At 28.2% G+C, this 144,179-nt stretch overlaps 41 protein-coding genes across 41 annotated transcripts in view; 23 read left to right on the top strand and 18 right to left on the bottom strand.

Moving 5' to 3' along the window:
• GO595_000647 (uncharacterized protein) overlaps positions 1-2,094 on the top strand; it is a gene marked incomplete at both ends in the record, with an annotated part of 2,193 nt that extends 99 nt beyond the window's left edge. The window contains one exon of the mRNA XM_067919829.1: positions 1-2,094. This exon is cut by the window's left edge and continues 99 nt beyond it. Coding sequence (XP_067779116.1) covers positions 1-2,094 — 2,094 coding nt within the window.
• Positions 2,095-2,182: 88 nt separating this feature from the next.
• Positions 2,183-2,692, bottom strand: GO595_000646 (uncharacterized protein; the record flags this gene model as incomplete). Its single annotated transcript, XM_067919818.1, has 1 exon — positions 2,183-2,692. One exon carries the CDS (start codon positions 2,690-2,692, stop codon positions 2,183-2,185), a length of 510 nt encoding a protein of 169 aa, XP_067779115.1.
• A 156-nt stretch (positions 2,693-2,848) lies between these two features.
• Positions 2,849-3,154, top strand: GO595_000645 (dna-directed rna polymerase i and iii 14 kda polypeptide; the record flags this gene model as incomplete). The annotated part of the gene is made up of 1 exon (XM_067919807.1): positions 2,849-3,154. The coding sequence occupies one exon, from the start codon at positions 2,849-2,851 to the stop codon at positions 3,152-3,154; it is 306 nt and encodes a 101-aa protein (XP_067779114.1).
• A 3,912-nt stretch (positions 3,155-7,066) lies between these two features.
• On the top strand, positions 7,067-7,348 carry GO595_000644 (uncharacterized protein; the record flags this gene model as incomplete). Its single annotated transcript, XM_067919796.1, has 1 exon — positions 7,067-7,348. One exon carries the CDS (start codon positions 7,067-7,069, stop codon positions 7,346-7,348), a length of 282 nt encoding a protein of 93 aa, XP_067779113.1.
• A 17,677-nt stretch (positions 7,349-25,025) lies between these two features.
• On the bottom strand, positions 25,026-25,337 carry GO595_000643 (dna-directed rna polymerase i and iii 14 kda polypeptide; the record flags this gene model as incomplete). Its single annotated transcript, XM_067919785.1, has 1 exon — positions 25,026-25,337. The coding sequence occupies one exon, from the start codon at positions 25,335-25,337 to the stop codon at positions 25,026-25,028; it is 312 nt and encodes a 103-aa protein (XP_067779112.1).
• Positions 25,338-25,494: 157 nt separating this feature from the next.
• Positions 25,495-26,004, top strand: GO595_000642 (uncharacterized protein; the record flags this gene model as incomplete). The annotated part of the gene is made up of 1 exon (XM_067919774.1): positions 25,495-26,004. One exon carries the CDS (start codon positions 25,495-25,497, stop codon positions 26,002-26,004), a length of 510 nt encoding a protein of 169 aa, XP_067779111.1.
• A 2,899-nt stretch (positions 26,005-28,903) lies between these two features.
• GO595_000641 (purine and uridine phosphorylase) lies at positions 28,904-29,767 on the bottom strand (the record flags this gene model as incomplete). The annotated part of the gene is made up of 1 exon (XM_067919763.1): positions 28,904-29,767. One exon carries the CDS (start codon positions 29,765-29,767, stop codon positions 28,904-28,906), a length of 864 nt encoding a protein of 287 aa, XP_067779110.1.
• A 109-nt stretch (positions 29,768-29,876) lies between these two features.
• GO595_000640 (uncharacterized protein) lies at positions 29,877-30,269 on the bottom strand (the record flags this gene model as incomplete). Its single annotated transcript, XM_067919752.1, has 1 exon — positions 29,877-30,269. The coding sequence occupies one exon, from the start codon at positions 30,267-30,269 to the stop codon at positions 29,877-29,879; it is 393 nt and encodes a 130-aa protein (XP_067779109.1).
• Positions 30,270-31,707: 1,438 nt separating this feature from the next.
• On the bottom strand, positions 31,708-33,297 carry GO595_000639 (uDENN domain containing protein; the record flags this gene model as incomplete). Its single annotated transcript, XM_067919741.1, has 1 exon — positions 31,708-33,297. The coding sequence occupies one exon, from the start codon at positions 33,295-33,297 to the stop codon at positions 31,708-31,710; it is 1,590 nt and encodes a 529-aa protein (XP_067779108.1).
• An 814-nt stretch (positions 33,298-34,111) lies between these two features.
• Positions 34,112-34,690, top strand: GO595_000638 (uncharacterized protein; the record flags this gene model as incomplete). The annotated part of the gene is made up of 1 exon (XM_067919729.1): positions 34,112-34,690. One exon carries the CDS (start codon positions 34,112-34,114, stop codon positions 34,688-34,690), a length of 579 nt encoding a protein of 192 aa, XP_067779107.1.
• A 607-nt stretch (positions 34,691-35,297) lies between these two features.
• GO595_000637 (uncharacterized protein) lies at positions 35,298-35,750 on the top strand (the record flags this gene model as incomplete). The annotated part of the gene is made up of 1 exon (XM_067919718.1): positions 35,298-35,750. One exon carries the CDS (start codon positions 35,298-35,300, stop codon positions 35,748-35,750), a length of 453 nt encoding a protein of 150 aa, XP_067779106.1.
• A 3,204-nt stretch (positions 35,751-38,954) lies between these two features.
• GO595_000636 (uncharacterized protein) lies at positions 38,955-40,610 on the top strand (the record flags this gene model as incomplete). The annotated part of the gene is made up of 1 exon (XM_067919707.1): positions 38,955-40,610. One exon carries the CDS (start codon positions 38,955-38,957, stop codon positions 40,608-40,610), a length of 1,656 nt encoding a protein of 551 aa, XP_067779105.1.
• A 122-nt stretch (positions 40,611-40,732) lies between these two features.
• On the bottom strand, positions 40,733-41,164 carry GO595_000635 (activator of 90 kDa heat shock protein ATPase-like; the record flags this gene model as incomplete). Its single annotated transcript, XM_067919696.1, has 1 exon — positions 40,733-41,164. The coding sequence occupies one exon, from the start codon at positions 41,162-41,164 to the stop codon at positions 40,733-40,735; it is 432 nt and encodes a 143-aa protein (XP_067779104.1).
• A 1,761-nt stretch (positions 41,165-42,925) lies between these two features.
• On the top strand, positions 42,926-43,399 carry GO595_000634 (uncharacterized protein; the record flags this gene model as incomplete). The annotated part of the gene is made up of 1 exon (XM_067919685.1): positions 42,926-43,399. One exon carries the CDS (start codon positions 42,926-42,928, stop codon positions 43,397-43,399), a length of 474 nt encoding a protein of 157 aa, XP_067779103.1.
• Positions 43,400-44,265: 866 nt separating this feature from the next.
• Positions 44,266-45,168, bottom strand: GO595_000633 (putative Arp2/3; the record flags this gene model as incomplete). The annotated part of the gene is made up of 1 exon (XM_067919674.1): positions 44,266-45,168. The coding sequence occupies one exon, from the start codon at positions 45,166-45,168 to the stop codon at positions 44,266-44,268; it is 903 nt and encodes a 300-aa protein (XP_067779102.1).
• Positions 45,169-46,244: 1,076 nt separating this feature from the next.
• Positions 46,245-46,643, top strand: GO595_000632 (uncharacterized protein; the record flags this gene model as incomplete). Its single annotated transcript, XM_067919663.1, has 1 exon — positions 46,245-46,643. One exon carries the CDS (start codon positions 46,245-46,247, stop codon positions 46,641-46,643), a length of 399 nt encoding a protein of 132 aa, XP_067779101.1.
• Positions 46,644-53,904: 7,261 nt separating this feature from the next.
• On the top strand, positions 53,905-56,718 carry GO595_000631 (AP-2 complex subunit alpha-1-like; the record flags this gene model as incomplete). Its single annotated transcript, XM_067919652.1, has 1 exon — positions 53,905-56,718. One exon carries the CDS (start codon positions 53,905-53,907, stop codon positions 56,716-56,718), a length of 2,814 nt encoding a protein of 937 aa, XP_067779100.1.
• A 5,319-nt stretch (positions 56,719-62,037) lies between these two features.
• GO595_000630 (zinc finger protein, C3HC4 type (RING finger) domain containing protein) lies at positions 62,038-62,403 on the top strand (the record flags this gene model as incomplete). Its single annotated transcript, XM_067919641.1, has 1 exon — positions 62,038-62,403. One exon carries the CDS (start codon positions 62,038-62,040, stop codon positions 62,401-62,403), a length of 366 nt encoding a protein of 121 aa, XP_067779099.1.
• Positions 62,404-74,605: 12,202 nt separating this feature from the next.
• On the top strand, positions 74,606-75,508 carry GO595_000629 (WD repeat-containing protein wat1; the record flags this gene model as incomplete). Its single annotated transcript, XM_067919630.1, has 1 exon — positions 74,606-75,508. One exon carries the CDS (start codon positions 74,606-74,608, stop codon positions 75,506-75,508), a length of 903 nt encoding a protein of 300 aa, XP_067779098.1.
• A 47-nt stretch (positions 75,509-75,555) lies between these two features.
• On the top strand, positions 75,556-76,146 carry GO595_000628 (putative dolichyl-phosphate-mannose protein mannosyltransferase; the record flags this gene model as incomplete). Its single annotated transcript, XM_067919618.1, has 1 exon — positions 75,556-76,146. One exon carries the CDS (start codon positions 75,556-75,558, stop codon positions 76,144-76,146), a length of 591 nt encoding a protein of 196 aa, XP_067779097.1.
• Positions 76,147-80,965: 4,819 nt separating this feature from the next.
• GO595_000627 (MIZ zinc finger family protein) lies at positions 80,966-81,919 on the bottom strand (the record flags this gene model as incomplete). The annotated part of the gene is made up of 1 exon (XM_067919607.1): positions 80,966-81,919. One exon carries the CDS (start codon positions 81,917-81,919, stop codon positions 80,966-80,968), a length of 954 nt encoding a protein of 317 aa, XP_067779096.1.
• A 4,318-nt stretch (positions 81,920-86,237) lies between these two features.
• GO595_000626 (uncharacterized protein) lies at positions 86,238-87,266 on the top strand (the record flags this gene model as incomplete). Its single annotated transcript, XM_067919596.1, has 1 exon — positions 86,238-87,266. The coding sequence occupies one exon, from the start codon at positions 86,238-86,240 to the stop codon at positions 87,264-87,266; it is 1,029 nt and encodes a 342-aa protein (XP_067779095.1).
• A 31-nt stretch (positions 87,267-87,297) lies between these two features.
• On the bottom strand, positions 87,298-89,694 carry GO595_000625 (WD repeat and HMG-box DNA-binding protein 1; the record flags this gene model as incomplete). Its single annotated transcript, XM_067919585.1, has 1 exon — positions 87,298-89,694. One exon carries the CDS (start codon positions 89,692-89,694, stop codon positions 87,298-87,300), a length of 2,397 nt encoding a protein of 798 aa, XP_067779094.1.
• Positions 89,695-92,207: 2,513 nt separating this feature from the next.
• Positions 92,208-94,505, top strand: GO595_000624 (Clan SB, family S8, subtilisin-like serine peptidase; the record flags this gene model as incomplete). Its single annotated transcript, XM_067919574.1, has 1 exon — positions 92,208-94,505. The coding sequence occupies one exon, from the start codon at positions 92,208-92,210 to the stop codon at positions 94,503-94,505; it is 2,298 nt and encodes a 765-aa protein (XP_067779093.1).
• A 1,908-nt stretch (positions 94,506-96,413) lies between these two features.
• GO595_000623 (peptidyl-prolyl cis-trans isomerase, FKBP-type family protein) lies at positions 96,414-98,030 on the bottom strand (the record flags this gene model as incomplete). Its single annotated transcript, XM_067919563.1, has 1 exon — positions 96,414-98,030. One exon carries the CDS (start codon positions 98,028-98,030, stop codon positions 96,414-96,416), a length of 1,617 nt encoding a protein of 538 aa, XP_067779092.1.
• A 6,590-nt stretch (positions 98,031-104,620) lies between these two features.
• Positions 104,621-105,094, top strand: GO595_000622 (uncharacterized protein; the record flags this gene model as incomplete). Its single annotated transcript, XM_067919552.1, has 1 exon — positions 104,621-105,094. The coding sequence occupies one exon, from the start codon at positions 104,621-104,623 to the stop codon at positions 105,092-105,094; it is 474 nt and encodes a 157-aa protein (XP_067779091.1).
• Positions 105,095-106,623: 1,529 nt separating this feature from the next.
• On the bottom strand, positions 106,624-108,042 carry GO595_000621 (uncharacterized protein; the record flags this gene model as incomplete). Its single annotated transcript, XM_067919541.1, has 1 exon — positions 106,624-108,042. The coding sequence occupies one exon, from the start codon at positions 108,040-108,042 to the stop codon at positions 106,624-106,626; it is 1,419 nt and encodes a 472-aa protein (XP_067779090.1).
• A 3,082-nt stretch (positions 108,043-111,124) lies between these two features.
• On the top strand, positions 111,125-112,619 carry GO595_000620 (uncharacterized protein; the record flags this gene model as incomplete). The annotated part of the gene is made up of 2 exons (XM_067919530.1): positions 111,125-112,549; positions 112,605-112,619. 2 exons carry the CDS (start codon positions 111,125-111,127, stop codon positions 112,617-112,619), a joined length of 1,440 nt encoding a protein of 479 aa, XP_067779089.1.
• Positions 112,620-116,014: 3,395 nt separating this feature from the next.
• Positions 116,015-117,136, bottom strand: GO595_000619 (uncharacterized protein; the record flags this gene model as incomplete). The annotated part of the gene is made up of 1 exon (XM_067919519.1): positions 116,015-117,136. One exon carries the CDS (start codon positions 117,134-117,136, stop codon positions 116,015-116,017), a length of 1,122 nt encoding a protein of 373 aa, XP_067779088.1.
• Positions 117,137-119,711: 2,575 nt separating this feature from the next.
• Positions 119,712-120,341, top strand: GO595_000618 (uncharacterized protein; the record flags this gene model as incomplete). The annotated part of the gene is made up of 1 exon (XM_067919507.1): positions 119,712-120,341. One exon carries the CDS (start codon positions 119,712-119,714, stop codon positions 120,339-120,341), a length of 630 nt encoding a protein of 209 aa, XP_067779087.1.
• A 1,447-nt stretch (positions 120,342-121,788) lies between these two features.
• On the top strand, positions 121,789-122,496 carry GO595_000617 (20S proteasome subunit alpha type 1; the record flags this gene model as incomplete). Its single annotated transcript, XM_067919496.1, has 1 exon — positions 121,789-122,496. The coding sequence occupies one exon, from the start codon at positions 121,789-121,791 to the stop codon at positions 122,494-122,496; it is 708 nt and encodes a 235-aa protein (XP_067779086.1).
• A 117-nt stretch (positions 122,497-122,613) lies between these two features.
• On the bottom strand, positions 122,614-123,021 carry GO595_000616 (uncharacterized protein; the record flags this gene model as incomplete). Its single annotated transcript, XM_067919485.1, has 1 exon — positions 122,614-123,021. The coding sequence occupies one exon, from the start codon at positions 123,019-123,021 to the stop codon at positions 122,614-122,616; it is 408 nt and encodes a 135-aa protein (XP_067779085.1).
• Positions 123,022-123,184: 163 nt separating this feature from the next.
• GO595_000615 (40S ribosomal protein S16) lies at positions 123,185-123,607 on the bottom strand (the record flags this gene model as incomplete). The annotated part of the gene is made up of 1 exon (XM_067919474.1): positions 123,185-123,607. The coding sequence occupies one exon, from the start codon at positions 123,605-123,607 to the stop codon at positions 123,185-123,187; it is 423 nt and encodes a 140-aa protein (XP_067779084.1).
• Positions 123,608-125,287: 1,680 nt separating this feature from the next.
• Positions 125,288-125,866, top strand: GO595_000614 (small GTP-binding protein; the record flags this gene model as incomplete). Its single annotated transcript, XM_067919463.1, has 1 exon — positions 125,288-125,866. One exon carries the CDS (start codon positions 125,288-125,290, stop codon positions 125,864-125,866), a length of 579 nt encoding a protein of 192 aa, XP_067779083.1.
• Positions 125,867-126,064: 198 nt separating this feature from the next.
• GO595_000613 (uncharacterized protein) lies at positions 126,065-126,706 on the bottom strand (the record flags this gene model as incomplete). The annotated part of the gene is made up of 1 exon (XM_067919452.1): positions 126,065-126,706. One exon carries the CDS (start codon positions 126,704-126,706, stop codon positions 126,065-126,067), a length of 642 nt encoding a protein of 213 aa, XP_067779082.1.
• Positions 126,707-127,161: 455 nt separating this feature from the next.
• On the top strand, positions 127,162-128,388 carry GO595_000612 (CAMK family protein kinase; the record flags this gene model as incomplete). Its single annotated transcript, XM_067919441.1, has 1 exon — positions 127,162-128,388. One exon carries the CDS (start codon positions 127,162-127,164, stop codon positions 128,386-128,388), a length of 1,227 nt encoding a protein of 408 aa, XP_067779081.1.
• Positions 128,389-132,151: 3,763 nt separating this feature from the next.
• Positions 132,152-133,717, bottom strand: GO595_000611 (kinetochore protein NDC80-like; the record flags this gene model as incomplete). The annotated part of the gene is made up of 1 exon (XM_067919430.1): positions 132,152-133,717. One exon carries the CDS (start codon positions 133,715-133,717, stop codon positions 132,152-132,154), a length of 1,566 nt encoding a protein of 521 aa, XP_067779080.1.
• A 569-nt stretch (positions 133,718-134,286) lies between these two features.
• On the top strand, positions 134,287-134,766 carry GO595_000610 (V-type proton ATPase 16 kDa proteolipid subunit; the record flags this gene model as incomplete). The annotated part of the gene is made up of 1 exon (XM_067919419.1): positions 134,287-134,766. One exon carries the CDS (start codon positions 134,287-134,289, stop codon positions 134,764-134,766), a length of 480 nt encoding a protein of 159 aa, XP_067779079.1.
• A 496-nt stretch (positions 134,767-135,262) lies between these two features.
• Positions 135,263-136,192, bottom strand: GO595_000609 (Ser/Thr protein phosphatase; the record flags this gene model as incomplete). The annotated part of the gene is made up of 1 exon (XM_067919408.1): positions 135,263-136,192. The coding sequence occupies one exon, from the start codon at positions 136,190-136,192 to the stop codon at positions 135,263-135,265; it is 930 nt and encodes a 309-aa protein (XP_067779078.1).
• Positions 136,193-137,558: 1,366 nt separating this feature from the next.
• GO595_000608 (uncharacterized protein) lies at positions 137,559-138,038 on the top strand (the record flags this gene model as incomplete). Its single annotated transcript, XM_067919396.1, has 1 exon — positions 137,559-138,038. The coding sequence occupies one exon, from the start codon at positions 137,559-137,561 to the stop codon at positions 138,036-138,038; it is 480 nt and encodes a 159-aa protein (XP_067779077.1).
• A 5,455-nt stretch (positions 138,039-143,493) lies between these two features.
• On the bottom strand, positions 143,494-143,832 carry GO595_000607 (uncharacterized protein; the record flags this gene model as incomplete). Its single annotated transcript, XM_067919385.1, has 1 exon — positions 143,494-143,832. One exon carries the CDS (start codon positions 143,830-143,832, stop codon positions 143,494-143,496), a length of 339 nt encoding a protein of 112 aa, XP_067779076.1.
• Positions 143,833-144,179: the final 347 nt, after the last annotated feature.

Here is a 144,179-nt window from a genome sequence, read left to right as displayed (position 1 = left end):
ATTCCAAAGGATAAACCATCAAAAGAAAAAAATCAGACAAAAGGAAAAGTGGGTAAAAACCCTATAAAGAAAGCTAAGAAAGTGGCAAACGAAAAGAGCTCTTCACAAAAGGGCGTGAAAGAATCTAAACAATCTTCATCAGAATCATCTTCATCTTCGGCTAAGTCTTCCAAATCAGCACCACAAAATGAAGAACCAAGCGTATCATCTGATTCAAATGATAAACCAGTTGAAGAATCACCTAAAAAGCCCAAAAAGGCTCCCAAGAAGAAACCTATTAAAGGCAAGAAAATCAAAAATGTAAGAAAGGTTAAAACACAAGCAGTCACTGCAAAGAAAGGCGTCAAGAAAGCACCAGCTAAGAAGAAAGCTGCAAATTTAACGCCAAAATCTGACTCCGATAAGCAAACAACTGATGATGTCACTCAAGAAACCACCCAAGAAGTTACTCAAGAAACAACCGAAGAAGTTACTCAAGAAACTACTGAAGAAGTTACTCAAGAAACATCCGAAAAACAATCAGATTCTTCATCTTCTGATTCTAAATCAGAAGACGAAAAACCAAAAGAAACCCTAAACGAACCAGCCCCGACACCCCAAGAAGAAAAGTCAAGTTCATCCTCATCTGATAATAAATCTTCAAATGAGCCAAAAGAAACAAAGCCACCTGAAGAACCCATCGAAACGATTCCACCTCAAAAAGAAGAATCTTCGAGCTCATCTTCATCTGATGATAAATCCTCAAATGAACTAAAAGAACCAAAGCCATCCGAAGCTCCTGAAGAAACGATTCCACCTCAAAAAGAAGAATCTTCGAGCTCATCTTCATCATCAACTCCTCCAAAGGAAGAGCGCAGGTCCAGTGCTATGTCTGATCGCATTGCAGCATTCGATCGATCGAAGCAAGCACCAGCTCCATCGCCAACGCCACCACCGAAGCCGCAATCCGAACCTAAATCTAAAGCAATCACAGCTCGTGCGGCTGCGTTTGCCCAGCCAAGCGCGCCCACGCCGCCACCTGCCGCTCCTCCACCAAAGCCGCAAGGCGGCTCCAAGCTCAGCGAGCGCATGGCAGCATTCAATCAACCGCAGGGTGCCCCGTCAAAACCGCCTCCAGCGGCAGCATCAAATCCGCCAAAGCCTGCAGCGAACAGTAGCATTATGAGCAAAGCTGCCGCCTTCGGCCAGAAGAAGGACGATGACGAAGACCAATACAAGCCTGCATATCCTGGCGGTCCTCGCAAGCATCATCGCGTCCACCGAAGGCACCGCAGGCGTCACCATCGCCACCGGAAGCCAAAGAAATCCGGGAACTCGATTAAGTCGCGCCTTGCATTCTTCCAACAAGGAAATAAAGAACAACCCAAACAACCACAGCAACCACCTCCTAAGAAACTTACTGATAGAGTTGCTATGTTTAACAATCCTCAACCAGAACAAAAGCCACCACCACGACGTGAAGTTCCAATTAAAACCAATGCCAATGTCAAGCAAAAGATCAAAGATTTTCAAAATACACGAATCGCAGCAGCAGCAGCGCCACCTTCACGCGATCAATATGGCAATCCATCCAAGCCTCAAACTGTATCGATACAGCCGCCCGAAAGTACGCCATTACAAGTCGATAAGAACAAAGTCGAAGAAATTGTCGCAACAGATGATGTACCTAATACCTCATCGCCCGTCATTAGAAGAACTGCGCTTCCGAAGAGAAGACCTCCTACAGCTGTCCAAGCAGTGCAAAAAGATGCTGCCAGAGCTAAAGCCGAAAGAGAGAAGGCAGAAAAGGAGAAGGCTGAAGCCGAAGCTAAAGCTCGAGAACAGGCTGAGAAAGAGAAGTTGATGAAGCAAAATGAAGAAGAAGATGGAAAAGAAAAGGAAGAAAAGGAAAGTGCCAAAAGTTCATCCGAAGATAGCGAATCATCTTCATCTGAATCAAGTGAAAGCAAAAGCGATAAAAAGGAAAATGATGATGAAAGTGATAAAAGTGATAAAAGCGAAGAAGAAAATAATGGAAAAAGCGAAACATCATCAAGTTCTAAGTCAACATCAACATCTAAAAAAGACAAAACGTCTTCTGAAAGCAGCGAATGAAATTTGGATTCGTTACAATGTATAACATATGTTAAGTAAACATTTCAGCTTGTCTTCACGCAAATGTTAAATCGAAAAAGTTTGAACATTATTTACTTAAAACGTCTGAAGTCGCCGTAATTTTGCAGATGCGGCTGATGGAATCGCGTACGCACACTTGCTGCCTCTTGTGGCCGAGGTAACTGTTGGCGCTTTCGCTGTTCAACGCGGTGATGATCTTTGATCCGTTTTTCACAACTTTTACGACAACTTTGATAACTTTGCCAAACTTCTTGAATATCTTCTTAAAACTGAACTTGTTGGCTCCATATTCTGGTGCTTCTTCAACAACATAATAAACTTCAACTTCTGGATCATCGAGTTCAACTTCTTCTTCGTCTCCATTAACAACTTGATCAATTGCGTCAAGAACTTTCTTGGCTTTTTTGATGACCTTTTTAATATTTAACTTGTTTTCACTGAGAAGTTCTGACTCTTCTTCTTCGTTTCGTAGTAAAACTGGCTTAATTGGAATGTCAATTGGTTTTGTTGGTGTTGTAATAACAATAGGTTTCGTTGGTATTTTAATCGAACTTAAAGCGATGAGAGGAAAAATCATTTGGCAAATGACAAAAATTGTGTTGATAAAATACGATTAAATATATCACAATATCATATTTTTTGATAATAAAATAATCGTCATAAAAATCAAAAAATATCATTAACGTCCTCATAAAAGTGCATATGACCTTCAGTCACTTTTTAGATTCTTTTTATGGAAGAACCTGTTTCATGTTCAATTTCACTTGATGATAATTCAGCGAATAGTGGCACATTTGTTTTCGAAGGTGAACGACATACGATGGGGAATGCAATTCGTCAAACAATTCTTCCAGACCCACGAGTTGAATTTTGTGCTTATTCTGTTCCACATCCAGCACAAAATCGTATGCGTATTCGTATTCAATCACATGAAGGAGAGAATATAGTTGAAATATTAAGTGATGCTTTAGATAACTTTTCACGTTGGTGTCAGAATGTTGAAGATCAATTTTTCGACAGTTGCATCAGAATTTATTGAAGAATAGAAACATATATATATATGTATAAATGTAGATAAAAATGATTATGATTTAATAAATAATTTTAACTTTTCTCAAATAAAATTTTGAAGTGAAAATGCCGTTTATTTATTTTTTTTTTATTTTTCAAATTTATTTCATCAAAAAATATGAGCACAGATCTAAGATATTTATGTCAAACACTTAAAGAAAATGAACGAAATTTAATGAAATTTAATAATATTATTGAACAATATCTTTCATCAGTTGAAGTTGATTCCGAGTATTTAAATTTTTTAACGAATGATTCTTCATTTCCTATATTAATTCAACATTTATTTTATTCATTAAGTCAAATTCATATTCCATCTATTTCGAAAGAAAAACTTCCAAAACATATTTTTTTAATTGTTCAATATTTTACAGAAATATCAACAAACAATCCACAATTATCACGTATTATTTCAAGGAATATTTCATTTGATATACTTTTTGAAATTTTTTTTCAAAGTTCATCTTTAGATTCGAAAAACATCAAAGAAGAACCACGACGATATCTTCCATATTTAAAATTAATCTCAATGTTATCACTTGAATCAGATTTTTTATTTAAATCTACGATATCAATGAAATATTATTATGAAATCATCAAAGAAATATTTACTTTTCCTGAAGTTTCTAAATGGACATTTTTATCATTTATTGGATTAATTAAAAAACACGCCAACATTTTTTAAACTTTTTACGAACAAATCCAACATTTTTACAACTTAAAACGAAAATCAGTCAATTTCTTACATCAGAATGATATTATATTAATCAATTCAACACTTTTAATTCTTTTAATTTTATTTCCATCAAGTATCAAAGTGAACATTGTTATTAAAACAGTTTTCGAATCATTCGAATATATTCAAATATTTCCACCACTTTTATATATATTAATCTTTCTTCTTGAAGAAATTAAATATTTATATCAAATAAAAGAAGATGAATATTTAAAACTTATTAAAATTTCATTTTCAAATGAAAATAATTTTTTTATTATTTATAAATATTTTAATCAACAACAACAAGATTACGAAATTCTTCGAAATCTTTTATTAAAAGATAATTTACTTTTTACTATTTTAAAATATTCACTTAAATCGAATAATAATTTTGTATTAATTTGTATTTGTGAATTTTTATATAATATTTTTAGGAATAATCAAATTAAACTTAACTTTCATGAAAATAATATTCAAGAAGATATTAATAAAATAACAAATAAAATAATTCAAAAACTTTTAACAAAACAAAATTCTCAACAAAATCTTATTTCTAAGGAATCATTCATTCTTTTACTTCGTTTTCTTATCAGATCAAAAGATTTTCTTCATTTAACGATTCAACAATTTATCGAAAATGAAGAAAATCTTTTTATTGAATTTCAACGTCAAATTGAACATCAAAATTCATTTTTAACGAATTCTATTTTTTTATTTTTATATCAACTTTCGAAATATTTAAAACATTTTAAAGAAAAGCTTATTCAAATTATCATTGAAAGTGAATTTTTATATTTAATCATTTATAATTTAAAGAATTCATTTAATCGTCAAACGATTGAAGATAATATTTTTACGTTAATTATTATATTAAATAATTTTCAAGATATTTCTCACGAAACGCCATTTTATGATATAATTATTTCATCATATTTAAGATTTAATAATGATTATAATGAAAAAGAAAAATTTATATATCAACAAAATCATGAAATTCAAACCAAATTAAAAGAACAACTTCAAGAAAAAGAAATATTTAAACGAAAGAAAGAAGAAGAACTTGAAGAACGAAATCAAATTATTCTGAAACTTAAAGAAATTAATGAAAATAATAAACAACGAAATGAAAATCTAGAAGAAGAAAATCGACAACTTAAACAAATAAATGATAAATTGAAACGAAAATATAATGAAATCAAACAAAAGAAGAAAAAACTTGAAGAAATGAATCAAATTTTGAATCAGAAGAACAACGAATTCAAACAAAGAATAATTCAATCGACGATTCGTGCAACAGAAGCGAATAATAAAATCAATCGATATGAAAATATTCGAAATCATATTCAAGAACGAGAAGAAAGAATAGATAAACTTCAAACACATTTAAGTCGACAACAAAAGAATCAAGAAAGAGACAAAAAACGAATTAAAACACTTCAAACACGACTTCAACAAATCAAGACAACGAAAGATAAAATCACGAAAGAGAATGACGAAATGAAAGAAACCATTCAAAACATTGATGAAGAACATATCGAAATTCAAGAACAAATGAAATTATTCGAAGACGAAATCAAAGAACTTCAACACCGCAAAAAATGAAATCGAAAGTAACAATCGAATATTAAATATTGAATTGAATCAATTACGAAAAACGACAAGAAATTCAAGAAAGAGAAAAAGAAACATATTTCAATATTAATGAAGAAAAATTAAAGAATTATGAAATATTGAAGAACAAAGTTGCAAAACTTGAAGAAAGTAATCACAAATATCGAATGTTAATTAAATTAATTCATCGAACGACAAATTCATCGACGACATTACCAACATCAGTTGAAAAGTTTCTTAATTCCACATAATAAATTTGGTCATGTATTTATATATATGCTTTGATACAAATTTTAAGCTTATGTTTGAAATTAAAATCTAAATAATCATTTTCGTTTTGTTAAATCAATAATGTTTAATGAAATGTTATCATAAACATCTAGATCTATCCCTATGTAAAACTTAAAAAAAAGTTTACATTAGGAAAAATGATATGCGTTGTTATTAACATAAAACTCTAAATAGAATTTTTTACATTAATTTTTTTTATTACAAAACAGTTTTAAACATTTATATTTAGTTAAAACACATGATATATATCTCCACTTGATGAAGCAACATAAATTCCGTCAATTTCTGGACAGCAGTCTAATGATGTTGGTGGCGTTGGCAATTCAACTTCTATCATTTCGTTTTTTTCCATGTTAAAAAATTGCAAAATATTTGTAAATGGATATCCAATGCATAATGTGTTGTTATAAAACAATGGCTTCGGCTTAATGTAACGTTGTTCATTTGCAATATTAGTTGGCGCTTGGATGACGTGCGTTATGCGTTTGGCCATTATGTCGATTATTCCCGATATTCCGCAAGAAAACTGAAACGCAACATTCCATGGCTGCAAATTGTTTTGGATGAGAGAGTAATGCGGCTTGGTGATTTTATCAGAGATCTGTGAAAAGATATCAAAGGTACAAAGTTTCCGAGTCATATTTCGTGGATCTAAAATTGAAATTGTTCCATTTTGGCATCCAAGAATTATCAGATCAGAGGTTAGTGAAACACTCTGAATATTAAAACTACGCTTAAATGTAAGAAGCTGAGGTGGTGATGTTGGTGATCGAAAGTCCCATAAACATAAACCAGAATTGCTGGTACCAGCAATTAATAAATTATCATAATAGGACGATGAAACAAATTGATACCGCTCTGTACTTTGAAAACTTGGGCGTTTAATATTCCCTATTGTTATCCCATAATTGGTATCAAAAATCATGGGTCGAGTTGTATGTAAAACAATAAAATGATTTTCATCCTTTATAAAAACAGTAACAACAGCAGATATTTGTTTGGAAGAAACTAATGAAAAATCTGGCATATGATGAATATTTACAACTCCTTTTGAAGTTAATGAAATACCATAATCTTTTGTAACTTGCACTTCAGAAAGGAATTCCATATTTGTGGAGTTTGGCATCGTATAAATTACTTGTGGTGGTGGAACTCCATTTATTGTGGAACATTCCATATATGTATCGTCATATTCACTTTTTTAACCGAACGATATGATATTAGTGGCCGTTTATATCTTTGGTTCTCTAAAAACTTCAAATGTCAGATGATTTGTTTCCAAAAACTGTTTTTGTAAAAGAGCTACCAGATGAATATAAAATGTCTGAACTCGCTGAGCTACTTGAACAATTTGGGAATATAATCGAAATTGCAAAAATGGAAGATGGACATATCTGTGTTCAATTTCAAACTGGAGCAGAATCCAAAGCAGCAGTTACACAAGCATCAGGAAGGAAAGGTAAAACACTCGAATTTAAAGGAAAACTTCTTCATATTATCCCAAAGCGAAATCGTAAGAAAGGGAAGCCACAGAATAAATAGACAATTTTTTAATAAAGATATCTTATTTTCAGTTTAAATCATATTTTAAATTAACAAATTAATTTATTCATCATTTTCAAAATAAGACATTATGTGATAAAGATAGATACTGATTGTTCGATCACTTTCTTGATAAATTTTTATGAACTCATTTATATATTGACCAATATAATTTTTTGCTTCATCTGATTTTTGTAATTGGGTTAACAAACATTGTAAAATCAGTTTTCCTGTTTCATTGTCATCTGGATCAGCGAGATCTAACAAGTCATCGATGAATCCATTTTCATTTAAATAATTGATTACATCTGTATCCATATGCGAAGTACCAATGCACAGTACTAACATTGATTTCTGTTTCATTCTAAATGGATAGTTATGGATAAAATCAAAAAATTGTTGTATATGAATTGAATTCATTAATATTTCTGCATTTTGATTTGACATTAGTAAATAATAAAATGTTTGACAACATTCGCTTTTAACATCAATTTCATCGGTTTCCAATATATCGGAAAATATTTTCAAATTATTAAATGAAATTTCGGCATTTGAACTCAAACAAAAATTGATGATTTTCAAAGAGTACAAAGCATCATTTGGATTTACTGAAAGAGATAATACTACAAAATCAAAAAGAGATAATGATTTATCTAATAAAAAATTAATAATGTGATTTTTTTCTTCATTTGTTTTTCCGAGCTGAATAATGTTATGAACTATTAGAAGAGAGTAATGAAGTTCATTATTCTTAAATAGATATGAAATAATTGGCCAAATGTTTTGCAAATCAGTAAATTGAATAACTCGAGAAAAGATATAATAAATAAAACCAAAAGAAGGATGAAAATCATTTGAATGAACAAAATCATTGTATTTGCGGAATAAAGATTCATTGAATTGCATTAGTAAAAAAGATAAAACTTCACCAAAAGATTGAATTATTGAAACTCCAAAAGTATTTAAAGTTGTGAATAGTAACAAAACAAATGAATCTTTTGAAAAATACTGATGAAGAAAGTGATCACAACTAAACAATGTTGCTAAAAATTCATAAAATATAGAAATAGTTTCAAAGGATTCACAGTTCATAAGCAAGAATTTAGCATGCTTCCGAAAATGATTATCCAAAAAAATTGGCAATAAAAAAAGTTCTTTGTTTTGTAGCTGTTGAATCAGGAGTTGAGCTTGTTCGATCAACACATCAAATTCTTTATTATTTATTGATGCAATTATTTGAAATATAATATCTTGAAAAAAACATAAGTCTTCTGGATTTAAAAGTTCTGGTTCTTGTGCATGATCATTTAACGCGGTTATATTTTTAACTCGAATGTGCTGTCGATCCTTTGTGATTAAGTTAAAATCTTTGTACACCTTTTGACATTTTTATTTTATCACAAAATTTCATCATAAATCATTCAAGTTTTGTCATTTGATATTTTCATTCAATTTTTGCGTCCGTTAAACATTATATGGATGAATTTTCTAGTTTCTATGCAATTTCAGCTACAGATATGTCACTTGGATCATTTGATGGATCTATAACAGATAATGCAGAAGATGCTTCAAAAATGATAGTTAAGGAATTAACAAATACAACAGAAATTTCATTCATTTCATTCGGTCCAAGTACAGTAACATCACATTCTTACATAATTGGGCAACAAGCAATTTTACAATCATTAATGAGATCTTTTATTGATGCAGAATGTGAAATTCAAATATTCATTTTTAATTCTTTCACCCGAATTCCTTTTGGAGAAGGAAAGTACTTCTCAGTGAATTCAAATTCAGACATAAATTACATTTTAAAAAAATGTGATGAAATTGATAATACAGATTTTATAGGGATTAAAATGAAAGTACAGAAATATCAAATTAATCTTTTTTCACTCCCTCCGTTTGAACCATTTCGCAGTCAAAAAGTATCCAAGCTAAAAACAGATGGTTGGAAATTCATCAGAAATCCGTCACCTTACATCTTATCAAAAACAATTTTTGTTCTACACTTTGACCCGCAACTAAAAACAGAATCTACTATCCTCCAATTACTATCATCTAAGAAACCCAATATCAAAGTGTCAAAAGATAAGAGCGGCAGTGATTTCACCACTTCGGTGCATATAGATAGTTCACCTAAAAGTCCAACTAAACATAAAAAACAGAACAGTTCCAAATCAAGCGCATTATCGAAAAGTGACACACAATACAGTGACGATTATAACCGTCAATACTCTTCCGATGACGGTAACAATTACCAACACTCGCACACACCCAACGGCAAGCGCTATAAAAAGCGCAATAGAAGTAATAGTAATGGTGGTTATCAATCACAATATGTTGAGTATTATTCCCAATCTTCTGTTAATACTTCATCACAAATATCAACAGATGAAAATTCAATAGAACACAAAATTGATAACTATGTTTCTAATCTACATCTCCAAATTCCTTCGCTTAATAATCCAAATGTTGACGATTATACATTATTACAACATCTTTTCTATGAGCGTTGGAAACATGAAGCATTAAATCGAATTCGTAATTCACTTCTAACACTTCGAAACACGATTCACAGTAAATTCAATTCTGAGCTAAATCAACTTCGTGAAATAATTAATTCCGATGATCCAACACAGTTTTTAGATCGTGAAGAACAGAAATTGCGGCTCCTTGAGAAAATGACCATTGAAGAAATCCAACATTCAGTTGAACGGCGCCTTGAATCATACGCAAATGCAACCACACGAGGTCTTTTGCATTCTTTCCAAGTTATATGTGGAGATCATTTAACACTTCAGAGACAAATACGTGAGAAAAGAGATAAAATTAGAAGTTACGCAATGGAAATACGAATTTCACAATATAAAAAAATGAAAAAAATTGAAGAATACCATAACAAGTTGGAGATGTTAAAGAACGGAGAAAAGGTCGAAATCGAGCTAAGAGAAGCACTGGAAAACCATCAAAGTCTGAAAGAACAATTGATGGAAATAGAAAGCGATCAAAAAGAATTGATAAAGGAAAGAGATAAAGTGAAGAAAATTTTGGAACTAAAGAAAAAAGAAAAAGCGGATGCGGAAATTGATAGAAAATTACAGTCGATATTCAGAGGAGAAAACTTTAGAAAGTAATTGTTTATTATGTAAAATGTATAACATATATATCTTTTTCTCCTATTGTAAATATCCGTCTGTTTGAATTACATAGTTTTTATTATCTCAAAGAAGAGAAAAATTTGAAATTATAATTTAATCATATAGAATATATTTAATTATATATATATAATATAATTTTTGCGAATTAAATTTGTCGGTTCCTCAATACTGATACCTTTTAGTTGGAACTTTTTCATCCACTTCACTTAGGAGAACGTTAACAATAAAAATTTTTGCAAATATGAATTAAATTATTAAATTTTTTAGGACGGATGATATTTCTATTTACCAGCAAACTATATAAAAATGTATGATTTATTTAAATTTTTGTTGTCGGTCTACAGGTTTTTCATCTCAGTCTATATGGATATAACTTTGAAATAAGTTTCACTTTGGCAATATCAATGAAATGATTTAAATCAATATAAAAAACCAAAAATTAAATCTAATTTTAAATTTACATAAGTAAACAGAACGTACGTACAATGAACAAACAAAGTACAGTTAGTTTTTCTAAAACATATAATTTATTAATAATAAATTATTTTTCATGCATTTCTTTAGACTTCCTCATATTTACCTCTTCTTCTACGTCATTTACACTTATAGTTAATTCCTTTTGATAACACTCCAAAGCCAATTTATTCCATTCTTCGATTTTATTTTTTATGTATATAATCATTTCGTTAATTAATTCATTTCTCAGTTCCTCGTAACTAATTTTCCTTTTTAGTATTGAGAAACTTTCCTTTATACCGACGTTTAATGTATTTTTTAGCTTTTCGTTTAAATCATTAAACTTATCCGAAGTGTGTGTTGGCTGAAACTGAACCATTTCCAAGAAGAATCCATTTCTTTTTTTCCATTCAACGATTGTATCGAAGAATTCGGAAGGTTTTGTAAATGATTTATTTATTAAATATTTCATAAACTTATTAATTTCTTCGTTTAAATAATTTTTAATAGTCGAAAAAGTTTCGTTTAATTCGTTATCTTTTTCGTTATTATTTAAGTTATTAATCAAACAAAATATGTTCGACATTATTAAAACAGTTCTTTTTCTTTTTGTATATTTCGGCGCAATAATGTTCACAAGCCAACTGACAACGCCGTTCGATATCATTCCGAAAGTCTTCTCCAAAATTGGTTTATCTTTTTTGGTACAAAACGATTCATAATTAATTGCAAACTTCGGAAACAATATAAATACGTCCAAAATGTATGACTTCTTCCGCTTTGGCTTCGATGTATTTAATGAGTTTATTTGCGATGATATAAATTGATTCCAAAGATTCTTCGGTATTAAATATAGACTTGAAACATCAATTTTACAATAATCAAGATAATATGAACATAAACTATAAGTTTTCAGAACGAAAAATGGATCAATTCCGAAAATCGCCTTAACGAAATTATCAAATGCTTGTGTAATTTTTGGAGTAATAATTAATTTCATTAATTCGTTGTCTTTAATTTCCCAAAAATCACTTAAAACTGAACTTTCAGTACAAAACATTTTCGTTATTGTTTGGATTAATGTCTCTAATCTATCGCATATAAAATCACGATCTTCTGATTTGATTTGTTCGTTGGTATAAAACGCGTATTTTTTATTCGGGTCTTCTTTTTTCTTGGATTTAATTTCTTCTAATGTTGCATTGATCTTTGGTATTAAGATCTTTTCTAAATAGTTTTGGAAGCAGCCAATGTAATACTTCGTCGATATGTCATTATAACATTCGGTAAAATTATCGCGAACATAATATATAAATTTCCAATATGGAAAAATCGCTTTTAGGATGGTGTGTTCTGAGACATCTTCACTAAAACACTTTTCTTTTTTACTAGGTAACTCATTCGGTATACATTTTACGGGGTCTTTGTTAGAAGAAAATAATATGACGCGATCAATATTTGATAAAAAACTTTGCATAAATTCAGTAAAACTAACAGAGAAACTATACAAATATTTAGAAAGCGATTCCTTCCTTTGGATGACGCATTTGGGCATCTTTTGTAGGATTTTGGGAATATCAGTTGATCGATAATCAGAATCGATATCATTTATCTTTTTGTAGAGGTCATCAAGTTGTGCAATGTCTTTGAATTTTGGTTTAGTTAGAGTGAGAATCCATTCTTGTGGAATTGCAGCAGCTTCATATATCTTGGTAAGCTTTTCAAGAGCTTTTTTCTTGTTTTGGGTGACATAATCTTCGGTGTCTTTTGCATTTGTTACGTCAAGAGATTTGAGTGATTCATAAACGATATGTTCTTCAGCACTATTCTTTAAGGCAGTGCTTTTGGCTTCATTAATGACTTCTAAAACATCACTTAGTTCATTGATTGATTTTGTTAATAGGTTTGAATGCACAATTAAGCTTGTTGCATTATTGTTATAATGATTATTAATAGTAGTCTCTAAAATTTGTGGAAGCTGAGAAATCGGTTTGTCTTTGTATGGTTCTGCCAATGTCTCGATTTTTTTCTTTTCTTGCTCATCAAAACCAACATCATTACTAAAATTTTCGGAAGATTTTGTAGGTGAAGAAAGTTGCAAAGTTAATGAATTCCTTTTTGTGGGAAGCTCAAGGTCTTCAAGCTTTGGAGGTGGCGCTAATTTAGTTCTTCCTCTTCGAAGATGAGACATTTCTCCAATGCCTCAGCCCCTTTGAAAACCTTTGAATTTGTTTGTATAAAGGTCGTTATGTAGAAAATTTCAATTATTTTTTGCTGAACTGAAGTATACATTAGTGTGATAATAATATAATGTATTTGAATTAAAAAAACATCAAACAAAAAATCAGTTCAATATGATATTTTATACATGTTGATTTAAATCCATTTATTAATCCAATCTAATTTAGACAAAATTTTTTATTGTCTATAGTATATTTATTTTTAAATCTCTTAATGTTCTTGAAGTAATGTTATGATTTCTTGATCCTTTCTTTTGGATATCAATTCCTTATGCTTCAATAAGTATTTTAATTTCATTCGTATAATCATATTAGATAATAAAAGCGCTATTTCATTGAGTTTGATAAAATCTTAAATATTATGTTATGAGGAAAAAAAAATGGTTTAAATATTTACTGCATTAATTTTGATTCCTTTTTGTTCGCTAAGAAATTGAACAACTTGTGGATGTGTTTTACTTCCTAACATAAGTGATGTGTAAATAACTTAAAAAAAATCCCCATTTTTTATATATAAACATCACACATTTAAATGAAATCCATAATAAAATATTAAAATATTTTTACAATTAATATCGATTGGTTTTGATTGAAGTAATAATTGAACAATATCAATATGCTGTCTCAAATATTAAAGAAAAATTCCTTATATTTTTTAGAAACTCAAAAATATATTATTACACGTTATGTTATTGAAATAAATATAATCATGTGCATTAAAATTAATTCCTTTTTGTTCAATAAGTAATTTAACGATTGATGTATAACCATTTTCTGATGCCCAAATAAGTGCTGTTCGTTTACATTGAAAAAAACTCCGTATTTTATATAAAAATATTAAATATTTAATATTAATTGTAAAAAACAAATTTGGAATTTATCACAACTATTAAGTTCTATTCCTGGATATTTAAGAAGCATATAAACAACTTCAGTTTTACATAACTGTGATGCAATCATAAGCGCTGTGAAAAATATTTAAAATATATTCCATTTATTATATAAAAATATTAAATATAAAAAGCAAATTTTGATTAAATTATTTAATCATGTTTAATATTAACATTAATTCCTTCTTTTTTTAAGAAGTAATTGAACAATTTCAAGATAACATTTTTCTGATAAAATGATAAGTAATGTATTAAATATTACAAAGATTTTTTAAATATGTTGTAAAAAAGTTACTTTGATCTCTGGCATTAACATCAATTCCTTCTTGTTCAAGAAGATATTCAACAAGTTCAAAATTTTTATATATTGAAGTTTATAATAATATATCTTTTGGAACTGAATTTTCTTTTTCTTTTAAAAAATGCTTAAGAAGAAATATATTCCAGTTTTTCACTATATCAATAATTAGAAAATCATTAATTTTCATTCCTTTATCAATTACAAATGATAAAATTTCATAATTGTGACATAATATACACGTTTTTCCTAATTCTGTTAAATCTTGTATTTTTTTATCATAAAGATATTTAAAAATATCATTCCGCTGATATATAATTGAAACTTCATATGCTCCTTCAAATGATGAATGATTTTGCTCACATAAATGAATGATTTCAAAATTTCCACCTGCAATTGCATATTTAAATGTTTTTTTCTATATTTGCATCATTCATAAATAAATATTTAAAACATTTAATTGATCCAAAAAAAGCTCCATAATCAATTAATGAAACATTTTCCCCATTAACTAATGAATATCTTTCATAAAGTGATAATTCAATTATTTGATTATAGTCGAAATCAGTTTGTGATGAAATTTCTTGAAGTTTTTCTATTTCGTCATTTCGATTTATTTTCGCAATTTTATTCAGATTATGTCCTTCTTTACTGAATTTCTTATGAAGATCCCAATCATTCTTTGATAATTCGTCATGATTTTTTATGATTTGATCAATAAATTTATTATGATAAATACTTTCAATTTGCTCTAATTTCATATAATGTGCAAAATATGGATTGTTTTCATCTTGAATTAGAATTGGATTAAGTAAGTTATGTTCTATCATTCTATCTTTGAGATATGTTGCTTCTTGCGTTTTTACTGATGATAAAATTTTGAAATGCATTTAATATTTTTATTTTATTTTGATGCATTTCTTCATTGGCTTCAATGTTTTTCATAAATGCAAAATATATATCACAAACATTGGGAGATGAAACAAAGTATGAATATATTATCTGACTAAGAATTAAGTTAAATGAGAAGACATATTTTTCATCATATAAGTTAATAACTGTTAATTGCAATATATTATAACTACCATTTATATAAAAAGAATTTTCATTGCAAAAAATATAATCTATTAGTTTCATCAACTTCAACCTGTATCCCACTATCAATTATTAATTCATTTAATATCGTAGCAAAAGATTGTGAATTTAAATCTGAATATGATTTTTTAGAATAATATATTTCATTATTAATTTCAATATAATCATTTTCATCAATAACTACAATATTACAATTTGTTGTTAATGAATTTACTATTAAACTACATCTTCGTGTAAATGGACCTGGTACATTTATATTAATTTTATTATAACTATTACTATCATATGAACCAATTGTATAATCTATAATTTTATTAAACATTTATATATATATATATGTTTGGCTATTTTAACCTTATAAAAATTATGATTTTAATTTTTTAAAATTAAATTTTATAAAATCTTTTTTTTTTTTTTTTTATTTTAATAAATACATGCCAAGGAAATTAGATTCCAAAACAGTTAAAAATCTATATAATAAATATGGTTATACTTTACCAGATAATTTTGAACATATAAATACTACTACTCAATATAAAGTATTTGATGAAAGAAATAATAAGTATACCAAATTATCTTATAATCAATTACAATATAAAATAAAGAAAGGTTTATCAGAATATGATGCATTTGATGATTATTATAATATAGCATTATCTGAAGATGGACCTAGAATCAAAAATAGTATATTTGATATCTCATTATCAGATAAAGAACCTGCAGAGAAACCTATAAAACATAATAAAACTGTTAATAATATAACTAAAGAATTAATTAAGAAGTTGATGACTCAGCAAGACTTTACTTATAACAACAACAACAAAAAGGATATATTATATGCATTAATGTATGCTATAAAGGCAATAGGTTCTAAGATAAATAAAGATATTAGAATGACAATAATAGATGATAACAATAATATATCTTACTATCACGGAAATATGAACACAGTTAACTTATTATATGATATTATAAATGAAAAAGATAATATTAGTGACAGTAAAACTTTAGCATTAGATACTTATAAAAATATTAAATCCATTAAATTTGAATTCAAAGATTTAAAGAATGGTAAGAGAGTTAATCCAGGATTCTTTCCATATATTAATATTACTGATCTAGATCTTACTAAATACGGTATCTTTAACAACATCAACAATGAGCATATTAATGAGTCTTGTTTGATACAATCATTTATTGCTAGTAATTTATTTACAGATAATGAGATTAATATGTTAAGATCTTTTATTAATATTAGAACAGTTCCTTCTGAACAATTAAACAAGATATCAGATTTATTAAAGGCACATATTAATATTAGATATATGACTAATGAAGGTTTTACTCACAGAGATTACGGTAAACAATATGAAAAACTTATAAAGTTAATCATTATAGATAATCATTATATGTTTAATGATACTGTTAATTTATCAATTGAAAGTATTAAAAACTATGATAAAAACAGAACTATAGAATATGCTGCCAAACCAACCTCTATATATCATTTAATTAATACTATGAAAAAATATAATATATTAAAACCTATGGTATTAATACTTATAATAAGTTGTGTTGGAGTTATAAAACCGTAAATAAACCTTATAACAGCTATAGATTAATACATATACCAGATAAAAAGAATATACCTAAATTTGTTAAAAGAATGAAACACAGCAAGAAGTTATTTGGTTATGATATTGATTGTGAAAAAGATATAATATTTAGATTAAATATATTACAAAACTTAATAGATAGAAATATAGCTAAAACCACCCATAGAATAGATGTTGTCAAATATTATAGATATAGTGACTTAATGTTAAAGATTATGAATATGGGTGTTTTGATGGTGTATATGAATTATCAGGTGATATTGCTAATAAAATACGAAATGAATGTATATTTCCTAAAACTATATGGCAACAAATACATTTAACAGGCAAGTATTATTATATAGATCTTAATGGCGTATATATGTCATCTGTAATATCAATACCCGCAGGTAAACCTGATGAAAATGGCAATTTCAAAGGTGAAAATACTAAGATAAAAGAACTTATAAATTTATTATATAATTTAAGGATGAAAGCTAAGAAATCTGGTGACAGTAAGCTGGCTACTACATTAGAATTTATGATGAATAGTTGTTGGGGAATATCTATTAGAAAACCATTTAATTTTAATAAGAAATTAAAGACTAATGTTGATAAATATATTGAAGAATTTGCACCATATGTTATTAAATATGACAAAGATAATTATGTTTATACAGTAAAACCTTATAGAGAACACTTTACTTATCCACAATTAGCAAGATCAGTATTAAACAATTTAAATGATAAAATGAATCATATTAAAAGTTTAATCTTCAAAGTATATTATTCTAAAGTTGATTCTTTATTAATATCTGAAGAAGATTATAACAAATTATATGAGTTAGGATATATTGGAAATAAATTAGAACAATTTAAGATTGAACATATATTTAAAGAAATATATATAAATTTTGTAATTATATATAAATACTAATTGAATAATAAATCTACAATGAATAGGATATATAGGATTCTTTCCATCAGAAGTAAACTAAATATTAAAAGTAGAACCATCAGAAGGAGCATTATATATAACAGTTGGTTTTTCATAAAAATCACCTTTAACACCAATAAATCTTCTTTTACTATCACTGAATGAAGCATGGAATTCTAAATATTCTCTATTCCAAACATTATAGAATGTTTTATTTTTAGTATGTTCAGTTAATATTTTTATATCATTAGTTATAGTACTTTGATTTAAAAACTTTAAGAATTCAATAAGATTAGTATTAACACTTGGTTTAATATCATTTATACTATAAAAGGCGTTATAATAAGCATAAATACTATATGTAGTTGCATCATTATTATAAGAAGTAGAAGTCATAACAAAATTAACATCTTTTGTTTCATCTCTTGAAATACTATATGTAATATTTGCATTGTCTTTAGTCCAGCTTTCACTATAAATAACATCACCTGTAATTTCATCAGGACTACTTAATGTTTTTATATATGCACACGATAATATTAATTTACCAGTATCATCATATGCATAAGATAGTTCATAACTACTAAATGCATTATTAAATAATGTACAAATTAATATATTTTAATTTTTATAAATTTTACGATAAAACTTTTTGAATAACACGATATGTAAACTAACCGCTATCCATGACATTTCATATGAAATAATGACCATAAAATAAGTCAATAACAAATTGAGAGCTATTGTTGTCTGTCAGTTCACTGTTGTAACATGGTTGTATAAATCTGACAATTCAAACCAAAATGTTATTTTACAACCATTCAATTCACTCATTACAACCCAGCTCGTCCAAAAACAGGTTAATCCGAGCAGATCAGTTAATGTAATTTATTTATAATGTGGTGGAGAATGTTTTTATTTAACTAAATTTTTTTTAATGCAATATTTGAAAGGATCTTTTCATTTAATAATTAACACGAAAAATAAATATTTATAGCATTAATATCAATTCCATCTTTTTTCAAGAAGTAATTTAACTATTTCTGTGTTACCATTTTCAGATGCATTCATAAGTGGTGTATTAAATAATTTAAATAATTTCCAAATATTATTTTGAAATATTAAATTATTAAAATAAATTTCAAATAAAACAAATAAATATCTTTATTATTAATATCAATTCCTTCTTGTTCAAGAAGTAATTTAACTATTTCTGTGTAACCATAATAAGATGCTTCAAAAAGTGCTGTTCTAAATAATTTAAATAATTTCCAAATATTATTTTGAAATAAGAAATTATGAAAGCAAAAATTATCTTTAGCATTAAGATCAATTCCTTTTTGTTCAAGAAGTAATTTAACTATTTCTGTATGACCTTCATAAGATGCTATCATAAGTGCTGTATCAAATAATTTAAATAATTTTCAAATATTATTTTGAAATACCAAATTATGAAAGCAAAAATTATCTTTAGCATTAATATCAATTCCTTCTTGTTCAAGAAGTAATTTAACTATTTCTGTGTAACCATAATAAGATGCTTCAAAAAGTGCTGTTCTAAATAATTTAAATAATTTCCAAATATTATTTTGAAATAAGAAATTATGAAAGCAAAAATTATCTTTAGCATTAAGATCAATTCCTTTTTGTTCAAGAAGTAATTTAACTATTTCTGTATGACCTTCATAAGATGCTATCATAAGTGCTGTATCAAATAATTTAAATAATTTTCAAATATTATTTTGAAATACCAAATTATGAAAGCAAAAATTATCTTTAGCATTAATATCAATTCCTTCTTGTTCAAGAAGTAATTTAACTATTTCTATATGTCCATCTCTAGATGCATTCATAAGTGCTGTATTAAATAATTTCCAAATATTATTTTGAAATATCAAATTATTAAAATAAATTTCAAATAAAACAAATAAATATCTTTAGCATTAATATCAATTCCTTCTTGTTCAAGAAGTAATTTAACTATTTCTGTATAACCATTTCTAGATGCAAACATAAGTGCTGTTCTGAATAATTTAAATTATTTCCAAATATTATTTTGAAATTTCAAATTATTTAAATTTATTTTATCTTTAGCATTAATATCAATTCCTTTTTGTTCAAGAAGTAATTTAACTATTTCTGTATGACCTTCATAAGATGCTATCATAAGTGCTGTATCAAATAATTTAAATAATTTCCAATTATTATTTTGAAATACCAAATTATGAAAGCAAAAATTATCTTTAGCATTAATATCAATTCCTTTTTGTTCAAGAAGTAATTTAACTATTTCTGTATGACCTTTTGATGATGCTTCAAAAAGTGCTGTTCTAAATAATTTAAATAATTTCCAAATATTATTTTGAAATACGAAATTATAAAAACAAATATCAAATAAAACAAATAAATATTTTTGATATTAATATCAATTCCTTCTTGTTCAAGAAGTAATTTAACTATATCTGTTCGACCATAATAAGATGCTTTGATAAGTGCTGTTTCAAATAATTTAAATAATTTCCAAACATTATTTTGAAATATAAAATTATCAAAATAAATTTTAAATAAAACAAATAAATATCTTTAGCATTAATATCAATTCCTTCTTGTTTTAAAACGTATTCAACAAGTTCAATATTTCCTGATCTAGATGAAAATATTAATATATCATGAGGAATTGAATGCTCTTTAAGAAAATCTTCAACTAAAAGAATATTTCCAATAATTGCTGATTCATTAATAATATCATCATTTATTTTCATTCCTTCTTTAACTAAAAATGAAAATATTTCATAATTATGATACAAAACACAAAACTTTCCTATTTCTTCTAAATTATTAATTTCTTTTAATTTATTCTCATAAATATAATGAAAAATTTCATTTTGATGAAATGCAATTGCTGCTTCATATGCATCTTCAAACGATGAATGATTTTGTTCACATAAATGAATAATTTCTTCATTTCCACCTGCAATTGCATATGTTCCAGTATATTTTACTTTTGCACCATTCATAAGTAAATATTTAAAACATTTAACAGAAGAAAAAAATGCTGCATAATCAATTAATGTAACATTATATTTATTGATAAATGAACATCTTTCATAAAGTGATCGTTCAATTGTTTTATTAAAATCAAAATTCGTTTGTGATGATATTTCTTGAAGTCTTTCGATTTCATCATTTCGAATTATTTTTGCTATTTCATTTGGATTATGCCCTTCTCTAATTAATTTCTTATGAAGCTCCCAATTATTCTTTGAAAGTTCTTCATAATTTACAAAATCATTTTCCCTTAAAAGGATTGCTAAATCTTCTTTAGACATATAATATGCAAAATAAACACTCTGATTGTTTTTTACGATATTTGGTTCAAGAAAATTATGTTCAATCATGGCTTCAAGAAGACAATTTGATTCATATGTATCCATATTATAAAGAAATCGCCCAAATATATCAAATATATTCGATTTGATTTTATTACACTCTTCAAATTTTCTTATTTCTTTTATAATATTCAAAAATAAATTTACTTTATTATTTTTGATTACAAATGAATAATATATCATTTGAATAATAATTAAATCATAAGATAAAGGATGGATTTCATCAAATTTGTTGATTATTAAACCAAAAGACATAGAGAAATTTTCTTCATTCAAACTAAAAATTGCTTGATTTATTGATAGAATTGTTTCCCAGTTGCAATGTTCCTTTGGCCTCATGTGGAAAATATTAATAACGGATATAATTAAAATTTGAGAGTATAAACAAGTGAAAAAGTTGAATTTTTCAAGCAAAAATGAGAATACTCTTGCTTCGTAAAGTGAAATAATAAAAGTTTTTTGTTTGACTTTCCGATGTATCACATGCAGTATTATTAGTCCATTGTAAAAGAGCTGTATACGATCTGTTGGTCAAAAATATAAAAATTCAACTATTGCATTTGTTCAATCTTTACAGGAAATTCAAGTTATTATGTCTCGTTTTTAGTAACGATACGAAGCTCACCTCAACCAGTTTTATTCGATAATACGTAAGTGAAAGCTCAAAGATTTAATAAAAAAATGTTCAACTTCTCGATTTTAAAAAGTGACAATGTCGAATCATATACCTTACAAAAATCAGGAGACTTTAGTCAAATGTTTCCATCTTAATCAACTTGATGATTAATTAATGAATCAATTAAGAAAAAAATTTATATTATTTCGTAATAATTAATGTTATTTTTTTAAAATATTCTACATGTTTATGATAACATTTCATTAAACATTATTGATTTAACAAAACGAAAATGATTATTTAGATTTTAATTTCAAACATAAGCTTAAAATTTGTATCAAAGCATATATATAAATACATGACCAAAAAAAAAAAAAAAAAAAAAAAAATTTATTATGTGGAATTAAGAAACTTTTCAACTGATGTTGGTAATGTCGTCGATGAATTTGTCGTTCGATGAATTAATTTAATTAACATTCGATATTTGTGATTACTTTCTTCAAGTTTTGCAACTTTGTTCTTCAATATTTCATAATTCTTTAATTTTTCTTCATTAATATTGAAATATGTTTCTTTTTCTCTTTCTTGAATTTCTTGTCGTTTTCGTAATTGATTCAATTCAATATTTAATATTCGATTGTTACTTTCGATTTCATTTTTGCGGTGTTGAAGTTCTTTGATTTCGTCTTCGAATAATTTCATTTGTTCTTGAATTTCGATATGTTCTTCATCAATGTTTTGAATGGTTTCTTTCATTTCGTCATTCTCTTTCGTGATTTTATCTTTCGTTGTCTTGATTTGTTGAAGTCGTGTTTGAAGTGTTTTAATTCGTTTTTTGTCTCTTTCTTGATTCTTTTGTTGTCGACTTAAATGTGTTTGAAGTTTATCTATTCTTTCTTCTCGTTCTTGAATATGATTTCGAATATTTTCATATCGATTGATTTTATTATTCGCTTCTGTTGCACGAATCGTCGATTGAATTATTCTTTGTTTGAATTCGTTGTTCTTCTGATTCAAAATTTGATTCATTTCTTCAAGTTTTTCTTCTTTTTGTTTGATTTCATTATATTTTCGTTTCAATTTATCATTTATTTGTTTAAGTTGTCGATTTTCTTCTTCTAGATTTTCATTTCGTTGTTTATTATTTTCATTAATTTCTTTAAGTTTCAGAATAATTTGATTTCGTTCTTCAAGTTCTTCTTCTTTCTTTCGTTTAAATATTTCTTTTTCTTGAAGTTGTTCTTTTAATTTGGTTTGAATTTCATGATTTTGTTGATATATAAATTTTTCTTTTTCATTATAATCATTATTAAATCTTAAATATGATGAAATAATTATATCATAAAATGGCGTTTCGTGAGAAATATCTTGAAAATTATTTAATATAATAATTAACGTAAAAATATTATCTTCAATCGTTTGACGATTAAATGAATTCTTTAAATTATAAATGATTAAATATAAAAATTCACTTTCAATGATAATTTGAATAAGCTTTTCTTTAAAATGTTTTAAATATTTCGAAAGTTGATATAAAAAATAAAAAAAATAGAATTCGTTAAAAAATGAATTTTGATGTTCAATTTGACGTTGAAATTCAATAAAAAGATTTTCTTCATTTTCGATAAATTGTTGAATCGTTAAATGAAGAAAATCTTTTGATCTGATAAGAAAACGAAGTAAAAGAATGAATGATTCCTTAGAAATAAGATTTTGTTGAGAATTTTGTTTTGTTAAAAGTTTTTTGAATTATTTTACTTGTTATTTTATTAATATCTTCTAGAATATTATTTACATGAAAGTTAAGTTTAATTGGATTATACATAAAAATATTATATAAAAATTCACAAATACAAATTAATACAAAATTATTATTCGATTTAAGTGAATATTTTAAAAATAGTAAAAAGTAAATTATCTTTTAATAAAAGATTTCGAAGAATTTCGTAATCTTGTTGTTGTTGATTAAAAATATTTATAAATAATAAAAAAATTATTTTCATTTGAAAATGAAATTTTAATAAGTTTTAAATATTCATCTTCTTTCATTTGATATAAATATTTAATTTCTTCAAGAAGAAAGATTAATATATATAAAAGTGGTGGAAATATTTGAATATATTCGAATGATTCGAAAACTGTTTTAATAACAATGTTCACTTTGATACTTGATGGAAATAAAATTAAAAGAATTAAAAGTGTTGAATTGATTAATATAATATCATTCGATGTAAGAAATTGACTGATTTTCGTTTTAAGTTGTAAAAATGTTGGATTTGTTCGTAAAAAGTTTAAAAATGTTGGCGTGTTTTTAATTAATCCAATAAATGATAAAAATGTCCATTTAGAAACTTCAGGAAAAGTAAATATTTCTTTGATGATTTCATAATAATATTTCATTGATATCGTAGATTTAAATAAAAAATCTGATTCAAGTGATAACATTGAGATTAATTTTAAATATGGAAGATATCGTCGTGGTTCTTCTTTGATGTTTTTCGAATCTAAAGATGAACTTTGAAAAAAAATTTCAAAAAGTATATCAAATGAAATATTCCTTGAAATAATACGTGATAATTGTGGATTGTTTGTTGATATTTCTGTAAAATATTGAACAATTAAAAAAATATGTTTTGGAAGTTTTTCTTTCGAAATAGATGGAATATGAATTTGACTTAATGAATAAAATAAATGTTGAATTAATATAGGAAATGAAGAATCATTCGTTATTATATTTATATATTTTGAATCAACTTTTACTGTTGAAAGATATTGTTCAATAATATTATTAAATTTCATTAAATTTCGTTCATTTTCTTTAAGTGTTTGACATAAATATCTTAGATCTGTGCTCATATTTTTTTTTTTTTTTAAATTTGAAAAATAAAAAAAAAATAAATAAACGGCATTTTCACTTCAAAATTTTATTTGAGAAAAGTTAAAATTATTTATTAAATCATAATCATTTTTATCTACATTTATACATATATATATATGTTTCTATTCTTCAATAAATTCTGATGCAACTGTCGAAAATTGATCTTCAACATTCTGACACCAACGTGAAAAGTTATCTAAAGCATCACTTAATATTTCAACTATATTCTCTCCTTCATGTGATTGAATACGAATACGCATACGATTTTGTGCTGGATGTGGAACAGAATAAGCACAAAATTCAACTCGTGGGTCTGGAAGAATTGTTTGACGAATTGCATTCCCCATCGTATGTCGTTCACCTTCGAAAACAAATGTGCCACTATTCGCTGAATTATCATCAAGTGAAATTGAACATGAAACAGGTTCTTCCATAAAAAGAATCTAAAAAGTGACTGAAGGTCATATGCACTTTTATGAGGACGTTAATGATATTTTTTTGATTTTTATGACGATTATTTTATTATCAAAAAATATGATATTGTGATATATTTAATCGTATTTTATCAACACAATTTTTGTCATTTGCCAAATGATTTTTCCTCTCATCGCTTTAAGTTCGATTAAAATACCAACGAAACCTATTGTTATTACAACACCAACAAAACCAATTGACATTCCAATTAAGCCAGTTTTACTACGAAACGAAGAAGAAGAGTCAGAACTTCTCAGTGAAAACAAGTTAAATATTAAAAAGGTCATCAAAAAAGCCAAGAAAGTTCTTGACGCAATTGATCAAGTTGTTAATGGAGACGAAGAAGAAGTTGAACTCGATGATCCAGAAGTTGAAGTTTATTATGTTGTTGAAGAAGCACCAGAATATGGAGCCAACAAGTTCAGTTTTAAGAAGATATTCAAGAAGTTTGGCAAAGTTATCAAAGTTGTCGTAAAAGTTGTGAAAATCGGATCAAAGATCATCACCGCGTTGAACAGCGAAAGCGCCAACAGTTACCTCGGCCACAAGAGGCAGCAAGTGTGCGTACGCGATTCCATCAGCCGCATCTGCAAAATTACGGCGACTTCAGACGTTTTAAGTAAATAATGTTCAAACTTTTTCGATTTAACATTTGCGTGAAGACAAGCTGAAATGTTTACTTAACATATGTTATACATTGTAACGAATCCAAATTTCATTCGCTGCTTTCAGAAGACGTTTTGTCTTTTTTAGATGTTGATGTTGACTTAGAACTTGATGATGTTTCGATTTTTCATTTGAACAATCATTTAAATTCATTAAAGATGATCCTATGTCTTTATCATTTTCTTTTTCTTTTGGCTTGATGAATAAAATATTTTTTCAATTTTTTCATTTTTTCCGTTTTAATTTTGTTGGTCACTTTTCATGGGGCGTCGGTTAAAAAATTACGAAAAATGGGGAAACCCCAGCCATTCAGAACAATCATGAAGAGAAAGGGTAATGTTCTTGAAAATGCACGAACATTAGAATCTAGTATTAAAGAATTTGGTGAGTTAAATGCAAATAGAATTAATTTCTCAAAAGATAAGGAATACAAACAAAAGCTCAAGAAAGAATTAAAAGCGACAACAATGTACTATATGTTATTCCTAATGCTATGTTTTTTCATGCTTGCACTTTTTTTCAGAAAAGAATTCTTCAAGCATTGTGCAATCACACTTTGCAAAAATTGAATTTTTGATTCTTGTATGTAAGTTTTTGAAGTATTTTATTTGCTTATTTTAAAGGTGAACAAACGTTTTTTTTTTTTTTTAATAATTAAATAATAAAATAGAAATTACCAAACATTTTATTGTTTTATCCAAAGCCAAGAGTGGACTCTTTTTTTTAAGATAAAATCGGAAGTAGAAATTTGATATCACATCATCCCAAAACAAACATTAATTGAACTTTATGATTTATACTGAAAAATTTCTTCACCTCAAAGTTCAGTCTACAAGCCTTATGATTCTTGGCTGTTTTCCTGGCAGCCAGAAAAAAGTTAACATAAAATTCAATGGTTTACTTGAAATAACAAAATGAAAACAGTTGCACCCAAATTTTCTGAGATTCATAAAAAAATAAATTGGTCAAGAAATATGGCCAACCTCATTACTACAATGAAAGCAGTTTCTCTCCCTTTTTCAGATCCCATTTTTTTCAACATTTTATCTTCAAATAATGATGATGATCAACAATCAACTTCATTCGTAGCTGTTACAGCAGGAGGCACTGTATACTCACTTAACTATATTACAACACAGATCGAATTTTCACTTGATTTAAACATTGATCCAATCAAATCAATCACAAAAATAACTCCTTCCAAAATTGCTATCATTACAGAAGACAAAAAGTCATACACAACAGTTACTAAACTTTCCAGTAGCTTTGTTTCTGAAAAAGTTATTTATGACGATCCAAATTTCTTTCTTGTTTTCACTCAAGAAAAATCAAAAGTCTTATCATCTAGCTATCTTGTATTTTCAAACATATCTAGTAGCATAACATTTGTTAAACAAGATGGTTCACAAAACATATTTTCAATTCCATACAAAGTTGATTCTCCAGATCAATGTTTTATACTTCCAAACTCATTAGTTCCGACTCTTGTTCTTATTCAACCAATGTTGATTTTTATAACTCTTACTGAAGATTCAAAAAAATATGAAATTTCAAATATTTCAGATATTTCCAAGGGGATTTGTATTAATGAAAAACAAATTTGTGTTATCCAAGGATCTCATATAAATCTAATTTCTTTTCATCAAGATTTCACCATTTCTTCCATCCAAAACTTAGAAGACATTCCATGTGAAAAAACGGTTAATTTAAACGTTCTATCGAAAAGTGCTTTTATTGTTTCCTTTGATTCTGTTTTAAATCATTATACAATCACTGATGAAACTTTCCAAAAAACGACGGCTGTTATTCAAAATGATATAAAAATAGAATCTTTAGTTCCATTGATCGACTTTCCATATGGTCAAATTCCTCAAATTTATTTAGGTATATGCCAAAATGGAGCTATTTACTTAATAAGGATACAGCAAGCATCATCACAAGGATTAGAAACATATCCTTTGCCTGGTTTTCAGAAGGCAAAAATTAAATATTGCGTATGCATATTTGATTCATTTTTAATAATTCATGAAAATGGTGAAGCAACATTATACGAATCATTTCCAGAATGGTATACTATACCGTACTATTATTGTTGGTTTGATAATATTTCTAAGGAATAAATTTTATATTTATCAATTTTTGTGTTTAAAGGAACAGGAGAACTCGAATTAAATAAAAACAAATATGTGTTATTTTTATTAAAAATCGTATATAATAGTTTATTAAGCCTTATAAGATGATCAAAGAATGATAGTGTTGGCTCTGTGACTTCTTCTGTTGATTGCCGACTGTTTTAGAAACCATTTGTCTATGTTACTTTAATTCATATATTTAATGCATTTTAATTTTCTTAACTTCTTCGACTTATTATCAATGTCGTGTTTGCTTTCTGATTTGTCTCAATCATTACATAATGATTTAAATTTAATTTTAATTGATTTTGGGTATACATTATTACATTATCTTTATTAAAAACAAACAATTAATATACTTAGTGATTTTCACAAACAAATATCCCAATATTATCTATATTAGATAACGTATCATAAATGATATGTTCATATTATGATAATATTTTTTTAAATAGCGAAACATATATTTCTTCAAATTCTAATAGGCAATTCGAATAACAAAAATATCTCACTAATGAGATTTACTTTTAAAAGTATGGATGGATCCATCGTTTGTGAAAGAGATTTCATTCATATTCTTGAATATTTTCATTATAAAATGCTTCTTCATAAAAATAAAGTGGTTCATATGTATATACGTTCGATACTGTTGAATTTTTCGTAACAAATAATTTTTGATAAAATTATAACCAAGAAAAGTAAAAAAGAAAAATGGATCAAAACCAATTTTAATTTGCTTTCTCACTGAGTATTCCCATCAAAATAGGAGCAAGTTCGAGCATGCGCTTGATGATAGCTTCATCTTCCAAGAACTTTCCGTCCATTGTAGCTGCTGTTACGCTAACGGCCGCACTTCTGATGTTTCCTTCGGTTGAGCGTAAACTGGTCCAAAGCAAAGGATAAACATCCATTTCTAGTGAATTAATGGGGCCTGCATCTTCTTGGACACGAGAAAGGAGATTCTTGTTCTTGAAATCGAAACATCCAACACCACCACTTTCAAGTGTTGGAGCTGAAACTCCATGACAGAAAGATGGGCATGATAAGGCTCTTCCTTCTTTGCTCTTGATGTTAGCTTCCTTTAATTTAGCATTAATATCGGAAATAAGTTCAGCATTGGCTGGAACTGGATTCTTGAATATGTGGAATGGTAAGTCGCTCTCGCTGAAGTTTTCATAATCAATTTCAGCAGCAACAGCATCTTTGATAACAATGACTTCACCAAGTTCAGCATCAATATTTGTAGCTTCGCCAAGTTCAATGAATTCAAGTGGTCCTTTGGTGATTCTTCTAAGTTCACGAAGCAAGAAATCAATCATTGCGAAACCAATTCCGAAAGCAACTACTGAGATTCTTTTTCCTTTGAAAAGACCAGTGTAAGTAAGGTATCCACGGTTAGATTCTCTTCTAAATACAGGCTCTGTTTTATCAAAGAGTTTAGAGATTTCTTCTGCAAGTTGATAGCTACTAACAATAAGAATATGGTTAGCAACTTCACCTTCCTTGCAACCAAAGTGGTAGGTACGACCTTCATCATCAAGTGGGATGGTATTTCCACCCGTGCAACTTCCAACGTGGTCAAGGGTAGTCATCTAAACGATTGACAATTTTCATCGTTCTCATTTCAATAGTTTACTCAGATAACCATCAAAAATGAAGTCAAATAAACCGTTTAAGAGATTTTCACTACAAAAACACTTTTTACTCATCTTCTATATCACCAAGAAGATGACGTTCGTCAGAGGAAACGTATTGAATATCGAGCGATTGGTAATTTGAGTTTGAAATATATTGAATCACATAAACAAAAATTATAATGACAAGACATATAATATATGCAATAAAGTATCCCTCTATAGTACTGTGCGGCCTTTGGCAACGATCTTTGAACCAATCATTTTTGTAATCTTCAACTTCATATTCAGCCTTGCCATCTGTAAGTTTGTTCCAGTAGTTATTGAATTCGTTTGCTTCCTTCTCTGGCAAACCAGGAATAGCTGCCCAAAATTCAGCAAACGCATTACTACACTTTTCATCTGTCGACCTGAGAATTGTTATTAATGTTGATAAAAGACCAAAAACCAAGAAAGTCATTGCTAAAAGACTACAGCCATAAATCTCGTAATAATGTGGATTTTTCTTTTTCCTGAATTCCAAAATAACAATAAAAATTATAGCAATTATTGGATAAATCAAGTTTTGTGGGAGGATTGATTGTATTTTACTTGTGTTTCCCTCTACATAGCCAAACCATGGACTAATTCGAGAATGCCAAATTCCTGAATATACAATACACCCAATTGGACCAACAAGACCTAATATAATTCCGACCGTAAGTATAACTACAAACCCTTTTGTTTTGCGAAGGTGATCTAGTTTTGCTTTCATTCCCTTTTGTGCGCTTGAAAAATTACGGTTATGTTTCGATAAAAGTGGCATATGACATTTTGTTGCGGTGAAGTGTCAGTGTAATAAACGGTCGTTTGGTGGGAAGCAACTTCTTTGTGCAAAAAAAGATGCCATAATACATTTTGCATTTCCCAAGCGCATCAAAAAGTACTTTATGTTTTAATTTTTTGTGTAATTTATTGAAATTTGTTGAATATTTACCAATTTTAAAATTGCACAACTATAGAAATAACTTTGTGGAATATTCAAAATATCATTATCAAATAATGATGTAACAATAGATCTAATAATCAATGTAGTTTCCAGTGGAACAAAACTTATATGAAAATCATTGGCTTTAAATCGAGTATAAGATTTTTCAATGATAACACAATGAAGAAATCCACATGTTTAAAATGTATGACTCATGATTTCATGAAAACTTAAGTGCACATATAAGTCTAAAAATTAAATGAGTGAAATTAGCGTTAATATCGTCCTGACCAAATAAATGCACAAAAAGTAGTTTCCTATCAAACAACTTTTTGAATACTGTATGGCCATAATCATTTATGTCGAGGTAGAAGTATGTTCTTCCAGTGATGATTTGCCGACGGGCGGACTGAAATAATGTAGAGAGTCGGCTGTCTGAGCTGTTTGCATTAAAACTAACACACAGAGTTAAAATATTTCTTTCCAATTTTACCAATTTAATAAACCTTTTTGTTAATAAACTTCATTCTTATATCATCATTCGTTTTAGCTTGTGGATTATGAATTAGGTGAATCTATTGTACAACAATCTTTTTTGTAATCAAATATTTGCCCCTCAAACTTGAAGTTTTTCCCAACGCCAAATGATATCAAATAGTCTCAATCCAAATTTTATTTTGAACAGATATCTTTTTTAAAATTTTGTAATCAACATATCTTTCGAAGCAATAATCTGAAAAAAATAAGGTTTAAGCCAATTACTCTTTTTAATAGGAGGTAGAAGATATCAAAAATTAACTCACATTTCCATAATTTAATAAATCCAATCTTAAGATTCACGAAAAAGAAATTACACCAAATCAACAACAAAGAACTCATTAAAGAGGTTAAACAGAAGGAACTTTTTGTATTTAGATAAAAAGAGGTTTATTTAAGTTTTAAATAATTCTTGACAATAATAACTAAATGTTTGCGTATCAGCGAGTGTGCTATAGAATTCTTCATCACTCTCATCGACATCGATCATATAAAGTTCTTTAAAGAACCCAATTACTGGGCTATCTTCATTTGTGGTATCTCTGACTCTGCACTTCTCAAGTCGTCTCTTATTTACGAATTGACTTGTATAGTCTTGGAACTTCTCGAGGATACATTCACAGTCCATAGGTGTAAACGAATACTTCAATTTAATTTGCCTCTTAAGTTCGACTGCCATTAAATTGTTAATTCTTTCTTGCCAAAATTCATTTGCTTTGGGATCACTTTCTTTTGGTGGTGTTGCTTTCATGTCATGGATTTTGTTTTTAAGTCCTTCTTTTAATTCACGTGGATTAGGTAGACGTGGGATATCTAATGGATATTCGATTTTGTTCTCATCAAGTTTGACAACGGTTATGTCAGCCGATAGCTGCTTGAATGCGTTTATAAGTTTCTTTGTGCGTAATGCGCCGAAGATGAACGGTACTGGGGAATCTAGATAGTCAAGAAATGAGTCATCGTCGGGCATTAAGGGTTGAAATGGACATTTGTATGTCATAGGTAAAATTAATGGTAATGCTGCTAAGGCACAAAATGTAAGCTTATTAAGATCTTCGGAGATAATGAGGATCTTCTGTTCAAGTAAAATGGCTCGATAAAATCGTATAACGTTCTCTTCACTGAGACATGAAAATAATACATCAAAACAATGTCGGGCTATTTCAATAATAGTCTCATTTTGCTTAGAAACATAAAGCTGGTGATCACCATAGATAGTGTAGAGACCTGGGTTTTTGGCATCAACATGAATTCGGAAATAAAAACTAAGAGCTTTCGAGAAATCACTATGAAGATCAACAGGCATAACAGAGGCGAAAAGAGGATTTTCGTCATTGAGTTTAAGTTGAGGATCAAATTGGGAATATCTACTTCGTGTTAGTTCTTCGCATTGACGAAATTCATCAATAAGGACATTCTCTGGAATAAGGATACTGGACTTGCAGTTCTCAGTAAGAGTTCCGAGAAAAAGTCCAATGAAAAATTCATGGAAATTAAAATGAGTTGCAAGCATTGGCATAGTCGTAACAGAGCAGAAACAAAAAACAGCTGTCTCTTCAACACCATTAAGATGTTTAGCAACATCAGGTGGAAGTTTAACATGGGAACATATACCAAATACTAAAGTACCACCATCATTTAGACCAAATACAAACTGATGGACAATGTTACCTTTGCTAGGGACTTTTGGTATTCCAGTTGGGAAACATAGATGAGAAATACCAGAAAAATCTGAGGGAGTATAAGAGAACTTATGGGAAGGATAAGCAAACAAAAGAGAGGATTCTTCGGATTCTGGCTCACGAGGACCAAGTATGAAGAAATATTGTACAAGATGTGCATGTTGATCAACAAAAGTTGGATCGTAAACGTGACCAACAGCTTTACGTAGTGAAAGAGACTTCGCAATGTTATCAAGGTTGACGTTTGCCTTCTGTTTTGGCTTTGCAAATTTTCTTCTCATTCTTGTCAAGATACCACTCATCCCTTAATAAAGTTCAAACGGCAACAGCCAGAAAAGTAGCGGCCAAAATATTCAAAAATTGACAGAAAAATAATCGTTTTTGATCTTGGGCACTTTTATGTTGGTTAACCAATTAATTAATTTCTCATCTTTCCCTTAAAATAACTTAAATCAAGTCAAATTTTTCACAATATTACTTTGGAGAGAGATAGGAGGTAGTTGTGTTAGGAGAATTTTAATGTAAAATAATGAAGAAAGGTGGAAAAGTTCATTTTACTATCTAAATTGAAAAGATAGTTTCAATTTTGAATTAGGAAAACGGTTTGTGGTTCTTACACTGAATTGTTATTAGTCAGATTGTTTTTTTGTATGACGATAGAAAAGTAGATAAAAATTCCAAGAAAATTAAAATGTGTGAATGCATGACTTGTCGTGCAAATACTGCAAAAAAATTTCTAAATTATCATATAGAATTTATTGACAATGTAAAGTCATGAAATATTAACAACATACTTAAAAAATTCTAAAAAATCAAATCGATTTTTTAGTGCAATTTCATAATTTCAAAATAAGAATATATAATATTAATACATCATAGCATGTAATGCTGTATAATTCATATTTTGATTTCATTTCTTGATTTAATTTTTTTTTTGAACAAATTATAATTTGAAAATAATTCAATCTATCCCTTTCTAAATAAATCGTTTTAATGAAGCCATTTGATGAATTCTTAACAACATAGTCTTAAGAGGATAGAAAATTGCTTGTGTTTGTTTAACTGATGAAGCTTCAAAAAATAAACGGCTTATGACAAAAGTGACAAGTCAGCCAAATGACACAACAAGAAACAACTAAACTAAATCAAGAACAAAGAGATGTTGCCGAAAAATTAATGCTTCTTCCAAGAGCGGCACGTGATCAATACCAAAGTGCTGCAGAAGAGAATAAGAGATTAGATCAAATAGTTCAGGCGCAAAACGTAATCATTGACGATTTATCAATTTCTGTTTCAGACTTTGATGAAACTCAAAAGTCTATTTCACAGTTAGATAATGAAATATCTGACATTAACAAAAAACTTCAATTTAATCAAGAAATTCTCCTTGAGTTACTTTCAAATGAGAAGCCTCAAACCAAAGACCTCCCAGAAAAAATTTTGAAAAGCGTTCTATTAAATGTTATCAAAACATTTTCAAGCATTTCAAAAGATGCTGTTGATAATGATGAAATCTCAGTTTCTCTTTTAACACTAATGGAGGTTGAGGAGCAAATCAGCAAAATTATTGACAATCTAAGTCAGAGAGGGCTTTATCCTGAAACGAATGAAACCAATGAAAAACGAATGAAAGAGTCGCACGACCACATTATAAAACTTACTCAATTCCTTCAAGAACTTAAAGACACTCAATAAAATATGATGAACCTTATTTTTATTCATGATTAAATTTTTGTATGTACGCAATACAATCAGCCGATATTCACTATGTTTGTTCCTATTTGCAATCACAGTTCTTTAATTTCTCACAACAGTCGAGTTAATATGCAATAATACTTACCCTCACCACCCACCAGAAAGCTGGTTTCACTCAAAAAGGGAATATTTAAGAAATAATTGAGATATGAATTTAATTAATGATCAATATTTTCCAATAGAACTCAATGCAAGGAGAATTTCTTGGAAAACTTTTTAGTAAAACTTCTGTTGAATGTGATCGGCATGTGTTCCAAGGCCTCGTTGAAAAAGTCATGTAATGTAGAGTAATATTTGGGTCGAAATGGTTGTTTTTTTCTGAAATAAACCGTCCAATCACCAACACATAAATTTGATGACAGATTCCATATCCTTCAAATTATCTCGTCCTATTTTAGTAAATATATTTCTGATACTCCTTTACTTTGGGAGCGTTATATGGTCAATTGTCATTGGAATATATTGGATATGTAGTAATCCTTCTTATTCTCTTTATTTTGGAGAAGAATTTATGTCGGATTATGTAGGCTTTGCTGTTTTTCCAATCATGTTAATATCTTTCGCTCCAATAGAACTTTTCTTCGCAATTTTGGCATTAATCATTTATAAGTGCTGCCCTAACAAAATAGCTTTCAAAGTATTTGTATGGTTGGCAGCTGTCTTCAGTTTGGCTCCAATAATTACTCATGCTGCTGCTATCCCTCAAACCTCCCCTCAAAAATGTTATCACATTTATAATCACACATTTGAGTATAAGAAGCCAGATGTAGCTGATGGATGCTTTGGAGCCAATGTACTGAATACAAGCATTCTTCCATTTTATATCCTGACACATTTACTAGTGTTAATACAAATAATTATGAAAGATTATGGATTTTCTAACCAAGCTGATGTTTCATCTCAACCAATTGCAAATGAAAAGGATCAATACTATGCAGAAAAGCCATCATTCCAATTACCACCTCAACAACCAGCACCAGCTTACTCGCAATTTTACTAAATATCCATCATCATAGTACTATTTTGTAGCAATTATCCGCCTTCTTTTAAAAATGTGAAAAATGGTTTTTTTTTTTAAAAAGATATAACTTCGTAACAAAATCGTTTTCTGACTTTGAAATTCAAACATTAATTTGTGTCTGTAAAGAACAAAGTTTTAAAACTTTTGTCCAAAACACTTCGAGCTAAAGAATGAGTTTGCTTACATTTTTTTATTATTGAGGGGTGCCCCATAAGTTTGCCCTAAGAAAGGGTAAATAAATTGCAAATGGAAGCACAAAAACCAATTTTAATTTTACAACATTTACTTGATAATAATCTTTTAAAGCCAACAAATGATGATGAAGTTCTTCCAATGTTTTCAAAAGATGTTGCTTCAACAGTTGCTATTTCTATTGTCTCATCTTTTTCAACAAAAGACGATTTTCCAAAATTAGTCACGCAGTTTTCAAAAGATTGGGTGGTTCAAGTTATAGCATATTCTTTATCATTGCCAACAATGTATAATAGTTCTTTAATTAATTCAATGTTAATTTTTCGACAATGGTTAATAGATCCCAATTTCCTTGAAGACAAAATTTCATGGAACAAGTACGCTAGACGAATATTCATTTACTTATCTTTAATTTTTGATTTTTCACATGATGTCGCATTTATTCAAGAAAGGACATCACTTATCAACAACCTGCTAGATGATTATGATATGATCCAAAAAAACTTACAAGAGAAATTTGAAGATGATACATGGAATGTATTAATTCGAATATTAATTGGAGCAGCCGATTTCCTCGAGACCAAACTCAAGCCAGATGTACCTCATCGTAAATCACTGTGTTGCAAATGTTTTTCCCTTCTCTTTACTGTAATCAATAACAGTCGTTTAATTTCAGAACCAATTTGGTCCACCTTTATTAACTTCACCAAGAAATGGAGCATCTATAGTGATTTTCTCGAATCATGGAAGTCCAAACTTTCGGAAATTTATTCAACTCTCCTTGTGTCACTTTTTGATGACAAAACCCCCAAAACCGATCTCAATTTGATTGGTTTTCAACTTAATCAATTTATTCATTGTATTAATTCCAGTGTTATTCAGAATGATGAAACCTTGTTTTCACATATCTCAACATTAATTGAGAAGTTATATCAAATTAGTCATGATTTTGCATCACAAAGTAATGATCTTTATAAGCCTAAATTTCCAGCTTCGATATTCTTTGAACTCTTTGGCCAATGGTGTTTTGAATTTCGACGTCCTCTTTTACATGGACATTCCAAAATCGTTAAAACGTTAATGTTAATTAGTGATTATTGGAACATTAATAATGAATGGATTAATATTATTATATCATTAATTATGCGATTAACGACTGAAGACAATTTAATTATTGAAGTTAAACAAAGTATTATTGAAAATGCGCATCATTTAATGAATCGTTATATATCTAATGAATTAACGGAAGCATTTTTGAAGTTTATTAAAGATTTTAATTTAAGTTTAAAGACATTACAAACATTTAATAATTCATGTACTCTTTTATTAAATAACATATCCGAAAACCAAAAAATAGATGTTAGTATAATATCAATGTTTTTTGATAAGTTTAATGACTTATTTTCGAAACTTGATTTAATGTTCATAACGTTAAAACAAGATTTTTCATATTTTACGAATTTAACAAATGAAATAATTAATCAAATAAATCAACACTCAATTGATCAATCATTAAATATTGATTTATTAACTTCATTATGTTTATTACTTTCTTCTTCTCCTTATTTTATAGAGTTAAATAACATTGATAATTATATCGAAAATTTATTAAAATGTGTACGGAATTGTAATAACATTAAATTTACGAATTCGTTTTTGATTTTAATTATTTCACTTTGTAAATGGAATTATATTACATTTAAACATAAATTTGTTTCTGATTTATTTGATTATTTAGTTGAATTAAAAGAAAATAATATGAATAATATCGAAGATTATGTTGCACATTTAATACAATACCCTTTAAATAGAACATTCCAAAAAGTTGAAACAAAGAATTCTTTGATTACTTTTATGATTGGCGAAGATTCATTATGTACAATTTATAATGATGAAGAAAATGTGAACTCATTTGTTGTCCATATACGAAATCCTTTAGGATTTTATATATGGCAATTAAATGAAGAAGTGATAAAGAATAAAATGAATTATTATAATGAGCCGTCTTCTTTGGATGAAATTCCTAAAATTAATTACAAATATATCGAAAATTCATTCGAATCAAATTTCGATAATTTTAATGAAGTGAAACAAAAAATTTCAAATTCGAATGACGTGGCAACAAATTATACATCGCCTTCAAATCATAAAAATAAAGAATACCTCAGAAATATTATTGAAGAGCCTAAAAAATCTAGAAATAAGGCAATTGATTTCTTCGCTAACGTTGGAATTAATGTGAATTTATATAAAATAGAAGATGACGCGGAAACGGTTTTACAGAAATTTGACAAGATAACCGATTCGGCCGTTATAAAAATTCCAATATTTCACTCTGAAAATAAAGTTGAAGAAACTCCACTTTTGAAAAGGTTTTCATCGTTGTTGGGTGCACCAAATGACGATGGAATACCAGAGGTTGAACTTGGGCTCCTGAACTTACAATTCTCTCATGGCTTCGAGAATAACGAGTTTATAGGAATCTTCTTCGATGAGTCTTCATTGACATTAAATATGAAGCATAAATCAATTCCGAAATCAGATTTGTTGTTCATAATAACACCATTAGATATGAACTTTTATCAGATTTCTTGCAGATGTAAGGACCCTGTGTTTTGGTCTCCTGTCTTGAGAAAGTGTTTGGTAAATGCTGCAAACATTTCATTCACAATATGTTCAACTATTTTTAATTACGTTGCAACGCACAAAAGTTCAATGCTCTTTGAAAAGGATCATGAAAGAATGGAATTCTTACGACAACTTAAGAAAACGAGTGTATCAAATTTAGGTCTTGTTCGAGGTTTTTCATTCGATGCGTTTAAGGGAACTGATGAACAGTAAATACATTTTGTTATTTAATTTTTTATAAAATTCCATCTTGTATATTTTCTATATAGAACAAGCATTATAGAACGATCATATTACATTCAAATGCGAATGTTCAAGTAGTAACTGTTGCCAAAAAAAGAAATTTTGCCAATCACAAACGAAATGGAAGGCTTCGACAAAGAAGATCTCATGAATTTTTTAAAGAGCCGCAATAAAGACATTCCAGATGACCAAAAGCTACCTGAGCTATCTGGACTGAAACTAACCACTTTTCTTGATCAAAACAAATCCAAATTAGTTTTGGTTATTTTCACTGAATCTAAACATCCCTTGTTAAATATCTTCCATCAAATTTTCGTTCCACTAATTAAGGAAAACGAAAGAACTACAGCTGCTTGCGTTTGTTATATTGACCAAAACAAAGATATGATTGCAAAATATGAAGTTCAACACAATGTTGAATTTGTTTATTATTATAAAGGCAAAGAAGTTAAACGTTTTGATGGATCTGCTTTTGGCGAAGCAAAAGATTATTTACTTCAAAATAAACCAAAAGACCTTTTTGCTGGTTCATCTCATACTATCGGTCCGTGCAGTTCTATTGATGCTATGGAATATTTCAATACAAAGCGAGTTAAACCCACACAATACATTCCAAAGGAAGTCATAAAGCAAGAAAAAGCTTTAACACAATATAACCTCACTGAAGCTCAGAAAGAAATCTTGAACAATCTTTCTGATTTCTTAGATGAAGAAGATATTATCAAAGCATTTGAAATTGGATTAACAGATGAAGACGAAATCACAGATTACATCCAAAAACTCCAAGAAGAGAATGAGGATGGCAACAAAAACACTGAAGACACTCAAGCCTCAATACCAGTGCCAGTTCAAATTCCTCGTCCTCAGATCTCAGATGAAGAAAAGGAAACATTGATCCAAGAGTTATCAATGCTGGGTTATACTGATGAAGAAATTGACAAAGCCATTGAGCACGGCTGTGTATCTTTCGAACAGTCAGAGCAGTTCATCAGTGACCTCAGAGAAGGAAAAGTGCCAACAGCACAACCGTCGTCAGAACCTCCGCAACCGTCACCTCCGAAACAACAAGAGTTAACACCAGAACAAGAGAAAATCTTTGAACAATTTTCAGATTTCCTGGATCCCGATTTGATGCGCAGGGCCCTTCTTGAATCAGGGACAGCAGATGAGACTGATGTTCTTAATTATTATGAACAACTTCAAAAATCAGGAGCAACAATTAAGCCTCAACCATCACCACCACCAGTATCACCACAATCACAACCACCAATCCAAAAGCCTGTTAGTCCACCACCATCTTCGCCAAGCTCAAATTCACTAAGACAATCTCTTTCATCATCATATGGGCAACATAAACTATCACAAGAAACTCAGAAGATACTTGAGAAAAAGCTTGTCACCCAAAAAATCAAGGAGCAAAGGATCGAGGAAAACGCAAGACAAGCCGCAGCGCGTTCATTGCGAAATGAGGCACCCCAAGGGGCACCCCAAAGTTCGCCTCGGAAATCTGTTTCAAGTAACGAAGTTGCTTTCAATGTTAGGGTACCTGGTTCAAATGTCAGAATCCCAACAATCACATTAAGCGTTGAAGAAACTTTCCATGTGCTTGAAAGAAAGCTGAAAGATGGTCAATACATTGATGAAGAAGCATACATCCAATTCCAAATTCCTTTGGGTGGAATCGTCACACCGGAAGAATTCGGCCTTACTTTCAAAGAAAAGAGAGTTACTGGAAAGAAAACAATTAATGTTATGATCATAAAGAAACCAGAATAAATATTACATCCTAAAAATACATTTTTGATTTACTTATTTAATGAAAACGTTGAGAACAAATTCATATGAACAAATTTGGAAATCGAAATTGGAGCAAATTCAAAAAAATTAATTTATTGAATTTATGCAGCCAACGATTTGAATTCTTCGACCCATTGAGCAAACATTTGTCGAAAAACTGGTACAACTTCTTTATCTGCAGCATTTCGAACAGCCTTTTTTTCATTGGGAGATTTATCTTTGCTGCTACCTGTGAACTCAAGAATATACTCCCATTCTTCTGGTGAATCTGCTGCATCATTTGATATATCTGGGAAAGAAATCTTTCCTTCCATTTCATTATGTTTGAAGTTAAGATCAAATACCACCTCAAAGGAACGAATTTCTCGACCTTTCCTAATTGAACGAGCAGTTGTAATGGATTTAAAGTTTGTATCTTTGATTTCCCAATCAGGAATTTTAATTTCTGCTACAAGTTCTTTTAGTCTTTTATCAGCCCACTCATTGCAGTTGTGTTCTTCCCAATGATACTTTCCTGGGTTCCAAACACTCATTAAAGTGAACTAAATGGCCGCCCACTTATATTGCGACCGTTTGTGATGTGTAAAGTTAGTAAAGTTCTTAAAGTATGGTGTCAATTTTTCATGAACAAAGAACAAGACCAATCTGATTAAGCCAAAATTTTTTACTCACTTATGATAAAATAAATAATAAAAAACATAACATCTGCGATTTCTTAATTGGTTTGAATTTTTTTTCAAATTCCAATTATTTTGAATCTAATATGATATGAATTTGATAATTAATTTTTTTTTAAGTAGATAAAGAAAATTATTTCTTGGAGTAATCTCACTTGATACATAAAAGAGCCTGTATTATAGAATTTATTAATATTATTTTAGGAAAGGAAGCATTCAGATTAAATTAAAAAAAATTGCTTCTGGCGAGAGTCGAACTCGCGATCTTCCGCTTACTAGGCGAACGCTCTAACCACTGGGCTACAGAAGCTCTTCGATAACATTTTTTAAGAATATAATTTGAATTATTATTAATTCGAAATTTATTAAACTGATGGTGAGCCTGGGACCCGCTGTTCGTATAATTGACGATAAAAAATTTGAAGGTAGGGGTAGCGGTTGTAAAAAGTCAAGCGGAATCATATTTGATGAAGAAATATGCAACAAGAACATTTTGCATCAAGATAATTATCGAAAAAAAGTGATCACTTTTTTCGAAGATCAATATTGTATATGTATGTATTAATTTTAATTTAATATTTGATTTTGCAGTCAATGCCTTAAATTGTATGTGCATCCGCAGAAGCTGCTGAACCTTTAATCGGATGTTAAATTGTTTATTCAACTTTTGGTATTTATTCACAAAAAATCACAAGATGGTGAAACAATTCGCATCAGTAATTATTAAAAAAATAAATTATACACATTCTTCTTTTTTTTCTGAAACAACAAAAAAGGGTGAGATTTTTCATTGTCTCTTTTTTCTGATTTAATTTGCTACACGAAGTCCATTCAATGTTTCAATATCTTGAAATTATTATTTTAAGTTTTCAAATATTTGAAACATATATTAAAAAACCCACACAAAATGATGATTATTCAATTTGTTTTTATACTATTTGGTTTGATGTATTTGAACTCTTATACAATCAATTTTATGTTATATTTATAAATCACTTATTTTTAATGTATTTATTCTTTAATATTTTAGAAATTTGTACTCTAGAATTACAAGGTTTCTTTCCAGAAAATCAGAATAAAGCATATAGTTTACATGCCATTTTACCAAATTCACAAGATCCTCGTGTTCTAAAACAATGTGTACTTGATGAAATATCAAGATTTGTTACATTAGATATTAATGAAAACAATTGGTTTATACAAGTATTTAAATATTGGGAAAAACTAAAATCATTGTCAAAAAATCCTTCAGATCCTATAAATTATGATGAAGCTAAAATAATTCATGATTACTTATTTTATCCAATACTTACTTCACGCTTCGATAATGAACTTTTCAATGGGAATATCACTGATAATTTCAAGTGCACATTTTATGAATTTAAAAGAGGATATGATAGATTAGCAAAAGCAGGAATTACAACAGTTTATAAACCTTCTAAAGATCTTACCTCAACACAATATAAGAAGAATACTCATGTTTCAACAAGATCATTTACATTAGTTCACTATTTTCTTGAATCAGTTTGTAATCGTGATGTACCTTTAATATTTAACATTACTACAAAAAGGAATTTGAAATTAATCAAGGATCTAAATAAGAGAGATTCAAACACAATGATGTTCCCTCCAGCAACTCGCTTTGTAGTAACCAAAGATCCATATGATTTGATGTGCGTAATTCTTGACGGGTTCGATATATACAAAACAATATGCCGTGATTATATTGAACCGGAGTATAAACCATTTAAAGTAACATTTGTTGAATTAGAAGAAGTTGATGAAGACTATGGTCCGATTATTTATGAAGAACCTCATACACAATCTCCTACCAAAACAACACCAAAAGAGAGTACACCAGTTTATACGACGGGATTTACATTTGAAGAGCTGAACTCTGATGAATACTCTGAGAATTACTATGAAGATAATCCAGAAGACCCTGAAAAAGAAGAAAAATCTGGTTCAAAAAAAACACATATAATTGTTGTTCCTGTGCTTGCGATAATTCTTATAGTAATTGTGGCTTTCATTATTTATTTCTGCAGGAAATCTACATTAAAAGATACAAATACACATCAATCGATGTAATGAAAGTAAGAATTTCAACATTAATTTTATCATCATGATGATGAAAATGAAAAATTCACAAAATAAATAAATAATAATATTAAAAAATATTATTAATATTACAAAATATTATTAATATTATTAATAGATAATATGAAAGCGAAAAAAGTGTAATGAACATAAATAATTTATTAATATTTTACAGAAACATTAATAAAATAAAGATAAAACATTTTGATGTTTTGCTATTTCTTGTGCAACTTCATTATTTCCTTTCATATAAGGAAGCAATGCCTCTCTGACCATGGAATTCCATTGGTACAAAATTTACATTTACTGCCAAAAAATCGATTAATTTCATAAAGGACATTCGCGAAAGCATTAACGACTTCATCTAATTTCAAGGGAGAATGAAGACATTCAAAATGTTTTGCAAATTTTAATTAATTCCGATATATTTCTTTTTGATATCAAGCATTGTTGGTAATAATGTTTGGAATGGGAATTGACAGCATTTCGAAATATTACATAACAATGAAATCGATAATCAATTTTTTAATTTACTTTGACGCGTGTTCAAAATTTCTTGTTTCATGAAAAAAGTTTTTTCCTGTGTTGTGCTTTCGTTGAACATCTTTATGATTTTCTTCAAAACATTTTTCATGAAAAATTACTTTCTATAGAAGACGATAGGGATTTTGTGGTGAAAATGATCGTTCGAAAAAATTTCAAAGAAATGATTTTTGACAGATGTTGTAAAATTATGTATTCAATGTAAGAAATCATTTGAAAAAAATCTTTCTGTCATCTAGTTCAGTCGAACACTTTTTTCCTATAAATTCACGTCTTTTAAACCCTAAAAAATAAAATTTCAAATGAAGAGACCTTTACTTCATAATCCTGCCAGTGATTGTACGACGAACCTTCTGCTTTGGCTCTGGCTTTGCAGCATCAAGTATCTTAAGCATGCTAGCAGTCCTTGCACGCATTTTTTGGTGCATGAAAGCCTTAGCGCACTTGATGTGATAGTGAAGATAATCACGGAACATTGGAAGATAGAATGAAATGTCTTCTCTCTTACGTTCTGAAAGTTGGGCTGCTTGAAGGCTGATTGTTACATAGGCGTACATGTTCTTGTCCTTAGTTGGAAGATCAAATGCACCTAAATCAGCTGGTGGATCATTGGAATATGTAACAATGGGGGCATTCTTAACACGTGTTCGAGCTGCTGCAAGTTCTTGGAAGAAAACTCCTGCAATAATTTTATCTCCTGGATCGCTGAAACGAATTGAAAATGTTGCTGCAGCTCCTTGGGATGTTGGGGTTATAAAGTAGCTTTCCATTGTTGACCTACGGAAAGGAATTTCGAATGGTGCGAAGTTTGCCTTTGCTGTGACTTGTTCGGCAACGAAAATGATTGGAGCGCCTAATACATAAGCCTTCATCCTAGAAGCAAGTGTGATCATTTCTTTTTGCTCCTTTTCGTTCATTTGAGTGAGGTTAAATTGAATTGCATGGGTATATTTGATGGATCCTCTTGCTTTTGGTTCGATCTTATACTTGCCATAGTACTTTTCATAGGCTTCTTGAGCTCCGTACTCATCAAGCTCTTGAGCACAGGCAATGTACATGTCGACTTCGATGTCATTTGTCTTTTTATCAACATGAAGACGGAATTTTACTCCATCAAAATCACAAAACAAGTACTCTCCTGATAACTTCTCATGTGGCATAAGGCTTCTTTCGAGAAGGTTTCTGAGAATTGCAGACTCGAATTCGAGAATAATCATCTGGAAATGTCCCAGTGGTGACGGTTTAATTGTAAATTGATATAAACCGTAACTTGGAGACAATGTTTTCTTGAAAAATAGAAAACTGTTTTCGACCTCCCAAATCTTTCATAAAACATAAAATCTTTAAAAGAGTTTCATCTTTGGGATACAATCATTTTTCGATTGATAAATTATTACGAACACAATATGTTTTTCAAGAAATATTTTTTTTTTCCAATTTAAAGAAATTAAATTTATATTTGACAAAAAAAGTCAAAGCTAAAATGAGCATCGACTGTTTATAAATGACATTGTTAATCATTTTAAAGCAAATGTCGTTAAGTGATCCATAAATAAAAACTAAATCAAACATTTTTTAATAATCCGAAAATTTGTGTTTTCAGTATAAAATGCAATCTAAAGTTATAAGTCAAAATAACACTAATTTGATTTTTTTAATATTTAATTATCACATGGAAAAAACGCTTTTTCAAGTATGAGAATCTTCTGATATTCAAATTCAGATCTTTCATATTCCAATATTTCTCTTTCTTCTTTCAGTTTTTTCATCTCAAGCTCAACTTTTTTAAAAGGATCTTGAAAAATGGAAATGATTTTGGTGCTGTAAAATGATAGTGGTTTTTTAGTTGGTTGCTCAATTTTTTTTTGATCTTCTTTTACTAAATTTATATTTGATTTTATTTTCATCTTTTTATTCTTTTCTTTATTGTTTATTACAATTCCAAAGGAACAAAATACTAATAAAATCTCGAGGATTATTAGATATATAAGTGATGATGACATATTTCAATCAATATCTGATTGATGAAATAGAAAACCATTTATCAGAACAAAAATTCTTACTTTTTGTTTTCATAAAACGCAAGCTCGAAATATTTTCACAATACATTGAAAAAAGTGAAAAGATTTATGAAAAAAATAGGTTTTTAAGTTTTTTGTATTAAGTAATTTTATACATTTTTATAATCCTTTTTTCTTCATATTAATACCAGAAAAATATCAAGCGATTGAAACTTTTGAGAACTTTTTGTCTCCAAAGTAATTTCTGCAAAAAAGTAATCATTCGAATTGATATGTCTAAAGAGCTAAGTCCAAAATATCCAATTGAAATCATCGTTAAGTCTGGTGAACAAAAAAAGATTGATTTTGGAGACCAAACAAACTTCATCTGCTCCCTTTACAGTATACAAAGAATTGAAACACCAGAATCCTCTGGAAAAATTGCTGTTAAAGTAAGTTATAAAAACTGTGAGTCCAACACTAGTGCAAATGAGAGTACAGATGTTCCTGTAACAACATATACGTTAGTTGAAATTGATGAAAAGGATTTTAAAGAAAAAAGCATTGAGTTTCATTGTGTAAATGAATCAGAAGTAATGTTTTCAACTGAAGGAAAAGGAAGTGTTAAGCTGGTCGGTTCATTAGTTCCAGATATTGAGTTTACAGAAGAGGAGGAAGAAATTTCAGAATAAAAAATTTTTAATTTTAATGGATGCTAACTTTAATATTAAAACACTTTTACTCAAATATAACAAAGCTTTCCCTAAACTCAAAATTTGTTCTACAAAATAATGTAATAACTTTAATGTAATTTGCATAGAGAAAGAATATTCATCTTATCATGTGATCAATCTTATGGCAATAAAATTTCATTTAACGTAAAAAAAAAGTGAAAATGACTTCCCTGTCATGATGTGTATCTTAAAATTTTTGTAGGAGAAAAAGTTGCTTAAGGGATGATCTTTGATAGTAAATTTACAGAAATGTACAGAAAATCTCAAAAGAAAAAAGCTTCCCTTAAGAAAGCTTTTCTGAGAATGTTTTGATAAATAAAAATTATTGATATTTTGAAGATATGTTTTATTCAATAGCCGAATGCATATGGCATATTGAGAGGCTTAACGAGCCTTAGCCCTCATTTGCCTCCTCTTTCTTTTGAGTCTCCGCATACGTTTCTTCAACCACTTTCCACGCATTCTTCCTAAAGGCAGACCAAACCGCTAAGCCGTTAATTTCTCTGAATCTTTGTGACCGGTTAACAACTTTTTGGTAGAATTCTACCATTTATCAGCCATATTTCTGTATGTATCTGTTATAAGATTATATCAAAATTTCACAACAACCACTCGTCGAAACGGTTATTGGCAGTAAGTTAGACTTGGTTAATACGGTTGTTTTTTAACGGTCTTGATTTAAAACAAATGGAGAATTCTGGAAATGTTGACAAAACAACAAATCTACAAATTCTTTTAGATCTTGAAAATATAATTTTCGATATACAACAAAATAGTGTTAACAAATCAATTGAACAAATAATGAATATGTTTGATACACAGTTTCCTTATTCTTTTAATAATATTATATGTATGTTAGTTAAGAATGCCTTTTCTTCACTTAGAGGAGATGATAATTTATATATAAAATTTTTAACAACATTACAAGCAGTGGAGAAAAAACGAAATATAAATTCTAATATTATAGAAATGTTTAGTAATTACTTAATAAAATCAAACAATCAAGAATCATATTATCTTCTTAATAAAATGATTCAACAAAATTTAATTGATTCAAGTATTGTTAAATGTCTTCATTCAAGATATTTTGCGCATTATCAAACTCATCATGATGGGGTTCCTGAAAATATGTTACGTTATATAACACCAGAAAAAGTTGGATATTATCGTTGTGGTCCTTCTAATAATATGAATAATTTTGGGGTTACAAGAAATATTTCAAAACTTCGAGAAAATGATTGGGAACTTCATAAGAAATATGTTAATGATGGAGTTAATCCGGATGAAGTTGCAATCATAATTCGAAATGATGAAATAGAAAAACTTCAAGAAATGTCAACACAAGCGAATTTTAATTTTAATCGAACTATTAAGCCATCACTTTATGAAAGATATTCATATATTAATAATGATGTTTCACTTATTGATTATGCGGCATTTTTCGGATCAATTAAATGTTTTAAATTCTTAATGTTAAATGGATCGAATTTAAGTAATACAGGAAGATATGCAGTTGCAGGAGGAAATTTGGAAATAATTAACATATGTGAACAGCAACATTCATCATTTGATGGGGCATATGAAACTGCAATTAGGTTTCATCGGAATGATATATTTCATTATTCTTTCGAAAATAAAATCGATAATGCAAAAAATAAAAACAGAAACCAATTTAACTATTACAATAATGGTCGACCTAACAATAAATTATTTAATCCTTTTACGAATATTATGAATTTTAACTTTACTCCAAATTCTAATGATAATAATAATGATTCTTCACCTAAAGAATTTGAGTTTTTATGTTCATATTGTCAAAAATATTATAATTTTGAAATTTTATCTTATATGCTGGACGAAGGATTTAAACCTGATATTTCGCATATTAATGAAGCAGCAAAATTTGGTAACTTTTATCTTGTTAAATATTATATAGAAAATAACCAAGTTCCAGTAAATATTTTAACATATTCTGTTGAATCAGAAAATCATGAACTAGTTCAATGTTTACTTGAAACAGGTCGTATCAAACTAAATTCAAATGTTCATTACTTTAATTTCATGTTTATATGTAAATTTTGAAGTTTAATTAAATTTTTTGAGGGCGCTCTTATGATTGCTATGAGAAATAAAAATACTATAATTGCTAAACTTCTTCTTCAACAAGAAGGAATTAATATAAATACTAAATCACTTTATTTTATTTATTTAATGTTTATTTTTTTAGTTGAATGTTTTCTAATATATGGAAATTATTTATATAATTTGATACTCCGCTTACAATTGCAGTAAGAAATAATCAAATAGAAATTTTTAAATTACTTGTTCAATTTAATGAAATTGATCTAAATAATGATAATTTTTAGTTGATTGATTTAATGTTTGTTTATTTAATTTGGTTTATGCACAAAATTTTTGGAATTTAATCAATTTTTTTGAAAATGCACTTACAATTGCAGTGAAAAATAATCTAACAGAAATAGTTAAATTACTTCTTCAACAAAAATATATTAATGTAAATGGAATAAATGTATAATTTTTTTGATTTGCGTTTATTATAATAATTTAATATTTTAAAATCATATTTGATTCACCACTTACGATTGCAATAAAGAATAATAATATCGATTTTGTTAAATTACTTCTTGAGCACAAAGATATTAATCTTAATGCTAAAATAATTCATTTTATTTAAATAGGTTTCATTTTTTGATTTAAATATTTATAAGTAATGTTTGGAGTTCAATAAAAACATTTGATTCACCTCTTATGATTGCATTATATGATAATAAAATAGATTTTGTTAAATTACTTATTGAAAATAAAGGAATTGATCTTAATATAACTAATTTTTATTTGTTTAATATAATGTATAATTAAAATATTTGAAATTTCTAAATTATATTTGGATTTTATACAAATGATTTCAAACTCCACTTATTTGGGCATCTTTAAAAGGAAAAATTGATATTGTTGAGCTATTTCTTGAAAAAGAAAGCGTTGATATTAATTTTAAAGGTGTATATTTAAATTTATTAAAGTTTTGCTCAAATATTTAATGTTTCAACAAAATATTTGGAAATTATTATCATTATTTAGAACAGCACTCATGTGTGCAGCTCAAAACAATAACATAGAAATAGCAAAATTACTTCTTAATCATAAAGGAATTGATATAAATGCTATCGATATTTATATCCATAATATGCAATTTATCTTATAAAATTGATGTTTATAATAAAAATTTGGTTCTTGTTCAAATTATTATGTACGGCTCTCATATTAGCAGTTGGTCAACGTAGCATTGAAATAGTCAAATTACTTCTTGAACAAAAAGAAATTGATATAAATGCTAAAAATATTTAAATAATTTGTTTTATATTTAACTATATGATTTGATGTTTCATATTTTTATTTGGAATTTTCTCAAATTATTTGAAACTGCATATGTCATTGCATTGAAAAATGATCAAACAGAAATCTTTAAACTATTTCTAGACCGAAAAGAATTTGATATCAATGCAAAAGATGATTATTTCATATTTTTAAGAATTATTTCGTTAACTTTATGTTTTATACAAAGATTTGGAATATATTTAAATTATTCAGATCACTTTTAATCATTTCTTTAAGAGATAGCAAGAACGAAATTATTGATTTATTACTTGAAAAAGAGGGAATTGATTTAAGTGCCAAAGATATTACTTTGTATTTTATAATATTTGTTTGATAATTAAAATATTTCATCATAATATATGGAATTAATTCAAATTATTTCAAACAGCACTCATAATTGCAATGGATAAAGGATTAAACAAAATAATACTAAAACTTTTGGATTCAACAGATCTGAATTCTCGTGATGTTTTTTACTATTAATTACTGTTACTTCTAATGATTTAATATTTCATTGTAATTTTTGGTGTTTTTTCGATTTAAATAATACGCCACTTATTTTGGCTGCACGTAGAGGTCAAACTGAAATTGTTAAAGAAATCCTTAAGCATAAAGAAATTAATATAAATGCTAAAAACTTTTGTTTGTTCTTTATTATGTTTACTTAAATAATTTGAAATTTTTAAATAATATTTGGAAATTATTCAAATTATTTTCTACAGCACTTTTATCAGCGTCTGAAAATGGAAACACAGAAACTGTTGGTGTACTTCTTCAGCAAGAAGGTATTGATGTCAATACACAAGATATTAATTTTGTTTATAATTTGTTTATTATAATATTATAATGTTTTTATAAAGTATATGGATTTTGTTAAAAAATTTTAAAACTTTACTTATAAGTGTAACCGAAAGAAATAATGTTGGAATTGTTAAATTACTTCTCGAACATAAAGGAATTGATGTTAATGCTAAAGATATTGATTTATAATTTTTAAACATTATTTCAATAACTTTATGTATCATGTTTATATTTGATATTTATTAAAATTATATAAAAATGCTCTTTCATATGCATTCGAAAAGAATTTCTCTCAAATTATTGAATTACTTGTTGAATATGAAGGAATTGATATAATTCTTAAAGATATTAATTTGGATTGTTTAATGTGATATTTTAAAATTTCTTGTTCTCTTAATATATAAGAAATTTTAATAAATGATTTTCAACAGCATTATTTTGGGCAGCTGAAAAAGGTTATCATAAAATTATTAAAATGCTAATTGATAATAAAAGGGCAGATTTGGAAGCTAAAGACTTTTATTTATATAGTTTTTTATTTATTTCGATAATTTTGGATTTCAACATCAAATTTGGAAACTATTCAAAATATTTAATACGCCACTTGTTTTGGCAACAACATTCGATCATATTGAGACAGTAAAATTACTTCTAGAATATGAAGGAATTGATGTTAATTGTATAGATGTTTAATCAATTCATTTCGTATTTGTAATAAAATTATATAATTACAAAATTAAACATGGGAATTATATGAAGAATTTAGAACGCCACTTATTATTGCGTCTCTAAAAGGATACATTGATGTTGTCCAAGCATTACTTAATCATGGGGGAATAGATATAAATGCTAAATCAATATATTTTTATAATTTAATATTTTTTTCAGTAATTAGATGTCTTAAAATAAAATTTGGTATTTATTTGTTTTGTATAATACAGCTCTTTTATCATCATTAGTTAATAGACATTTTGATGTTTTTGAATTACTTCTTCAACAAGAAGGAATTGATGTGAATGCTCCAGGCGCTTATTAATTTTATAGAAAATTTTTTTTCATGATTTGATATTTGAAAACAATATTTCATATTTATATAAACAATTTAAAGCACCACTATTAATTGCTTCTGAAAATGGTTATGAAAAAATAGTTAAATTACTTATTTCGCGTAAAGATACGAATATCAACATCAAAACTGTATTTTCTTTTTATTTAATGTTCATATCACTAATTCGTTGTTTCAAAATAATATTTGGAAATTATTTGAATCATTTCAAAACGCACTTATTTTAACATTACCACAAAATCAGAAAGAAGTTGCAAAATTACTAATTAATGCAGGAATTGATGTAAATGATAATGATATTTTTAAATATCAATTATTGTTTAAAATATTAATTTTTTATTTCATCAAAATATATGGAATTTTTTTTAATTTTATAATACAGGATTTATGTTATCATTAAAAACATATAACACAGAAATCGCTAAATTAATTCTTGATCAAGGAAAAGGAGATGTAAATTATAGAGGTGTTTATTAAACTTATTAAGAGTTTTTTCTATAAATTTAATATTTCAATATCTAATTAGGAATTTAATAATTTTATTTTTAACACCACTTATTTTTGCATGTGATAATAGAAATGTGGAAATTATTAAATTGCTTCTCGGATTTAAAGAAATTGACATAAATGCTAAAGATGTTTATTAATTTGAATTAATGTATATTATTATAATTGGACGTTTCAATGTTTTATTTGGAATTAATTCATATGATTTAATACAGCTTTAATGAATGCAGCTGCATCAAGTAATTTTGAAATTGTTAAGTTACTACTTGAACAAGAAGGGATTGATATAAATGCAAAAAATAATTCTGGTTTAACAGCGATTTTAATTGCGGCAGATATAAAAAATGTAAAAATTGTTGATTTACTAAAACAGCAAAAAGGAATTGAATATGATGAAGATGTATTAAATCAAACTTTAAACAAACAAAAAATAGAATTTAGCGATTACCAATCAAATCCTTGGGTTTTAAATAGTGGAAATAATCATTGGTTAGAAAAACAAGTTTCTTTTGGAACACGTAAAACTAATAACTTTGGTTCACCAAGTAATCCTTGGAATACCTCAACAAATGGTTGGGGAAAACTTACAAATCATTTTAGATCAAATACAAATAATGGTTCAAATCAAAATAGTGTCTTTAGTTCACCAAGTAATCCTTGGAATACATCAACAAATGTTTGGGGAAAATATACTCAGTTTGGATCAAATACAAATAATGGTTCAAATCAAAATAATGACTTTGGTTCACCAAGTAATCCTTGGAATACCTCAACAAATGTTTGGGGAAAATATACTCATTCTGGATACCAACAAAATGATGATGATAGTGATCTTAGTAGTGATTCTAATGATAGTTCATGAAGTACCTTTGAGTTGAAAGAAAGAAAAATAAGGGGAAAAGATATGTTTTTATATGACAATTTTTCTACAGATATCAAATAATAGATAACCTTTGAGCAACATAAAGTTATTACATAAAGTTTTCCCAACAATAGAGAATAAATAAATAAAAACCATATAATAATAGAATCAAATAAAATGTAGTACTAATTGTTCACAATAATTGTATTAATGTTTTCAACTATAACTATGTTTGAATATTTTTTTTTAATAATTTTGAAAACTTGTAATATCTTTGGGTATCCTTGAAGTGTTGTTATCATTTTTACTTTTTTCTTATAAAATGATAAATTGTTAACTTTTCGATATTGGTACATGTTTTTAAAATTTAGGTTAACAATGAAATAAAAAATTAAAAATCAGTTGTATAGCAAGCTTTTCTAGCCTTATGAACAATCTATTTCATAAACCGATCAATACCTTCCATTTCATATCACATTACACAATCAAATTTCTATCATCTATTCAACGGTTGGACATCTATCGTAGATATTTCTGATGAATAACCGGTGCATAGTCAATTTTGATAAAAAGAGGAAACACTCGAAATGAGAGGACTTAGGAACTTCATAACTGAATGTCTTAACTGCCGCAGCAAAGAAGAAGAAAAGGGCCGTGTTACAAAAGAGCTTGCCAACATTAGGAAGAACTTTGGAGCATCAAGAATGAATGGTTACAATCGAAAGAAATATGTTGCAAAACTTCTTTATATTCATCTTCTTGGTTATCAATTTGACTTTGGTTTTCCACAAATGATGGAACTTTTGACCTCAAATGTTTTTAGTGAAAAGCAAATTGGTTATATCACATTAGGTGTTTATCTTAATGGAAAGTATGACTTTGTTACATTAATTATCGAGCATATCCGTAAAGAGATGAACAACGTAGAAAATGAACCTGCTCAATGTTTAGCCTTATGTTGTGCAGCCAATATTGGTGGAACAGAAATTGCCGAAACATTAGCACCATCTATTCTTCAAGTATTAATGTCCACCAGGAGCACTGATTTTGTCAAGAAGAAGGCAGCATTAGCATTAGTCCGATTATATCGAGAAAATCCATCTACTTTTGTTTATACACCAGAATTTGGCACCACTGTTTTACGGCTTTTACAAGATTCCAACTTTGGTGTTCAATTATCTGGTGCATCATTAGTCTTAGTCTTATTACAAAAGCATACCAATGACTTACAAAATGTATTTCCGATAGCCATCCAAATGCTGAACAAACTTTTCTTTGAATTTAACATTCCATTAGAATATACATATGGTCGTAACCCAGTTCCATGGCTTGTTATGAAGTATTTACGCATTTTACAGTTCAAACAAGAATGGACCGAACAAGAGTTATCATCCATTACTAAGACCATTGAGATCTGTTTACAAAAGACTAATCTCTTATTAAATATCAAAGAAGTCAACACTAACATGATGTTATTATTCGAAGCCATTAACTTAATCATTGCCACCCATTTATCACAAGCGTTATTAGTTAAATCGGCCACCATCTTAGGAGGTTTCTTATCAGCCAAGCAACCCAATGTTCGATATTTATCATTAGAAACACTTACACGTTTAGTTGGTGCAGCACCAGATGTTATTCCATCATTAGGCCAACATCATCAAACATTATTTATTGCGTTACGTGATCCAGATAATTCTATTCGTCGAAGAGCATTATCATTATTATATGTTTTATGTACACAAGAATCAGCTGAAGAAATTGTACAAGAATTATTAAACTATTTAAAGTTTGCAGATATATCAATGCGAGAACCATTATGTTTAAAGATTGCAGTCTTAGCTGAAAGTTTCATGACTGATTTAGCATGGTATATTGATGTAATCTTAACATTAATGACATTAGCAGGTGATGAATGTCATGATGGAGTTTGGCATCGTGTAGTTCAAGTTGTATCTATGAATCCACAATATCAACGTTATGCCACATTAACATCATATAATGCAATGACTTCATCGAATGCACATGATCGTTTAATCCAATTAGCAGCTCAATTAGTTGGTGATTATGCACAATTAATACCAACACCACCAGAAGAAGTAGTAAATGAACTTAAGAAGAAGATGAAACATTGTCAAGAACAAACACAAGCTATCATATTATCAGCGTTAGCTAAAATTGGTGCTCGTTATCAACCAGCACGTGCAGGTATCATTGAGTTCATCAAAGGTTATTGTGGTAATGAAAACACTGATATTCAACAACGTGCTATTGAATACACAACAATATTAACATTGAAACAAAACGCAATACCAATAGTATTTAAACAAATACCACCATTTAAACCACGTGAATCATCACTTGTCCGTAAGGTACTTGAAGAAGATAAAGGTACAACAATAACACAAGATGAAGATAATGAAGAAGAAGAACAAATTGATGAAGAACAACTTGCTACATCATTACCAGTACATAAACCAACACAACAACATTCAGCACCACAACCTCAACAACAACAACAGCCAATGCAACAACAACAACAACAAGCACCAGTTGATGATCTTTTAGGTGACTTAGGAATGCCACAACAACAACAACCAATGCAACAACGTCCACAACAACAAATGAACATGAACCAAAACAATGATTTATTATCCGCGTTATCTAATGTCCAAATGAACACTGGTAATAATATGTCATCACAAGAAATGACACTTAAACATTTTGCTATCAATGATACAGGTATAGCATATGAAGATCAATTTGTCCAACTCAGCTTAAACATTCAAGCGCAAGGTCCTAATGCTATGTTAAGTTTCAACTTAATTAACAAATCACAACAACAAATTAATGGAATTAAATTACGTTTCCCTCCAGTTCCATTCTTCCGTACTAATAATCAAATGGGTCCTTCTTCATTATCGCCACAAAGCTCAGGTATGTATAAGTTTATGGTAACAGTCACTGCGCCATATACTGATCCTGCACCTTATCACTTCAGCTATAATGACGTGAATGAAACATTGAAGTTACCTTTGCCAATAACAAAGTTCATGCAGCCATTCCCAATGGATCAAAACACTTTCTTCGGAAGATGGAACCAATTCTCTGCGCCAAACCAAACAGCAACTGCTTCATTCCCAGTGCCTGCAGGACAAGACCCAACAAACCAAATGAGACAAGTCATGCAGCAAATGCTAAGAATACCAACGTTGCCTTTGCAATTGCCTCAGTATAATATCGTAGGAACTGGAATCGTGCTGATAGAAGGTAACGCACAGGGAATATTGGCAAGGTTCTACGCTGACCCGCAGACACAAAGAGTAATGATAGAAGTGAAGGGAACATCGCCGCAAATTACAAACTCAATCCAAAGAATTTTGGACATTTGCTTCAAATAAGTAAAAAGAAAATTAATTCAATTTATGTACTTTGATAAATGTGTAAAATGATTTCAAATTTGAAATTGTCGAAGAAGTGCGTCGAAGTGGTTGTAAATGTTTACAATTATCTTTATGTAATAAATAAAAAAGAAATAAAATGTTTTTTGATTGTGTTTTGCTTTTTTAATATTAATTATCTTTATGTAATAAATAAAAAAGAAATAAAATGTTTTTTGATTGTGTTTTGCTTCTTCAATATTAATTATCTTTATGTAATAAATAAAAAAGAAATAAAATGTTTTTTGATTGTGTTTTGCTTTTTTAATATTAATTATCTTTATGTAATAAATAAAAAAGAAATAAAATGTTTTTTGATTGTGTTTTTCTTTTTTTATATTAATTATCTTTATGTAATAAATAAAAAGAAATAAAATGTTTTTTGATTGTGTTTTGCTTCTTCAATATTAATTATCTTTATGTAATAAATAAAAAAGAAATAAAATGTTTTTTTGATTGTGTTTTTGCTTCTTCAATATTAATTATCTTTATGTAATAAATAAAAAAGAAATAAAATGTTTTTTTGATTGTGTTTTGCTTTTTTTAATATTAATTATCTTTATGTAATAAATAAAAAAGAAATAAAATGTTTTTTTTTTTTTTTTTGCTTTTTTAATATTAATTATCTTTATGTAATAAATAAAAAAGAAATAAAATGTTTTTTGATTGTGTTTTGCTTTTTTAATATTAATTATCTTTATGTAATAAATAAAATAGAAATAAAATGTTTTTTGATTGTTTTTTGCTTCTTCAATATTAATTATCTTTATGTAATAAATAAAAAAGAAATAAAATGTTTTTTGATTGTGTTTTGCTTTTTTAATATTAATTATCTTTATGTAATAAATAAAAAAGAAATAAAATGTTTTTTGATTGTGTTTTGCTTTTTTTTAATATTAATTATCTTTATGTAATAAATAAAAAAGAAATAAAATGTTTTTTGATTGTGTTTTGCTTCTTCAATATTAATTATCTTTATGTAATAAATAAAAAAGAAATAAAATGTTTTTTGATTGTGTTTTGCTTCTTCAATATTAATTATCTTTATGTAATAAATAAAAAAGAAATAAAATGTTTTTTGATTGTGTTTTGCTTTTTTAATATTAATTATCTTTATGTAATAAATAAAAAAGAAATAAAATGTTTTTTGATTGTGTTTTGCTTCTTCAATATTAATTACCTTTATGTAATAAATAAAAAAGAAATAAAATGTTTTTTGATTGTGTTTTGCTTTTTTAATATTAATTATCTTTATGTAATAAATAAAAAAGAAATAAAATGTTTTTTGATTGTGTTTTGCTTCTTCAATATTAATTATCTTTATGTAATAAATAAAAAAGAAATAAAATGTTTTTTGATTGTGTTTTGCTTTTTTAATATTAATTATCTTTATGTAATAAATAAAAAAGAAATAAAATGTTTTTTGATTGTGTTTTGCTTTTTTAATATTAATTACCTTTATGTAATAAATAAAAAAGAAATAAAATGTTTTTTGATTGTGTTTTGCTTTTTTAATATTAATTATCTTTATGTAATAAATAAAAAAGAAATAAAATGTTTTTTGATTGTGTTTTGCTTCTTCAATATTAATTATCTTTATGTAATAAATAAAAAAGAAATAAAATGTTTTTTGATTGTGTTTTGCTTCTTCAATATTAATTATCTTTATGTAATAAATAAAAAAGAAATAAAATGTTTTTTGATTGTGTTTTGCTTTTTTAATATTAATTATCTTTATGTAATAAATAAAAAAGAAATAAAATGTTTTGTTTGATTGTGTTTTGCTTCTTTAAACATAAAACAACAATTCAAATCTTATTGAATCGATTTAACAGATTATATTTGACTCAAATAAAAAAAATGTTTTTGATTCAGTACAAGCGATTATTTCCATATTTGATTATATTTGACTCAAATAAAAAAACTGTTTTTGATTCAGTACAAGCAATTATTTCCATATTTGACTATATTTGCCCATATATATTTAATATCCTTATAATTTATTATGTTGTTATCTGTATCTTATTTTAATATAAGGATAAGTAAAGAAAAATTGTTTTACAATTACGCATTTATTATCAAAAAGTTTGAATGAAAAAGTCGATTTTCACTTTTAGTGAAAAAATTACAGTTTTATTTCTATAGTTTATTTGAATTCATGACTACTTTATATTTTACATTTCCTTACAATATGTTTACGATGTCCAAATACTAATTGAAAACTAAGTAAAAATCAAATAAACATCAAAAAATAAATATAAAAATTTTTTTTTTTCTTAATAATATTCAGTTCGCACTGGGTGGTTATTAGATATTTTCGTGGTTGGGCATCGGCTAGCAGATTAATTTGATCAACTCAATAGTAAAAGAAAAAACATAAAGTTTCAATATAAAAATAAAATAAGTATATTTAATATAGGCTAACATATATATATTGTAAAAGTACTACTTCTAATTAAGAGATTTTTTGACCAAGCTAAATTTTAATCATAGCATTGAAAATTTTAATTTTTATATTTATAAAAAAGGGGGATTCAACTTTAAATTCCTCGATTGTTTTTTGTTGAAATTCATAACATATAAACAGCTTCTGGTATTGAGTTTATATATACATTTTTTGTAAGTTCGATTGCTGAGTTTTGATGTCTGGATATGATCAATTTTCGTTCGTACTTTTTTCACGAAGTAAATTTACTATTTCCGTGTATCCTTTTTGTTCTGCAATTTGAATTGCAGTAAAATATTTTCAAAACATATTTTAAATTATTCAAATGAATATATTTTGCATTAACATCAATTCCTTTATCTAAAAGTAATTTTATTATTTCTATATTATTATTTCTAACTGCTATATGAAGTGCTGTTTCAAATTACTAAAACATATTCCAAATTATTAAAACATATATAAAAGTATTAAAACATATCCAAAATTATTCAAATGATTATTTTTTGCATTAACATCAATTCCTTCTTTATCTAAAATTAATTTTACAATTTCTATATTATTATTTCTAACTGCTATATGAAATGGTGTTTCGAATTATTGAAACATATATAAAAGTATTAAAACATATCCAAAATTATTCAAATGAATATATTTTGCATTAACATCAATTCCTTCCTTATCTAAAAGTAATTTTACTATTTCTATATTATTATTTCTAACTGCTATATGAAGTGCTGTTTCAAATTATTAAAACATATTCCAAATTATTAAAACATATATAAAATTATTAAAACATATTTCAAATTATTAAAACATATATAAAATTATTCAAATGAAATTTTTTTGCATTAACATCAATTCCTTTTTGCTCTAAAACATATTTCACAAGTTCAACATTTCCTGATTCTGAAGCAAATGGCAAAATATTTTTTGGAATTCGACTAATTTGAAGGAAATATTTAACGAGATATAAATTTCCATTTCTTGCTGATTCATTTATATTACCATCATCAATATTAATTCCTTTTTCTTCCAAAAATGCTAAAATTTCATAATTATCTTTTTTAATACAAAAACTTACCAAATCATTCGTTTTATCTTCAGACGTTTTCGCTATTGATTGTATTTTTTCTATTTTATTCTCAAAAATATATTTAAAGATATCATCTCGATGAAACATAATTGCTGCTTTATATGCACCTTTAAATGATGAATGATTTTGTTCACATAAATGAATGATTTCTTCATTTCCACCTGCAACTGCATATTTACCTGTGTTTAATACATTTGAACCATTCATTAGTAAAAATTTAAAACATTTAACTGATGAAAAAAATGCTGCATAATCAATTAATGTAACATTCTTTTTATTAACAAATGAATATCTTTCATAAAGTGATGGTTCTATTGTTTGATTAAAATCAAAATTTGGTTGTGATGATATTTCTTGAAGTTTTTCTATTTCATCATTTCGAATTATTTTTGCAATTTCATTTGGATTATTTCCTTCTTTAATATATTTCTTATGAAACTCCCAATCATTCTTTGAAAGTTCTTCATAATTATCAAAAAAGTATCTTTCTATTGGATCATTTCTATTAAACCCAGATGCCTTTTGTTTTTGGTTTTCTTCTTTTGTTTTATAATGAGAAAAATATTTTGAATTAATATTTTTAGTGATATTTTCATCAATAAAATTTTGTTCAATCATTTTCTCTATTAAATAATATGATTCTTGTGTGTTCTTTGTAGATATACGTTTGATAAATATTGGTATTAGTTTAACGACACTTTGATTAATTTCTTCTTCTTTCATTTCAAATGCTTTTAAAAAATTTAAGTAAATATCAAATATATGCTTTCGTGATGAAAATGAATTATAAACAATGTTACTTATAATGATATTAAATGTATCGGGATAATTTAGATCAAAAAATCCAAATACTTTTTTAATGGAAGGCTGAAGGCTTTCTTCAGTTAAACTGAATATAGTTTTCTCAAGCTCAATTAGAGATTTCAATCCTGTCGACAAATGATTCAGATTTTGCTCTCCTGTGTTTATGGTAGTAATATCATCATTAGATATGTGATTTGTCATTACAGTGTTATGGAACAGCGGAAAACGACGGTTAGTTATGCCGATCGTTCATAACCAGTAAGCTCACAATAAAAAACTATTCGAAATGAGAAAAACGATTAAAATTCACTCAATTGATTGTATCTTGAAAAATAGGTTATCTTGGAAATAATGAATGATTTTAAAATATTCAATATCTAAAATTTACATCATGTTTTATAAAAAATCATTGATTTAATGATAATTAATAAAGATATTTGAACTCAAAAAAAAAAAAATATTAAAACCGTTTTGTTTCAATCAAATTATTTCTGTCATCTTATTTCAATAAAAATAGATCCTATTTTTTGATTAAAAAAAAATCCTGAAACTCAAAAACATTCGGTTCGCTCTGGGTAGGAATAATTTATTAAAATTGGATGGCATCCGCAAGCGCTTAAACAGTTTATATGTATACTATAATACATCTGCATTTTTTTGAATATTCTTATTGGCATTCATAAAATAAATAGGTTTCACATTATAAATGAGAGTCGTTCAATGATTAATTAAGCATATTCTATTTGGCCAAAGGGAAGAAAAATTTTACAGTCAAAAAAGTGACGTTGATCAATCAAGCTTTTAAATCTTTCAAATTTGAGAGAAATAGCTGATATTTTAATAGTTTACAAACAACAAAAGCCATTATTTCACCGGTTTTTCCAACAAAATTTCAATTAATTTACCCATATGATATGATATCACTTCACTTTCAATCATGTTTGGATTTGGAATGAGCGGTGGACCAAATGGAATGTCTTCTGGGATGAACGTTGGTGGAATTTCTATGGGCGCTGATGCAAAGATTGGAGGAACTCGTTCTGCTCCCACACTTGCTGTTGATATGGGTGGAATGGGACTTGGAGTATCTGCTAATGGTATCCCACTCTGCACTCACGAGGTTCATCCCGGACAATGGACTCAAAACTTATATGAATGCAAGACTTGCAATAAGAAGATCTGCGAAAATTGCTCTAAAAATTGCCACAAGGGTCACAATGTTGTTTCATATGTACGAGAAGAATCTTTTGAATGTGCTTGCGACAAAGAAAGGAAATGCACTCTCATCAATCATGATAAGTAAAAAAATTACTTTTGTCTATGAAATAAGATATGATGCCCTGAAATTCTAAGTGTGTTAAAATGTACTGCATTTGATTCATATATAATTCCACATGTGGAATATATGTTAAATTTTGATATGCAAAAAAAATGTTCATTTAAGAAATCGATGGCTTCCCTAGGTTTAATTTGATGATTTGTTCTTATGAAACAGAGTACGACAAGTGAAAGCCTAAAAAATGTTTCGGGTGGATTGGGTTGGGGCGGCTTTTCGTTAACGGTCTTTATGGAATTCTGCTGCTCATTTTTTTTTTTTTTTTTTTGAAATGTTATGATTTTTGATGAAATATAGTAGAAGCTTAATTTTATCATAAAACAAAATGAAAAAATCTTTTACATATTAAAATTTAATTTTATAAATGATTGTTACAGAAAAGTTAATTCATGTGTAATTTTCATAAAAATATAACGTTATATTTAATATTTCATATCTGAGTGATTTCCAATGTTTGAGTAATTATTCAGTTTCTAATTCATTCTTTAAAAACTTTTAAGTAATAATATTTACCAAACTTTAGTTCGAATAATAATGTATTACCAATCATTTTAATCCTTGAAAAGAAAAAAGTGAAGTCGTGCAATCCCACTTTTTCAGTGAATAGAATTCTTTTGCTTGGAAGTCATATGGCACAATCTTCGTCTAATGAAAATCAAGACCTAATAACTTTACAGGCACTTGAGGAAGTCATATTTTCTTTAAAAAATATTGAGACAGCTATTCAATTAACAATGAATTTATTTAATGATAAATTTCCATATTCTTTTAACCTTATTATTTGTCAATTAATTTATTCATCTTTTGCATCTCAAAAAAGCGATTATAAAATTTATTTTGATTTCATAAAAGGAATTGAAGCAAAAGAAGAAGAAATTAAACCAACGATAACCGAAGTTTTTATGCAATTTCTATTACTTTTAGAAACGCAAGAATCAAATTTCCTTCTCGAAAAAATGATCAATCAAAAATTAATTGAAACAAGTTCTATAAAAGAAAGATATTCATTATATTTTGCTCATTATATGTTAGAAGATGAAATTGCAAGTTTAATATCTAATGCTCCATTTCGTTATCAATTTTATTTAAATATGAAAGAGCTTCAAAAGGATGATTGGACACTTCATAAAAAATATGTTTATGATGGTTTAAATCCTTTAAATATTATTGAAGTCATTCGAAATGATGATGTTAAAAATCTTCAAGATTTATCATCTCAAAGTAACTTTGATTATAATCAAAAAATTGATCCCTCATTATATGAAAAATGTTCTTATATTAATCAAGAAAATGTAACAATTATTAGTTACGCAGCATTCTTTGGAGCAATAAATTGTTTCAAATTCTTACTTATGAATGGCGCTAATGCATTAAACACAGGAAAATATGCTGTTGCAGGTGGAAATCTTGAAATCATTCATTTATGTGAACAAAATCATTCTTCATTTGAAGAGGCATATGAAGCAGCAATTGAATTCCATAGAAACAAAATTTTCAGATATCTTTATGATAATAAAACTGTTAAAATTGAAGATTATAATGAATTAGGAAAAACATGTATTAAATATTATAATTATGAAATTCTTTCGTTTTTAATTAAAGAAAATATTTTAGATATAAATGATTCTTTAATTAATGAAGCAGCAACTTATGGAAATATTTTTCTGGTAAAATACTTCCTCAAAGGAAAACAAATTCCTAATGATATTTTGGTTTATGCAACATTGTCTGGAAATACTGAACTTATTAAATATGTACTTGAACAAGAAGGAGTTGACATAAATGCAAAAGATATTTTTTTGTTTCATTTGAAATTTTTCCCATTTATTTAATATTTATTAATATTATTTGGCGTTTGTTAATATGAAATTGGACAACTCTTTTAAATGCTTGTTCAGATGGTAAAATTGATATTGTTAAATTATTACTTGAACAAAAAGGAATTGATACCAATGCTAAAAATATTTATAGTTTTTATTTGATGAATGTTTAATTTATTTTATACTTCATTTTAATTTTTGGATTTTATTTAATGTTTTTGATACAGCACTTACAATTGTAGCTGAAAATGGTCATTCGAGTATTGCTAAAGCTCTTCTTGAACAAAAAGAAATAAATCCGAATTCAAAAAATATTTTTTTGTTGATTTTGATGTATATATTTAATATTTGAAGTTTTATTGTTATTATTGGAATTCATTTTAATTTCTTTTTTCAGCATTGATCTTAGCATCACAAAATGGTAATACAGAAATAGTTGAGCTACTTCTTAGAAGTGATGAAATTGAAATTAATGCAAAAGATGTGAATTCAATGCATTCAATGATTTTTTAGAATATTTTATGTATTCTTAACAAATTTGGAAATTATTTAAATAATATGGAACAGCACTTATGAGAGCATGTGAAAATGGTCACATTGATATAGTAAAACGCCTCATTGAAACTGAAGGAATTGATTTTGAAGCCGAAAATATTTGTTTTATTCTTAGAATGTATATTTTGAAATTTTGGAATTTGAAAGTATTTTTTGGCGTTTATGTATAACGTTTTGGAATGCTTTAATGATTTCTCGTCTAAGAGGACATAATGAAATTGTAAAGCTGCTCGAAGAAAAAGGAAGGATAAATCAAACATAAAATAGAAAATAAAAACTTATTTTCACTTTTCATTTTTAAAAATAAAATCTTTGAACTACATTATCAGATAAAATATCTCAAAAATTTAAATTATGATGGTAAGACTTAGAAATAGAATAATTCAACAGATAATACAAAATTTTTATGTTTATAATTCTTTAAAGTATATATTCAATTAGAAGATATTTTAACCTAAAGTTTACAAAAATCTTTTTAAAATACAGATTTTGTTTGCATATGGGTTGGAAAAAGTTTCTTTTTAAGAACGTTGAATGAAAGAATATCTTACATTTAAGAAACAAGTAAATTTTTATTGTCTGTTTTTATTCACTGTGTTTGATCAAATTGATTTATCTGGCAAAATATATGCATTGAATTTTTTGCCATTTTTGAACTAAAATCACCATCAAAAAAATTAAGTTTTAATGGAAATCAGAGATTCTCAATGGAAATTACCAAAAGAAGTCAAAACAGATACTTTAAGTCAACAAAATATAACAATATCTCCAGATTTTTCAGAAATATGTATGATTGAATCAAATAAAATTAGTTTTATTTCCCAAAACGGCATTCGCATTTTGGATGTGCCCATTAAAGCAAACGAATTTTTCACATGTATTTCAACTGCATTAATTGAACCTTGGAATTTATGTGCTGGAACAAATCTTGGAAATATTTTCTTTTTTGACCAAACAAAATATGTTACCTCTGTCCGCCTAGGTGACGAAATAAAGTTTCTTAAATTAAATATTTATAATAGTAGTCATTTCACAGATTCATATACAGTTATTCTTGCGAAAACAAGCAAGATTTTAGCAGTATTTACATGCAAAGACATATTAAATAGCATTCAAACAGGGAAAGAAATTGTTCACCAAGATTATGAATTTGAAGAAGATTTCAACAGTTGCGTTATTATTAATTCCAAATTATCCCCAGAGATTTTTTCAGGAATCAACAATTTCCCATCACTATTTGCAGTTAGTTCAGATCCTTTTTTGACAGTATCATCATTATCAAAAAAGACTCAATATTCATTTTTCTCATTATTTCAGAATAAGTATCTGAGTCTAAATTTTGAGTGGGCACTTCAAATGGAGGAAAACTTAGGTTTAGACATAACATGTGATCCAACAGGTCGATATTTATCCATCGTTGATAAGATCATCAATCGCCAACAAATCCGAATCATCATTGTTGATTCGATATTTGGCAATGTTCTCTATGTTTTTAAAGGTCTTCGTGATGCTCAAGTTGGATGGATTCGCTCTAAGAATACTTCATATTTAATGGTTTTTGTTTCAGCGCGTAAATTGATTCTACTTTATTCGATGTTAAATGGAAATATTATTTCAGCTTTTTCAAATGTTGATGAAAAAGGGAAATTAATACAATTCTATGAATCAAATGAAAAATTCGGAATTTCATTTATTGATTCTAATGGAAACATAGGTATAATTGATGTTAAAGATAATAAAACGCAAATAAAAAATGAAGAAATCAAAAAAGAAATAGAAAAAACAAACAAAATCAAAGTTGATGAAGACAAAATCCAAAAAATTCGGTTTTATTTAATGGGGAAACATATAAATAAAGAAGATATTGAAGGAATTATTAAAGAAGTTAATGATGTAAAAACAGCCGTAGTAACAATCAAAACAATGATTAATTATGAAGAAACAAATGATGATTTAATCATTGATACCATTAAAATATTTAAATCTAAATTTAACTTTGATAATTTTAATGAGTCATCAATCGAATACTTCAAAAGAAATGGAAATTCAACTCAAATTAATGATTATGTATATGTATTACAATGTTATATTAAGCTAACAGAATTATGGAGAAAAATTGTTAATTTTGCACCATTAAAATTAAATAATAAAAAAATTAAAATTCCTTTTAAGGACGACATGTTTAACAAATTTGATAACATAATGCCATTACCAGAAATGATAAACTTAAAAGAATTTTTGTTGCATACATTTCATTGTCCATTGTTTTTCTTTTCTTTTATTAGAGAAGAAAATATAACAATCAATGATTTATTGGAAACTTATAGAATATCGATGGATAAAAGAGAGGATTTCATAATGTGTTTCTTCGTTTGGATAACAACAGCACCTGTAGCGCAAGTTTTACTTGCTGATTCTTTGATAAAAAATTTCTTCCATTTGGAAGCTGTCCAAAAAATTAAGGGATTGACGTTAAATAGATTAGCAGAGAAAATAAGGAAAAACAAAATCCTTCAATATTATATTAAAAATGAGTAAATATTTTGTCTTTTGAAATAAATGACTGTTAACTTTTACAATTCAATCCCTGATAAAACGATCATTTGCAATTCAAAAACAGGGAGTTCCGATTTCAGAAAAGTGCAAAAAAACGGTCTGCGGTTGTTTGAAATAAAATTTTAAACCTCACAAATTTAACAAACCGACAGTTTTGAGTGTCAGAGGCAATGCTGTTTTGGTAAAAAGCCTATCGTCACTGAAAAAGTTAAAGTTGTAATTAAAGAGGATGAAAAAAATTACTTCGCTACAACTATTAATAGAAGATCTAGAAAATGAACTTATTTCATCAGGAACTTCAGTTGAATCATTCCTAAGTTTTCATACCTTGGCATTTTTCCGTAAACCAGGATGTACATATGTAACTGATGCAGCAGGGTTATGTATTTTTGATGAAGGAGCTACCGTCCCATCTTTAATGAATGCTCTTGCACAAAAAATGACAGTGTTTCAATCACCAGAACCTGTATTACCAAATGTTGTAAAGTCATTATTAGCTCTTTCAGATCTTATACAACTTTTGCCAATCAAAAAACCATACGAAGAATTTAATTCGAAGATTTTAACGATGGCACAAATCCCTGCAGAAGCATTTCAACCAAATTATCAAAAACTTGAACAGAGTCTTGAAAGACTTTTTAAGTTTTTTGTTAGATTAGGACAAAATCCTCTTAAATCATTATCCAAATCCATATCATCCAAAACTGATCCAATGTTTATTCTTCGTCAAGTTAGTCTTTGTACAGCTACAACAGCTTCATTTGATTCAGCACTTCAAGCCATCCAAACCATTATTCCAATAATTACACCTGAAAAACGCATACCCTTTTTTGAAGGGTTTTATGTTTTTTTATATAAATTTTTCACGCAATATCCTAAAGAGCATTCTGAACTTATTAACAGTGGTTTAGAATCAGCTCAATTTGTTCTAGATACCTTATGGAAAAGTAAGAAAGACTTAGAACCTCAATTAATAGCAATTATCTGTGCATTAATACCAATGTGTCATACCCAGTTAACGGTCGCCAGCAGTTCAAAGAAATCGCACCCGTTTAAAACCGTTCTCAAAACGGTCGAAGATTATAAATCTAAGAAACCTGTCAACCGTTTATATTATTCATTTGCCATGTTAGAATTAATAGAAGCTGTATTTGTTGGACAAAAGTCAGCACAATCATTTCAATTAATCATCGAATTTCTTACGAAAGAATCACCCAAATTTACTGATTTCTTATTTAATAAGAAAAATGACATCTTATCATCAGGCCCAATGTTAACAGAGTTTTTCCCACGATATGCAGCATTAGATTATGCTAAAGCAGGCTCACAATGTCAATCATCGACAGTGTTAATTGGTAATTTAATATCAACACAAAGTTGGAGTGTTTATGTAAGTTTTTTATCATTAGTATTTAATGATTATCCAATTCAAGGTAATCAAAAGTATATTACCACACGACATTTTGAACAAATGACTATTCATTTAAATGATGTTCTTAACTTCTTACGTATAGGTTCTATTGAACAATCATCTAAAGAACAAGAAGCTAAATTAATTGTTGATATTGTTAATTTAATCGGCCGAACAACAAAAGAATTTACTTTATATAGTATATTATCACATCAATCAATGCCTACTTCAATTATCCAACATCCAATACCATTCCAAAAGTTTCTTGTTTCAAATCCAGCAATATCAGTACAAACAGGAATCATAAAAAATATTTTGTCATATATATCACGTGTTGATACATTTGATATTGAACCATTTTTATTATTATTACAATGTACATGGACATATAATGAAGAATATATATCGAAAATCCCAAATACTGAAATAATGAAAAGTGTATCAGAAGTTATAAGTGCATTTAAGACTGAATTAGAATTAGCAATTAATTTAAATGCACCGAATGCAGATACATTTTATACATTATTTAATATGTTTTTACATTGGACTTATGTTTGTTTATCAGTTACAATCGATAATAATAAGGCTGAAATTACTAATGAAAATGTCGATCATTTAATGACTATTTCATTATTATTACGTTCGATTATTGGATTAAATAAATTGGATTCAATTGATGAATTAATTGATCAAATTTGCGCATTATATAATTTCCAAAATCGTTATCATTTCCCTATGTATGATATCCCACAAAATGATGAACGATTAATGACAATAATTAAATATGTAATGGCTGCATGGTTAAATTATTTAACAAAGAGATTACAATCAGAAGAAGTATCAGTAACTAATTTCATACAAATTAGTCGATTACAATTATTATTTATTCCAGATATAAAACGAATTTCAACAATGACTGAATTCTTATGTCATTTTTGTTATCGACTTGAAAATGTAGGAATTCCTAATACTGAAATTACTTCATTATCTTCATATTTCTTTTCGACATTCTTTTTATTTATATATTATTTAAATGAAGATGTGCCTTCATTATCAAATGCTTTTCAATATTTGGATATTAATGTGTTTCCGACATTCTTTGAAATATCTAAAACTCAATGGTTTTCACGTGCTACTAATTTCCAATATGATCGACCTTATTATTGGATAATATCTATTGATATGTTAACAGCGTTTTGTAAACAACAATTAAATGAAGAAGCAATTTCATTGATTGAAACTACAATACCAATTTTCTTTAATATTATACAATTTAATGTATTTGAAAATCAAACACAAAAATTCATTGAAAGTATGATGAAGTTTATAACTAATTTTTATTCTACTAATTTGGTAACTAATCAATATAATCGAATCTCTACATTTGTTACAGTAATTGAATTATCTTTAAGATATGCTATTAAAACTAAAGATACATTTAATTATCGTACTTCATTATTAATATCTCGAACATTTCCAGTATTATTAAAGAATTTAAGTTTTGATTTATCAGAATCAAATCCAAATATTACTGAAGTTACATCAGATAATCGATCGATAAAAATTATCTCATTTGTAGTTAATTCATTATCAGAATTATTAGAATCAAATCAAACTAAAGAAATGATAATACATATTCAAACATCATTAAATAATTTATTAAAGAATAATAGTACTTTAGCTTGGCCTATTTATATACAAGTAGCTAAAAATGCAAAACCTTTATTCCAATCACTTTTATTAGAGTCATTAACATTATTATCAGGTATGACGATTTCTTCTTCAAATGAATTATTTGAAGTTAAACAAAGTAATAGTATTTCAAGTCGTAAAAAATCAACAATTGAATCATCCCAAGAAGAAAATTATGAAATCATTAATCGATTATTATTTTCTGCACGTAGTTCACGAGAACCACCAGAATCATTTAAATTAAAATATAAAGATCAACTTTATGATTATTTAACAAAGAATAATTTCGAGTTATTTAAGAATCCACCAGAATTAAATATTAAATTTATACAATCAGCAATTTCTTGTTTAATAGTATATAATAAACATGATGAATTAATTGAAGAAATGTCGAAATATTATGAAAAAGGAATATTCGATAAAGAAAATCCGATTTCAATATTCTTTATATCTTGGTTTAAACAAATGATTACTAATTATGACTTAAATAAATTATTAAAGAATGCAAAAATGGAAAAGATTTCATTATTCATCGATACATTTAATCCGCCACCACAATTTTCATATTATTTATCTAAATTTGCTAAACTTCAATCAAATGAAATCGCTAAAGAAATGTTTTTGAAATGTTTTTTAATACCATTAATTAATAATCCAATTAATTATAATGTTAGTACATATTTAAATGATTTAAATAAGACTAAATTCATTAATAAATTAACAAAATCAATTAAATATCAAGAATTATTAGAATCAATAATAAATGCAGAACCAATTTATCCAGTAATTAAAATCGATACATTTACTATTGATCGAGAAATAGTATTATCATTTATAGGTAATCGACCTACATCTATCGATCGATTATTAAGTACATATTCTAATAAATCATTAAAACCAGAAGATGCATTAATCATTAATAGTTATAATTGGTTAATGGATTGTGGTAAATTTTCGAATGATTTAAATGCTATTTATATATTACCTACTAAAATACCAGAATTATCATCAGAATCAATATCAATACAATTCTTTTCACATTTTAATAATAATAATAATAATAATAATGGTTATGTTTTAATTATAAATATTAAAAATTTAACAGAAGTTACAATTCAACATTTTGTATATATATTAAAGAATTCTACAAAAGAATTCCGACAAAAAATCAAAAAAATTTATTTAATAAATCCATCATATGAATCAGCCAAATTAATAAATGATAAATTTACTCCATTATTAAAACAATATCCTAAATTAACAGAGAAGATGAAAATTACTGATAATATTTCATTATATTTAACATCGAATGATAAAGTATATTTACCAGAAAATGCATTTGGTATTACATTAGAACGAAGAGGTTATATATCAGTTACATATAATAGTATATCAGCATCATTTATAATATGTAATACATCAATAGTATTATCATCATCTATAATGATATTAAATGAAAAGATTAATGTTTATTGTCAAATCCCAATATATAATATACAATCTGTTGAAAACAAATCAAATGATATAATCTTTAAATATAAAACTAAAACAGGATTACAAACAATATCTTTAAAGACTAACAAAGGTAAATGTATCTTAAATGCATTAATGTTATTAAAAGAAAGAGTTAATACAGTACCACAATTAAACATTTCAACATTATTATCTACAATGAAACCATTATTCCAAATCCAAATGATATCATTTTCATTATATTTAATAGCATTACATCCATCTTATTTAATTAATCAAGTATTACAATTATTTGAAGCAGCGATTAAATCTACAAATGAATCAATTAAGAATTGTCCAATCATTACAATATCTTCAAGTAATATTAATATGGGAATATTATTTGAAGAAGTAATTAAAAGTGGTTATTTAGAAGATGTAGTAATATCATTAATTAATTATATCGATGTGAATGAAAAGAAAAGTTTAATAGCTTTATCTGTATTATTACCATTATTTGTTCAATTTACAAACATATCAAATAATATTCCTTCTTTATCAAAAGTTATTAGTGGTATATATCAAACTGTTATTGATCCACAAATGTTTTATGCATTACAACGTTATTTCTTTAATGAAATTAATAATAAAACTGCAATTGAAGTATCAATATATATAATATTACAAAGTAATATTGATATTAATATATCGAAATGTTGTTTACAATCATTTATGTGGAATCATGATAAACTGATAGGAGAAATTATAATAAAGAAATTATTCGATGGTATTATTCGTCGTAGAACTTTTGGACATTTAATTTCACCAATTAAATTCTTCTCAGTAATTCCAACATTACCATTTAACTCAAAAGAATTCGTAACAATTGATTTACCATTATATTTCTTTGGCTTAGTAATGGGCTTAGCTTATTCATCTGATGAATTAATACAAATGCTTAGTCCATGTTTTGAAGGAATGTTTGAAAGTATTATCCAAATTAATCCAAACTTACAAATACAATTAAACACTGCACAACAAAAAATTAATTCATTAATATTACATCCGAAAACTTTACGTCCAATTGAGTTAATAACTTTAACTGATTCAATACTTAAAACTATTGATACTAATTATCAAGAAAGATATCAATCATTTTTCATTGATACGAAACTTGATGATAATCCTGAGATTTGGTTTATAAAGAAATCAGGTTCTTTATTATATAAAGAAGGTACTATTGAAGATGCATTACAATTTATTATTAAAATGTCGAATTTATTTGATTTCGATGATTATGGGCCACAAAAACTTTCATTATGTTTAGAATCATTAAATAAAACTATAATTAAGTTCGATAATAAATCATTGATTCCTACAAGTTTATTATTCCCAATAATATTTTGTAGTAATCATTCAACTAAAATGTTACGAATTGCATCGATTAACTTATTACAACCAATTTTAAATTATACATTTCCGAATAATGATTTTAATGACATGAAAATCATAAAAGAATTAAACAAAGTTATTAATAATTCATTGATAATAAAATATCAAAGTTTTTATTCCATTAATTTCATTGATAATTTTTCATTATCTTTATCAACTTCTTTAACTTGTACATTCATTGAAATCGATACACGTAAATATGCAATCGATTTATTTAAATTTATATCAATGAAATTAAAGAAATCGAAATCAAATGTATTCTTTATAATACCTTTAATAGTATTTGGGAATAATGATATATTATCTTGGATACATAATAATTTATATGATGAAAATGTTTCAGGTAAAACTGATAAAGAAATCGCTGCTGAATTAATATTTAAAGATTTCGATAAAAGAAATGAAATAGAAATCGATTGGATAATTAATTACCTCGCGCAATTCTTCGGTGGAAGTAATTGCAAAGAAAGATTCGACGATATTTTGGACTTGTTAATTTATGGCGCAAATAACTTCTTAAACAAATTCGCAAAGTTTAGAGTCTATTTGTATAAGAAATGTTTGAATTTGATTAATAACGAAAAAACTAAAAATACTATCGAAAGATTATCCACTTTGGGAGCTGCTTTGATAGATAACCAAAAAATACAAAAAGAAGTCGAACAAGTGGAAGTTAACGAGTTTAAGAGAATGGACGAAATGACACTAAAGGAAATGATATCAGAGGCACTGAAGGTGTTGTCAAAGGCGGTATACTTTAACAAAATTAAGTAAATAATTACTAAAAAGTTTCTGGAAAATTGATTTTTGAAATGAATTTCTTGTTAGTGTTTCGAAATGGAACTTTAAAAAGTCCCCAACGTGCTGTAAAATTATCTTATTCATTGATCTTAATTATGGCCTTTAAACATGTAATATGATATGTAATTAAAAAAAAAAAATAAAATATTTTCATAAATATTAATCAAATTTGATGTGTGAATAGAAAAGTAAAAAATCAACAGTAAAATGAACAATTTTCTCACAATCATATTTCCCAAAGTAAAACCATGAGACTGCATGAAGTTTGCGTAAAACTCTATTTTTATTGAATAAAACATTTTATAATTAGAATTACTTAGATGAGAAACGATAAATAAAGTATACAATACACCACTTCCTATCGTTTTAATTAAAAAGTTTAAAGAAGTTTACATATACCGATAAAACCGGCCTAAGCTAGTGAATATCAATGGATAAAGGGATTCTTCTTGCTGCTTCTTATGATTTAAAAGTACATATGTTTCAGTTATCAAATGGAAATGAAACCAACGAGTATGATATCCCAAATTCACAGGCTAATCGCATTGTTGTATCAAAAAATCAATTTTATATTGCAGGATATTCAAACTTCTTTTGCTATGATATCGAGTCCAAATCTAATCGTGCAATCCAGAGTGTTGTCGCACATGAAAGCAATGTAACAGATATTTGTATTTCTGAATTTAATATAATCACTTGCGGAGAAGACAAAACAATAAAAGTTTGGGATTCAAGAAGCCACCACCCATCCATTTGTGTGTCAACAGATGATTCACTAAATTCTATGGTTCTTCTAAATAATGGATATGAAGTGATTGCTGGAGGTGAAGATGGAACTATCTCTTTATGGGACCTTAAAAACCCTAGAGCTCCTTGCGAAAAGAAACAGTCAAATTCACCGGTAAGGTCACTTTCAATATCTCCTGAAGGATCTGAATTTCTTTCATCATACATGGATGGCAAAACAATAAAATACAAAATCGAAAATGAGGTAATTACAGAAGTATGTGATATTCAATCATTTAATGATATACAACTCCGATGTGCGATTTCACCAAATTCAGAATACTTTGCAACATCTGCTGCAAATAACTGTGCTAAAATCTACGGCTTTGGAAACTGTGAAATGAGGCACAGTTTGGTTCCAAACGAAACTCGTACATGGGTATGGGATGTTGCATTTACTCCTGATTCAACTAAGCTTTGCACAGGAAGTAGTGACGGAATCTGCAGGATTTGGGATGTGGAAAATGGCAAAATGGAAATGGAAATTCCTGTTAATGGTGTATCTAAGAGTGTTTCTGCGATTGCTGTTATTGCATTTCAATATTAGTGAACTGAATAAACGTATTATGGGATGCCCTAATATTCATCGGTAATATGTTCTTTATTCTTTTCTTTTCCTCTTATTCAAAAGTAATTGTTTATTCATCAGTGATCCAGCTGAAAGGAGTATATTCTGAAAATCGTCTTGCTATCTCAACAGATGAAAAAATAAGAAAAAACCCAATAATTTATAGTTCAAGGCCACCTTATGATGATGGATGGCTTTGGACAATTGAAAACCCGGAAGAAGGTACAGAAGCAGCAAGAATGCCGGTAAGTTGTGGATCTACATTAACTTTATTCAACGAAATAAGCGGTCAATATCTTTCTACTAGACGTGATGGAAATAAAATTGTGGCTACTGCAGATCGTAATGGGCAAAGCGCAAAAAGTCAATGGATTTTAACATGCCGCAATAACACAAATTATTGGGAACAATCACAACCAATATTCCTTAAAAATTTAAAGTATAAATGTTACCTTAGCACTTCATTTGATAGTCAAATTCCCGATGAAACAAATAAATTTTCTGTTTATTGCTCCCCATTATCTGCATCTTCAATTTGGAAAACCAGTGAAGGTCTTTACTTAGATGAATATGTACCATCAAAGCCACACCATGAGGATATACATAACGAACTATGATTACATTTCATCCTGCTCTTAAAAGATGAATAATGTTGTAAAAATTTGTTTTTCAATTTTCTTTTCTTTTTTTTTCAAACATTAAATCATTTTAATATAAGATCTTATTAAGTGAAACATAATTATTTTTTTCTTTTGATCGAAATTCTGTTTAAAAAGAATTAGTTTTTCTTGAATAGGAAGTAAATTCACGTGTGTTATAATCTTTTTGGAAAAGCCTATTTGAATATTTAAATTTGATATCAAATTTTTAGTATATTTCATGAATTACCATATATATATATTATTTTTAGTGAAAAAAGAATTTACATCGCTCTATTTATTTATATTTTACATGAATTTCACCTTAATTAAAATCCATTTTATGGTGTTCATACAATAAATTTTTAGTTTCATTAGAAGAAGGTGCAGTGTAATTCTCGAAACATTTTGGTATATAACCACCTTTCATATAATGACAATAAATGTTAAACAACAAAATCCCCGTAATATTTTCAGTCTTATATACATTTTGGATAATTTCATCAGTTGTATGACTTTTGGAATCGCCATGAAACGCAACGACTTTAAAGCCAAATAATGAAGGCTTTGTACCACATAACATATTTGATGAAACGCAAATCCCAATATCTTCACCATAAACGAAAGTCAAATGAATAATTCTTCCACTTAATTTCGCATGAAAAGGTCTAAATATGTAAGGTGAAGAAACATGATCAATATCTTTACAATAAATATTTCCATTATAATTACATTGATTTATATTTAAATTAAAAAATGCATTTCCGATAATTAAATCATTTCCTTTCGCAAGTTGTAATACTTTTGAATGTGAATTAGTATTATTAGAATACATATCATCATCATATCGAATGACAAAATCAACAGGGAAAATGGATGAAATATGATTACTAAAATAAAATAATGGACTCCAATTATAACACCAAATATGATATACAGTTCCAAGAATGTTTCGGATAATCGAAAAATTATATTGGATTCGATTCTCGCATTGAACTATACAATAAAACTCTGGAAGAATACTTTGCTCATTAAACTTTTTGCTAAAGTTATAGATGTAATCTCGTTTAAATTGTGGTAGTAATATTGCAAATGATCCATTGTTAGTTTCATTATGAAATGGACATTGTTGAGAATGAATTGATTGATATGATGAATCAATATAATCATAATTAACATCATTAATAACGCCATCAAATGGAAAATACATTGATTTAAGTTGAGCAGGATTTGCATTAGAAAATAATGAGAGGGCTAAAAGAGGTGGAATGGAATGAGAACTTGAGTTAGTATAAAAAAGAAGTTCAGAAACAACAGTTGTCTCGATAATAGCGAGACTACACCCAACTTTTTCATTGTGAAAAGTGGTTTGACAACCAAAAACAACTTGCGCATCATGTGCTTTCATTTGATAAAGTGCATTTTCGATCCACGTATCAGATGGAAATTGGGTTATTGTAGTGCCATTAATATAAAGAATATAAAACGGTCGAATGTAGGAATAGGTGGCAGCTATAAGAGGAATATAGCCACGATCAGGATAATCAGATAAAATAACACGTTCAAAAAATGAAATATTAGGTTGTTGCGTGTTGCGAATATAAACATAGCTGGAGGTGTTTGACATAAAAGACGAAGATTCATGACTTATGTACGAAGAAATATTTGGAATATCGTATATAATAGATAAATTTTTAAAGTCTGAAGAACAAACAAATATTTGGATAAGCTCTATATTGCAATATAATGAAGCTGACAAAAATTGGTAGAAAATTCCAAATATAATTGGTAGAAAGAAAATTATGTTTAATATGTCAGAATATATTTTTTCGCATTTTTTGGTTTCCCTGATATTGTTTAGTTGATTTGTTTGATTAAGGTTGTTTTTGGGGTTCATTTGAAGGAACCATAAAAAACAACCTCCAAATTAATTGAAAAATGTCAGAAAGGTTTTTTATGGCGGTTATAATATCAGCGTTTGCATGAATGATTTATTACACTTATTCTGGCAATAAATATTGTTTGATATCACTTTTTGGTTAGTTGTAGAGTTATATTTTTAATTTCATCATTTATTTGAAAATTTATCAAATTGAATTTCATCACAATAAATATGCCAATGAAAACACATATATTTCATCAGTAAGTGGGAAAAGATTAAATTTAATCATAAAAACTTTATGATTATTTTATGAAAATTTTTCTTTTAACACAGAATAATATTTATAAAATAATTTATTCATTACTAACTACATTTATGCATTTTCGATTGGCTTTTCATTGATTAATTCCACCAATTTTATCAATGAAGGTCTTACAGCACTTTGCAATGTATTTTCTGCTGGATGCGTTTTTACTTCTTCTCTAATTTCTTTTTCCAACAATGAAACAGCTAAAACTGGCGACCTATTGGCGAGCTGTAAAATTGGCGCAGCGACTGTACCAGTTCGATTCATTACTTTATTCATTGTATTGACCAACTCTTTTTTATCTGCATACAAATTAATCAAAGGTGGAATGTTATACTTAGATATTGTATATGATTTTTCTCCGATAAATACAATCCCATAACTTTCATCAATACTTACAATCCATTTGGCGGTTTCCGGGGTGTCCCAATGACTTACAGATTCACCCGAAAGTAAATCATACAAATTAATTGAATCTTTCGAAAGGGTAAAAATTTGCCCTTGGATGCAAACCAAATTTTGTAAATTGGAAGTGTTCAGTTTACAGACTTTCTTGATTGTTTTCCCCTGGATTCGATAAAGCTCTGATTCACTTGTTTTAAATACGTAGAAATCTTTAAGGCTATGAACAAATTTAAGATTTTCTTGAATGAAAATTTCATTTAGTGGTCTTGGAAAACGTCGATTTCCAGCATCATCAAGTGCACAGCCATAAACACCATCTTGCTTTATAATGTACAAAATAGGTGGTAAAGTATAAATATCACAAAGTGAATCAACTTCACATTGAATTCCCCATTTTGTAATTGGGGCTAAAGATGAAAATTTGGCTGAATAAATATTATATTTTTTGCCATTTTGTGTTAGGAGAGATATTATTCCATTTTGAATAAAGACTCTTCTTAAAATGCCTTCATTAATCGTAAGTGTATTACTTTGATGAAATATTTGTCCTTCGTTAGTAACTCTAACAGAATCAAATGTGAAATTTTCTCTAAAAATTAAGAATAAGTTATAAAGCCCAGGTGATGGGAATGATATTAAATCAATTATTTTGGGTTGATCTTGGTTATATAATATTGAATCAGGTGCTTCACCTCCATTATCAATGAAGTTTTTAATAGATCGAATTGTATCTTGTTTTTCAAGTGATTGAATAGGTAAAATTAAATAAGAATTTTCGAAGCAAAAACAAATTCCATTCAGCGTCCTAATCGCATTAATAAGCTTTTTTGGGAAGTGGGTGATTGAATGAAGAAGTTGTCGAATGTTTCCTGACGTTGGGAATTCGTTTCCCCACTCGACAAGATTCATGTTAGAACTGCTTGACCATTTATACATTGAATATTTGAAAGAGGCATAAAAAGTGTCATTTTGAGTGAAGTTCGATAAACTATTCAAATAATACGGTTAACCGTGAACAGACCCGTCAATAACGGTCAATGCGTAAATAATTCAATAAAAATGTAATGTTATCGTTTTATTAAATCGTTTTTTATTTAATTATCTAACCGGAATCCGCAATTTTCATGCCAGTACTACGTTTGTACAAAAAGAACTAATAAGTGTATCCTGATTGTTTTGGCAAGAATTATTATTTTTATAATTTATGTAATTTCTGGTTGCACCGGCTATGCGACCAGCAATTACCACAGACGGTGAAAAAGCAAATATATTCGAAGAGTTTGATAAAAGCGATGTTTAATTGTGGTTACATTTGCTGGCATATTAATTGTCACATGTTCATAACCTTTAGTATGTAAAAGATTAATGTGTTCAGAAAGCTACTCAATATTATAGAAGAAAACGTATTGGAATACTGAAATACAAAGCTATAACTTAAGTTTTTATCTTAAGTAATGTTTTTTCATTCGTTTTCGGCGTTTCCAACAGAAATGTTAAGTGCATTTTCCTCGCTGTTGTTTCTGTTTGTGATATTAACTATGTCTATAAACTGTCCCAAGATAACATCTTCATTTTTTTCAGTGTAACTAGAAGACATTTTCCGTTTCTCTTTTGATTTTATTAGACATTTAAAGGAAATTTCGGAATCAAATTTTATGTTCATTTTTCGTTTCCAAGTTTTCGAAATTTATATATCTTATCAAACACTGTTAAGTTTAACCATTTCGGTACTTTTATATTTACTTTTATATCGAATGGTTCATAGTTCTTATGTTTGAAGACAAATTGAATTTAGTGTTAAATAATCTATCGATTATAACATAATGATTTGATTTATATTCCGCAATTTCATTTAATACTTTAAATTTATTATCATCGGATAATGAACAATTGTTCTGTTCATCTTTTAAAGATAATATATAATAGATTAGTTCCGAAGTATATAACTTTAAAATCAACATTTTCTTTTAATTATTAATAAAATTGTAAACTGTTTCGCTTTTAATTTTCTAATTAATTAAATCCAATGGAACTTTGTTAGTTAACTTTTTGTTGTGTTTGTTTTGCTATATCATGAAAGACATAAATAAAGCTTAATAACAAACTTCGAATAAAAAGGTTTTTTTAACCTTTAAGTTCAAAATGGATACATTAAATGTGATCTATATTTATTTAGAAATTTACATAACAGGATAAAAGTTTCCTTATTGATTCGAAGTATCGCTCTCCTGCACTTGGCCATCTGTATGAATGCCAACAAGGTCATCAATTGATAATGATGAACCACAAATAGGACATTTCCAAATATTTGTTGCAGTTCCTTTTGATAAGAAATCTACAAGAGAGAACGGTTCATGGTTACAACTCCTTCCACAAACAAGTGTTTGGTAATCATTGCAACCTTCAGCTGAAAATTTTTTGATTATTGATTGAATTGTTTGTGGCTCATAACGAGAAATAGTGACCGCAATTGGGGTTTCTGTGGTGATTGATCGAATTGTGAATAAATTAGGTCGATTAAGAAAAATTTTTTCGGTGATGTCAAGAGGAAGTGGTTCGAAATCATCTGGATTAACAGCAAAAAGAAACCCATTAACATCAGCAAACATGGAAAAGTTGGTTGGTGTATTGTTTTGCCATGTGAAATTTATGCAAACCCGTGAAGATATACTGGATATCATAAATTCAAAAAATCCATTAGACGTACCAGATTGTGCAACAATCGGTCCGAGTATAGGTGGTAACGGAAGAAGTTTAATGAATGGATGCGGAGGTGGAGAAACGACAACTTGCTGGCAAATTTGTAATCTTTTAACAGTTTGAAGTGGATTAAAAAATGGTTGATCTTGCTTTGCAAGAAGAAGCATTACTTCTTGGTAAATTTGTTTGATTAATGGTTGATGACGAATTGACTCAAGAAGCTTAACAACAATTTGTAATAGCTTAGTTTTATTTCCGTTTGCAGGAAGAGAATATTTTTGGACGATATAGCGAATTTGTGATATTCTGAGAAGCTGAACGGATTTTATCAATGTATCAAAATCCTGGTCATTTAAAACATTTTTTTCTTGTTGCTTCGTTCCACTTGTTTGTGAAACATTTCCAGTAGTTGGAGATGTTTGTAAATTTGGTGCGACAAAGTTTTCGTTTGGGTTCATCTTCTTCCAGCCAAGTGAAAAAATTATATGAGGTATTGAATTTTGTATGTATCTCGAAAAGTTAATTCAATACCATTCTACGGTTTTCGCGGGCTTTTGTGCGGCAGAAACGACGTATATATCTCAGATGTCTTTCAAAATTTAAATGGATTTGCAAATCATTACCTTAAGGCGCTGCCACTACTAAATGTTGTGTGTGCAATATTAAAATCCAAAAATCAAATAATTTATTTTTCATTATCAAATCATAATCTTGATATCAAGAACGAGATATTTTGCTTTAATTTATATTACTAACTCCTTTCAATAATTTACTGATAAGTGTAATTATTTCAAATTTTCTTAAAGGGTACTATCGATAGTACTATTTTAAATCAAATTTGAATTCTTTCTTTTCCTTTTTATCGGCCTTTTTCTCCCTTTGGCGAGGATGTGAATTTTTTTGTTTTTTTACTGCTTTAACAAGTTCACCAAAAGGGATGCATCCTTAACATGAATGTTACCTAATACAGAAGTTTCTCTCAATGGTGAATCTAATTTTTATCTTATATTTAAATTGAATGCCATTATATATTAATCCAGAGATTTTGTAGAGCAGTATTTCAACTTTCACATCAGCTAGTATATCGTTTTCAACTGCTTCAGCAAGTTCATAAAGGGAATTTTTTTAAATTATATACTTAACAACACCATCTTCTACAAGGTTCACTAATTTATTTAGAAGGTTTGGATGAGGATTTCATTTGTCAAGTAGTCTCATATTATTTTACAAGACGTCTAAGACATGAAATCACATTTTCCTCATTTATTGAAAATAATTCATTTAAATATTAATCTTTTATTGATAAATTCCCCATAGATCTGGTAGATCGGTAGCTGGAAACTCGATTATAAACCAATTTTGAGAGCAATTCAGAAGTCGTTTTTATCGTTTTTTTACAGCACTTTTTGCTTTTTGGTACGATTTATGTGAGGTGTGTCAAATTTGGTGTACTACAATTTATAGGTTATGGCAATCTCAAAGATGATCCATTCTGTTGCAGTTGGTGATGAATCAGTTGGTAAGACATCCCTCTTAATTGCCCTAAATAAAAAACCATTTAAAGAATTTAATCCTCCAATAACTTTCGAAATTTATGAAGATATATTTTGCAAACAAGAAAAGTATATACTTAGTATTGTGGATACAAGTGATAGAGTAGACTCTGAACTTCGTCAATTAACTTATTCACCCGCACGCAAAAATGATGTTTTCCTTCTTTGTTTTTCTCTTAATTCGAAAAAATCATTTGAAAGTATCACTCGAAGGTGGACCAAAGATGTTAAACACTACTGTAAGCACTCAAAGATCATTCTTATTGGAACAAAATCAGATTTAAGAGAACCTGGAAATCCTGATCATGTTTCTGATGAAGAAGCCAAACAACTGGTTTTTAATCAAAAATTTTATTGTTACATCCCATGTTCTTCAAAAACAGGAGAAAACATTGATTCAATTTTTCCTTCTATTATTAAATGCTTTAACAATAAGTCGCTTCATAAGAAACGGTCCTGTGGACTCAATTATTTTCGTTTTTTTTACATTCCCTTTTTGTATTTTATTTTCTGTATTCCTCAATATGTCCACTCATTATTTGTTCTTTCAAATGATGGGATAAAAACATATTTTAATGATAATATTTTATTCAACCTTTCCACTTATATAAAATATGTATCAATATCTGTGATTATATTTAATCTATTTGTGATTTTTATTCCAATCGATTTCAATATAAAATTGAGTATTTTTCTTGTAGGAGCTTGTTTTTATGTTTTACTTGCAATTGCTCAAATTGGAGTAGGTTCTTCGCTTATTTTAATTTCAATAAAATCTAATGTTTGTGAATCTAATGATTTTGAGGTATGTGAAAATTTAAAGAAGAAATTCTTATTCCTTGGAATTAACTTATTGGTAACCTCAGTAATCTATATTTATTTAACATGGCCGTTATGGTACAGTGTTATTATTTTTGTGTTGGGAAAAATATTCTCTTTCTTCTAAAGAATAAACCGAGAATTTATGAAGAGAATTTAATATTAAATATTAATAAAATGCAAGTAAAAATCTCTTTAATTTTGTTAATAATTTATAATTAATTTAAAAAATTATATATATATATATATATATATATATATATATATAAGTTTAAAGGAAATTATGTCCACATGGATATTATTCCCCTATGGTAACATCTATTAGATTCAACACTTTAATTGCTTCTTTCTATTTCAAATGGACTTTTAAAGATATTATTTCGAATTTTTCTTTAATACAAAAATAGATAATTTCATTCTCTTATAAACTTTTTTAAAAATTTTATGTATAATTCCCAATTTTTCCAAAAATATATTATAAAATAAAAATATATTATAGAACAATTACACACAATTTAAAAATAATAATAATATTTTTTGTAAAAAGTTATATTATAATTATCAAATGCAGATTTTTAATTAAATAAATCTTCAAATTTTATAATTTATTCTAATAAATATATAAACAAAAAAGTTTTCTGTTTATCATATGAAGAATCATTGGATAAAGCAGATATATTAAAAACTTCTGAGTCTAATAATCATTTTCAAGATTTTGGATGGTTTGTCATACACCAAAATGAAATTCATGAAGTAAAACTTACAAAAAATTTTTATTATAATGGTATTTATGTTATAAATTTAGAATAAAACATAAGAAAGTGAAAATGTTGGCAAAAATGAATGGTATTAACGAAAATGAAAACATTAATAAAGAAACAGAAGAAAATGGAAATGAAAATATTGCTGAAGGTGAACAAATTGAAAAGGAAAATATAACAGATGAAGAGCGCTGTGATGAATTGCATCGAATCATTGACGAGAAGGAGGAATGCGAGCGAGAAATAATACATATGAGAAAAAGAAAAGCTAATTAGATATAAAAATTAATAAAAGAATACAATGAATTGCATATATGCAAAATCATAATATAATTTTTTGTGGAATTTAAGCGCAAATATGTTTAATATATCAAACAAGAAATATATTCAATCACTGCACACAGTTCCTTTTTCAAAAGATAAATGTAGTGAAGATTCATGTTTAATTTGTTTAGAACAACTTAATGAAGGAGAAGAAATTCTTTTACTCGAATGTGGCCATCCATTCCATAAAAACTGTCTTGACCCTTGGCTTCAGTTGCACTCAGAATGTCCAAGCTGTAGGCATAAGTTACCCACGTCATAAAATATGAATGTTTTAGAATTATTTGTTTTTTATACAACAATTTTAAAATTTGCATTGTAACATTTAATGAAAGGTTAGTGTCTGCTTTCTGAAATACCACGTTACTTATTTTTTCATGAATAAGTTCTTATTTAAATAACAATTTCTTATGTACTATTTACTCACAATATTCATATCTAAATAGAACCTGAATTTTCATTATATTTATCACACATAAAACTCTTTCTTATGTCAAAAGAATCGCAAACAGTAAATGATTTAATTTTCATTTAATTCACTTAAAATAAAATAAAAAAAAAATAATTAAATAATTTCATTATTTAATTTTTGAGATGGCCTTAGCAGAATCTTTAAGAAAACTTAACATTTCTTTTTCGAACTTTTCCTTCTCTTTCTTATTTTTTCTCGATATTATTTTCGCTTCATCAGATAATTCAGTAACACAATTAGATATTTCATTTTTGATATACGCTTCGATTTCAGATTTTATATTTTCTTCATTAATTTGGGAAAGAATTCCATTACATTTATTATTTAAAGTCGATTGGATATTACTTGGGAAGACGCCACTGAATTCACATGATTTACTATTTTGCATCTTAATTTTAGCGCTCATTTTCTCAATTGTTAATATAGAATTAATACTAATTTTAGCATTTTGAATTTCTAGTTTTCGAGCTGTTGTTTGTTGATTACTTATCAAATCTGGTAAATTAGTAAACTGTGATGAGTTTACTAAAGTGTCTAAAACTTTGTTATTTATTATTTGTTTTATAAGTCCAATGATATAGTTATATTTATTTTTAACATTTTCATTAATGAAAAAATAAATTTATTTCGTGCTAATCATAATATAATTCTTAGATTTATATTAATCATATCTGCAACTATGTATATATATATTATATATTCATGATATCAAGATCGTAAGATGATCGCTATATACTAATTGTAGAAATCGAAAGTCAATATTATATATATGTATTAATAATAGAATCATGTGTCACTTTTTTCCTGTCCAAATTTTTATGTTGCAACCGTTAAGTGAAAGCTTGGAATGAAAAAAGCAAAAGAATTTTTCAATGACTCAGATGATGAAGAACAAAATATTCCTCAAGACCTTCTTGAAAGGTATAAAGCAGAAATAGAAACATTAGCTGATTCTTTAAATATTCCTGATGTTTCCTCTAATCCGGAAAAAATTGTTGAAATCGTCAGAAAAAAACTTACAGAACAAATGACAAAAAAGGCAAGAGTTAAATCTGCTAAGGATGATTTAGCTAAATTCAAATATGATCCTTCAATTTCTTCAGAATCTATCAAATCCAAAATAGCTGAAAGAAAAGGAGAACTAGAAAAAAGAAATAACGAACTAAAAGAGCTGCAACTTGAAGAGCAAAATTTATTAACAGAAATCGAAAATCTTCAAAAAACACAAAAAGACAAAGCTGAGATAGCTACAATTCTTTCAAACACAGATCAACTCAAAGCCAAGCTGGAAGAACTTTCTAAAATATCTGATTCACTTAAAGAAAAAGAACAAAACTTAAAAGATAGCTTATCTAATAATTCATCAGAAAATTTATCAGCAGAACTCCAAGAAGAGCGAACGAAGCGTCTCAATGTTCAAAGTGCTCTTGACTCACTTAAAGCTGAAAATGAAAAACGAAATGAAGCCCGTCAGATATATATCCAAGAAAAGAAAGAACTTCTATCAAAGCAAATTGCCGATATAGAAGCATCCAAACGTGATATCCTCACTCGTCGTGATCGTGTTGAGCAACTTCAAGAAAATATCAAAAGATATAATAATTTAATTTCAAGACAAGAAAGACATACTGAACTTGAGCTTGATCCCGAACCAACTAAACCAGCACCTCCTCCGATAAACAAAGCTAGAATTGGACGCTTGATAATGCTTTTATTAACTGAAGGACCAAGTAATACAATAATCAAAAATCTTGGAGAAGAACTTAATTGGAGTGAAGAACAAACAAATGATTTCCTTTCGCTTGTTAAAGCTAAGCCAGATAATAGTATTGGCTCTGCTTGGGCAAATTGGCTTGATCGACTTGCAACAGATTAATATTATGTTAAAAATAAATATTTATATTTATTTAAGAAAAACCAAATCTGTCTAATGCCGCAACATCTGATGGCTTCTTTATTCTTTCCATCGCAGGTCTTCGTTTTACATTTTTCTTTTTTCCCGTTGTTGGGGCACCCTTCTTTTTAACGTTCTTGGGGTGCCCCGAATCATATTCATCGTTTTCATCATTTTCTTCAACTATTTTGTTTTGTTCTTCATTACTATTTGATTGAACTGAATTACTTTGTTCAGAATAACTTCTTTCTTTAATAGGTTCATTAATTTCTTCTTCTTCATATTCTTCTTCCTCACTAATTTTTTGTATTCTAATAAAAGGCGGAGGTTCAGAACTTTCTTCATCACTTAAAACATCTGTTTCTTCATCTGAAACATTTTCTTCCATTATTTTTAGAATTCTTTCTGATACTATTCTATGACCTTTTTGATCAGCATATCTCAAAGCGATTTCTTTACCTTTTTGAGTTTTTAATCTTTTAAATATTTGAGTTGCCAACAAAAGCTTATTATCAGCCAATGCATTTGAAAACAATATAACTAATTCTCTATCCAAAGCTCTTGCAGCCTTATCTTTATTTTCAGCTTGTTCATAATTTAATAAAGATAACATACATTTACTTTGATGATGTTGGAATGTTAACGGCTGTAATTTATATTCATTAAGTTTAGGCAAAGGATTTACCGAAGGAGATTTTATATTATTTTCTAACATAACTCCATAAACATTATTATTATCAACTTCGACTGTAAAGAATGAACTTGTTTTTCGTTCGAAATATTTCTTTATATCTAAAACTGATATCCATCGAACACCATTCTCATAACATAGACTCATCATTATGTAATTACCACTTTCGATAAGTATGGAATGTTTCTCTAAATCAAATCCAGCCCATATTAACGACTTTAAAGGTAAAAAACCTTTTGCGAGAAGTTTTTGTTGTTCAACATCGAATAATTGGAACTTATGATTATTACAATATACTATAAATAATTGTGTTTCATTACCTATCATTGTAATACATTTCCCTTCAAGTGCTATTATAATAATAGGTAATCCAGTATTAGTAAATATATGTAATCGATTAAATGATGTAGTAACTGCAAACCATGTAGAACCTATAGCTACAAGTTCAACTGGTTCAAGAAATGGAAAATTTAAAGTTACATCTGAGTTTGGTCCATATGTTCCATGACGATGATATAAAACATGATTACGTGTAGCTATACAATAACCATAGTCATCAATAGTCGCAGCTATTGGTCCAATAATGTTATCAATACGTTTTGCATAAAAATCGGAAGTTTCTGATGGCGTTATATCTATATGTTCTGTGCCTTGTTCATCTTGTTTAATTATTACTGAGCCATACCCATTCCAACATAATATACGTGATGTACCATAGTATTCTGTACTACTTCCGGGCATAAATTGTTTTGATACTTCTATGATAGTTTCATCATCAAATTTATCGTTACTGTTATCTGATAATTCTTCGTGTGTTTCATTAAGTGATTCATCAGATGGAATATCAATGTCATCATTTGATGGAATATGAATAGCGGAATGATCAGAAGCTTCATCATTATCATCGTCATCATCTTCATCAAGAAATGATTGTTCATTATTTTTGACAATTTGTTCACCATTATCTTCGTCATCATCTTCATCAAGAAATGATTGATCGTTGGTGTCAATTAAATTGGATTCAATCGGCGTGTCCGCAATAACGTCTTCTGAAAATGATGATTCAGAATCTTCTTCAGGTAAAAATTGTCGTTTTGTTGTTTTTGGCGTCGATTTTATGGTTGGCAATTTGAGTGTTTGCTGTTTGCCTTTGTTTTTCGTGCTTTTGATCGTTTTACGAGCTGATTTTACATGATATGGATTATCCTTCAAAATTGTGAATACCGACTGTGGATCCTCTTTTACGGGATCTGGTACTACTTGTGGCGTTTCTGGTTCTTCGAGAATGATTTCAGGTTCTTCAGTTTCAGATATACCCCATAAATATACATTTCCATCGGAATCACCACCACCAATTAGATTTCCAGTAACACCAAGCGCTGATATATCTTCGCCATCGAATGAAAATGATTGAATTGGCTCAGTTGTAAGATCTGAATTTAATTGATATATTGTGATTTGATGGCTTTTATCTGCTATTATTAATCGAGAGTCATTAGAAAGGAGAGCGCATGTAGTGGAATCCTTTTGATCATTAATTTGTAGGACAGAATTAGATTGTATTTCTGGATTTAAAACATCAAATCTTCCTGGTGTTGTTGTATCAGGAACGAAGAGAGTTGACTTTTGGTCCCAAAATGGTTTGGCTGAAGAAAACTTATAACTGTTTTTGTATGTTACTGAATAATCATTTACATTCCAAATTATAATATTATTCATATTATCTGCAGCTGCAAGATAATTCCCATCTGGAGAGTACTGTATCCATATAATTTCATTTTCGATTTCGAAATCTTGCGTTACTGAAAAATTGGAATCTATAATAAATATTTGTTTTCCACAAACAATAACTATATTCTGTAAATTTAAATTATCTGCAGCAAAATCAATATTTTTTGTGGATTCAAAAACAGTGTTGTAATTGCTGCATTTTGGCCAATCTATTTGGGTGATTTTTTGATTTTCTCCACCAAAAATGAATTTATTTTTATCACGAAACCAAATCGCTCTCACTGAACTATCTTTAGTATTTGTTTCTAAATCAGTATTTGTAGATCGTGTAAGATCAGATGAATTCCAAACATAAATGCACCCATCGTCTTCACCAAGCGAAATCAAATACAAATGACTTGGATCAAAAATTATTTCTCGAACTAGACCAAAGTGTGCTGGTGTTTGGAAGTTAACTTCCATTTAGTTGTTGATTTGTACGTTTATTAATGTAAATTTGACAAAGTCTGTTCAAAATTGTATGCGCGGAAAAGTAATGGAACAACCTTTAAGCTAAAATAAATCATACCATGTGTTAAGAAAATATGCTTTGCAAATTTCCATATCATTTAAGCATAATATTTGAAGAAAACAATCAAAAATTAGGTTGTCACCATGTGAATTTAATTCAAAATTTTCTATGAGGTTTCGCAAACTCAAATTTGAGACCATAAGTCAAAAAACTAGCACTTTTTTCGAAACAAATCCGTTCAAATTTTTCAGAAATAATGGCGGTATGAGGCAGAAAAACAGGAGTCATTGTTGTTTGAAAATTACACTCCTCAAAACATCCTTTTATGACGGTTCAAATTATTCAATTCTTTTTTTCTAGCCACAAATATTTGTTTATCGTTTGATGAACATTTAGAATGAAATGTACCAAATCAAATTCAATGCTGATTCATAAAAAAGAGAATCAAAAAGATGACGAATTGAAAACAAAAGAAAACAAAAATGAAAATGTTTTGTTTTTGTTCTATTTTTCATGAATTCATATCAAATAATTTTCAATGATAATAACTCAACGCTTTTAATCGAAAATTTTAATGATTTTGGTGAAATTTATATTATATAAATATAACTGAAAATATTATTATTAATGAAAACATTACTCTAATTCCGAGTAGCGCATTTATTGAATGATCATTAGTTGTTTGTGTTAAATTTAAAAATTCAGCAACAAGCATTGGATCCTCAGCAATTTCAAATTGTTATAATTTGACAATTTTGACACTTGGCACAGGATTAACAAGTTTTGGAGAAAAGGCATTTGCAAATTGTACATCACTAATAAATATTACAATTCCAAACTCAGTAACAAACATTGGATCCTCAGCATTTTCAGGTTGTTATGGGTTAAAGATATTAACACTTGGCACAAGATTATCAATGATTGCAAATGGTGCATTTTCGCAATTTTATAACCTTCAATGCATTTATTATTATGGTATTTCACAACCATCGTTTGGAGAAAGTTCATTTTCATCAGTTAATACAACAGTTCTTACATATCCAACATTTGAAGATACAAGATTTGGTCCATTTACAGTGAATGATTATAAAGAAGGAGTGTATGAAATTCCGATCAAAACTCAGAATAGCGCTTTTATATTGATAATTTATATAAAAAAAATGAAATTTATTTTCACAATTTTGGATTTATTTGAATAATTTAGTAATTATTATAATAATTTGAAACAGCATTTCATATAGCATATCAAAATAATAATGCAGAAAAAAAAATTACTTTTAGAAAAATGAATTGATATTAATTCAAATACATTTTGTTTTATTCACTAATAGTACAATAATTTGGTCAAAAAGGAAGCAATATGAATGCGAGCTGTCAGTGGGTATGCTCGAATTTATGTAAATAGCTACATGTTGATTATTTTTTAAATAAAACAATTAAATTAAAGAAATAAAAATAAACAAATTATTGTTCCAATATGTTTTTGTGTAAATAATGAGGTTTCTGAGTTGACTTTTTGTAATTAGTAACAAAAAGTCACAACTTTTCATTTGAATTTAAAAATAAAAATATTGAGAAAACAGTTGAATGAATTCAAGTGAAAAGGTGCAACATGTGGCTTCAACTATACGTTAATTAATACCCTTGAGTGACATAAAAATTTCATTGTGAAATTTTTCCCTTACATGTCTCGAAATAACTTGTCAGAGAAATCTTGTTATGTTTCGGTCACTTCAGTCGGCATGATATGTCATTTTCGAAATTGTTTTCCGTTCACAGAAGCAAGTTGAGCTTTGAATTTTCCTGAGGAAACATGTTCCCGAAGTTCAGAAAAAGCACTATTCTGAGTTTTGATCGGAATTTCCAATTCAAATCGTTGATTTTTTCAATTAATAAAAACTAAACCTCCAACTGTAGAAATTGAGCCTCCATTTATGTGCATTCATTTTTGTTTTTAAATATATTCAAAATTGAATGCCATTAATTTTACATGATGTTCTTGTTTCCCTCACATCTTCTCTTATTGACCAAAGCCATTCCTGACGATAGCGAAACCACATACTATGGGACATTCCACCTTTTTAACAAAGGGCATAATGGAGGTATTGACAATGAAGATATTAATGTTAAGCCTGCATGGGAAAATGGTTACACAGGCAAAGGAATAAAAATTTCAATATTTGATACGGGTGTACTTTATACACATGAAGATCTTATTGATAATTTTGATCGTGAAAATTCGTGGAATATCATCAACCAAACGAACGAACCACTCACACCATTTGATTTTCATGGAACATCTGTTGTTGGCCTTGCAGCAGGAGCATGGAATAACAAAGGTGGTGTTGGAGTCGCTTATAATTCATCATGGGGAATTGTTATTGACAATGATTACATTGCTACAGCAGTTAAAGATCTCAATATCACATTAGATTTATATGGAAAGACTGACTTTGATATTCGAGCTATGTCACTTGCATTACTTGGTATTCATCAAGATGGGAAAAAATGTTTAAATTCATTTCGTGAAATTCCGGAAATTGAGTCATACTTTAATGAATCAATGAAAAAGCGTAATGGCCTTGGCCAAATTTTCTTCCATGCTGCGGGTAATTTTGGTCATTTAGGTGAAGATTCTGGTGTAGATTTAATGGGTGGTAATCGCCAAGTTATATATATTGGTGCATCTACACGACGTGGACAACCAGCTGGTTATTCAGAACTTGGATGTATCTTTGCTAACACTCCATCAGGCGGCAGTGAAGTACCAATGCATCCATATCATTTTGATCCATATATTTATACTGCAACCAGTGATTCAAACAGTTCATACGGATCTTTCACAGCTACATCTGCAGCAACATCAATCGCAGCAGGTGTAGGACCATTAGTCCTTGAAGCTAATCCAAATTTAACATGGAGAGATGTTCAATATATTCTTGCATTAACTGCAACAATTAATGATCCTAAACATCCAATGTGGATCAAAAATGCTGCAGGTTATAATTATCATTATACACAAGGATTTGGACGACTTGATGCAGGACTTGCGACAAGTGTAGCTAAAAATTGGACAAATATAGCAGAAGAAGTACATTTGAAGTCGCTTGAACTTAATTCGGAATATAATATGCCGAAAATTCTTGAAGACTTTGCTGAAATCGAAATTGAAATTCCATCTGGAATACAATTTATTGAATTTCTTGTCTTTAAATTTGGTGTTACACGATTAGCAGCATCACATTTACATTTTATATTAACATCTCCACAAGGCACTGAATTCATATTAAAATATCCTGCATCAATACTTACAACATTAACTAAATCATTTATGTCATCAGAACATTTGCAATTTGGTTGTCGTGCGTTCTTTGGTGAAAATCCAACAGGAAAATGGAAACTTAAATATAAAATGGAATCATATTATCCAAATGAGAAATTATTACATCCATCAATAGAAGTTTGGGGTACAGCATCTAAACCAACATTACCAACAATTACACGTCGAAATGCAGCAGAAGATACAATGATTCATTATTCCGAAACTTCAACAAGTGAGGGTGAATCTGTAAAAGTCGAAAACCCAATATGTGGTGAAACAATGACTGTAACATTAACACTTAATAATTCACGTGGTGCAATTAATGCATTAAATCCTGTTCCATTAGTATTATGGGATGGAAGCAAAACATTTAATATAGCGACAATGACATCAAATCCATATCGAATGTTAGCGCCATGTGCATTTGCTGATAATTCAAGTTATACATTAATTGCACATCTTCATAATCCCTCTTCAGGTATTATTGATTATTTACAAACTAAAGTTACATTCCAAAATAAATTTGAACCAAATCAACTTATCAAACCAAAGCCTTATGATGTCATTAATCTAAATGATGGATTACAAGTACAATGGACTCGTAATGATACACAACTAAAATATGGTTTATACAATGAGAAATTTGTAATGGATGTAATTGATATTGATAATATGGAAACGATTGCATCACAAGAAATGTTGACTGGACCCGACATTGGAGCTGCAACTATTAGACTTGATAGAGAATGTGTAAGATGCGTTCTTACTGTTACACCTGTATTGGAATCGCGAACAGATCCATGCTCATCATTCATTGCACCATTCAGTGCATTAACAACATCGAAAGCACCTGAAAAATTCGAACTCGACTTAAAGACGATATGTACAAGATGCAGGATGAAATCATCGTGGGAAGTAATGAGGGAAACGAAGGAATGGAGCCTTGGCTCATTGTTGTGGTGGTGATTGTGGTCATTATAGTTGTAGTACTGATTGTTGTTGGAATAATCTTTTACATGAAGAAAAAGAAAGTTTCAGATGAAAGATCAACAACAAACCAAGAGATAAACATATAAATTAGGGATGACCCAGGATTAACTTATCGATATGAGGCTTCAGGTGAAATCAATAAAAGCCACATTTTAAAAATAAATGGTAAAGCAAAACGATTTTTTGAGTTTTGGTTTAAATGACAAGACGTTAATCAAAAAGACCTAATTATTTGTGGGGTTTATGAATATTTGAAACAGGAGTGAGAATCATGTTCAATTTTTAAAATAATTATTAGTTGATGAATCATATGAATATTCATTTAATATTCTTGTTGCAAGATTAACACGTCCAGCTAATATTATTAGTAATGAAATTTGATTTGCTTTTAACCATCAGAGAAAGTTTATGTGGTATCGTCGTTCTATTAATTCAAACACAATTTGTTAAAAAATTAAATTATAAATAATAATTTAGTGAAATCTTGTGTTAAAAATATCTTGTTACGAAACATTTATATTAATTTTGATATTTTGCAAATCTAAACACATAATATCTAAAGAATTTATAGGGCCAGTTATAAATAAAATAAAAAACATTATTTCAATGACGATACATGTAAAATATATAATATTGTAATTTTTAAAATCTTTTTTTCATAGTCTATTTTTGATTATAACTCGACAAAGATAGTTGAACGAATTTATTTTAATATATCTAATATATATAAATATGGTGATAGTATAATAGATAATATCTTTAAAAGAAATAGGAATTGAATGCGATACTTCAGTTCGAATCACTGGAGATATTTTTGAAAAATAAAAAATTTAAATTTTAATTTTCTAGTGCCTGTTCTTACTCTTTCGATTTTCTTTCTTTAGCAATCAAAGATCATCACCAGATGTCATTATTTTTCTTTCCAACCTTTTAGTTGTTAACCCAATCAACATCTGGTTTAAACGTGTTGTTTTTACATTGGTTTCATAAGATTGTCATTAACGAATATAATTTGCAACACAACATCTGTAATGGTGTTCATATTTATATGTCAAAGATTGTAAATCCATGACAAATTTTGGATTTAATGGAAGATAAAAAACTAGGATTTTGCAAGAATATTTTGTTTACTTCGAATTTTATTCTTAAATAAAACTATATTTTAACTAATTTTGTCAAATATAGAAATGTCAGAAAAAAATTGGAAATTATTAGTTTTGATACTTATAAACTTTGTTTAATTGACTCTGTAGATTTCATTTTTCACTTTATTAGTAAATTTTCAAATTTTTATTTGGATGAAAATTAGAAGATTTTGAACTCAATAAACATTGATTTTTTTCGTAATAATGATATTATTATTTATTACTTGATTGTTTATGTGTATGTTAATTCCTTTTGTGGAAATTATTATTATTTTACTATGTAAAAATCATTCATTTTAAATGTTGATTTTTGCATTAATATTGTCGTTAAATTTTATCTATGTGTTAGTTATTTAATCTTGTCGTTATTAATTTTTGTTTTAATCCTTAAATTATTTCAAATTTTTCATTTGAAATGATTAGTTGAGAAAAAATTGAAAATTTGATTGAAATCATTGTCTTAACAATGTTATAAAGTAGTTGTGTCTTAAAATAATACTTTAAAATAACTTTCTTTTGACAATTTCATCCGTTTTTTTTTTTATTTCATTTTACTTATTCTTACTCTAACATATTAAAACCGAAAGATATTCAACATTTGGATTTCAAAGTTGAAATCAAATATAACATTCGAAGATTTTGTAAATTACAAAAAAATTAATAAATTACCAAATTCACAATAAAATAAAATTTATTTGAAATAGTTTCATTTAATCATTGACACATAAAACGCGTCAATTTAAAACAGTCCGTTCTCATCTATTTCATCGAACACGCCAAACGAATTCTTCCTTAGCATTTCGTACAATATTTTTTCGACCTCTTTTCCCGAATATTTTTTATTGTCGTCCAAACATTCGTTCACTTCGTTGAAAACGTTGTTCATTAATTCCTTAATTATTTGTTTCATTTTGTTTTTCGCCTTTTCTTCATTTTGACTCAAACTCGATTTCAACTTTGAAATTCGCGTTTTGTTTTCCATTAATCGCTTTTCGTTTTGCTCATTCATTATATTAATTTCTTCCGCGTCTTTTTTCATCTTTTCGATTTGCATGATCGAATCCATCGAATTCGTTGTGTAAGAGGAAATTTTTGTGTTATTAATTTGCTTTCGTAATTCATTAATTTCTTTTTCTTGCGCTTCAACACGTGTTATCATTGATATTAAATCGCATATTATGTTATTGTTCAATATTTCGAGTTTCTCTTTTAACTCTTTTTCGATGTTTTCGAGTTTTGTTTCGAGATTATTAACTTTTGCATTTGTGTTAATTGGCTTTTGTTGTTGTTGCTGTTGTTGAGGTACAATGTTATTGTTACGCGTGAAAGGAATTTCGGAACTACGACGCGCATTTTGCTTTGGCTGCGTTGTTACTTCGTTGTTCGATTGCTTATTAGTACTTTCAACTGGTTTAAGCGGAAACATTGGAACTGCAAATGCTGACGCAACACCAATTCGTTTGATTTTGTTTAACTTTTGTTGTCGCTCGAGTTCTTCATGTGATAGTTCGGGTTCTTCATCGTGCGTTTGCTCTTGTTGCTGTTGTTGAACTGGTTCATTGTTTGTGGATTTTGTTTCTTCGGGTTCTGCTGGCGGCGGCGCTAAGTTTTGGACAATCGGCGCTTTAGTTTGGATATCTGCGTCGGAAATGTCGGAAAAGTTTCGCAAATTCGCGTTGTTGTTGATCGGAGCTGTTGATGGAGCTTTTGGTGGTGGCTGATCATTCTTGAATCGAGCTTTAAGCAATGTGGTGACAATCATTAAATGCGAATTCGGAAACTGTGGATCACGTGAACCATTTTCTAAACATGTGTATTGGGCTGGAACAAATATTGATCGGGTACTACCAATTGACATGCCAAGAATACCTGAAACCCAACCAGTAGGGATTTTACTACGGTCGAGATCGGTCTTGAGCTTGGTATTGCTTGAAACTAATTTACCAATGTATGGGAATTTGGTAATTTGAAAAGCGTAGTAAGAGAGAAGCATTCTATCACCAATTTGAAGGAATTTGTCAGGTCGCCTTTGTGGATATTCGTAGCAACCTACATCTTTAAGTGAAGTAACGGATAGAAGTGCAGCAACAGCTGCTGTAGCTTGTGCTGCAGAAGCAGCATCGTTGAATTGAAGAAGCCATTGTACATTTTTGGTATCTGTAAAATAACAAAAAACTTGATTTTGGTAATTCCAATTAATTTTTTTTGTTAAATTGAAACTAAGAAGTGGCGTAGCACCAGGCCTACAAATTGTTACGGTGGCAACTCCATTTTGTTGTAATATCGTAAAAAGAAATTGTCCTTGTTGCTTATTCTCACGTGTTGTAGGATCATATTGATACACAGTTGCATACATATTCACATAAGGAGTTTTTTCTTCAGTTTGTTTTTTGGATTTATACTTGAAAAAATCAGCATCTTCAAGTGCTTTCATTTGCAATTTGTCGTCAATAACCGTCGTAGTATCACTTGGGGTGCTCCATTACCATGATCGTGGGGGGCCCTAAAAAGGTATGAATCGGTCATCGGGTTGTCCGAAATAGGGTCAAAACCTCTGTAAATTTATAAATTAAACATAAAAACTACAAAATCTGAGAAGCATACATTGGTTCATTTTAGTATGGAAAATACTTAAAATCAAATCATTTAACATCATATAAATTTACAAAAAAAAGTATTTAATGTCATCTAAAACAAGTGAAAAATGAAATGTTTTTAAGAAGATAAAACTTTGTTGATCAAATTGTCCACTTTTTAATGTTTTTTAAACAATTCGAAATATTTCGAAAAAATTTTTTTAAGAAAATGAATAAATTTTGGTCACACAAACGATCGTTAGGAAAAATTTATACAAAATCAATAATTTTCGAGAGATATATTGATCAATACAGTATTCATTATATTTACTATTTTTGTAAATAAAACAATTTTTCATTACCCAAATTGTATTTATTTATACTGATCAACAAGACAGAATCAATATATATTTATACATTATCGAAAGCCAAGAAGTGACATTCATATAAGAAGATTCTGAATTAGAATTTTCTTTTGCACCTTTAGCAAGAAGTAAATTTTCTATTATGGTATAACCATTTTGTTGTGCGATTTGAATTGCTGTATAAAATTAATTAAATAATTTCCAAATTATTAAAACATATTCTAAATTATTCAAATGAATAGTTTTTGGATTAACATCAATTCCTTCTTTATCTAAAAGTAATTTTACTATTTCTATATTATTATTTCTAACTGCTATATGAAGTGCTGTTTCAAATGATTAAAACATATTCTAAATTATTCAAATGAAATTTTTTTGCATTAACATCAATTCCTTTTTGTTCCAAACATATTTCACAAGTTCAATATTTCCTGATTTTGAAGCAAATAACAAAATATTTTTTGGTATTTGATTATTTTGAAGGAAATATTTAACGAGATATAAATTTCCATTCATTGCTGTTTCATTTATATTACCAGCATTAACATTAATTCCATTTTCTTCCAAAAATGCTAAAATTTCATAATTATCTTTTTTAATACAAAAACTTACCAAATCATTCGTTTTATCTTCAGACGTTTTCGCTATTGATTGTATTTTTTCTATTTTATTCTCAAAAATATATTTAAAGATATCATCTCGATGAAACATAATTGCTGCTTCATATGCACCTTTAAATGATGAATGATTTTGTTCACATAAATGAATGATTTCTTCATTTCCACCTGCAACTGCATATTTACCTGTGTTTAATACATTTGAACCATTCATTAGTAAAAATTTAAAACATTTAACTGATGAAAAAAATGCTGCATAATCAATTAATCTAACATCTTCTTTGTTAACAAATGAATTCTTTCATAAAGCAATGGTTCAATTTTTTGATTAAAATTAAAATTTGTTTGTGTTGCTATTTCTTGAAGTTTTTCTACTTCATCTTTTCGAATTATTTTCGCAATTTCATTTGGATTAACTCCTTCTATAATTAACTTCTTATGAAGCTCCCAATCATTCTTTGATAATTCTTCATAATTTTTGAAAAAAGCATCTTCAAAGCCATATTGATTTCTATTAGTTTTTTTTTTGTTTTCTTCTTCTGTTTTATAATGAGCAAAATATAATGATTGAATTTTTAGTGATATTTAAATCAATTAAATTTTGTTTAATCATTTGTGCTATCACATAATAAGATTCTTGTGTAATGATTCCAGATATATACTTAATAAAAATTGAAATTAGATTACCGGTATTTTGATTAATTTCTTCTTTTTTTTTTTTTAAGTGTTTATAAAAAAATTAAGTAAATATCAAATGTATTTCTTTGTGATGAAAATGCATTAAATACTAATTTGCATGTAATAATATTAAATGTGTTGGGAAGATTTGAATTGAATATTTTCACTGTGTCTTGAACCGTTGCCAGAAAATTTTAGGGCAATCGTTTTTTGCTACAGACAAACCTTGTCAATTTTAGTAGCTAAAAAATAATTTAGATGTCATTTTGCTGTAATTAAATTTGTTAGATAAAAAATAGATGGAGCAAAACGTCAGATTTTGATGAAAAAATTATTGAGAAGCTAACAAAAACATATAAATTATTGATTTTTAGAATTTCTTCACATTTTTTGAGTTTCATATTCTGGTGAATGCCTTTAATGAAAAATCTTATAAATAACATATGCTGAAAAAGAAAGAGAATCAAAGATTTATGATGAATCATTATTAATAAAACATTATAATATATTTAAACCCACATATCTATTGGGGGAATAATAATAAAATAATATTGGAGGGGAAAAAGGGTGTACATTTTAGAATAAGGATATTTTTAATAAACTCAATGCAGATTTCCAACAATAGAATCAAATGAATGAAAAATCATCGGATTTATATTCAAAAACTGAAGCAATAAACTGGGGAAGTTAAACAGCAAATACAAACATATAACTAAAGATTTAAAAACACAAAAACTATTTTAAATACATACTAAAAAATTAAACAAAATAGACAAAAATGCAAAAAAATGATTAAGTGAATCACAGATGTTTGAAAGAGAGAGATAAATGAGTTAGTAATGATTAAATAAGAAACGAAACTATATGTGGATATTGAAAGCCTAAATGTGATGGATAAAATGATTAAATTTCTATATTAATAAATTAGGTGTACTAAATCACAAATGAGAGAGACTAAATGATTTAATGAGCTGCACTGGAAGTTGAAATTAAAAACAAAAATGTCGAAAAAGTATATAAAAAAGGTAAAGAGAACAGGTGTTGTTTATTCGATGTTTGTTGGTGAATGGTCAGAACAATTTTTTATATCATATTTCCAAAAACCCCGGGGAATTCCCCGCCTATTAATCTTGATGATAATATTCTAACAATTTTTTTGCTACTAAAATTGACAAGGTTTGTCTGTAGCAAAAAACGATTCCCCAAAATTTTCTTGGGTTAAGCGAATATAAGCCTTTCAAGTTCAATCAATTTTGGGACAGCTAGGATTGAGTGTTTGGAATTTTTTTTTATAATTTGGCGGTTCACCATCAGGCATTTGTTTCAACAAGTAATACCAATATGTTAGGGTTGCACAACACTAAATTGAATATAAAACGATCAAATCCATGATTTGGAACCGGAAATTTCCGGCCGATGGACAGATTTTCGTGTTCGGTACTGTACTATAAATATTTATAAACATTTTGTAAAAATTATTTTCTTTTTTATCATATGATTCATTTTCCCGTATGAATGACCGTTATAAATTTATAAAAGACGCTGTCAACAAACTTTCCCTCTTATAGATTTCTTTTTAATTTTGAAATTATTTGTGATGAATTTAATACATATCAGATTTTTACATATAAGAACAGTTGACAAATTTTTATGAATATATAATAATTTTTTTAAAATTTCCTTTGAATTTAGTCACTTTCCATTTGAATTCGTGTACGATACAATACACAAACGGTCATTTAAGTAAAGACTGAATGTACCAATTACCACATCTAAACCAGTATATACAAGTATTGCTCAAAAAATGTTTAGAATATTTTTATTTTCTGTTTAATTTTGTGATTTCTTATTGTGAGTATCTCTCACTCGTTAAGGAACGGATCTTGATGGATTTGTAACCGCAAAATTAATTCAAAAAGTTATTTTTTCTTCTTTGTCCAGAGCCTCCAATAATGAATAAATTGTTTCAAGAATTATCCTATATATAGAACACATAAATTATATAAAATTGCAAAGACAGATTTTTGAATTTTTGCTCTGATCTATATATATTGAAAATCTTGTATAACTTAAAAGCAGAATGAAAACTATATAAAAATTATATCAATTAATATTGACTATTATTAGTTCTATATATTTATTGAATTTGAACTTCTGTATTTAATCCTAAAGCCCAAAAAAGTATTTTGAAATTTTGGAGATTGCTCATAAAAAAGTATGATAACAAAATTTGGCTAAGATAATTTTATTGAATAGAACGTGTATATTTATTTATATTTTTTAAATTTAGTTAAGTGGAAAATGAAAAAAATTGATTTTCTGATTTGAAACGACCGTTTATTTGGTTGACAGCATCTTGTTTATGAGATTTTTGCAAAGAAATGTCAAGCAAGAAAATGACAAATCAAACCAAAAATGAATGGAATTTCCTTACATCGATTGAAAAGATAATTTTTAATTTGAACAAAGAAAATATTTCTCAATCAGTAAAATCAATAATTAACAAATTTGAATATATCAATAATATATCTTATAACACAGTTGTTAGTCAAATTTTATACAATTCCTTTGCCATAAAAATCCAAGACTCACAAATCTATATTAATTTTATTAAGGAATTGGTATTAGAAAGTAATAAAATTAAATCAAATTTTTTAAATATATTCACTCGTTTTCTACTCATTCGTGGAACACAAGAATCAGATTATCTTCTTGAAATGCTAATAGAAAATGAACTGTTAGAACCAAAAATTATTCAATCTCAACACGATAATCCATATTTCGTACATCATATGTCAGAAAAAGCATTTAAAAACTTAAATGATTGTATTCTTTTTGAACGAAAAATCAAAGAAAATATTGAAAAACTTTCCAAGAATGATTGGGAACTTCATAAAAAACTAATTAAAGAAGGACATAATCCAAATGAAATAGCAAAAACAATTCAAAATGATGAAGTAGAAAAACTTCAAGAAATATCATCACAAAGTGATTTTGATTTTAATCAATATGTTATACCATCACTTTATGAAAGATGTTCATTCATTAATGAAGTTGATGTTACATTAATTGATTATGCAGCATTTTTTGGATCAGGAAAATGTTTTAAATATTTACTTATGAATGGTTCTGAAATAGATAATACAGGTATGTATGCAATTGCAGGTGGAAATATTGAAATCATTCATTTATGCGAACAAAATAATTCATCATTTAATGCAGCATATGAAATAGCAATTGAATTCCATCATAATTCTATCTTTAAATATCTTTATGATAATAAAATTATTGAAATTGACAATTTAGAAGAATTAGGGATGGAATGTATTAAATATCATAATTATGAAACATTTAAATTTTTGCAAGAAAACGGAATGAAAATTAATAATTTCATTATTAATCAAGCAGCTGAAATCGGTAATATATTTCTTGTAAAATATTTCCTTGAAACCAATCAGCGTCCTAAAGATATTTTGGTATATGCAGCTAAATCAAATAATCTTGAACTTATTTATTATTTTTTAGATCAAAAAGGAATTGATGTTAATGTCAAAGATCAAACTCTTTTCAATATTTTGATGTATTAATAAAATATTTGGAATTTTTATGTATTATTTATGACAGCATTTTTATGGGCTGTTATTAATGGATGCATAGAAATTGTAAAATTGCTTCTTGAAGAAATTGATGTGAATGATAAAGATGTTTATTTGTTTTATTTAATATTTATTTTAATAATTTTATATTTCAAAAAAATATTTGGAAATTATTTAAATTATTTTGGACAGCACTTATGTATGCATCTGAAAATGGACATACAGAAATAGTTAAATTACTTCTTGAAAATAAAAGAATTGATATTAATGCTAAAAATATTTATTTGTTTTATTTATAATTTATTTTAATAATTTGATATTTCAAAATAATATTTGGAAATAATTTAAAATATTCAAAACAGCACTTATGGAAGCATCTTCAAATGGTTATACAGAAATAGTTCAATTACTTCTTGAACAAGAAGGAATTGATATTAATGCTAAAGATATTTATTCATTTTATTTAATATTTATTATAATAATTTGATATTTCAAAATAATATTTGGAAATTATTTAAATTATTTTATACAGAACTTATCAAAGCATCTTATTATGGTAGAACAGAAATAGTTAAATTACTTCTTGAACAAGAAGGAATTGATATTAACGCTAAAGATATTTATTCATTTTATTTAATATTTATTTTAATAATTTTGGATTTCAAAATAATATTTGGAAATAATTTAAAATATTCAAAACAGCACTTATGGAAGCATCTTTAAATTGTCATACAGAAATAGTTCAATTACTTCTTGAACAAAAAGGAATTGATATTAACGCTAAAGATATTTATTCATTTTATTTAATATTTTTTTTGGTGTTTTAATATTTAAATATAGCATTTGGAAATTATTAAAAATATTTAGAACAGCACTTACATTAACATCTGAAAAAGGTAATACAGAAATAGTTCAATTACTTCTTGAACATAATAAAGCACACAAAGTCTTGTAAGCGAAAAATGCTCACCAAAATAAACCTTATCCTTAAATAAAATAAGATAAACTTTTCCTATTTCACGTACAACTTTTAGGGTACCCTTAAGGCAGGAGCCCGTTTATGAATTAATGATTTTTTCGCACGTTAAAATTTCAGAAATTTTGTTTCTTTCACATGATCCCAGAAGATGCAGGTGGATTTCCACCAAGAGATACTCCATTTACGATTTTTATTTCCAGAAATAGAGAACGTACTGCGATTGAAAACCCAAACTTAACACCAATAATGATATCACAAAAATTAGCAGCAGAATGGGCTTCATACACTCCTGAACAACGAGCTTTGTATAACGAAGAATCTAGTTACTCATTTGAGGAACCTTACAAGCAAAAACAAAATGATTATAACCCATTATGTGAAGCAGTTATCAACGCTGCAAATGACATATCAACACTCCCACAACCAACGGATATGGCATCATATGTAAATTGGTTAGGCGCTCAAATTGTTAGTCAATATTATTCAACCCATGGATGCCTCCCACCCGAATTAATCGAAAACCTTCAAAAAGGAACATTTATGTCACAGCCTCCATCAAACCTTATGAAAAATATTATGAATCAAGCGTCCCAAAATCACAATAACTGAATATACTCTAATTCATTGCATATTCATTATTTTCCCATATTTTGAAAAAAATCTCTTTGAGAAATTTGTTACATTTTTTTCAAGTATTTTTATTATTAAAGTTGTACATAAAAATGAAAAAATCATCAAACAAACAAAACAAAGAAAATTATTAAATTATTAAGTGAAATATGTGGATTTACCGTCAAGATAAAGACGCATTCATATGATTAAATTATAAACCTTTAATTGGACATAAATAGATGCAGTGACCGTCGAAAAAAATATTGTTTTGTTAATAAATCGATACACATTTATAATAATTTTAATCTGTAAACCAAAAAAATATTTATAATTATTAATGCTATTTGTTAAATACTAAATTATTTTAATTTTAATTTTTTTATAAGGGTTGACTCTTAATGAAACGATACAAATTCTCATAAAATGACGACTTTTTGATAAAGACGATACCTTATTGTGTCTTGTTTCTTGAATATGCAATTCATCGGTTCTCTAATATAATTTAACATGTATTAAATATATTACATAAATTAGCTGAAATATATTTTTTTTTCGAACATTATACATTAATTAATGATGTAATTTACATGTTGATCTTCATTAACTTGAAAAAAAACATTAATTAATGAAATAATATTATTAACTTTTAAAACATAAATATTATAACTATTTACAATATGTCTAATTTTTGTGAAAGATATAATAAATAATGTATGAAAAAATATATATTCTTAAGAATATATATATATATATATATATATAGACTAATTAAATCAAAATAATTAGAACACTTTTGATTTATAAATTTAAAGGGGAATGATTTTTAGGGAATATTCAAAATATCGAATATATAAAAAATGAGTTACTATTAAATAATAAGGATAAAAATTAATAAATAAAAGAGAATTTTATCATAATAAAAGAATGAAAAAAAGAAAAAAAAAAATGATTTATAAAAAAAATTAAAAAAATAGGTAAACAAATTAGTATATGTAGGAACTCGCCGGTTGACATGATATAGGGAAAAAATTTCACCAAGGCTTCACGCTGGCCATTTTTTAATGCATTTTTTATCATTCATAGCTCCACACAAAGTACAAAAGACAAGCACAAGTAAAAAAGTAAAAGTAAAATCCAGATACTAACATATGTTAGCAATGATGATAATAATCGTTTTGATAAAGCAAATGAAATGCTTTTTTTGGAAAATGAAATAAATAATATATTATCTTCTATATATAAAGCTTTGGGGAAAATGCGTATTGTTGAAAAATAAAGTTATTTCCAACAAATTCTAAATATTGCAGAATCTCCAAAATGAAAATCTGATTTTCCTTTGCAATTGCCACATCCATTAAACATGAAAAGACAATTATTACATTTAACCAATCATTAAAATTATTAAATAGCTTCTAATTAGATTCGACCATTGATTTTCTTGGTTAACAATCAATACAAGTAATACTTCAATTAAAACAAATTAATATTACAAACAAATTTACAAATACAAATAGTTGTTAAGGTGATTACCGGGCAAGAGCAGCTGAGATTCCTGCTTCGAATGTTACTTCACCAATTTCCCTTTCGCTGTTGCTCATTATTTTTGCAGTTGATGTGAACTTTCGTGTCCCTTCGATGAATGGCGATAAGATTAGTTCGACTTGACCAATTTTGGAGGTTCGGCCATCCGCAACTCTGCAAAATTGGGCAAAGATGGAACCTTTTTCTATGTAAACCTTAAGAACGAAATCATTTTTGCAAATAAATGATAATTTGCTATCAAAAAAACCTAAAGTAGGATCTATGTACTGTGTTTCTTTGGGATCTTGATCAAAAAGACTTAACGAAATGAAAAACTTTGAGTCTTTTTTCGCAATAGAAGGAGATGGTTTGAAATTTCCAAAATATATTACAATTTCAACAAGACCTTGACCAACCTTATTTGGACTTTCGAAGGATTTAATGTGAATGGCAGATCTTGTATAATCCGAATTCTTTCTTTTATCATTATCATTTTGATCAAGATTTTGTGAAAGATTTTTAAGTTGTTCTTCTAACGTCGAAATTTTCTGACGTTTGGTAGTGATGCGTTTGTTTAAAATATCCTCTGTTGATTCATATTTTGCTAATTTTTCTTTTTGCTCATCGAGCATGGCGGTTAACTTCTCAATTGAATTTGAATACTTTTTAACGGTCTCCGGTGTCCAACTTTTTTCTGACATCTGTGACAAGAACACTAAAAACCTTTGATCTTCAAAAGGATCATAATCAAGACTATCAGCCATAGCTGAGAATGTTTCTAATATTTTTTTATAATCTTCTTGAAGTTCATTTAATGTATTTTCAACCTTTTCTCTATCAGATTTTGTCTCTTCATATTGAGGTTTAATGTTGTTTAACTCTTCTTCAAGTGCTTCATTTTGTTTATTTGTATCAGATAATTCATCCTCAAGTGATTTAACTTCTCCTTTCATATTGGAAAATCCTTCTTCAAATTGTTTTCTGATCTGTTCATTTCTTTCTTTTTGATCATCTTGGAGTTTTTCTTTTGTTTTTGTCAATTCATTAACTTCTTTTTGTAATTTTTCAGAATATGATTTTAATTCCTTAATTTTTTGAATTTCTGCTGCTTTGATTTCTTTCTGCCTTTCAAGCTCAGCTGCTTCTTGATGGTATCTTTCAATAATTTTATGTTCTTCTTCATATTGTTGTTCTTGCTTTTCATGAATATCCTTTAATTCTTCATATCTTTCTTCTAACGCATTAAGACGTGTTGTTAAAAGATTAATTTTTGATTCTTTATCATGAATTTGTTTCCATTTTTCTAGAACATCGAAAAGACTCATATCTTCTCCAATTGAATCCATTAATGATTTTAAAGGTTCTTCTGCAGATTTATAATCTTCTTGTAAAATTGCACTAGCAGCAATTAAGCGATTTCTCATTTGTTTAAGTGAGTTTTTCTCTATTAATTCTTCGATTGCATATTGAATATCTTGTGAAGTGAGATTGATAACTTTACTTTGGGGTGCTCTAGAAATTTTGTTTTGTTTTCTTGTTGATGAAAAATTTTGAAGAGATTTAAAATAAATAATTTGACGATTTAATGTTTCAAGTTGCGTTTTTTTATGTGATATTTCACTTTCTAATTCGAGTTTTTTTTCTTGAAGTTCTTTTACATTCATTTGTGATTTTCGAAATGCAAATGGTGTTTGACTTTGAACAAAAACACCTTGATTTGTAATTGCAAATTGCATATTTTGTTTGAGTCTTGAAAGTCTTAAAGATAAATATTGAATTTTTTGTTCGAGTTTATGAACATTTGCTGTCTTCTTATCTAAAATTTCACAATTCTTAAGGAATTCCCCTTCTAATTCTTCCCTTGGGTATTCCATAAGAAGTTTATTTCTGTGTATACTTTTCATTCTTTGTACCTGAAATCTAACGGTCGTGCCGCCATAAAAAAATAAATCATTCAAATACAGTTGTCACACTGACATGTTTATTTGTAAAGCATACAACTTAAGTATCGTATGATTTCGCGATTTTTTGCAGCCAATCTACCACCACCAACAGAAGAACAATTAACTACTTCCCTTAAATCGCTTACTTTATCAATTAAAACTCAGGTTGTATCAATTGCTTATGAACCACGTTTTCAATTAATTGCTTTAGGAACAGCTTCTGGAGAACTCCACGTAATTAATTCAAGCGGAGATTGTTTTGTTTCCGATCAGTCGACATATTCGCCAATCTGTAAACTATTTTCACTTCCCAATACATCAACTTTTTTATCAGCTTGTAGTCGATATCTTGTTGATAATCATCCATTCCGTAAATATGAATACAAAGGAAGTGAATCATTTGATCTTTTACAAAACTCAGAATTTCGAAAAGTTCCTTCAATAATTTCTCATTGGGTTGTTCATCAAGATTCCATAGAATTACGTGCTACCACCATATCATTCAACATTGTTGACATTGCAATTCCACCAGATTATCCCAATTTTGCCTTGATTCTCACAGACAAAGGATCAATTTATGGTTTTTCCATTGAAGAACTTTCATTCACCAAATTATATGTTGATTCATTTGAAGGCTTAAATCCACGGTCAATCTTTTCATCCGGCGACACCAAATTTTATATCACTTTGAATGATAAAATCGAAGAAGTTAATCTCCAAACAATGGTAAACAAAGATTACTGTTCCATTTCATCCAAATCATTTGATATTATAAATTATACTGCATCAGTAACAACAGATGAAGGACTTCCATGTAAAATATATGGAAATAAAATTCTACAAAAATTAGATGTACAAAATGATTCCACTGTTATTTATACAGGAATGATTACTGAGAATGATTGGATTACAATTGTTCATACTAAAATGGGAGATAAAGTATATATTAATAACATGGAAAAACTTTCATTAGGTAAAGATGAATTAATTGTTCCCGGAGTATTAATATGTTATAAGAATTTCTTCCAAAGAACGGAACCGAAATTCGTAGCAATTGTTACACATACAGGAAAAATAATGTACTTAGATACAACATTAAATCCAGATATACATTTTTATACGGAATTATTTGATCCTAAAAAAGCATTTCTTGATGGAAATCATTTGTATATATTTAGTGATAAAAAGATTTTAGATTTTAAAGATTATAAATTTTATCGATGTTATGATAATAAAGCAGGAATTCCATTACATGTTAAAAATGGACAAATGTTAATCACTCAAAATGATCCGATGTATTTAAATGTTGTTAATATAACAAACCAAGCAAAACAACCAATGATTAAATTAGATTTCGAATTAATTAATTATTCACGTCCAATTTTAACATTTTGTTGCAAAGGGAATATTTTAATTTTCATAGACTTAAGTCAAGATTCATTTTTTTATGAAAGTTCACAAAGTTATTATCCACCAGAAGGTACTATAATGTGGCGTGACTATGGCACTGATCAAAAAATCACGATTTCTGTTAAGAATCATTTAATTTTAGGGAATGCAGATAAAGAAATTTGTGGAATGAATGAAAACATTATATTATTTGAAGTCATTAATGAACAAGGTAAAGTTACTAATCAAGGAAATTATATATTAATTGTAACTAATGAAAATATATTTATATTTGTTCCGAATGATACCAAATTTAAGAAACTAAAATGTATTCAAATGAATGGAATCGTTAATGCAATGGTTACTGAATGGGGTTCTTTAATTCTTCAGTTACATGACACAATACAAATAATTCCTTTGCCTGATATATCCCAGAAAAGAATTGCTTGTTTATCACTTGAAAATGAAGTTAAAATCGTTTTTATCCCTTTCAAAGGATTTTTAATGTTCGAAAAAGAACAAATTTATTTATATCTCCCTGAAAAAGATATACAAAAAAGAACAATTTTCGAAAATAAGCCTCAAATTGAAAAGCCGAAAATAAATTCTTTCATGAAATTCTTCGGATCAAAAGAAATTACTATGAAAGATATGGACAGTGCATTTCAATATCAAAGAATGAAAAAAGTCGATAGTAAATTAAGTGAATTAGAAGAAAATATGCAACAATTGTTGGTAAACGCTCAGAAAAGAGGCGAGCAACTAAATGATTTGGAGGCAAAAGCTAATAATTTGGCAAATATCTCACATAAATATTATAAAATTAGTAAGGAATTTCATGAATAAAAATTTTAGTATCATTGCAACGATACATATATTTCTGAGTATTTTCGATCAAAAAGCATTCAAAAAATTGTAATTTTTTGACATTGTTTTGTTTTTAATAAAATCGCATTTTTTATGTATAAAAAAATTTATTTGTTTAATCATTTATTCTTTTATTCGATAATTGTTATGTTTTACCTTGATTAAATAAAATAATAGTTTTTATTGGATAAAATAGCGATCAATTAATGTAATTTTTCGGCTGAATTTTCGGTTTTGATATTCACCGAAAATAACCGGTTATAAATAAAAGTGCGCAAATTTTTGAATAAAAAATTTTTTATATCAAATGACATCGAAAGCCTTCGACACAGCTGAAGTTCTTTTTAATCATATCGATTTAGTGACAGCTCGCTTGGATCAGATTGGTATGTTTCTTAACCAGGTTGCAATAAAAGAAGAATTTAAATCAAAACGTGGCCAAGAAATTGTTAATTATGTGAGAGATAACATCAAAATCCTTACAGGAAAAGGCACTCAAAAATACCCTAGTAATGTAAAAAAGTTTTTAGCTGAATACAAGGCTAAATTATCAGTCGTTGCACAAAATTCTGATTATATTGTTAGTTGGGCACGTAGTACAAGAGAAATTCTTCTTAAATTATGTGAAAATTCGGTTGAATTAGATATCCGTTGGAACTATCTTTTTTCAATTCGTTTTTGTCAACTATTTAATATGCTTTCAAAGATTATCTTTTTCTTCTTCCACTTTTCACACCTTCGAGCTATTGCTGTTCTAGGAGCTATTACTGATCCCAAGCCACAACTTACTAATAATATTTTAGAAGTTTATCGATTTGGTTCATCATGTGCCACTTCTCCATTCCAAATGCTTGAGACCAAAGAAGGAATTTTTGCATCACATTTAGGTCAACTTATATCACAAGTTGGTCCATTCTTAATTCAAGTATTAGGACAATGGCCATTAATAGATTGGCAAGACTTTGATATTTTCACGCAGACTCAAACCCAACCAGATTCCACCTTACCAAATCTTGAACATATCATATTATCAAATCTTACATGTCTTACAGAAATGTCATATTTCTTCTTATTATCATATCCAGACTTTGTTAAGAAGCATTTACAATTCAAAGCCCTAATGAATGAACTATTTTCTGAAAGTTATGGAATCTCATTATCACGAACTGTCATTATCCCATTTATTGAATTACATGAAGCTTATCAGAAATGGCAAAATGCGCCATTAGTTAACTTAGAACAAATCAAATATCAATTAGAAATCAAAGAACAAATTTCACATCCACAACGTATAACACATTTATTAGTTTTACTTAAAGGTGTTGTTCGTATAGTTGAGTTTAATCCAATGTATGCTCCCAAATTAACGCATGAAATCACAGCGTTAACATCATTTTCATCATATGAATTATCCATTGTATTTGAAAACATTAATACTATTACTAATGAATCCATTGAACTCTTAAATATGTTAGTTACACTTGTCAAAGTATATATAATGTATTCGACTGATTTCTCACGATTTTTAATCTTTAATTTAGGATCAATTGATTGTTCATATTTAGCGCAACTTAATCAACAATTTTCATCAGGTTCATTACCTTGGCAACAATCATTCACAGCATATTTAGGAGATTTATTATATGACTTACAAACTACAGTAGATTTAGAAGAATTTGATAAAGGTACACGATATGATTTTACTCCATTTTTATATACGCATGGACGATTAGTTCATTATTTTAACTTATTAAAGCGTACAAAACGAATTGCTTATTTACAACCAGTGTTTGAACATTTAGAAACGATTCGTTTCCATATGGAAATAGCACAATCACCAATACAATCATTATTACGTTTTTGTCCTATTCATACATTTTGGCGATTTACATCTAATTTTGTCAAATTTATAAAAGAAGGGAAATGTGAAAAAGATTTATACATAGTAATTATTGAATTATTTTCGATCTTTAATTTAGATATTATATCAATGTCTATACATCAAGGAGTATTAAAAGGTATGCGTGATAATATAACTACAATTCGAGCAGATATCATGACACATTTGAATAAAGTATTAAATACATATTTAACAGATTCACCATTTACAAAAATTATTGAACAAAATCGATTTCAAACGTTATTTAATCCATTACCATTTATTCATTCGATTGAAACGTTTAATGATAAACAAATGGAAACATTTACAAATCTTAATAATGAAATTCGACAAATCCAAATATGTTTAGGTCATATACCAGATACAATTGATATTGGAGATAGTAATATTAAATTTAGGAGTTATATTGCAGAAAATATTACGAATAATACAAATCAAATCTTATTTAAGAAGAGTAAACCTAATAGTTATAGTATTGATTCAAGTATATCTGCAGCTACACAATTAGTTTGGCCTATTTATAACTTCTTAAGTATATCATATTCTCAAAAATTATATTTAGCAATATTTGAAAATAGTTGTTCGACAGAGAATGTGAATTATTTAGATTTAATCTCTAAATTAAAATTAGATCATAGTGATTTTAAATTAACAGAAGAAGTTAATGTTGGACATTCAGTTATTGAGAATTTAGAAGAACAATTACATCGATTCTTACAACAAGGCTATAAGAATTCATTATATTTACCACATTCTAAATCATTTAGTACAGAACCTGCGTCACAATTATTTTCATTAGATTCATTTGAACATTTAATTTCAAGTTTTGGTATTCATTCAGGTTATCAATTAGATATTATCTTAATATCTTATGCAAGTAAAACTATGTATCAAATCTTTGATATCTATACAAAGTTATCAAGTGAAATCGCATTATGGTTACAAGACTTTCATATTGATGGTGTTAAATGGATTGAATCATTTAATAAAGTTGAAATCCAAAAAGCAGCAAATGAAATGATCAAATTAGGTAATATATTAGTTATTAGAGATATGTTACGTACTTCTATAATGAATATTACTGAGAAATGTTTACCAGGTTTTACATCGATAATATCATCATCTTATAACAAACGAAAAGTAGATAATTCTAATGAAAAAGAATTCCTTATAGCAGAATTATTTACTAATTTGAATAATTATCATTTTATCGAAATTTCATTAATTAATAATTATAAAATTACAAAAACTTCAGACGCAATAATGTTCTTCTTTTATTTCGGTATGTTATTAGGTGTACCATTGTTTAAAGAATGTATATATTCTTCTGAACATGAAATAATTACAAAGAATTTACATTTGTTCCCAATCGCATTAAATTATTTCATCGAATTATTAAACACTTTCTCTGTGTCTTCAGGTATCCAAATAATTAATGAAGGAATGCAAGTCTTCTTCGACGTGTTACAACATATTATCGCAAAATATAGAACGGATACTACAATTAGCGCAAAAACTATTAATAGTTTCATAATATTCGTAGATATGATACCACAATATATTAAATCGATAGAATATGGAAGAACAACGCAGTCGTTCCCAAGTAATATTATAACAGACGCGTATAGATATATGGAAATTAATAAGGAACAAAATATTTTGCATATCGATGACGAAAGTAATGATAAAAAAGGAAAAAAGAAAAAAAGGAAAATGTCAATCCAATAAATGCGATGAAAAGAAAAGTAAATAAATAAAAAAAATTAATTTGAATTTGTATACGAAATATTATATCATATGTTTGATATAAATGGAATTTTGTTTATGAATAATCTTTGAATGATATATCATATGTTTGATATAAATGTAAATTTATTTCTGAATAATCTTTGAATGATATATCATATGTTTGATATAAATGGAATTTTGTTTATGAATAATCTTTGAATGATATATCATATGTTTGATATAAATGGAATTTTGTTTATGAATAATCTTTGAATGATATATCATATGTTTGATATAAATGGAATTTTGTTTATGAATAATCTTTGAATGATATATCATATGTTTGATATAAATGGAATTTTGTTTATGAATAATCTTTGAATGATATATCATATGTTTGATATAAATGGAATTTTGTTTATGAATAATCTTTGAATGATATATCATATGTTTGATATAAATGGAATTTTGTTTATGAATAATCTTTGAATGATATATCATATGTTTGATATAAATGGAATTTTGTTTATGAATAATCTTTGAATGATATATCATATGTTTGATATAAATGGAATTTTGTTTATGAATAATCATTGAAAGTTATATCATATGTTTGATATGAATGAAATTTTGTTTATGAATAATCATTGAATTATATAAATACTTAATCTAGATATATCGAAATATATAAAAAAGATTTTTTTTAATGATCTTTCAAGAAATGATGATATAAATCATTAGAAATATGTTAAAGAAGGAGTTAATCCAAACCCAATCACACAAATAACGCAAAATGATGAAATCTAAAAACTTCAAGAAATATTGTCACAAGAAAATTTTAGTCAACTAATTCAGTCATCACATTATGAAAGATGGTCATTTGTTAATAAAAATAGTGTTAAACTTATTGATTATGGAGCATTTTTTGGTTCAATTAAATGTTTTAAACATATATTATTAAAATAATTCTCACTTAAGGAATACTGGGAAATATGCAATTGCTGGTGGGAATCTTGAAATTATTCATTTGTGTGAATGACATCATTCATCTTTTACAGAATCACTTGAAATTGTAATAGAACTTCATCGAAATAATATTTTTGATTATATTTATGGAAACAAATTTCTCCGAGTTCCTAATTTTAATATGTCAACAAGAAAATATATTTTTTCTTGTAATTATGAATTGTTATTATTTTTTTTTATAATATATAATTGGACGTTATTGATATTATATGTGAATCATTAAAAAAATCAAATCAAATGAGGATATATAGAGTAAGGTTTAAAGACATGAGTAATATAAATATTTAAATCTGCAAGTTCACCTAATACCGCCCAAATTTCACCAAATGCAGCATCTGAATTTGTATGTGGTAAAACACTTGGTGGAATGTAGCATGAATATGGGCTATTAACGTTGATATAACAACATAGTTGCATAATCGACTTGTTTTTCTTGAAACATTATCAAACAAACAAAAATTATATTTTAAATTATATATAAAGTTTATTGTTTAAATCATATCAAACATCATCAGACAGTTTAGACTTTATACCGCCTATATCTTATATTATTTCTTGTGTATAGTTTTTCCAAACATATTTCAGTTTTAGGTCGTTCGCCATTTCCTTTACCCATTTATCATTTTGTGGTTCGTCTTTTGTTAATAATCCGAAAACAGAATTTTCATTTAAGAGAGCCATATATCCCGCGTTATTTACATTGTCGACAAACAATGCACGTGAACCATGTATCGCAGTTGATATTACGTTAAAATCTTGTGGATATGTTAACACTTCATCAACACATTCAACACAAACTGATTGAGAAATTTCTTTTGTATAACTTATGTTTTTAGATTCCACAAGAAAAATAACTTTATTCTCAATATTGAACTCGCCAAAAGCATTTCTTGTATTTGTGAAGTCATTTGACGGTTTTGCCCTAATTCTGAGCTCACTGAATTTTTGGCAGTTTTTGTTCGCATCAAATAAACGTACGTTTTGGAACTTGGAAAGAAAATCGAAATATTGATTACTCTTATCATAATAAACCATTGTTAAGGCATTGCCTTCATCACGAAGGAGATTAGCAAGTGGGTTTATAACATCTGTAAAAAATAGATATGGATTTCCATCAGGAGGAGCAATGAACATATGAATATATGAATCATCATTAACACACTTAGGCTTAGATTCTTTAAGGTAATTATCAGCTTTGTTGTCAATATTCTCCAAAACATTGAAATATCTTCCATGTGAAAACTCAAGTTTTGAAGAGCTAATAACATTTTCTGAAATGAAAAACGTCTGGAGATTTTTGTGGTCAAGGATAACAGATGAAAATTGATGATCTTCTTCTTCACGAATTGTATAAAGACTGTTACCAGGGTAGAAAAGACTAATATGATTTATTTCAACAGTGTTGTTGAATATCATTGTGTTTGCAAAATAAAATGAAACTGTTGGTCTACCATAGAAACTAGATAGAACAAAAAATGATATATGATTTTTGGTTGAGTTCTTGTCGAAATTGAAACTATTTCCAGATCCTCTGTATTTGGTTGTGAATATACCTTCTGTAACTGCAATGGTTATTGACGATTGAACGCTTCGACAAGTAATTTCAAAGACACACCTACTTTCGTATGCAAATCTAATTGTGTTAGAGCTGATACTAAAATTCATTGAACGAATTAATGAATTTTCGGTACGATTTACACTCATTCGACTGACTTGATAAAATTTGCTGTTCCATGTATTATAACACCCAAAAAAGCATACTATAAAAATAAAGGAAAATAATGCTATAGGATTGATTTTTGATAAATTATATGTTGTGGAATCCTTGGTTTTGAACATTTATCACTTTTTACTTAAAAAAGTCCGAAAGGTGATCATATTGCATTCAAATTTTGGTTATTAATCCATAAATGTCTAAATTCATTAGTTCTTTGATAAATGATTTGAAAATTACATAAAAAATCATTTTGAGAATCAAACATTTACATAAATCATTATACATATGACAACTACCACATACCATATGGATACTAAAATTTTCAAGCACATAAAACATCGAATATGCTTTATTTCATTCCTATAAAATGATATATATCATTCATATAACTTCATTTAATACGTATGTAAGTTAAAAAATAAAAATTTTACATTGTACATTAAGTTCCCAATATTATAAATCTATAAACAAATTTATGTTTTCATTCTGTTTAACAAAAAAAAAAAATTATTTAAGATAACACAATTCAAACATTTTACTATATCTCATCCCAATGTTTTTTCATATCTTCCAAATCCTTAATGACTCTTCTTATCTCGTTTATGTTTGCGTCACTTTCTCCCGAAATTATTTTTTTAGCTTTTTCCATAACTTCATCATTATAAATTTCGACTTTGTTCATATTTTCTACAATTAAACTCAGCTTTGATTTAAGTTCATTTTTCCGATTTCTTTCTTCTTCTATTTGTATTATTTTATTTACATTTAATTTCTTCGTTTCATACATTCGATCATATAATGATTGCATTTCATATTCGACTTGCAGACAATTTCTTGAATTCCCTTTACACATTAATGCACTTCGTATTACAGGTGAAGGACTTTGCATAATGAGAAGTAAATTCCGAACTTTGTTATCATCATTACGACGTTTCGTTATATTTTTGAGTGTATATGAACCAATAATATTTCCGGCGCCTTCTGGAATCTCTTTTTTATTCGCTGTGATGAAGATTTTGGTACAATTAAAGTCTTGAAAGACAATATATTCTTGACAACCTTTCCGATGATTACAATATTCAAATTCACTTTTCCCACATTTACATGAAGATGTATAAATGGGTGGCTTGGTAAGTGGTATCATTGGATATTGACTTTCATTAAGTGAGGATTGTAAAAGATATATTGACCCAAGTGCTACGGATTCCATTTGTGGGAGATCCCAATAAACATCAATATAACCGACCACTTTTTGAATGTATCGTTTGATAAAAGGGAAAAGTGTCACACCTCCAATGAGTTGAACTTCGTCGATTTCATCATCAAGTGACGATTCTACAACACGATAAATCTCATCTAAATCATCACAAAGTAGTTCTTCATAGGAATCTCCATTATTTATAAGTAGTTTTTGTGCTTTGGAAATTGAACAATTTTCTTTTTCAGCAACTTTGCGAATAAAACTAATACCTCCAGTTTTCTCACTCCATTCATATGTTGTCTGCGTTCCAATCGGATTATTTCCATCTAACTTAAATTCAACTCGATATGATCTAATTCCTGAAGCACCAACATCAACAAAAAGAACACGGTGCGTATCATAAATAAATTTTTTGGAGAAACGGATTGCGTAAAATTGAATAATTGCAGATGTTTCATCAAGAATATTAATCAATGGAATTTTGGAAATAGACACTGCTTGAATGATTGATTTCCTTTGAGATATTGTGAAATAATCATGTACAGTTATTGCAACTCCTTCAATATTAGTTGTTTTGCATCGTTCATAGATTTTGTGAAGCAAAATTGAAAGGAATTCAGTTGCGTTCAAAATTTTTGGGATCTCAAATTCAGTTGAAAATGATCGTCCAATTATTCGAGGCAAAAATGGGGCACCCGAATCGGGGTGAATTTTCAGATACTTCAAAGCATCATTCCCAATTTTTATCTCAACTTGAGATAATCCTTTCACAATCAAATGCTCTCCATCATAGTTATTAGTTTTAATTGCGATTGCGGATGGCGTCAAAATTTTATTTTGATGATTTTCAATCATTTTTGGATGACCAGAGAAAGTGCTAGTACTAACTCTGTAATATTGTGACCCTAAATCAATTGCTAAGTATATTGTTTGGGATAGACAAAAGAAGAATCCAAAAAGAAAAAACAAGATTCTACGACCTGTCAAAACCGCCCGACATGAGGCAAATGACCTTTTGAATGACGGTCATAATTATTTGGCTTGACAAACCGTCCAAAAACGAAAATCTAACCGTTACAGAAAGATTGACAAAAAATTTTTTTTCCTTTTCTTTTTCTATAAATTTTTATGTTATCCTACTTATATTTATAGTTTTATATTCTAAAATGAGAGCTCTTAAAGGTAATAAAATAAGTTTAATAAATCAATTTATGGGGAAAAACGCTGGAATTTTTATTGGCAATCTGAAATTAAATAAATCGACGGTTGTGAAATCAAATTTGTGATAAGCCGCTGGTTTTGACAGAAAATTTTCTACATTCATGAATTCCATCCCGAAGAAGTTTCCCCTCCTTGTTTATTTCCCAGGCCGTTGCGTTATCAAGGTAAGTATTTACCCAACATCTGCAATAGCAAATTTAAAGAGATTAGCTCCATATGATTCAGTGGCTTTTCTTTATAATGGACAATACCTCATTGAAACTTTTTCATTTGAATTCTACGGTATTAAGCCAAGAGATGTGCTGGTAATCGTTCAATCGAATCAGTCAGGAGATTTTTCAAAATGGCTGAATTTAACTCGTGATACAGACACTTTTTCAGACAGAATATCTTCAATTATTAACCAGAAAACATCTCGTGAGGCTGCCAGAATCCGTGACTTTCAGCTGATCAGAATGGAAAGAAAACCAAGGGCATTCAGAAAATTATGTTCAGCTAAAATGTCAAGAATTGGTGAATCAGCAAAATCTCAACAATCCACCACAAATATCTCATATGAAAGGCCAACCATGCCAAGTACAGAAGCATTACCCTCATTTTGGGACATTCCAAATACAACACCACAAAATAACTGCATCGAAAGCACAGAAGCACCTCCATACAGTCCAAGTGATGCAGATGGTGGCTCCTTAAAGCAACTTCAAACGCCACAAATTGGTGGATCTGTGTAAGGTTGTTATTAATCGCAATAGGACCCGAATCCATTCACAAATTTTCTGAACTTTGCAAACGGTTTTAAAGACAAGAAATTTCAGCAACCGTTTATTTAATTATGACATGTCATTTTTGACCAAAAAACATATTGACATATCATAGCGACCATTTATTAAACTTCTTTACATTAATACCACCTACATAATCAACTATTGATTAATGAAAATAGGAAATGAATACATTGATGGAAGAATATTCAAAAAAAGTAATTGAAGAAAAAAAAAGAATTATTAATGGGAATTAATTGAATTCAAAATAACTTGAATACTTATGTGATGATCCACTTTTAATTAAGATTCATATCAAAAATTAAAAGCCAATTACAATTTGATCAGATGCCCAATGAATTATGTTCACCTTGCTTTTGCTTTGACTTTGATTTATGCATGTAGAAATTGTCTTTTTACATCCTAAAATCAGATTTAAACAAACAGAAGATGAAACAATAAACTTATTTGAATACTGATTCGGTATTTCTATTGCTTTATGCGAATATTTAAATATTATTAAAAATGTAATCAAAATTATTTATCTCAAAATAGATTTCCAATACAAATACAAATAATAGAAATTTGTATCGGAAATGTTCACTTTTTTGTAAAATTAGAATTTATTTTTGTGCTTGTAGGAATACGTTTAAAAAGTTGATGCAAATAAACGATGAAAACGTTTAGAAAAAGTTCTACTGCCATCGACATGTCGAAGCGCTGTGTAGCACTACCTACGGATTTATGGTTTTGGTTTGTTTAATGTTTCAATAATCTTTTTGCACTCTCCACACATTTTTACATATTTGAGAAATATATCTTTGATCTTAGAAATGACGATAGAAATGAAAGTAAAGTAATTCGCACACTCAATTTTTATGAGTAAGCATTAATTCATACGCAGAAACAGATGGACGACACAAATTTTTCTATCGTCATTACTGAAATCAAAGCCTTGAGGTGTTTTCAAAATGATATGATTTAATATTTATGGTGAATTTATCTTTCGCCAGAATGTGTTGAAAAATTCTACATTTTGAGTATGTACATAAGACGTATGTAACTTCCTTCTTTCTGATACGGTTTTGATATTTTTATGTGTGTATGATTCATTTTTTCATTGGTTACTATGTAAAGTAAGTATTGGTACTCAAGTTGTGCATTGTGATGTTGTTGTTTTCTTTTGATGAAATTCACCATGATTTACATTATTACTCAAAACTTTTATCGTTCGACTATTGAATTAGTTTTCTGTACTTTTCACATTAGGAGTTACATGACAAAAAGGGTAAAATAGTAAAAAGTGCTTAAAGCCAAGTTCTCTGTGACATGTGATGTGACGGGAAATATTTCATTGAGTAAACGGTCTTTATTAGATTGTTCGAACAAAGGTATTCAATTATTAAAATATAAAAAAATGTTTAGGTCAAGATATGATGGTGATGCTACAACCTTTTCACCAGAAGGACGTATTCTCCAAGTAGAAAATGCTATGAAAGCTGTTCAACAAGGAATGCCAACAGTTGCAATCCGTTCCAAAACTCATGCAGTTCTTGCTTGCATTATGCATAATCCATCCGAATTTTCATCATACCAACCAAAAATATTTAAAATAGATGATCACATTGGTGTTTCCATTTCTGGATTAACAGCAGATGGAAGAGGTCTTTGCAAATTATTAAGAAACGAATGTATTCAACATAAATTTGCTTACGGGAGCGAAATAAGAGTTGTAGAGCTTGCAGATATTGTTGCAGAAAGGTCACAAAAGAAAACACAAAAATATGATAAAAGACCATATGGTGTTGGCTTGCTAATGATTGGCTCTGGGTCAGACGGTGTTCGTTTATTCGAAACCTGTCCAAGTGGCCAGAATTGGGAGTTTAATGCTCAAGCAATAGGAAGAAGGGCACAAGCAGGAAAAACATATTTAGAGCAACACTTAGCCGAATTCAAAGATTGTGATCGCGAAGGATTGATCAGACATGCATTGAAGGCAATCAACGATTGTAGTTCCAAAGAAGAGATCAATCTTGAATCACTCGCCGTTGGAGTTGTTGGCATTGATGAACCCTTCGAAATTCTTGAAGGTGAACAACTTCGCTGTTACATTGATGAAAACTAAAAACTTGGATTTAATTTTTGGGTATTAATGAACGATGGAACTTATTGAATAAACGATATAAATTTTTGAATACACACGTTAACGGTCACAGGGAAAATGAAAACGATCAAAAATATTTTAGTGGAATAAAGATGCTACGATAACATAAATATAAATTCCATCGTCTGATCCTTGAATGAAAGCAACACATCCCATGTTGCCAGGGCCCAAAAGAACACTGCGTTTTTGAGAGCTATTGAACCACTTTTTAACGAGATTAGATGTTGGAGTTTTTCCATCAAAAGCTTCGTAAAAGTGTAGTAAAGATGTGACAACAAATGTACCGTTATTTAGATCTACAAGGTCACCATTTGCAAGTGCACTTGCATAGTTGACAAAAGCATCTTGTTGTTTGATTTGAGGCAACTTTAATTTTTGACGAATTTCATTGATTTCCTTAAGAAGTTCTTCTGGTGTTGCTGGGTCCTTCTTTTCCTTCTTCCTTTTCTGGTGTGTCTTGTGTGCAGGTGACTCTTTTGGTTCCATGGAACTTTACTATGAAAATATAATTTTTAACGTACGTTACAATAAACGTTTTTAAACGGTTTCCAAAGACATTTTAAACGTTTTTTCTGAATGAAGGGATCTCAAAGAAAAATACATTAAAAACACAGAAATTAGTAAAAACAATGTAATAAAGAAGACTTCTTTAACGGTATGACATTTGTCTGCGTACACGTGCACCTTGACCACCGAATTTCTTTGGTTCCATACGACGTGGATCTGCAACAAGGAGTGTACGATCGTAATCTAAAAGAACCTTCTTGATTTCATCTTTGGCTTGTTCGTCAACATACTTTTGATAATATGCAACTACAGCTTTGGCGATAGCTTGACGAATAGCATAAATTTGGGCAACGCTACCACCACCATGGCAGCGGAGGCGGATATCGAGGTTCTTGTACTTATCTTCACCGATAAGGAGAAGTGGTTCCATAAGTTTGGCTTTAAGTGTTTCAGTTCCAACAAGGCCAAGGGGAACACCATTTAACTTGATAAGGCCAGAACCTTCCTTGCAGTAAGCGACGGCTGTAGCTGTTTTCTTGCGTCCAAAGACTTGAACACTTTTCATCCGAAAGGTCAGCCATAACCGCTAAAACCGATAAAACTGTTTTTAACGTTTTTTAATTTGTGGGTATTAAATAACCGCTGAGTTCGAAAAAGTGCGGACGATAGACTCTCGTGCATATGGATCCTTTGACAGAAGAAAATATCGAAAAAGAAGCAAAAGAAGTCAGTAAAATATTGTGTGATCTTGCATGTGCTTCAAAAGATGCACTAGAGAATGCATTCCAAAGTCAAAAGCAGATTTCCAAAAAAATTATTGAGCTTGAAAATTCGTTCAAAGAACTAAATGAATTATATCATCCTTTTGAATACAAAGAGTGCTTCCAAACATTAAAAATTATCAAAGATAGGATATCAAATGTTCAAAAGCGAATTGACTTATTGGACAAAAGATTCAAAGCAATAGAAGCTAAACTTCAGAGATGATGAACATCAGGTTTTGTAAAATATGTTTGAAGTCATTCTTATTTAATGAATATGTGTAAATTTCATAATTTACATCAAAACTTATACATACTGGCTCCCCAAGATTTGTTCGTATCAGCACTTCCACATTTTTTTTTATAAAGGATGGATTATTTTTTTTTTCAAAAAATTGTTTAAACCATGGCAAAAGTATGCAAGAACTGACTGAATCTGATTGCATCACACAAGAATTTAGAGTTTAAATTTATTAATTAAAGAATAACAATTATTTAATTTTAAACAAATTCTAGAACGAAACCAACGTATCTGGATCTTCTCCTTCATCAGAAAAAGGAAGATATTTTTGACATGATACTATTTCTGGTGAACATGAAATTACATGTCTAATCAACTTTACAGGGAACTTCATCAGCGATAGTATATCTAGCTGTGTAATAAATGTAGGTTCTGTAGTTGATGTAATATCAATTAGATGTTTATCTTGAACATTAATTGAAAAATCAAGGTTTTGAAAACAAACGATTGTCATTGGTAGTGACACCCGAGGGCCTTCATATGAAGTATTTTTGTTTAATTCAATCAAACACTTGTATAACAATAATTGCCTTACTTTATTTCTAAGATTTTCTTCTTTTTCCATTATTCTGTTTTCTGCCTTTGTAATAGCAGGGTCTATTTCTTGATCTTTTTTTATTAACGATGGATTATCAATCCATTTTATTGATTTATCATCTTTTTCAACAAAACCAAGTGCACTCAAAACATTTATAACATCGTAGATCCTTCTGTTGAGAGATTTTACAAATGTTTTATTTTCTGATCTTGATGAATAATTCGTAACAATTGAGTTTGCAATTTCTCTTGGCGTTGAAATTCGGGCTACTTTTATTTTGTCTGCTACCACTTTTGATAAACTTTTCAGGCTGACTTCAGGCGCATTACCTTCCATCAACGTTGATCCCGCCAAAAATTTTAATTCCCCGCCAAATCCAAAATCCTCTTTTTTCCATCAATATAACCAAAGAATACACAGAAAAACATAAAAGCAACTCATTTTAAAGTGAAAGATATTACTTTTTTGATCAATTTAACTTATGCGTCTTCATATGATCTCTGTGCAATTTCCATAGCTAAAATAGAAACAAGAACTCTTAGCCAAGGATAAACTTCCACAAATCCTTTTTCATATTCATACTTTTTTCGCTTCGTAAAATGGAATGATCATTCCAGGTTGACCGCTATCAACAACGGTTTTGATATGAACCAAGAAAAACCCAGTTCAGAAGAATATTATATAGATCTTTATGGACGATACAACACTGGGAAATCTATGCTTATTTCTAAGATTGGCGGACTTGATTATGGCACTGATCTGTTTTTTGAATGTAAGTCCATAATTAACTATCAAGGAATTTGTATTACAACCAATATCACAGTAAATTTTGTAGATGATTTTGCACCAATGAGAGTTCCAAGACCAGATGCACCAAGAAAAGGTTTTATTATTCTTTACTCGATGGTTGAACGTGATTCGTTTGAATATGTCAACGAATGCTATCAAGACATTACCCGTTGTTACAGAAACCCTTTGGTTTACCTTTGTGCTTCCAAATGTGATCTCGTTGAAGAACGTGTAGTTAGCCAAGAAGAAGGAGAAGAACTTGCCAAACAAATAGGCGCTTTTTACATGGAAATATCAGCTAAGAACAACATAAATGTTCACGAACTATTTTACGGACTTGTCGAAAAGATTTATCAAAGAAATCATCCAACAGTTAACCAAACACCACCAAAAGAACAAAAAAGCACAAAAAAAGAAGTTTGTACTGTCTTCTAAATAAATATTTTTAATGCATATGCATCACACGTGATCAATTTTTTAATGTATAATCTATTTTAGACTAAAATAAAGCTTCAATGAAAAAGTACAATATAATAAACATTCTTAAAAGGATCTGAAAAATATTCCCTTACTTTAATTTTTTTTTATTTTTACTTTTAATTCAATACAAACAAAAAGAAAATATTTGTTCCATCATTTGCTCATCTCTCGCAAACTAAGAATGGCATTTTCTTTTGAGCATTGACACGACACATATATCAAAACAGCTTTCTTGAAATCAAGTCCGGTTTCATTTTGTATTTCTTTAATATCTTGCTTTTGTTCATCAGTGAAATTGTCATAGCAGTTTAATGATGATTCAAATTCTTCTTCCTCATCTTCTTCGTATAAATCTGATTGATTTGATTCAAAATCATTTTGAAAGCTGTCAACTTGTGATACAAAAGAAGAAGATGTTTGAGTATCATCATAATCTTCTTCATCAAAGCTACTATCACTCGATGATTGTGTTAGAATAGCAACATGAATCGGGGGCTTAAGGCTTTGTGGTTGAGGTATTTCAATTGATTGAATTCTATTTGATATTGTGATTTCTTTAGGACGTGGACTTGGTTTCGATTTAGGACAAACCACAAAGAAATTTGGAGGTTCATAGCCTATATCTTTTATTGTTAAGTTTTCATCTAAAATTTTTTGTTGATATATTAATTGAATTTCGCCTTTACTTTGAAGTAAGTTACGAACCTTTTCGATTAGGCTGTGGATAGGCTCTTCAGGACTACACTTTATACTAAAAGTCTTCCCTGAAACTGTTTTTATAAGGGTTTCCTGCATCGGCTATGCGAACGTTAAATCTTATTTTTTATCGACGACATGTGAAATGATTTTTTTTCATCGGTCGTGTTTACAACCGATTGACAAAAAAATTTTTTTTAATGTGGTCGTACACAGTTTAACCGTTTTAGACTTTGACAATAACCGTAATGTGATTTTTGGGAACGTAGTGTTTTTGCCATTATTGAAAAAATTACAAATTTTGAATGAAGTTTATTCAAAATTGAGAGCATTGAATATTCTCAGCGTCTTCTGGACGTTCCCATAAACCAAAAAGGGAATATTTTTTATAATCTAATTTATTCGTTCTAATTTTATTGTTATATATATTTAATATCATCGGAACAATTTATATTTAAAATTTTATAATGAAATCTTGAAGATATATGAAAATATTTGCATTTGATTTCTACAGATTTTCTCTAACCAAAATTGAGATCATTTTAGACAGCCAAATGTTAGACACCCACGAACTAGGCTTCATCAAGCATATTTCAACACCAGAACCAACTGTAGTTCAACAGAGACCAATAGATCAGATTGATAAGTACCTCTTAATACGTAAAATTGGTCAAGGAACATTTTCAAAAGTATTTCTTTCAATAGACAAAGAAACGCATAAGACTTATGCTGTCAAGAAAATCAAGCTAAGAACAATGCTAAAAATGCCTGATGGTGCAAATCAACTTGACAGAGAAATAAGACTTATGAAGTTTTTAAACCACGATAACATCCTTAAGCTTTACGATGTGTTCCTTTCAGGTGACCATGAGTATGCTTATTTAGTTCTTGGGTATGCTGACAAAGGTTCTGTTTTAAATTTGCTTCAAAAAGGAAAATTAACTTATGATTCGATCCGATCAATCATCAAGCAGGTTGCAATAGCTCTCTCATACATGCACTCTAAAGGATTTGTTCATCAAGATGTTAAACCTGCTAATATATTAGTAGATTCCACTGGAAAAGCAATCTTAGGAGACTTCGGAATTAGTCACAGTATTAATAGTGCATCGATGGTTGTTGGTTCACCTGCATTCCAAGCTCCAGAAGCCTTAGATGATGACGATGAATTACCGCCCATTGATGGCCAATGCCCTCAAATAAAGGAAGATGTTTGGGCTCTAGGTATTACTCTTTATCAGATGCTCTTCGATCAACTTCCTTATACTGGAGAAAACCTATACAATATAGTTAAAAACATAAAAGAAAATGAACTCGTTATACCAAAAGCTTCATTCCCGGTTCCAGAAGATCTTATACGCGGAATTTTAGAGATAGATCCTCATAAGAGGCTTAATCTTGACCAGATATTATCTCATCCATTTATCAAAGATGCAGATAACTTTATCACAGACTTCAACATTAGAACAACTACTCTTATCCCAACAGACTTTGAGAAAAATCGTGAAATCAATTTTATTGATTTTGTTAAATGTGACAATAACTTCAAGTTTTCACAAATAGCAGCAGAGTTAAAGGCAAGTGCATTGAAGTTGGTCCGATCATCAGATAGCTTCATGGGTCATTCATACAACCCAAGAATGGCCAGAAAAAGGATCCCTCAGCCTATTCCAAAAGGATTCAACTCGCTTCAAGGACCAATGCCTGAAAATTTATTACAGGCGGGTGCACATATTCCTCGAACATTCACCCCTAAACCTATACGTCACTACCGGTTCTAATTTCCATTTTAGTAAATTTTTTACCTAGTCGAAATTATCTGTTTTCAAAATTTTGTTGTTTTTAGAATCAATTTTATTTGGCCAAAAGTGACGTCACAGAATTTTACGCTCAAATAACCGTCATATTTGACAAAAAATTTCATATAAATATATTTTTTACAACTTGATAATTATGAAGTTTACAAAACAGCCGACTGTCAAAACTCCGGTAATTCAATAGTTTCTGCATGTAAATTTGGCAAACAGCGTCAAAATTGTAAACTAAATCATCGTTTGTTCAAAAACGTGGCATTTTTACGACACATTCAAAAAGCATTTTTTACACCAAATTTGAATACAGGATAAACGGTCTTCTGAAAATTGATAACATTTAATATTTATTGAAAAACACGCTGATTCAACCTTAAAAGAGATTTTTGGTCGGTGATTGACTGTTGAATCAGTGCCATACCATCAGGGAATGCACTTAATATCGATCTGAGTGTTCCAACGATTTTTATTAATAAAGCATCCGAAAATCCATAACTTTTCAATTTTGAATCTTTCAATGCTAATGTTTTTGCAAACCCAACAATTATCTGTGGTATTACTTGTGAGAGTGCTTGCGGAAATTGTTCATACACGATAATAATTGATGAATAAATGTTTTCTGCCTCGATTTTTTCTGGGAGAACCGATACCATTACATTCAAATATTTCTGAAGAGGGAACTGCTCCTTTTGAATTTTCAAGAACGAAAACAAAAGTGAAACCACCGCTGCGACCGTTTGGTGGTAATAGGGCTGCCCCACATTTTCTAACTGAAGGATTTCATCAATTTTTTGGAAAATTCCATTAATATAATTTGCTAAAACGTTTGGATTAGTTTCTAATATATCCCTTAAAGCTATTATTGGGAAAGGTTGGTTTGTTCCGTCACAATATTTTAATGTTTCCAAAATAATTTTTATCATAAACTTCAGTATTAAACCAGAAATTTCATTTGCAGCAACTTTAAATAATTTTCCAAGAATAGAAACTCCGAGTAAAATTTCTTGAATTCTATTTTCTTTTAATAATTTTTGTAATAATTGTATAAATTTACCCTTATCGAAATATTGAGGAACATTTAAAGCGATTCCAGTTAAACAATCAAACACGTGCATCATCAATGAAACTTTTGCACTATTATCTTCATCACCACCAAATTCATCCTCTTGTAAACAAGGCAATTCATTATTAATTGCAGCAATTGAATAACTAAAAGCAATTTTATATATGTCTTGTGATAACGTATTCGAATATTTATAAATCATTTTCGTATAAAATATAAATGCTTGTTCGCTTAATGAGGCTTCATGTAATTCGAAAATGGATTTAATTTCTTCCATATGTGGATTAGGATCTATTTGATATGTTATAAATATTGCTGCCAAAGTTTTCAATGATTGTTTTATTATATTTATCAATGGAATATATGAAAATGATTTCATTTTAATTATTATTTGTTCAATGTTCGATTGAAATACAATTGGAAAATTATTAATTATTGAACGAATTAATTTAGTCGAATTAATTATTGTATCTAAAAGTATTGATTGTTGTGATTCATCATTTACATTATCTTCATTTTGGAAGTTTTCATTGTTTTGTATATCCGATAGTATATGACTACAATCAAGTTCATTAACTGCATATTCCGCAATTTTTATTAATATGTTTTGAATTAATGGATGTTTAATATTAACAAGATTTGTAAATGATTTTAATAAATGTGATACTATAAATGTATCTTTTGAACTTGTGTTTTGTATAAGTAATGCAATATATTGTTCGGATATTTGTTGTGTTTCATTAGGTAATATTTTGATAATTTTTGATATGATTTCAAATGATATTCCTTTTAATATAGGATTCATATTATCATCAATTTGTATCGATTGAAGTAAATATGGCATTAATTGTGGAACATATATTGAGATATCATCTTCAGCTACTTCAACTAACATAGAAATGGCTTCAAATATTTCGTTTACATATGGTGAGTTAACTTGTAACATCGAAAAAAGTTTTTCGAATATTGGTCCATTAAATTTATCGTCATATTCGATATATTGTATAGCGAAATTTAATGTTTTAATTCCTTGATAAATTAATTCAACATCATTAGAATCTATAGCACAAATACATCCTTCAATTATAGGCTGAAAGAAATCATTTAATCCAATTGACATAAAACTAATAAATTTTTGTAATGATATTAATGAAACTTCTCGTATTGAATGATGATTATTTGGTGTTAAATGATTAATAAAAAATTTTGCAAAAGTGGATGATTGGGAAATTGTTGTGTTTGGTGCATTATATATGAATTTGTCTAATATTAATATACTTGCAAATGTTGAATTGGGGCTATCGTCTGACAAAAAACGGGAAACGATAGGAAACAGTTTTTCGCCGTTAAAACGATAGCAAAGGTATTCGATTGAAGTGGATATGAAACATGCGCTGGAGTTCTCTTGATAACATTCATCAGTAAAGCCAATGGCCAATGACTTAAAAATGGTTTCAATAAGAAGCTCAATATGTGGTTTTACATCATCGGTGAAGTTTTGGATGATTTCTATTAATGGAAGATAAATGAAATAATGAAGAGTTGGTTGGATATTAGGATCATTTAACATGTTTATGAGATACAACAAAAGTTGTGAAATTGGAATGGCCGAATTTTGATATGAACTTATAAACGATGAAAGATGATTTGCAATTTTATAGGTACAATTACGACCAGAAAGTAACGACTGATGGAAAATAACAAAATACTTTTCAACAATTGATGAATAATTAGGTTGAATTAATTGCAAATTATTATCATCAATCCACAAATTTAAAGAAACAAATAGACCTAGACCAGAAAGAAGGTAATCTTCATCAGGGGATGTTAAAGAAATCATAATTTGATTTATAAATTGTGGGAGATTTGAATTGAATGCTTGTTCTCCTAACATAGGAACCATTACAGATAAAAGTTCAAGCCCTACTTGATGGCTTCTTTGGTTTTCTTGTGAAAATAGTACTTGTAGAAAGTCAAATAGTTGTGGCCATAATTCAGCAATGGTATGTGGAGAGTCTTCTCCAAATAATTCACATGTTTTTTGTAGCAGCTTTTCAATTGCATAAATAATTGAGTTTTGTACAAGAGGGTCTGCTTCTTCATGAAGAAGATTTAAAATTGCTGCCTTAATCTCTTCTGCAGCTTGTTGTGATCCCATTATATTTTGCCAATGCCTTGAAATAACTTGAGAAAGCCCTATTGCCGCTTGCTGTTTAATAAAAGGTGAAGAATTTGAAGATAATATTCTTAATATTTCTAAAATAGACTCGCTATTTAAATATATTGAAAGAATTGCATTTGTAATTTCTGTAACACTGTGACAAATTGGGTTTTGGAGAAGGCCATATAGTTGTTCAAGGGTTTGCATTTGGTTCTGGATCGAACAAGGCAACGTATCGTAAATATAAAGTACTTGATTTTAAGAGAGGTGGATCAATTAATTTGTATGCATAAACTATTCAATTTCTATTGATAAAAATCAAATGAATCAATTAATCTTCTATAATAATGTGCTTTTTTCTAAATAACTCACCAAAATATTTGTATAATTTTTGATAGAGATTGAATAACTCTAAAGAATTTTATCGCATATAATTAATAAAGAATTATATCTAAAAAAAAATTATTAATGAAACATATTTAAAGTTACAACAAATATTTTTCATACAATTAATTCATTATTCCTTTCACTGCTTTTAGTTCACCGATTAAATTTTGTAATTTTTCTTCTATATATTGATTTAAGTTTTCGAATGATTCCTTTGCAAACTGAAGTTGCATTTTTGCATCTTTTTCTTCTTCATTAATTTTTACCTTTTTCTGTTTAACTTCATTTTGTAAATTATCCGCTTCGTTCCTTAGCACGTTGATATCCTTTTTCTTTGTTGATGCCATTGCTTTAATTTCTTTTTCTAGATTAACTTTTTCCTTTTCAAGTTCTTCCAATTCCAATGCGATGCTATTTCTTTCTGCTTCGATCTGTGCTTGTTCGACTTCTATTTGTAATGATTTCATTCGATTATTTGATATTTCATTTAAAAGATTTTCGAGATCAACACCTAAAATTTCTTTTTGATTTGTTCCATTCGTATTAACTTTTAACATTTGACTTGACCCTAATTGTGTAATTATTCCATTGATATCATTTGCTAATGAAAAAATCGCATCAAATTCGTTCTTACAATTTTCATTAATTTCTTTAATCTCTTTTTCAAGTTCTTCTTTGATGTTATTCTGTTGCTCTTTCTCTAAGTCATATTTGTTAATCGTATCAATCATCTCCATTAATTGATCTGGTCTTACGTTCATTGTTTCCATTTGTCGCTCTAATTGTAACATTTCTTCTTCGGCAATTTTAAGTTTTTCCTTTTCTTCTTCTTCTAATCGCTTTAATTCATCAAGTTCTTCAGCTTTTTGTGAATTCGTCTTATGAAGGTTTTCGAATTCTTGTTGCCGTTGTTCGATAACGCGCTCAATTTGACGATTTGCTTCAGCATATGATTGTCGAGGATCTTCATTTCTTTGTAAAGAATCTAGTTCCTTTTGAAGAGCCTTAAGGTCAGATTGAAGCTTTTCATGTGTTTGTTGGATATCGTTCAAGTCAAGATAAAATGTTGATAAATCTTTCTCGAAACGGGAAATGGATCTATCATCACCTTGAAGCCAAATTTCATAGGTACGCTTAATGCAGTTGAAAAATATCAGTCGATTGCGGAAACTTGGATTATTCGTTAAATATGCTTGTTGTTGAGGTTTAAGAGTTTCATCGCTTTTGATAAGACGACAAAGCCAATTAAGAGGATAAAGTGTGGGGCCTAAACGATTAAGAGCACCAATTGTAGATTGAAGATCAGTTGGCCGAATTTGATAAGGATATCCAAATACACTCATTAGATCACGAAAATCATGTTCGAGTTTGGAAGTAACTCCAAAGTCATTGAAATCTTTGTCGATAATGTGGAGAAGTTTGCATGCAACTGATTGATACTTTTTTTGAGTTAATGACTGAACTCGGTTTGGAAAGGCTGGCTCACCTTCCCTTTCTTTAAAAAAATTATTTATGCATCTAAAGGGATCCCCTTGTCCTGATGGAGGTTCTGGTTTTTGTGTTCTTGATTGTGCTATTGGACGTTCTCGGTCACGCCCTGATGTAGATTGGCGGCGAGATGCAGCTGTAGTACTTCGAGTTGGTATGTGGGTCCTTGGAACACCAACACTTTCCCTCGCCCTCCTCATCAATGTACGTTTATTAATTTAAACGGCAGAAATTTGTGTTTCCAAAATATTTCATGAAAATGTTTAGTTAAATATTAGTTAAATGATAAGTTAATTAAATTTAAAATTAATTTTGATTTATAAATCGTATTATGGAAAGATTTAAGTATTAAAATTAGATTTATTCAAAACATGACAAAGAGATTAAAATATGTTATTTTAACTTTAAACCATTAGATTTGCTTTCTATTAATATTAGAATTTAAAATAAATTTAATTTTCAATTTTTTATTAATAAATTTTTTTCGACGTACCAATGCTCAAATATTAAATGCTTTTTGGTGGCACATAAGGCAAGAGCTATTATTTGTTAATTAAAACAATCAAAAATCAATTATAATTAATATGTTGATGAAAAAAAGGTTTCCCAACAAGTTTTTAGCATATTTCTTTAAATTAGTCCATAATTATTTGGTATACAAGAAACCAAAACTATTACAAAAAAGAAACCAAAGGATGATAAATTTTGTTGTATCATAAAAAGTGCAATTCAAAAAAGTAGTTTTGTCACTTTTAGTTTACTATCCACGATGTCAAACGAAGACTGCCCTGTTGTCGCTACATTTTTCTCATTTTTGGGCGTTGCCATCGCACTCGCTTTCACAGCTATTGGCTCTGGTTATGGCACAGCCAAATCTGCTATTGGTGTTTTTGCTGTTTGCTCCATGCATCCTGAATTCATTTACCGTGGTTTAATGCCAATCATTATGGCTGGTATCGTTGGTATTTATGGGTTAGTTACAGCAGTTATTATTGCACCAAGCGTTAGACCACCATATCCACTTTTCAGAGGATATGCAAATCTTGCAGGTGGTCTCTCCGTCGCTTTAACAGGTCTTGCTTCAGGTATGTGTATTGGTGTTGCCGGTGACGCTGCCGCTCGTGCTATGGCTGAACAACCACGTTTGATCATGGGAGCAATGCTTATTCTCATTTTCGGTGAAGTTTTGGGTCTTTATGGATTCATTGTTTCAATCATCTTAAGCACAAAAACCGCAACATGCGAATAAGTATTACAGAAGATTGATCAATATCATAAAAATTACTTAAATTCAATTAATTCTTATTCCAAGCCTTTTATTTTTTGTTAACCAAATAGAGTTTAATTTTGAAAATGGAAATTATTTGAATCAATTAGATATAAAATTTTAAAAATTAAATATTACTTATTTATAATTACCAAGTAGCCCATGCTTAATTTGTTTTGTAGCTAAATAATCTGAAAATAAATTTATTTTTTTATTCTAATTAAATTTTTAAACATCTCTATTAGTTAAATTTGTACTTGAAAAGTGTTTAAATTTATTGGGCTTCATGAGTTTTAATATTGATTCTTTGTCATATGAAACAAATCGTTAATTTATTAATTATTAAAGTGACAGTCGAATAATAAAATTGCAATGCTTAAGTGTCACTCAAGGAATTAATTTCTTTTGAGTCAACGTTTCATACATAAATATCAAACAAATCATTCCCTCAAACATTGTGTTTATACATCGATCAAATCTATGCGAAATAAGGCGAAACAACATCATTTGGCTTCGTATCACTTTTTGGGTGTGTAGAGAACTGTTTTAAGTTTGGCGAAAGGTTCGCATCGAGTTCCATTACGCATGCCTTGTTACCAGACCTGTACATATAGTTCGGCGCTGACCAAACTGTGATTAATTTCTGGTCAAAGAAGTATTTATATCCTTCTTGTGCGAGCTGATGCGATCGCACAATTAATTGGAGTCTGTTAACGCGAAGGAATTGCTCAACTTGAGCATAGCCGAAGATATACCCGGCACCGCGTTGACTTTTCGTCCAGTCACGTACGTTATCGGGATCTGACCAACATAAATCAGAAAGAGGTCCCTCAAATGGTAGCTCCATACGACGCTGGAGAAGATCTATATGCTCGATGAGTGGGAGTTCTCTGCTGAGACCACCATGAACGCAAAAAACGCGTTTATCAATAATGGCAGATATCGGTAAAAGATCAAAAATCTCATTGCAGAGTGACCAGACACCAATGTGTCCATATATTTGAAGGCAATCATTGTAGAAACCATAGCTAGTGTTGAGTTGGCGTGATTCATGATTTCCTCGAAGAAGAAAAATTCGATTTGGATATTTGATCTTAAGTGTGGCAAGATAAACAAAGGTTTCAAGTGAAAAATAGCCACGATCAACATAATCTCCGAGAAAGAGAAATTTCTTATTATTGTCATCAGTAGCTCGACCTGCTGTTTCGAATAGCTGAAGTAAATCAAAAAGTTGCCCATGTATATCGCCGCAAATAGTGATCGGTGTTTGAAGTTCTAAGCAATTAGGTTCTTGATAAAGAATCTCTTGGAGCACTTTCATGAGCTTTACAACAGTTAGCTCAGAGAGGTGATTACCTTCTTCGATTGTGGAAAAGATTTGGTCGAATTCGATTTCTTCGCTCTTCATTCTCTATCGGAAAAGTGACACACTTTTCACTTTTGCATAAACAACTTATTTCTATATAAATTTATAATAATTAATTAATCACAAAAGATTTAAGTGATTACTTTTTTTTTCGAATAAAACGCAATATCTTGTAATTCTACAGCAACAATATAAAATTATTAAAATAAAAACTATTTAAATAACATTTTACTCTTTTCTTGCCTTAATTCTCATTGCTTGCACACCTGCGTTCTGCAGTTGTATTAGCCCATTTACAATGAACTGAAGTTTCTGTGGATCATTTGCAAAATTTCTCAGTTTCGGGGGCCTTTGCTCACCAAATAGTTTCCATGTTGCATCGATAAGTTTTTGTGAATTATTAAGCACATTTACATATTGAAATATTACATTAGTTTTAATTTCGTTCATTTTCATATTGATTAAATTCATTTGTTGAATTAATTTTTTTGTTCTTGAATTAAATTCATTTTTAAATTTATAAATTAATTTATAAATTAATTGCGAAAATTTAATTATATTTTGTTGGTGATTAAAATTTGTATTATTTTGATTTGTTTGTTTTGCACTTAAAGTTAACGAATTAATTGTTTGCTTCATTACTTGATTGTCTTCATTCAGCTGTGAGTTGGCATTCTTTAAATCAAAGATAACGACGTTTAATTCGGCGTTTTGTGATTTGAGGGAATTGATATCTGATTCAAGTAATGAAATTGTTGTCGTCAAGGATTTGTTTTGTTGTTCATAAGACTGATTGGCTTTGATGAGTTGAGAAAGTTTTTTGTCGCACCTGTGGATTGTGTCTTGCAATTCAGTAATTTTTTGTATATGAGAATTGGATTCCTGAGAAAGTTGTTCATTTTGTGATTTAAGAGTATCAGTTATACCTAGAATGTTCATCTTATCAATTGATAAATTGTAGTTTTTAGTTTGAAGATCTTTAAGCAAAAGATGTAATTGATAATTTTTCTTTTTCAGATTTTGATTCTCAGTTTGAAAAGAAGATTCGCCATTGTAATCCAAACAAATCTTTTTTAATTTTTCAAAAAGAGTTTGAAAATCATTTATTTGGAATAAATCAAAAATTTTCTTTTGTTGCCTCTTGAGTGTGTGAACCTCTTCTTTGAGACGTTGATTACGTTTGGTTAATGACTTTATTATATATTTATAATTCGGAAATGAATTGGAATTTGGTGAATAAATTTCCATTTTGACCCTATTTATTTTGTTTTGTAATTGCTTCATTTCAAAAGACATGTCATCTAGATCTGATGAAATAAATATTTCTGATTCATTCATTTCTAACCCAAAAAAAATTCTATCGTTTACATTTATAAACGACACTTTGGTTAACGTTCGCCAATAAAACATGAGCAACATAAAAGATATTCTCAATAATCCAAATGAAATGTTTTTAGACGTTTACTTAAATGACTTCGAAGAAGGTAGTAATGAACATAAGTTAATCTCCTTGTTTGCATATGGTTCTTGGAATGATTATCTATCTATTGAGAAATCACTTCCTGAGCAACTTCGTTTGTATCCAAACAGTGAAGCTGCCAAAAAACTCAAGAAATTAACACTATTATCTCTTTTTGCGAAAGGATCAAAAATTTCATTTGGAAAAATCAAAGAAGAATTAAAGATCGATAACATCATTGATATAGAATCATTGGTTATAGATCTTATGGCTTCAAACCTAATCGATGCTAAAATAGATGAACAAACAAATTGTGTTATTTGCGATCGTGCTGTTTCTCGTTGTATAAAGAACGATGAAGAAAGCATTAAAACAATTTTAAATGAAATAAAGAGTTTTAGAGGAAAAATTGCAAGTGCATTAAGATAAATAAATTTAAAAATCAACATAATTAAAATTTTAATCATAATTTTTAATATATCAAAAAATTCATTGGAATAAAAATGCGTTATTAACAAAAAAAATTATTGTTAAAATTCATAAATAAAATGATTTTAAAAAAATGATAATTAAAATAATTATTATATAATAATTATTTAAATATCTACAGGCTTCCTCCCTAACTCAGTTGGTTAGAGTGTCAGACTGTTAATCTGGAAGTCGTGTGTTCGAGCCACACGGGAGGAGAATGAATTTTTTTACACAGTCATTTTTACACGCTGAAAATCGAAAATATGATTCAAGACCATCTACACAACAAGATAATATACTTTTTGATCAAAACATAGCAAATTCTTCGAAATGCATACCTAATTATTTACCACAATTCATTAAGTCTACCCCTTTGCCACACTATACTCAGCCATTACTCATTAATCATATGCTTAATGTCTCAGGATTACCCTCAGGAGTCGAGATAGAAGAACAAAGATTTTACCCTTTTCGGTCCATCGACCATGGCCGTCCTTTTCAATACGAAATCCTACTTTTAAAAGGTTTACATTATCGTCCTGACAAATGGTACCCATTTAATGTTGGCAACAAACCATTACCTTCATCAATTATAATTAGTGCTGACCCGAATATTAGTGTCCATTTACCTGTTTATATTTCAAATCTAGATTGCTTAATTATTCAGAGAGGTCATTGTATTATTGATCAAGATAAATGTCTTAGATTAGATGTTAGTTTAGAACCATTTGAACTTACACAATATGAAATTGATAATAATGTTATAAATCTTAATCTTTTCTTTAACCAAAATTTATTATATTATAAGAATTTTCAACCAGTTAACATTTTTAATCATAAAACGAAATATTATAGAAGTATTGCTAAATTTTATATTACTTATTCAAATATTATTATTAATTTAAGTGAAGATTATGATTTTATTTCTAAAATCATTAATGTTTCAAGACTTTTGATTGATTATTTACATGGTTTGAAATATAACTCAAGATATTTATTTGATACACATGATTCGATTAAATATACAATTAGTTCAAACATGAATATTGAATCTTTCCGAGAAATATTTGCTAATACACCAAATTTATTTGAGAATATTGATGAGGAAATTAAAGATATTTTTAATAACAAACATGTGAACCTTAAACAAAAGAATCTTGCTGTAATCAAGATGATTAATGAAAGACAAACTGAAAAGACTTATTCATCGTTTTTATATGAAAGAGATGTTCTTGGATCTTTTACATCTAATGAATCAATATCTTTCTTAATTTCTTTATATCTACAATGCTACTTGACAGTAAGGTCGCAGTTCAATAGTTCTTTAGATATTAAGGACAATGATGAGCATAAAGATCTGGAGTCTAATAAAGCAGAGTTTAAAGAAAATCAAAAAATGAAAGTTAATGAAAATTCTGATGAGAATCATATGATAAATAATATTAATGACAATAATAATTATAACGACAATGAAATTACAAATATTAAAAATTTGACTGATATGTTAAAATGTTTCAATATTATAATTAATTATCAAAACTTCAAATCTCATAATATATTATTCACTTTTAACTTACTTAATTCATTAACTTATCATTATCAACACCCGGAAAGTTATTGTTTCTTATTTACTGATGACGGCGTGGCTAGAGTTAAATTAAAAGAGAAGTTAATATTAGTTAAGGATCTGGATGCCTTTATTAATATATTCGATCTTGATCCAGATCCTTTAACTAATAATTTTATTGATTATTCGATTCAAGCTTTTAATCATATGTTGAATTCGAAGTATTTAATAATAATTAATTCAAAATATATGAAATTGTTTAACATTAAAAGGAATATTTGGTTATCATTAATTCTACATATTACTTATAGAAGGAACAAAAAACCCCTTAAGCCTTCAGGTAATTGTAGATTTAGTAAATCATTATTCTATTTGATATTAGACAATTTCATCGCTTTACCTCAATTATTATTATATACTTTATTAAATAATTCACTTCTCGACATATCAATTCTTCAGACAATTCGAATTGGAAATATAATTATCTTAGGAATTAACTTTATAACATCAATTATCCCTTATTTCTTATCTATACTATTTTACTCACTTATAAAATTGTTCAATTTATTAGTTTTTTTAATAAGCATTTATTTTATTCAATCTTCAAAGCTGTTTACCATTCTTAAACATAGTAACATTTTGGTTTCATCAAATATGATCAGAAGGAACAAAAAACCCTATCAGCCTTCGCGTATTTGTAAATCAAACAACTTCTTTGTTTTAGATCTCATTAATTTGAAGATTTTAACAATTCTTAATCTTAATCTCAATCTCAATCTTAATAGTTTATTATTATTGCTTATTGAAATTTATATATTTTTAGATAAGAACATATTGTATATTTATTTGATGTATTCAAATGTAAGTGTAACAAGGAATAAATTATCAACAGAAAGTATTAATAAATATTTAAAACGAAGAAATATTTTTGATTGTACTCGGAACGATCAGAAGGAACAAAAACCCTTATCAGCCTTCGCGTCTCCGCTCGTCAAACATTTTCTTTAATTTAAATATTTTATTAATTTCAGTATTGAGAAATTTGGAAACAAAGAAGATTGAAGATGAATTTGGTTCCGTTGGCTACACAGGTCTCGTTTTGCGACATAAGTTAATCCCTTTATTTTGTTCAGTCCTTAATTGGTACAATATGTTCAATATGTTCAGTGGGTTCACTAGGTTCAGTAAGTTCATGATGCCAGTTTCCAATTGGATTGTTGGCCCCTTCCGTTGGCAACAAATCCTCAAGGTTCACACATTTTGATTTTAATTCCTTTTGATCTTTAAAACACCTAATTATAATGATATTTAATGAATAAACCACACGGGAGGAGATTTTTTTGATTTTTTATGAATATTGATTTTTTGCGTCCGAGAACTCGATTTTCGGAAATATCTCCCCCAGGGCACTCTAATGATACCCTTTTTGGCGAATCGAAATTTCGATCAATAAATTATATCGACGATTCGGAAATGCGTAAACGACTTGAACGATCTCCTATTATACAGAAGCACCTACGACGATGTCCTTCACCTGCTGAAACCCCCTCAGATTTGCGAGAAAAAAGATAACAGAAATTGATTTTAATTTTTGGTGAACCACTTCAACAAGAATTCCTTCTTGTTAGTGGTATTCATTATAATCAAATCCAAACCCCGATTTATATGGAGAAGAAGGAGTCCCACCTCAATGGGTAATTATTTCATCAGATCCACATATTTCGTTTTTACTACCAATATTTATCAACGAAGAAAGAGGGTTAGTTTTATGCCGAAATCAATGCATTATTCAAGAAGGAAACCTGTTAATCAACCTTAATTTTCCACCAAGACTCACATCGTCCGACGAAATTGAGAGAGGTGTGTTTGATTTAAGAACTTTCGTAGGACCAACCAGACCTAGAGAATTACCATTTCGGTTAAATAGTGATAATCCAAAAGTTCAAAAATATATTTAATGTTGCAAATAAGTATCTTATCCAGAAAGCTATTAATTTAAATGTTGAAATAGTTAATAACAACACACAAAATATATGGGCGACATGTCATTTCTATAACATTGGTCAGATCGATTTAAGATCAATTAATCAAATTAACCACAACATGATACATAATGAGTTACAATTCACAGATATGACGAGAAATCAATTTAATTATATTGAATCTCCAATCAATTCAGTTACACCAATCGAGAAATCAATTACTACAAATCCAGTTATTGAATCGTTACATGTGAATCAGATACAAAATGAGAAAACAGTAGATACTCAGGTTGATTCTTTAGAAGTTAATCCGATAATTAATGAAAGAACAATCTCAACTAATATTGATTCTTTAACAGCAGAACCAAAATTTAATGAGAAAAATAATTACAACTAACATTGATTCTGTACATGCAATTCCCAAATTTAATGACATACAAGTAAATACAGGAATAGATTCAGTAAAAGCAAACCCTGTGTATAATAATGTTGAAGTTAATCCTAATATTGATTCTTTGAATGTTAAACCTGTTATGAACAATAAAATTATTAATTCGAATGTTGATTCATTACAAATTATTCCGAATTTAAATAATAAAACTATTAACCCAGATGTAGAATCTTTACATATTATACCAGAAGCTATTAAGAAAACCACAAAACCTATTGTTGAATCTCTTTTTTGTAGAAAGTTTATTTAGGAATAAAACAGAAACAGCGTTAATTGAACAACTTAAAATAGATGTAAACAAAACGTTGAAGACTCAAATTGTTAATATTGAAGAAAATGAGATTTGTTTTAACCCAATTAAAAGAACGATAAATATTGATATTCCTGAATTTGAAATTATGTATAAACATACTCCTAAAGTCTTAAACTTAAGTAACTATTTCACAATTTCTACTTCAGATAAATCAGATATGGAAGATAATCTTAGTGAAGAAGAATCAAGTTCAGACACTAATATTCCACTTCATAGAAATATTAATACTTTAACTAATAATGATGAAGAAGAAGATGAACATGAATTAGTTCAAGAAACTGTAGACATGAATGATGAATTAATTGAAGATATTAAAAAATGTGTCAGTAAAGAAGATATTTATAATTTAATTAATAAATGGAGACCAACGAAAGAACTTAACAATTGGAAATATGATAACTTACCATTAGCTAAACAACCATTAATCCATATAATGATTAGAGAAGGGAAATGGTGTGTACCAGGCCAATTCCCATGCCAATGTCAATGTGAGAATGAATTTAAAACAGGAAATGCTTTAAATAATCATATGAACAAAATACATGGTTTAAAACCTGATAAAAATCATTTATATGGTTGTATTAAAAACTTAATAGAGAAAGACTTAATTTGGTTAATATTAAATAATTCGAATAATTTAGAAAAAGACATTTATAGGAACAATGTTATAGTTTGTCCTTTCCCTAATTGTGATTATTTCACTAATGCACATAAATCGTTAATTTCTCATATTTCACATAAACATCAAGAATTTGATGAAAATATAAATACTATAGGTTGGTTTTGGTCTACTATTATAGCTTATACTAAGCTTAATAATAAAATTCCTAGTTGCTTGGATATATTATCACATAGAGAAGGTTATATGTGTAATCATTGTAAAGTCTGTTGGAGTTCAGATGCAAAAGGAATTTTAAATCATGCGAAAAAACAACATGAATTAATTAATATTGAAGGCATTCATTCAGTTTATGATAGAATTAAATGTATTTTCCATATAAAATGAAGACAAAGCAAACATTATAACTCGTCAGCAAAAAGATTTATCAACAATTACAATACATAACCCAACAAAAGAATTTCAGCCACGCACAAAATCGTTATTTTCGAAAATTAAATAATTGCATCAGATCACTAGTGGGCCCGCTATCGATTGGCTGCGTTTCATAAGACTGCTCAAGAAAACTCGAAACATATTCGTTCGCATTCATCTTCCCTTCGGCGACTTTCCGGAGTATTTTCTCATATTTGTCTTTCAAATGCTTCAAAAGTTCGTCTTCTTCATAGGCATCTTCTTCTTCTTCTTCATCACTACTACTGTCAAGGAAATGTTCAAGTTTCGATTTGTACGAGTCGAAATCAAAGTTTATCGGACCGTCTGCTTCAACAGAGTCAAATTGCGAAATCTCTTTCATGAATTCACCAACGCGTTCAGCCATTTGCGTCCCAATGTCTTCGAAACTGAACTCTGGCTTTTGGAAATCATTGAGTCAACTTTCGTCATCATCTTCATGTTGCGTTTCTTCCGTTTTTATGTTTTGCGATCGTTTTATTTCATTCGAAAGTTCTTCTTCGCTGTTATGATATCCGACTGTAAGAAGAAATGAGAAACGAATGTAACGAAGCGACCGATTTCGGGTTGGACAAAGCAATTCAAATGATCGAGGAACTCTGACATCCATAGAATCTAAATACGCAAATTGATACTTCCGAAATTTGATCGAATGGAGTTATTTTCGAAAATCGGGTTCTCGGATGCAAAAAATCAATATTCATAAAAAAATCA

The sequence above is a fragment of the Histomonas meleagridis genome, assembly GCF_020186115.1.
Source record: "Histomonas meleagridis strain 2922-C6/04-10x chromosome Unknown contig_11, whole genome shotgun sequence".
Lineage (NCBI taxonomy): Eukaryota > Parabasalia > Tritrichomonadida > Dientamoebidae > Histomonas > Histomonas meleagridis.
This window is presented reverse-complemented; position numbering and strand designations above follow the sequence as displayed.